We start from the raw sequence: 144,179 nt of genomic DNA, 5'->3' as shown, positions 1-144,179 counted from the left end.
CAGCAAAGCACAGTTGCTGTGTTATAGTGAAAAAAAAGTTTCAGTCATTTTATTTACCAGTAAATTCTTATTATAGTGTCTGTTACCATGGCATAAGGTTTATGAGAAAGGTTTTATGACGAAGAGACACAAAGGGGTACATTTATTGAGGGGTACAGTCTGCTCCTGATAAAATCTGCTCTGTGCATTCTATAAGATAATGTAATTGGTATCTATATTTAAAGTGGAAAAGTCAAAGCTCCAACAAAAATTCCTCTACAACCAAAAATGTGCTGCTCTTTGTTGGATAGTTCAGAGAATTAGTTGCAAATTGTCTTTTCACTTTATATATTTATTACTATATATAAAGTAATAGCAGGGAATGTGGCACTCACAGGATTTGTGCATCAAAAAAATAGGTTTATTCAATTCTCAACGTTTCGGTCCCTTACCGGGACCTTTGTCAGGAATGTACAAAACAAACAAACAGACCTACTTCAATGCCGCCAGTGAAATAACCTCGGACCTAAAATGGCGCCAAGTAACATTGCTAGGCAACCATCACCGGTAACCTACCCCTAGTGTGAGGTAGCAACCGATCGCACCAAAAGAGACAAGACAGTGTGAGGAAGAAGTCGAGAAAGGAAGCACAACACAAAGATATCACATAGGGAAGAGCATCAAAGGATAGAAGAACGGCTGTCTTCGTGCTAGTTACAAATCCCCCCCGGTTAACTGCTCCGTTATTGTGCCAACCAGTTATTGTAGTTAACCAGTGTACGGCTATGGAACGGAACCATTCTTTAGCCAGTTGTGTGCCTCATTGATCCGTGGTCAGATTGACAGCTCAGCTGTTGACCACGACACATACTTACCTACTTGGACGGTTACTTTGATCCAGACCCATATTTTACTGTTTGTCAGGGGTCCCATCTAGGTGGGAATGGGGCTGGTATAGGGGCATCTAGCATGTACGGTGAGCAGCCGAAAATAAGAAAAAAGGCAAAAAGGCACAGGACCAAATGGGAATTAAAAGAGGAGAGGGGTCAGAAAGGAGAATAATTCTCCTGTCAGAAATGAGGAAAATAACATGAATCTTTTCACATTTCGCAGTAAAGGCAAATATGGTGGTTACATCAAAAGTAAGGCATTCATAGTCCTGGAGCATGGCAAAGTGTCACCTATGCATATCAGACTTTAATAAGTCATATCATATCTCCACAACTGGAGTCCAAATATATAAAGCATCCTAGGGGTTGGGTTTCATTTAGTCCCCGGGGGGCAACTGTGCTTAGGCGATGGATCCATCTGGATTCCCGTCTCAATAGTGCAAGGTCCCTATTACCCCCTCCTTGGAGCTGGGGCTGAAAATCAATCGCCATGCAACGAAAAGTTGGTAGTCCATGGCCCATTTGTAGAAAGTGTCTGGCTACCGGCTGTTTAGAGGTCTTTTCTCTTAGTGCCTTGCTGATAGCCGATCTATGATTCGCTGTCCTTTCACGCAGTGGTGGGTTGGCCTTATCCCACATAATACAACCCATAGGGGCACATCACTATATATCACTATATAAACCACAAAAGAAGAAGTACATGTAAGCTAGTGCCATATCTTGAAATGTCTGCCCGTATGTGGGTGGAGAAAGTCCTTTCCGGTGAGCATAGATTCTACAAGTCGTGCAGTCCGGACACCGATAGCAGCCCTGTTTCTGTTGTCCAGTAAGCTAATTCGAAGTCCCCTTCACCCTGTTTATTAAGTCAGTCTTAACCAAAATAACCCTTAGGCTGCGGTTCCTTCTATGTTCAAAAAAAGGTAGTGGGACATTATGTAAAGATAGTGTCTCATCCATAGCTACGATTGCCCAATTCTTCCGCACACATTTCTTAAGATCATTGGAGATGTGGAAATACGTGGTGGTGGTGAAGATCAATTGAGTATTAGTTTGTTTGTCAGGATGTAATTTCTCCAGTAGATCGGTCTGCGAGTCTGAAAGAGCCTTCTGTAGTTGCTGTTGGAGCAAGTCCGCTTTATACCCTCTCTTCAGGAATCTCTCGAATGTCTCTTGTAGTTGCCTTCGTGAGTTTGCTGGATCACTATTATTTCATATGGTGCATAGGAATTTATGAATAAGGGATAGCTCTGGTGGTGGCAGGTGGGTTTTCACTAGTAGCATGTAAGATCGTGTTACGATCTGTAGGTTTCCTGTACAGACTGGTACCTAGTCCATCTATTGTCTTAAATATCTGCAGGTCAACAAACTCAATGCTTTGACTGTCAAAGTTCGAAGTCAGCCTTACAGGAGAATCAAGTTTGTTAAACATGTCAGAAAAGTCCAATAATGACCTGAGTCCCCTCTCCTTATAAGTAGAAGGTCTTTAGAAGTATCTTCTGTCAGCATGTTTCTAAAGGTACGGACCGAAGTCGGCGTATTTTGAGGGTCAAACTTGCTAATGGGTTTGAACGTCAGGATAGAGGTTCTTGGTGTATGTCTAAAATGCTCCCGAAGTTTCAGTTTGCGCTGGAATCGGTGAATATCGCCCATTAATTCAATTGGTTCTGGGGTCTTACTGGGGATGAAGGAAAGTTAGTCTCCCCTGTGGGGGTTCGCCTGTTGAATTTATGCCTCCCCCTTCTAGTGAAGCCTCTCTTCCTTTCTCTTTGTCTATTCAAGCACGTGTTCTGACTCCTAAAAAAGTGTTTTACGGTTAGCCTGTGTGGGAGGGCAGGAATCAGAGTCAGTGGATTGATCTGAACTGTCTACTGTCTGTAGTGTCCTAGGTTTGTGTTTACGCGTGATGTTATTATACCATTCCGCCTTTATTCCCATTAGCCAGCCGTATACCTGTTTCTGTTTATAGTCATCCGCAAATTTACATACTTTAGCTTGCTTAAAATTAGTGAGGTCTTGTCTGTGTTTCTCAACACTGTCGTTAAATGTCTTAATCCAGTCGCAGGTGTTGTCAGTTTTCAATGTCTTAAGATACCCCGTCTCTACTTTCTCAATGTCACCCCGTACTACTGCCAAGTCCTTCCCAACCTGTTCCATCACCAGTAAAACTAAGTCCAGCGAGCAATGGTTCAAAATGCCACACCACTTACTGCAAAAATCAGGATTTTTTTTTGTTCCAAGGTATAGCCTATACAAGGGCATGCATTTTATATATGGTACATACAGCTGTGAAAAAACATTTGAGTATTCTTTGGTATCATCTGGATTTCTTATGCAGTACTCACAAATGAAACAACTACTATCAAATAAACAAAATTGCTGCACATCAACCTTGGGATGTTCCATAACATTGATCTGATGTCACACGCATGTGCACAATGGCTGAGCTGGAGCACTCCATTTTTTATGTCATAGGTGCCTGTTAATATGTGTTGGAGGATGCAATAAGACAATATCCTGAACCATGGAGTAATAAACTTCAAATAATGTCAAAGTTCAGACCCCCAACTCAAAAAGAATTCTGCATGACCTGTAAGGAATCCCAGAAATATGAATGAATTGAAGTATATTTGTAAGGGGTAATGATCACAAATCCCCCTAACCATAATGCAGTATGTTCAGACTCTACTGAAATAAATACAAAGGTTTTCAGCCTGCACTGGGAATGTGTTTAGTATTGTGTTATTAATATAAGTACATTGTGTTAAATATAATGGTGACTGTTGAAGATCAAGCCAGTAAATGAATGTTGAATTTCAGGTAATGTCAAAGGGTTCCTTATAAAAAAAGTCTCTAGACTATTCTGAAAAGAATCAATTGCTACAAGCCTACAAAAGGAAAAATGCTCTAGAGATAAGTTGCCAAACTAAATGTGAATTTTTAACTTATCCAACTAAATTGAAAATTTTTCTGCCATCTGGAGACAGAATTTTTAGCGACTCCGTGGACGTTGCTCAATTTGTTTCTCAACTGGAAAGGCAATATTCTAAAGTTTCCATATGTAACAATCCTGATCTTCACTCAGAGAAAACTTCACAATATTTCAGGTCTAATCATACTGATTCTTCATCATTCTTCAGCTTCAAGCCTTTCAAATGACTCTTATCAAAGAGATAGATCAAGATGTCCATGTTCTCCGAAAAATAATTCTGCTCATTGTGATGATGACAATATGATAAGTCTATTTATGACTTTTTCCTTTAGGGCTGATTTATGGATGTACTATTCCTCTATTTACTAGGGAGAAAAGAATGTCAAGTGAATTACATTTCTAAAACTAACTTTCTAGCTAGGTTTAGACTTTACTTAGATCTTTTGTTTGTGTTCTTTTCTAAAGTTATAATGTTTTATAGAAATTGGTGATTTATTTGAAAAATTACCTCAAAGCTTCCAATCTACAGCATCATATCTCCCACACATCATTAGGTACCAATGTAAAACAACCTAAATATGAATGTCAGTAGGCCACTGAACAGTTTGATGCCCAATATGTATTGGTTTACTTAAGTATGTGGCATATAGGGGCTTCAAATGTAGACACTCCATTCGAGCTATCAGTTCTGTTATTCCAGATACTTCCAGATATCAACATATTTACATTAATTTTGCGGGGGCAAAGGTAGAAAAAAGTATGTTCACCCCAGAAAACCATATATTTTCGGAAAGTACACATTCCCCCAAATCCAAATTGGGTATACATGTCTTTCTATTCCAAATCACTTAGTGGCAAAACTTTCCTAAATCTGGTTATTTTGTTGACATTTCCAAAAATCACCTCAAAACTTCCATCCTGCAGCATCTTATGTCCCACATACTATTAGGTATCAAAGATAGTTCACCACAAATATGAAAGCCTCTACACAGTTGTTACAGGGAAACAAACAAAGCTGCTCGAGTTCGTTTGAAAGTATGATCGTTTCCCTGCACAGCACTTAGGGACCGTCTGAAGTTTCCTAACTGCCACTGTCAGAGGAAGTAAAACGAAGGGTGAATTTCACTGCATACAGTCAGGTTTCTTATAAAAACAGTACACATTTTTTAATTAAAGTATATTGGAGATTTAATTTTTCATTAAAGAAAGTAAAAGTGGGATTTTATTTTTTTGCCTTTACATCCCCTTTAATGGAGTACCACATGGCTCTGTACTTGGTCCCTTGCTTTTCAACTTGTTTAATAACCTGGAGGTGGGCATTGAAAGTACTGTTTCTATTTTTGCTGATGATCCTAAATTGTGCAGAACTATAGATTCCATGCAGGATGCTGCCAATATGCAGGATGATTTGATTAAATTGGAACACTGGGCAACAAACTGAAAAATGAGGTTCAATGTTGATAAATGCAAGGTTATGCACTTTGGCAAAAATAATATAAATGCAAGTTGCACTAAATGGCAGTGTGTTGGGAACAAATTCTGGTCAGTGTCATTCTGTGGCATAAACTCAAGGGATGAAAACATAATTTTGCCCCGTTATAGGTCCCTGGTAAGGCCTCATCTGGAGTATGCAGTGCAGTTTTGGACTCCAGTCCTTAAGAGGGATATCAATGAGCTGTCGAGATTTCAGAGACGTGCAACTAAACTGCTTAGGGGGATGGAAGACTTAAATTATGAGGGTAGACTGTCAAGGTTGGGGTTGTTTTCTCTGGAAAAAAGACACTTGCAAGGGGTTGTGATTACACTTTACAAGTACATTAGAGGACATTAGAGACAAATAGCAGGGGACCTTTTTACCCATTAAGAGGATCACTGTACCAGAGGACACCCCTTCAGACTAGAAGAAAAGAACTTTAATTTGAAGCAGTGTAGGTGGTTCTTCATAGTGAGGACAGTGAGGTTATGGAATGCACTGCCAGATGATGCAGTGATGGCTGATTCTGTTAATGCTTTTAAGAGGGGCTTGGATGATTTCTTGGACAAGCATAATATCCAAGGCTATTGTGATACTAAAATATATAGTTAAAGCTCTGCGTATCTTGACAGCGCTATATAAATAAATGATGATGATGATGATATAGTTAGTGTATGAGTATATATAGTTCATGTGAGTGTATAGAGGGGTCAGTGTGTGAATGTATGGAAGCTGGGTTTCATTTGAAGGGGTTGAACTTGATGGACTTTTTTCAACCCAATCTAACTATGTAACTATGATAAAAAGGAAATCTTTGTTTCTGGTTCCGTTTCTAATTCATTAATGAAGAAATTTTATCTGAAGGAGCCCAAGGATTTTTTAATATATATAAGTCTAAAGATTCCAGTAGAATTGACTAGATTATATCAATTACATTTTTCTCCTGTCATTGAATATGTCATTTCTCAATTTAAAAGTTGGATAAACCTTCAAATTTTAAAAGGGAAGATTATCTTTTTTAAAATGCTATCTTCCCCAAATTTATGTATCCATTAATCAATTTACCTTTGTTGATTCAACAACCGAATTCATCTCTATTATCTTTTATTTGGAGTTCTAAGAAGCCAAAGATTGCTTTATCCAAGCTACAATTTCCTTCATCAAACGGTGGTCTTAACATTCAGGACTTTAGAAAATTCAATATTTCTTCTATATTACATTATTTAATTGAATGGATCTAAGGTGTCATTAGATATATCTATACTGTATATTCTGACATCTGTCATTCGGTCATATATTGTCAATTCTTCATAAAAATTGGAGTGCTATTCTTAGTTATTTTAAAGATAATCCTCTTTATAGGGATTCTGTTTATGTTTGGAAATTTATTTTCAAAAGCCATGTGTTTGACCACTATCTAACCCCTTGTAGCCCAGTTCTAAATTTGAGAGATTTATCCATATCCATCTTCTTTGTTAAAACATAAGAAGAATTCTGTACTTTGTTCCCGGATATTCTAGACCAGGGAGAAGGGAAACGTTTATCTTGGGAAGAGCTTCAGAATACATTTAACCTTGTCAAGGGTGAAAGAGTCTTATAATTCCAATTTAGAGAATGTTTGAGACTACATTATAATACTAGCTCTTTAGCATGGCTTCTTTAGCATGGCTTAGCTCAGTTAATTCAGTTAATTTAACTTCCTTTTTGTAACAAATTATTTCAAATAACCTTTTGGACATGTTAAAAGGCAATGATCCTTTTCAACTTTCTGTTGAAAAATGGTCTAAGTTTTTGAAATGTCATATCACCTCTTTTGAGCTAACTTTAAAAAGGGTTGGAGCTACAAAAAACAGGGACTACAACATTTTAAGTTGATTCATTTGGGTTAATCTATAAAAAAAATTGGTGATTTCAAATCCAGTTCTTTTTGTCCAAAAAGAAAATGATGAGATTGTGGCTCCTTTAAATAATGGTACCACCACGGTTGTAACAGATACTGAAAAGGCACATGTGCTAAATCGGTTCTTTTCTTCATTGTATACAATACAGGAGTCAGAGTTCCAAGACACACTGTAATGTATGGTATCCCGAAACCCAGAACTAACACCAAGGTCCCCTGTCTTGGCTCATGCTTCTGCCAGTAACTGCCACCTTTTGCTTCGGGAGGAGCCCTCCGCCACTCGGATGCTGCCAGGTCTTAATGAGAGAAGTCCATTGGGATAGTTCTGGGCAGGCAATAGAACCGTAAAGTGTACAGAAAGGATGGGAAATAGGGAACGTAGTCAAGGGTCAGGCAGTGGTCAAAGACAGGCAGCACAGCACAGAGTCAGGAATCAGAGATGTAGTCGAGGTCACAGGGTCAACAAATCAGAAATAAGGTACAAAGACAGGATCCGGCAGTAGTCAGGGAAAGACAAGGGTCAAAGAACTGATATCAAACTTGAAACCACACCCAGGAACTATAAGGAAATAGACCTACTTTAGGCAGTATGAATTGGGACGTGGTGTTAAAATTTTGAGGCAAGCACAATGATGTCAGACATGGCAGGTGCCTCAAAACTAGGAGGCACGTCACTTAGGAACAGTGCACAACAGAATTTGAGGCAGTGGGCGTCCCCGCAACGAGTGCGGTGTGCATCCCCACCTCCCCACTAGATCACCAGGTATTCTTACTCCCACTTCATAGCTGCACTATTGGCTCACCTCAAACTAGTCAGTGTTTGACTCAGGATATGGTTCATAAAGCTATTAATGTGAACAAGGCACCAGGGCCAGATGGAATACACCCTCAGGTACTAAGAGAGCATAGTTCAGGTTTAGACTGGCTTTTATTTTTTTCTATTTCTGATTTTCTCAGACTCTATATAATCTGGTATGGTACCAATGGAGGAAGGAGGAACACTGATGTCATTCCAATATTTAAAAAGGGATTACAGTCTCAGCCTGTCAATTATAGGTAAATTTGACATCAGTAAATTTGACATCCATGGTGGGCAATTTATTTGAAGGTTTTTTAAAGGATCACATTCAAAACTTTATCCTGGTCGATGGCATTATGAGCAGTAGTCAGCACAGCTTTATGAAGTATAGGTCATGTCAGACAAATTTGGTAATGGGTCGACTTAGGGGAGGGTGTAATGTGTCAGTGTTTGCAGATGACACAAAACTATGCAGCCCAATTAATTCCATCAAGGAAGCGGCATCAGCAGGATCTTGACAAACTGGCAATCTGTGTGGCTAAGTGGCAGATGAGATTCAATGTTAATAAATGTAAACTTAAGGCCCCATCTAGACTACGCCATACAATTTTGGTCTCCAGTGGTCTCACGAACAGGGTCCAGAGAAGGGCAACTAAGCTGGTAAAAGGTCTGGCCAAATTGGGGATGTTCACACTGGAGAAGAGGTGCTCACTGGGTGATATAACTATGTATTAATATATAATATTATATATATATATATATATATATATATATATATATATATATATATATTAATATATAATATATATATATATATAATATAATAATCTCTCTAATGCTTTATTTACCAGTAGGTCTTTCCAGCTGACACAAGGTCAGAAGAAAGGAGGTTCCTCCTAAGTATTCAGAAGGGGTTATTTACAGTGAGAGCTGTGAAGATGTGGAATTCTCTCCCTGAATCAGTGGTACAGGCTGATACATTAGATAGCATTAAGAAGGGGTTGGATGGCTTTTTAGCAAGTGAGGCAATACAGGGTTATGGAAGATAGCTCATAGTACAAGTTGATCCAGACAGGAAGGATTTTTCCCCCCTCTGAGGCAAATTGGAGAGGCTTCAAATGGGGTTTTTTGCCTTCTTCTGGATCAGCCAGAAGTTCAGTAGGTTATTTATAGACTTAAAAGCTTGAACTTGATGGACATGTCTTTTTTTCAACCTAACCTGGGATTGACGAAGGAGGTTTTTTATATAGTATTTTAATACTAATTAGTTTCAGGAAATTAACTTTGCCTTTGTCCTAGCAATTCTAAGAGCCTATAAATTTTTATACACATCTTTTTTCAATTTTATCTGGGTCAGTTGGATTGTTTTCCATTGAACTTCTATGTAATTGGCTTGTTTATAAAAATTAACAAACATGCTTTAAAATGATAATGTGACCGTAACAGTGGAACTATTCTAGCAGTGAGCCTCCAAACTAGTTATTGGAATAAGTTATATTCACCTTGATTTAGTCCACAGATTTTGGCAACTTATTCTTCACGTTGATACAAACCTTTAGGTTTCCCTCTGTGATCTGTCTCTCGAGTCCTGACATTTCAGAGTAACAATGAAATATGGATTGTTAAAAGTGTGCTGGACGGTCATTTTAGCTCCTTAACAGTTCTTCAAACATTTATGCATTGCTCCTTTCGATCAGCATAAAGGTTATAGCAAAACTTCCACAGACTTCTGCTATCTTTTTCAATAGTAATCAATTACTCAGCATATTCTGGCAAACTGCTGCCTGTATGTTTTGGTCAGTTCTTAGAGACCTTTGTCAACATAATGTAAATAATATATTTTGACCTTTGTCAATATTATTTCAGCAATTGAGTCCATTTCCCTCTCGAGCCCAGGGAACATCATGACTTCTTGATTAAAATATGTTCTGCACAGATAAGAATTTGTAATCTGCCGAATCTGTTCAGAAACAGTGTATTGCTCTTTATAAATGAAATCCCATATGATCTCTTTACCTCTTGTATCGGCTATTTTTTTTGTATGTAACCTCTCTTTTAGGTTTATACAAACAGTTATTGTACAGCGCACTTTAGAAATACATATTTATGATAATAATAATCAGTTAATCGATGGGCGTATCACAGATGGGGTATTTAAATTTAAATATGTCAGGAAAGTAAACATCAAAAAATTTGCATTCAACATGATTACATAAATAGGTAAATATAAATGGCTGTCTATGGCTTCCTATCTGATCAGAGGGCCCAAAAAATGTTGTTGTACAGGGCCCTGTGATTTCTGAAGGCAGCTCTGGGAGGCTGTACTCTATTTTGGAGGCACAGCATGGGTACTGCTAGCAGGAAAAAACCTTGCTCGTTTATTGTGGATGCAACATTTCGGGGCGTAACCCCTTTCTCAAGGGGGTTACGTTCCGAAACGTTGCATACGCAATAAACGATGCAAGGTTTTTTCCTGCTAGCAGTACCCATGCTGGGCCGGTTTGTTCTGCTTCTACGTTGCATTTGAGGCTGCCAATTCCTCTATCGCTGAGCACCTGGGATTCACGTTTGTCTGGACGGCTAGGGTGTGCGAGAGTAATTCTTTCCTTCTCCACTTTATTTTGGAGGGACAGGGAAATAGAAAATGAAGAGGTGTATGTGTGTTTGTTAAGCAGGATTTAAAAGGAAGACGTGATGATGGAAAACGAGGACGCTGAAACCTTATGCATGGAGCTTTTTAAAGATTCTCCAGCAAATTAATTGTAGGGGTATGCTATTGACTCCCTCAATTTGGTATAGAGGAAGAGGCTAAGCTCCTGTTACAAATATAAATGGCCGCTAATTTGGAGCCATTTTTAGTGTTCGTTATATGCATTTGTGTGATGTCACAAGCATGCACATAACAGGTGAAAGGAGGGGCACTATTCTCAGTGCCCTAAGTGGGTTGCCCGCACCAGGTGCTCCCTCTCAGTGTGTTTGCCTTAGTGCTTATTGGGGGAGGATCTCTCCAAATTACTGAGAGATCCCTTATCCGGAAAACCCTAGGCCCCAATCATTATGTATAACAGGTCCCATACCTGTATTGATTAATAACAGATGTGTCATGCAGACCCCATTGTCATCAATGCAATTCACTCTACAATAGTGCGGTTTTGAGGTGCTTTTTCTGTATTATACCTGTTCTAACAAGTAAAATGATCCAACTCATAGAATGTCAGTTTTTAGACGTTATTTCTTTATTTCAAACATAACTGAACAAATAATTCCAACTGATGGTTTTTTACTAGAAGCTAGTGCATTTCTTCACCGTTTTTATTTTGTGGACAGATTGTTCTTTCGGTGGGACAGGGAACTCCAACCTCAGGGTACAGGGCAACTTCCAATGCTTTTTTATTTTAACCATAAGAGCTCTCTCTCTGTGTGTTTGCTGTACTGTTGTAATGGATTCTAACTCACCTTCCAAAGATGGCGTCCAAGATGGCGACCCCCTGCCTCACCGCATGGTTCCTGATGGGCGCAGCTCCATGGTGTCATCGTCTTCCTGCTCCCGGATTGGCCGCCGGCGACGGAATGGACGCCGGCGTCAGAATGGGCGCCGGCGTCAGGACGTCAGCGTGGGGACGCTGGCGTCTGCGTCTGACGCAAGCGCGTCAGCGTCTGACGCCAGTGCGTCAACTTTGGCGCCAAACTCAGAGACTACTTAAACCTCTCTCCCCTTCCAGTCCTTGCCCAACTATAGGTTCCTGTTCGTCTGTTCCTGGGTGTGATATACTGCTTTTGATTCTTGTGTACCGACTCTTGCCTGTTATTACGATTCCTGTTGTCTGCTGCCTGGTCTGATCTATTTGCCTGTACCTTGACGATTCTTTTTGATAAACCCTCTTGTACCTCGAACTTGGTTTGGTCTCCTCTTTGGTCTACACTATTACTGCGCCTTCGGGCCCGTTACAGTATAGTTGGGCCATGGACCCTTTGGAGGAGACTCATGCTTCGCCTGATGTTGGTGAAACCATTCGAGCTTTGGCCTCCCGAATTGACTCTTATGAAGTACTCCAGTCTCACTTTGGTCAGGCCATTGGCGCAGTCCTGGAGAAAGTGTCTACCTTGACTCCCGTGGCACCAGTCGCTGTACCTGCAACCCCGCTCCAAGTCTCCGAGCCTCGCATCCCCGCACCTCCTCTCTACAGTGGTGATCCTGACGCTTGCAGAGGGTTCATTATCCAATGTGAGATCCAGTTTGCCCTGCTGCCAGGTCAGTTTGTCTCGGAGCGAGCCAAAGTGGGTTATGTTATCTCTCGTCTGCAGGGAAAGGCCCTAGAATGGGCATCACCCTTTTGGGAAAAGAAGGATCCTCTGATCGATAATGCCTGTACCTTTCTCCATGAGTTCCGGACAGTGTTTTGATGCTCCTGGACGAGCCATAGCTTCTTCGGCTCGGTTGTTCCAGCTCCAGCAAGGCTCCCGCTCGGTTCCGGAGTATGCCATTGAGTTTCGCACCCTGGTAGCGGAGACGTCGTGGAACAATGATGGTTATCATGCTGCCTTCTACAACGGCCTGGCTATAAGAATAAAGAACGACCTCGTATCCCGGGAAATTCCTCCCCGTTGGGAAGAGTTGGTCGCCTTGGCCGTGAAGGTCGATACTCGCCAGAGGGAGTTCCAGGTCGAGCTAGACCGTGAGCATTCCTAAGAGGAACCCTCGTTTCCAGCCTATCCTGGCCCCCGCTTCCAGAGACCCCTGCTCAACAATCCTGCTTACTTCTCGCCCTCTCCACCTCCTGCGGCTTCTGCTTCTTCCTCTCCTACATCTGCTGAGGAATCGATGCAGATTGGACGGGCCCGTCTTTCCGAACAGGAGAAGTACCGGAGAAAGGCGGCGGGATTATGTCTCTACTGCGGGGGCAAAGCTCACTCCATCCTCGAGTGTCCTGTAAAGCCTGGAAAACGCCAATACCTCGGTAAGTTTGGGGAGACTTACCTGGGTGGAGTTTGTCCTTCTCCCCGACCGTCTGGTCATCGTTTCCTACTTCCGGCACAGATCCAGTTTGGCTCCCGGAGGATCCCGGTTCAAGCCTTCGTAGATTCTGGTGCTGCCGGGAATTTCATGGACAAGACTTTTGCCAGCCGACATGCTGTTCCTCTTCTTCCTCTGGCTATTCCTCTGCGAGCTCTGGCAATTGATGATCGTCCTCTGTCTTCTGCCATCATTTCACAGACCACCTCGGAACTTTCACTCAAAGTGGGCACCCTACATTTGGAGAGACTGTCCTTTCTTCTTATTGATTGCCCTTCTACTCCTATTGTTCTGGGTCTTCCATGGTTATGCACCCATAACCCAGTCATTGATTGGTCTTCTTCACAAGTTGCCCGTTGGAGTCCACATTGCCAACAGAACTGTTTACCTGCTGTGCCCATTGTCAAAGTTTCCTCTGTGTCTTCTATGCCCTCTCTTCCAGTTGTATATCAATCCTTTTCGGATGTCTTCAATAAGGGCTCCGCTGAGACTCTTCCTCCCCATCGACCCTACGACTGCCCAGTTGAACTCCTGCCTGGATCCATGCCTCCTCGTGGCCGCACCTATCCTCTGTCTCCTTCTGAAACAGCAGCCATGAAAACCTACATTCAGGAGAATCTTCAGAGAGGGTTCATTCGTCCCTCTTCGTCTCCTGCTGGAGCAGGTTTTTTCTTTGTCGAAAAAAAGGATGGCAGTCTGCGGCCCTGCATCGACTATAGAGGGCTGAATAAAATCACTATCAAAAACCGTTACCCTCTCCCTTAATCTCTGAACTTTTCGATCAGTTGAGAGGCGCTAATCTCTTCACCAAACTTGATCTTCGGGGCGCCTACAACCTCATTCGGATCCGAGAGGGCGATGAATGGAAGACCGCTTTCAATACTCGTGACGGGCATTATGAGTACCTTGTAATGCCATTTGGTCTATGTAATGCCCCTGCGGTCTTCCAGGAGTTTGTAAATGACGTTTTCAGAGATTTGTTGGGGCAATGTGTAGTCGTTTACCTGGATGATATCCTCATTTTCTCCAAAGATCTTCAGGAACACCGTTGTCAGGTGAAGGAAGTTCTTCTTCGTCTTAGAAAGAATAATCTCTTCGCCAAATTGGAGAAGTGTTCTTTCGAGGTGCCTTCCATCCCTTTCCTTGGGTATATAATCTCACAACAGGGGTTCAAGATGGATCCAGCCAAGGTTACTGCAATTCTTGATTGGCCTCTACCCACCAGCGTCAAGGCTATTCAAAGGTTTATTGGCTTTGCCAATTATTATAGGCAGTTCATTAAAGGCTTTTCCTCCAAGATTTCTCCTATTCTTGCTCTTATCCGCAAAGGGGGCAAACCTCAGCATTGGCCCCCTCTAGCCGTGGAAGCCTTTGAAACATTGAAAGAGGCCTTTTCTTCTGCACCAATTCTGAGACACCCCGAACCTCTTCTGCCCTTTTTCCTTGAAGTGGACGCCTCTGATGTGGGAGCTGGAGCCGTTTTATCTCAAAGGTCTTCTTCGGATGGGAAGTTACATCCGTGTGCATTCTTCTCCAAAAAATTCTCTTCTCCCGAGCAGAATTATGACGTTGGGAATCGTGAACTGCTCGCGGTCAAATTGGCCCTGGAGGAGTGGAGGCATCTACTTGAGGGATCTTCTATTCCTGTGACCATCTTTACAGACCACAAGAACCTTGAATTTATCCAGTCCCTGAAACGTTTAAATCCTCGTCAAGCCAGATGGTCTTTATTTTTCTCCCGTTTTAATTTTATCATCACCTTTCGTCCTGGCTCAAGAAATAGAAAGGCTGATGCGCTGTCCAGGAGTTTTGTTCCCGAGATTTCTTATTCTGAAGATCCCGAACCTATAGTGCCTCCTTCCAAGATTGTTGCTGCCTTGTTTCCCTCCTTGGCTTCTGAACTTCTTTCTGCCCAGGCCTCTGCTCCTGATAACATTCCCTTGGGGGTTGCTTTTGTTCCATCTGAGTGTCGCCAGGCCATCCTATCTCAAACTCACAATTCCAAACAAGCTGGTCACCCGGGGATTGAGAAGACCACTGAACTCCTGTCACGCTTGGTGTGGTGGCCATCGATGAGAAAGGACGTGAAAGATTTTATTTCTTCCTGTGCTACCTGTGCTGTCTCTAAAGCTAGTCATTCTTCTCCCAAGGGTCTTCTCCTGCCGTTGCCCATCCCTTCTCGCCCTTGGACTCATGTGGCAATGGATTTCATTGTCGATCTGCCCTTATCCTCCGGCCACACTGTGATCTGGGTGGTGATCGACAGATTTAGTAAGATGGCCCATTTTACTCCACTTCGGAAATTGCCTTCTGCCTCTGAACTTTCTGAACTTTTTATTAAACATATTTTTCGCCTCCATGGTTTTCCTGCTGAGATTGTTTCTGATCGGGGTTCTCAATTTATATCCAAGTTCTGGAGGTCGCTATGCAAGGCCCTTAATATTTCTCTCCAATTTTCCTCTGCTTACCACCCACAATCCAATGGTGCTGCTGAACGGGTCAATCAGGCTTTGGAGCAGTTTCTGCGCTGTCATGTGTCTCTGTGCCAGGACGATTGGTCGGATCTTCTTCCTTGGGCTGAGTTCGCTCACAATAATGCGCTGCATTCCTCTTCCCTAAAGTCTCCCTTCTTCTGTGTTTATGGTCGGAATCCGTTGGCCTTTCCTCAAGATCTTCTTCTTACCAACGTTCCTGCGGCCAACGACCAAGCTGCTCACATGTTGGCTATCTGGGAGGCCACTGCCACTAACTTGGAGAAGAGTTCCCTGGCTCAGAAGAGGTTTGCCGATAAGAGAAGAGTTCCTGCCCCTCCATATTCTCCTGGTGACAAAGTTTTTCTTTCTACTCGTAATATTCGTCTGAAAATTCCCACTCCCAAACTTGGTCCTAAGTTCATCGGCCCTTATCCTGTCGTCGAAGTCATCAACCCTGTGGCGGTCCGCCTTCAACTTCCTCCGGAGATGCGGATTCCAAATGTCTTTCATGTCTCGTTACTTAAGCCTGCTGTGTCTTGTCCTTCTTCTTCTTCCCCAGCTCCTGTCCTGGTTGATGGTCACCAGGAATTCGAAGTCAAGAGGATTTTGGACTCCCGTTTTTCCAGGGGTACTCTTCAGTATCTCATTGAGTGGAAAGGGTTCGGTCCGGAGGAGTGCTCCTGGGTGAGGAACTCGGACGTCCATGCGCCTGCCTTGGTCCGTAAGTTCCATAGACTTTTCCCTTCTTCTCCTAGTCTCGGTGGTCCTGAGGCCCCCCCTAAGGAGGGGGGTACTGTAATGGATTCTAACTCACCTTCCAAAGATGGCGTCCAAGATGGCGACCCCCTGCCTCACCGCATGGTTCCTGATGGGCGCAGCTCCATGGTGTCATCGTCTTCCTGCTCCCGGATTGGCCGCCGGCGACGGAATGGACGCCGGCGTCAGAATGGGCGCCGGCGTCAGGACGTCAGCGTGGGGACGCTGGCGTCTGCGTCTGACGCAAGCGCGTCAGCGTCTGACGCCAGTGCGTCAACTTTGGCGCCAAACTCAGAGACTACTTAAACCTCTCTCCCCTTCCAGTCCTTGCCCAACTATAGGTTCCTGTTCGTCTGTTCCTGGGTGTGATATACTGCTTTTGATTCTTGTGTACCGACTCTTGCCTGTTATTACGATTCCTGTTGTCTGCTGCCTGGTCTGATCTATTTGCCTGTACCTTGACGATTCTTTTTGATAAACCCTCTTGTACCTCGAACTTGGTTTGGTCTCCTCTTTGGTCTACACTATTACTGCGCCTTCGGGCCCGTTACAACTGTGTACTGGTGCTAAATACTTTACTTTAAAACTGTATATCCTCTAGGATGCCCTTTGCCTTATATCAGAAGATAACCATATATGTCCAAGTCTGTGTTCATTATTAACATACATGCATAGTAATTTATGTTGAAAATAGACACACAACTGCTATCTGATTCAGAGCAAGAGGACCCCCCCGCCCAAATGAAGGCTTTTTAATTTGCCTCTCTTCAAGCACCCAAGGTCCTTTACGTAATTCTCTAATATGTAGCACAGTCCCATTAAGGGTATAAGTGGCTTGGATATTTTCACATCCCAGATTGCCAGTTTGTCAAGATCCTGTTGCAAGGATGCCACATCCTGGATGGAATTAATTGGGCTGGATAGTTTTGTTTCATCTGCAAACACTGATACATTACTTACAATACCCTCCCCATAGTCATTAATAGACAAGTTAAATAAAAGTGGACCCAATACCGAGCCCTGAGGGACCCCACTAAGAACCTTAACCTTGTACCATTAACAATCACCTCTGTACCTAATCCTGTAGCCAGTTTCCTATCCATGTGCAAATGACTTCATTAAGCCCAACAGATCTTTTGTGGGGCACAGTATCAAACGCTTTGGCAAAATACAAATGGATCACATCTACCCCTCCCCCACTGTCCAGCTTCTTACTAACCTTATAAAAAGTAATCAGATATTTCTGACATGACCTATCCTTCATAAACCAACAAGGGAAAGTTGTGCTCACCACTAATTTTTAAAACCATTAGGCGGGGGTGCACCACAAAATACATATAGACAAATATATGGACAAACAATCCCTGTTTTGTTTAAAGGGTAAGGCATTTTTCAGTAGCAGTATGCACAAAATGTCTCTGTCTTAAATTTATTGATAATGGGTTGAGTGCAGAGGACTCTTGTATTTGTCTATCCTTCATAAAGCCATGCTGATTACTGTGCATATTACTGTTGAACTTGATGGACTTTGTCTTTTTTCAACCCGATTTAACTATGTAACTATAATGCCAATATTCACAACATTACCTTGAATGTGACCAAAACCGTAAACAAGCCTTCAAATAACTCGCCCACCACAAACATCAATTTATGGGCCTATAATTGCATTATAAATGTGGCCTTGTTACATTTGATATTTTCTGTGTGATTTTCTCAAGGTGATTTCCAAGCATTTAATTGCAGGTGTGGCCCACGTATCAGTCTACCTGAAGCATTACACTATTTATGATAAAAATGATTTGGAATGCCCCTGACACTATGCTTATTTATTCATCATTGTGCTCAGAGAAAACGTGTTTGTAATAGAAGTTTTATAATCATTTAATATATTAAATACAACACAAATTCAAAAATTTATGACGGGAGCTGGGAGTTGTGAATGGGGTGTTAGAAAGAGGGTAGATCAGTGCAAATTCCCAGGCAGACATGTCAACCCAGTTTTATTAAAAAACTGAATCTTTATTAGCTACACCATTTTCCAGCCAAATTATGCCTGTTCCATCCACAGATACACTCCTACTGCACCCAGAGGCTAACTGTGTGAGATGGGTACAATTCAGAATGACTTCCTAAAAATTTGAGTGAGTCAACATGTTTACATTGGAAACATGTCTTCCTCAAGCCTTATTCTTCAGAGACAAAGCCAAACAAGAGTTGTACATACTTAATATTGTGATAGATACGAGTAATTTATTAACTCCTAGGCAGTCTGCAAAGTCCACAAAAAAAGGTGCAATGCATCCCTTTTTTTGCACTCTGCATACTACTTTGCTGTCTTGTAGAATTCTCAAAGGTCTCTGCACTCCATTTAAGAGCAAAGAGACCTGCAGCTGCCCCAAAGAATATAGTGCTCATCAGCCTTATTTTCAAAATGGGTGGGGTGGGGGTCAGTATGTAGGTGCCCCCCTTGTTCCCCCTTCTCTTAGTTTGCACATAATTTAGACATGGAAATTAAGGAGAGGCAGAAGACCCAATGCACAATGTGACCTTGTACTTACCACCTGCCTTATTTGCCCATGATCTGCCCTTTGACACTGAGCTGTGCATTTTGTGCCCCTTAGTGCTCTTGCAATTCTACCCTATATTTTAAAATGTAATAAATGACTCAGGGTCATAACTTTTAACTTTTTTTCACTAAAGGGGTGTTAATCTAAAGTGATAGTTACATTGTTGGGTTGAAAAAAAGACCAAGGTCAAGTTAAGGGGCCATCCCGAGGGCCCCAATGACACCCCCTCTCCTGCTCCACGCTTAAAACTTTAGCATCAGAGCAGGTTAAAGGGTGGCCACATCGCTAGTACAATGAGTGTTATAGTACTTTCTGCACTAGTGGAGCCTAATTTCCGAATTAAAAAAAATTAATTTGGCTCTTATAAGCAAAACGAAAGTTTAAATTAAGTAGGCTATAAACTATGTACATTATGTTTTAGGCTTTTTTTACCAGCCCAACTCAACCACAGCTCTTTAGCAGTAAAGATCGGTGCCTCCAAAGATGCCCCTGTAGCTCCCCATCTTCTTTTCTGCTGATTCACTGCACATGCTCTGTGCTGCTGTCACTTACTGAGCTTAGGGACCCACTCACAATATACTGTACATATAGAATATAAATGTCACAATATAAGGCTGATTAGTAATACATACAGATAATTACTACATGGCAGCACAGAAACCAGTGCAATTAACATCAACATTTGATTAATCAGCCCTGTAACATCATCTTATATTACAGATAAATCTTATTTTCTACGTTGATAATTTGCTACAACCCCTAAGCTTAGTTTCTCAACAGCTGCTCAGAGCCCACTGAGCATGTGAGTGTCGCAGACACTTTCCAAGATGGTGACCCCCTGTGACAAGTTTGAAGTCCTGGATCATTGCTGCTATTGACAAGCTGAAACTTTAAAAAGTTCAACAAGTTCAGTATATAAAATACAGCATTTTAGCCATATTAATTTTTAGGGGTGGTTTAAAGTTACAGAAGGTGGCTTTTTGCTGCCCCTGGTAGCCAGCCACTTATGCCACCTGAGGCAGGGTTCTCACCTTGTCTCAAGGCAGTAGCAGCCCTGATCAATTTCAACCCTTACAGATGAAACCCAGAGTACATCCATATGTACACTGCTTTAAATGAAAATTTGGTTGTTCAAGTCTAAAGGGATGACCTATTGTGATTAGATCCTCTGTATTGGAAAAACACAATCCTATCATGTCTCTGCACTCCCTCCAGCTGATTAATATCCATTCTTCATCCCTTGAGTCATTTTTTATGCAACACAGTACTTTATTTGCTTTCGTAGCCACAGAATGACACTGTCTGGAATTAAACCACTTTCTATCTACAAAAATCCCTAGGGGCAGCCTGACGTCATTTTGCCACTTCGCCGATTTATTAACGGGTGCTGGCGTAAATTTGTAGGGAAGTGGACCTACTCTAGCGCTACTTCACACCCTTACGCCAGGCGAAGTCACGATATGGCGAAAGGATGTAACTACGCTGATTCACTAACTTGCGGATTTTTGTGAACGTTAACTTTTGCACAAAACTTTACTTCGCCACCTTAGACCAGGCGAAGTGCAATAGAGGTTATAGGGATGGTCCAAAAAAAATGCTGGCGTCTTTTACTTTTTATAGGGTGATAGACTGAAAAAGATCAAGTTTTTTTAGGGTACCCTCCTTCCCCCCTACATTTGATAACATATGGCACCTAAACTATACTGTGGGCACATGTGTAGGGCATTAGAAAACGTTTATTAAGGTTCCCTGGCCTTGTGTAGTGTAATGTGTTTGCTGTTGCATATACGGCCATTGTACTTTAACTGCACGCCGTATGCAAATTTGCCTTCGCTAGCGTAACTTCGCTGATCGTGACATCCCTAGCGGATCGCAAACAGTCGGTAACTTGTGCGCAACTTCGGATCTTCGTGAATTTGCGCAGCCCTGGCAAAGTGCGGCAAAGTCAATGCTGGTGCAACTTCGAAGGTAAGTAAATTTGCCCCCCAGATCCTTAACAATTAAGGAAACCCCAACACTCTACTTCTTAGTGCATAGCTCATTTATATTATTTATACCAAAAGTGTAACTTTGCACTTTTTTTTTTTGCACTCAACATTGAACCTCATTTGCCAGTTTTCTGGATAGTTTTCCAATCAATACAAAGTGACAACATCAGGCATCGAACTTATAGTTCTGCTCAATTTTGAATCATTAGCAGAACTATAAACAGTACTTTCAATGCCCACCTCCAGGTCATTAATAAGCAAGTTAAAAAGCAAGGGACCTAGTACAGAGCCCTGAGGTACTCCACTAACAACACTGGTCCAATTAGAAAATGTTCCATTTACCAACACTTTTTGTAGTCTATCCTTCAACCAGTTCTCTATCCAAGTAAAAATACTATAGGGTATATTTATCAAAGAGGGAAGTAAGAGATGGCTGCAGTCCACTAGCGTGAAATTCCGCCACTCTCCATTCATGTCTATGGGATTTTTAAAAGAGTATTTATCAATGGGTGAAAGTGAAAATTCATCCTAGAGGACTGTGGCGATCTCTCACTTCACTCTTTGATAAATATACCCCTATGTTCTATCTAGACCAATATTCCTTGATTTAACTAATAACCTTTTGTGTGCCACTGTATCAGAAGCTTTAGCAAAGTTCAAGTAGATTATATCCACTGCCATCCAGAGTTGAGGTTTCTGCTCACCTCCTTATAAAAGGCAATTTAATTAGTTTGGCAATATCTGTTATTCATAAAACCATACTCCTTTTCCTCATTGCTGCAATACCCTTTTCAATCTCAATTTTAGCTTTTTTTTTTGGCCTCCTTATACCTGATAACCTGATAAACATTTCAGCTGTCTCAGCTAACTTGAAAGCCTTAAAAGCATGTTTTTTCTTACCAGCCTCAACACAAAAATTATACTAAATCATAAAGAGTTTGCTTTTCAGATGCTCCTTCCTTGCTCACAAGGGAAATATAATGATATATATTTATTAAGCAACATTTTTAAGACATTATATTTTCCTTCTCTGTTTAACCCTGTAAACAGCCTTTCTCGGTTAATATATTGCAGATGTGCCCATTTAACTGAAATTAAAAATATCAAATTAATAAATTGACATATTAAATAGATTATTTAATTTAGCTGGAAACTTGATTAAATAGAAACCTAGACTCTGGGACGGCAGAGGATGTGATTTACTTGCTGAAGCATTTGATACAGTGCCACACAGAAGGCTACTAAATAAATGAAGGATTATAAAACTGGAAAAAGGAACCAGAGGACGCCTCTTTAGACTTGAGGAACGGAAATTTCATGCAAAGCAGCGTAACTAGTGAGAGCAAAGAGGACTTGTCCTGCAAAAACCCTCCTTTTTTTGTTTTGTTCCAGAATATGACCCCTAGACTGCTGACATTCACTCTACCCTGAAAAAAATTCTAATTTCTATTCCAATTTAATTTTTTAAGCCAAACACCATAAACATTTAAAGCCATAATATTTATAGGAGTAAAGCTGCTCACTGTAAAGCAGGTTAAGCTGTTTTTAGTTTTCTAGGGATGTCTAGGGTGTTTCTATCACCTACAGCTGGGGCTATAGTCTGGCCGTAATACATCAATTGATAAACTGAATTGAAAGGGAAACATGTTGAAACTCCACACAGCAAGCAGCATCACTATTATTAATATTACAACAGAATATGTCTCTAAGAAAATTAATGGCTTTTGATATCTAGTCAATATTGTATTCCTATATGGATTCCAGTGTATCCTGTGGCATTTTGCACAGCCATACAGAGGATCGCTGCTAAACAATTATATGTTGTGAAGCAGAAACAACTGTTAATATTCCTTTTATGAACATTTATGGCCCATGCAACAAGATATTATGGTTGTATTAATTATGGTAAGTATCCAACAGAGATTGCAGCAAAGGCTATCAATCTTTTCCAATAGCTTAAATAAACAACTCACAGAATTAGAATCAGCGGAAATAGGCTCTAGACATCCCAGCCAGGCACTCATTTATTAATTCAGAGAATAAAACTTAGCACTGCATTAAATGGAATTCTCAAAGCCAATAATTCAGATTTTATACCCCTTTTCCAGACTTTGCCTTGTGCATCCTCCATAGAAAATAAAATGGACTACATTCGACTCCAGCAAACTACCCAGCGTGAATTCAGAGACTGCTGCATGTTCGTATTCACGGAGACGTGGCTCAGTGAAAGAGTCCCGGATGCCGCCATTCAGCTGGATGGGCTAGTCGCGGTCCCAGCTGACAGAGTCGCTGCTCTGAGCAGTAAGAATCGCGGTGGTGATCTGTGTGTTTACATCAACACAAAATGGTGCAGGAACTCTGTGCTTGTGTCCAGCCACTGCTCACCGCTGGTGGAGTTTGTTGTTGGGAAGTGCAGACCCTTTTATTTACACCGTGAGATTGCCTCCATTCATATTATTGGAGTTTACATTCCTTCCAGCGCGAACACCAAAGATGCACTATGGGAGCCGTACAGCGTTATCACGGACATACAAAACACTCACCAGATGGACTGATTATCATCGCTGGAGATTTCAACCATGTGAATCTCAGGTCATTGCTCGAGAGGGCCAAACGTGCTGGATCAGGTTTACACAAACATTTCCAGTGCATACCAAGCAGAGCCCCGCCCACACTTCGGATACTCAGACCACATCTCTGTTATGCTAATTCCAGCATACAGACCACTCGTCAGTCACTCTAAACCGGTTCTGAAGCAGGTGAAAACATGGCCAGCAGGAGCCATGACTGCTCTTCAGGACTGGTTTGAATGCACTGACTGGAACATGTTTAGGGAGGCTGCAACCTACAGCGACTACATAAACTTGGATGAATATATGTCATCTGTAATCAGCTACATAACAAAGTGCATTTATGATGTCATTGTCTCTAAGTGCATCACTACACGCCTCAACCAGAAGCTGTGGTTCACTGAAGAGGTACGTGAGTTACTGAGGGCCCAAAACTCTGCTTTCAGGGAAGGTGACAAAGTTGCCCTGAGAACAGCGATAGCCAAACTTTCACGTGCCATCAGAGTAGCTAAGCGCACATATACACAGAATACACAGCTTCTTCCAGGAGAATGGCGACACACGGCGCATGTGGCAGGGCATCCAGGCTATTACAAACTACAGGTCAACACCATCTGCCTGTGACAGTGATGCCTCTGTTGCAGATGCGCTGAACAACTTCTATGCACGGTTTGAAGCACAGAAGAATGCAGGAATGAGGAAGACCATACAGTCAAAATCGCTCAACAGATGATGCAATAGCCACCACCCTCCATCTGGCCCTCTCTCATCTGGACAAAAAAGACACCTACGTTCGAATGCTGTTCATAGACTTCAGTTCAGCATTCAACACTATCATTCCTCAGCATCTGATATAAAAGCTGAGCCTGCTTGGACTGAACACCTCCCTCTGCAGTTGGGTTCTGGACTTCCTGACCGACAGACCTCAGTCAGTCAGGATTGGAAACATCATCTCCAGAACCACCACACTGAGCACTGGAGCCCCTCAAGGCTGTGTGCTTAGTCCTCTACTGTTCACTCTGCTGACGCATGACTGTGCAGCCACACACCACACAGACCACATTATAAAGTTCGCTGATAACACGACCGTGGTGGGTCTCATCAGCAATAATGACGAGTCACCATACAGAGAGGAGGTGCAGCGGTTAACAGAGCCAACAACCTGTCTCTCAATGTAGACCAAACAAAGGAGATGGTTGTTGACTTTAGGAAGACTAGGAGTGACCACCTGCCACTGTACATCGACGGCTCTAATGGGAGAGAACCTCACCTGGTCCCACAACACCAGCTACTTAGCCAAAAAAGCCCAACAGTGCCTCTACTTCCTGCACAAGCTGATGAAATCCCATCTCCCACCATCCATACTCAAAACCTTCTACAGAGGGACTATCGAGAGCATCCTGAGCAGATGTATCACTGTCTGGGCTGGGAACTGCACTGTCATGGAGCGCAAGACCCTACAGAGGACAGTGAAGACAGCAGAGAAGATCATAAGTGTCTCTCTTCCTTCGATCACGGACATTTTCACCACTTGCTGCATCCATAAAGCCACCAGCATTGTGGCTGATCCAACACACCCATCACACTCACTGTTCACACTCCTGCCATCTGGAAAAAGGTACCGAAGCATAAGGGCCCTCACTACCAGACTGTGTAACAGTTTCTTCCCCCAAGCCATAGGCCGGACAGATCTCTCTCACACACACACTCCATCTGACCTTACTATATACCACAACGTTACACAGCCACTGTACGCCATTGTATAAATAAATAGCCATTGGATACAATTGTTCTCTATGAGCAGATCTGCACTTTATCATGTTCTTTATCATGTTCTTACTACTATCATATCACAATGGTACACCCATCATGTCTGACGTTTAGCATTATTTACTTAACATATTACATCTGCTGAGTGTGCACTGTCTTGTCCTGTCCCTGCAATATGCTGTCCTGTCTTGCAGGAGTTGCATATTTTTGCACTTACAATTTTTGTCTGTTGTCCGGTACATCTATGTTGTGTGTACTCTAGCACCTGATGAAGGATATGTTTGTCCGAAACATGTTGTGATTGAATAAATACACAGAATCTGAGTTCATTTTTTATTTTGATCTTGGATATACTGTGGCTTGGATGGTGCCATTTACCTCAATACGTTTGGAGTGAGGGACCACCCAACAATCCATATAATTACCTATGTTGTGTGTAGCACCATGGTCCTAGAGGAACGATGTTTCGTTTCACTTTGTACTGTACAAACGTATATGGATGAAATTACAAAAAACTCACTCTTGACTTGATGATAATTACACATTTTGTGAACATGTTGTAATAGTTTATAGTCCTTTCCATTTTTGCTCAGAGTCTTGGCATCTTCTCTATAATCAAGGTTGTTCAACCTTGCCATACCGTTAAGTGTCTCTCAGTATATTTACATTTAAATAACTCTGGTGACAAGTAATGATATATAAAATGCTGAAAGCCAAAAGAAGGACTGAATTTATCACTTCTGATGCTTAAGAGTGCTGCTGGTAAAAATAAAGATACATAAAACTTAAGGGGGGGGTTAGAATGAATGGTTTCATGTCTCAAAGTTCTGTCATGTACCGCCATTATTGTATAATAAGTGTAACACTATTTTACAGATAGTGTACTCTCTGGTAAGATCTTCCAAGTTCCTACCCAACTTGGGACATGAACCCCGTATTGAAGCTATCTAAAATATCAGGGAGAGAATTCCACTCTCCCATCTCACTATAAAAAAAACTAAAACTTGTGCCTTTGTGTCAGCTGGAAGGATCTAATTGTAAATAAAGCAATTATTACAGTATATGATCCCATTATATATTTATACATAGTTATAATTTCTCCCCTTAAGTGCCTTTTCTCCAGCATGAACATCTCCAACTTGGCCAGTCTTTCCTCATAGCTGAGATATTTCATACCTTTTACCAGCTTAGCTGCCAAAACTGTACAGCATATTCTAGATGGGGCCTTACCAGTATCTTTAAAATGGAAGAATAACCCTCTCCTCCTGTGAATCTATGCCCTTAAATACAACTCAAAACATTGCTTGCTACAGGCAACTGTACTATCTGCAAGGACTCCAAGGTCGTTCTCCATTATGGATTTGCTTAGCACAGTCCCATTAACAGTATAATTTGCTTACATATTTTTTTGCATGACCTTAAATTTATCAACATTGAATCTCATCTGCCATTAAACTGCCCAGATTACCAGTTTGTCAAGATCATTTTGAAAGGATGCCACATCCTGGATGGAGTTAATTGGGCTGCATAGTTTTGTGTCATCTGCAAACACTGATACATTACTTACAATACACTCCCCTAAATCAGGTATGTCCAAAGTCAGACCCGCAGGCCAATAGCGGCCCGTTTTCAAATTTACACAGGCCCTCAGCCTCCATCATGAAATTAATAATAATGTGGCCCAGCAGCACAGTGCATTCAGGAATCGGGTAGCCGTAGTGGTAATATTTGGGCACATTAGGGAAAAAATGATCTGCCACTTGGTCTATACTGCTGCCTGTGTGCTGAAGGTGTTAGCAATAGACACGTACTGGCACGTAGTGACGCGCCGCTCTCACATACTTCTTTAGCGCTGAAGGTGCAATAGAAGTAGTGACGTGCCAGTACAGTGAAGTAAAGAATTATGCGAGAGAGGCGCGTCACTACCTGCCGTTACGTCTTTATTGCTAACACCTTCAGCACACAGGCAGCAATATAGACCAAGTGCCCAAATATTACGGCTACGCAATTTCTTTTTTAAATGAATTGCGGAGAATAAGTCCATACAGACTCCACTTCCTAAATGCCGTCCATCTCCAGGAATGAATGATCCTGATCAGAAGCTAGCTACGTCGGAATGGATGTCGGAATGGTCGGCCCTCACACATTTTCACTTCACTGAAAATGGCCCTCGGTGCAAAAAGTTTGGACACCCCTGCCCTAAGTCATTAATGAAAAATTTAAATAAAACTGGACCAAGGGAAACCCCATTCTAAGCTACTGAAGTCTACAAAAATGCTTACCTTAATGGAAACCACCTCCTCCCACCCATAGTATTGCAGGAGGTGGTTTCCTTGTCACCTACCATGTCACTTACCATGCCTCCTAGCTAGGGCTTCTCTCCAAAGAAAATGAACAACATTAACTCACCCTTACATATGTAGCCTTGCTTTCATGAAGCCTCACAAAACTGCTTCTGCTCTCCTCATTGCACCAGCTGCTCAGTGAGAACTAGCATGGGTGCTGGGTGTTTATTCTTAGAATTTATTTATCTCATTTTTTTTTTTTAAATAACTTTCTGCAAATGTCTTTAAAACCATTAATAAAAACAAGATGCTTAAAATATTTATTTTGACAACATCATAGCTAGTTTATAATGTGTCAGTTGGGAAATGTCCTCTGTTACAGGGGTTTTGACATGTTATTGAGTGATTTAACCTGGTAAGAAAGAAGTTTCTAAATCTTAGTCATCCACTATGAACACAAAGGCCAGCAAGTGAATGTGAAATATATTAAACATAATGAAGTGTTCTGGCTGAGTTATCTGGATTTGTGAGGAAGGTCATTGTGAGTCAAGAAATATACACTGGATACCCAATTATGCTGATTCATAGTAAACCACCGAAGGATGGTGGTGGAAACTACAAATAATATAAGCGAGTGGCTCAGAGAAAAGAGGATTATGATGTGTGGGCATAGTGCAAGCCCAGGGGTAAGTAGTTATCCAGTCTAAACATAAACATTTATTTATGTGGATGAATCATTAGCCGGGCATGGCAGCAGGTTATTGAAAGTTCCAAACCACATTTTTCACATTTGTTGAGGAAAACTCAAGTGTGGTTTAATATCTTTCTGTGGTAGTTGTGATTTTTATCCCAGCTGTTGTAGTTTCCAGACAGAGCATCCGGCTTTCCATGAGGTGAGACTAGTACTAGAAGATATCCAAATCACTTCTTCCTTTAATGTCCTCACAAACCCCTTTTGACTATTGACTATAGGACTTCCTGCATCTGTCTTTTAGGAAACCCTTGAATGTCAGTGCTTGTCAGATGCTGGTTTAGGTATAGGCCAGATTGGAATCTGAATTGTTCTTTGACTACTGTTTGGCTCAAGGAAGAATTGTGGCTTTGGTTTTATGTTATTGTGGTAATACCATCAAGATAAGAGTGAGAATTGCTAAAGGAGCCAAAGGAAACCCTACTTTATGCAATTATTACAATAATAAGCCTTCTGAAAATGGAAAGTATTCACTTGCCTTATTCTTTGCATATACTGTAGTATTAAAACCGAAAATAAGAAGCCCTAACCCTCAGTTAAGAAATGATGGGAGAAGACCTGTAAATGACTCCTTTGTATCCATGTGGCCCAATATGCACCCAGAACCTCTGTTTACAGCACACATTAGAAAATTACATTTATGACTCTGAATGATTAGGCTGTATTGGTGCAGTTCTGGATGCATAGTTGGTTGCAGGAATATACAGGAGTAATTTGCATGTATCCACCCATAATTCCTGTTAGTTAGACTCGCCCAGCGACAAATCTCCTCTTCTTCGGCCAACTAATCTCCCCGAAATGCCTTTGTGCAAGCAAGAATGTGAATTGCTGGTGGGATGGTACTCGGATTGTTTCGTTTTTCAAAGTAGCCTCGGAAAACCGTATCGTAACGAGTGCCATTCCGCCGGTGATTCGCATTCTTGCTGGCAGGAAGGCATTTCACACAGTCCCACTGTGGGGCAAATTCACTAAAGGACGAAGCGCCTAACGCTAGTGTTAATTCGCTAACGTTGGGCATTTTCGTTAATTCGCTGATTCACTAACGGACACTGGCGTAAATTCGCTAGTGTTACTTCGCACCCTTACGCCTGGCGAATTTGCGCAACGGACGTAACTACGCAAATTCACTGACGCGCGCATTTTTCTGAACGCTACCTTTTACGCCAGACTTCCTTCGCCACCTCAGACCAGGCGAAGTGCAATAGAGTAGATAGGGATTGCTTCAAAAAAAGTTACAAATTTTTCTAAGTACCAAACAACGCTGGCGTTTTTTCTTTTTTTATGGGTGATAGGCTGAAAAAGATCAAAGAATTTTTTGGGGCTACCCTCCTTCCCCCCTACATTTCCTAACTCATGGCACTTTAACTATACAGTGGGCACATGTGTAGGGCAAAATAAAAATGTTATTTGCTGTTTTGAAGGTTTCCCAGGCTTGTGTAGTGCTGCTACATATTCCTCCATTGTAACTTCAATTTGGCGCCGTATGCAAATTAAGCATCGCTAGCGTAACTTCGCTTTGCTTGGCGAATTAACACTAGTGCAACTTCGCAACCTTACGCTTCCCCTGAGCGCAACTTCGGATTTTAGTGAATTTGCATAGCGCTGGCGAAAATACGCCTGGTGAAGTGCTGTGAAGCGGACGCTGGCGCAACAACGAATCTTAGTGAATTTAACCCTTTGTTCCTGAAGCAAAAACACTAGTTTTATCAGTGCAGGGCAACAGTAAATTATTTTGTCATTCCTTGAAAACTAATTTTTTGGTGTTACTGTTTCTTTATCTTAAAGGTAAACCACCTCTTTCAGCGTTTCTGTTGCCCTGAGTGATATGCGTTTTTCCCATCCTTTGACAAACAGCCCTGCTCCTCTTCCCTTTCACTTCTCATCATTTATTATTTTTCCCTAAAAAAATAAAAAAAACATAAAGCAAAACCCACTCATAAAACAAAAGAAAGGCATATGAACTAAAATGCAAATAAACACAGTACATGTAGTAGTCTTTGTGCTTCTCCAGGCCCCACCCTGTCACTATACAGACAAATCCATAAAGTACAGGCAGCCTGTGCCACTTACACAAAGTCATTTCTTATTCTCAGCGCACAGACGCCCAGGGGGCTACAAACAATTATATTTGTTATTTTCAGGATGTGGGAAACTGGTACATCTGTAGAACATGGCATCTGTTATTCTGTGTGTTTGGGCAGTGTACAACAGCAGATTAGTAGTCAGCACAACTTCAACTCCCTTCTTTGGCTGGGTGCACGTCCTCCAATGGCAACTTCCCACTGGCAATACTGGCAAAAGAATTAGTCCAGCACCCACTGTTTAAGATAAAACGGCCTTTATTGGACCAAGGGCATTACAGCAACGTTTCAGACTTTTATCAAGCTAACCAACATGTGATTCAATAGTGCTACTTATACTCTCACACACCATCTAGTGGTCATTTGTGCAAACTAATGCAAATAACATGGACCAATCATTAAATAATATTTTTCCATGTGACAACATATAGCTAGAACAATACACAACACCAGTGCACAATATCAATTTGAAGCCGACCAAATGTCTAATGTGAAATTATCTGTAAGACATAAAAAGATAATAGAATACATAAAATCAGTATAAAAACAAATCAGGGCAATATTAAAATCATCGGAAAATGGGACTCAAATCATATTCTTTATCCAGGGTTTCAAGTTTTCTAATCCAATATGCCTCCTTATATAATAGCTCCTTTAGCCTGTCCCCTCCCCGACGCTTAGGCTCAATGGTCTATATAATCTGAAATTTTAACTGATTGACTCTATGAGCATGCTCAATAAAGTGCCCGGCCACTGCTTGATCTATTTTTCCTGTCTTAATCGCAGATTTATGCTCACGTATCAGTTCACGGACCGTTCTCTTGGTTTGCCCCACGTATGCTAGTCCACATGGACATTTGATGACGTACACTGCATACGTGGAACCACAAGAATAACGGCCTCTTATTTTTATGGGGTTACCCTTTCTGGGGTGAAAAATTTTTCCCATACTTGTACATTAGAGCAACAATTGCAATTAAGACAAGGATAGGATCCTACTTTCCCCCTAATTTCCATATTCTTTTGTTTACTATTTCTTCCAATATCTGAATGCACTAGCATTGACCCAAGTGACCTCCCTTTCTTATAGGCTATAACTGGGGGTCTGTCAAATGCCATTACTTGGGGTTAGTTATCCTTAACTAGTGGCCAGTGTCGTCGTAAAATGTTAGCAACCTGTTTACTCAGGTGTTATATTGTGTTACAAATGTGACATGGTTTTCCCTATTCTTTTCTTTCCCTTTTAGCAGTGTACAACGTCAACTCCAGATCATTGATGCGCTGAGTGCCAGGGGTTTTGTAGAAGCTGCTGCTGTTTTGTGTTACAAGAACTATACCTTCTAATCAATGCCATTTGTCAAAATAGCCCATCAGTTATATTGAAACACATAATTAGGCAGCTAGGTGCTATCACATTTTAAAGTTAGGGGACTATATGGAAAATGACTATTATAAACAACAGCATATACATACAATACATACAGTACCACCAGTGTTCATGGTGCAAATAAGCAAATATGTTAAAGCAGACATGCTGTGCTAACAAAGGCGAGGAACCCTAATGTTTCGGAAAAACTCCTATAGATATATTACTGTTTACACGTTTAAACAAATTAAAGCATTTTTTTTTGGTTTTGCATATAACATGGAGTGCTAAATTTACTAAGATGTGCATTGACCTATTCTAGTGGATGCAACTAATGAGCCTGATTGGCAGGAAGCTGTCGCAAGCCTTTGCCTCATTTTGGCCTGAACAGTGAATGCAGCCATTGCCCTCAATATTTGACTGCTGCAGATGAGCATAGTCTTCTTGTTTGGTACATAGTTACACTGGCAGTAGGGCATCTTGGTGGCACAGTTATTTGAATTGCTGCCTTGTATAGCTGGGCTGAGCAGTCTGTCAGGGACTGATGTGAGCACACAAATAAATGCACTTTCTCTTTAAAGCTTGGTGTATTATGTACAGCACTACATTTTAATAAAGTCTAACAATAACAAACAAGCTCAGTGGAAAGTGTTCTTGACTCCTTCCAGTCTAGGCATGTTGCAAGATCCATCAAGTGGGCACCAGTAATTTATGTCTAAATGTGCTGCTCTGAACTCCACTGCACTAAACCCTGAATTGAAATAATTGTTAATAATCTGTCCCCGAGTAACCTGAAGCCTCATTTATGAACTCAAGCTCAAGTGCAAGGAGCTCGCTGGGATGCAACATGAGCACACACACTAATGCTCTTACAAGGTGGGCTGATACTCCTGTCTAGGGTTGCCGGATTTCCTAAAATGTTTTAATGACCTGCTGGGGGGGGGTGTCAGAGATTAAAGAGATGGACCATGATGTAAAAGGGACAGATTGCATAAAAGAGGGGCGTGGTCATTACATAAAGGGGAGGAACGATGACAAAAGTGGGCGGAGTAATTATGCAACAAAGCATCAAGGGTGGTCTTCAGGAAACAGAAAGGGTTTAATTGGCCAGATTAGGAGTTTGTGTGGGTAAACCAGGTCTCAGCAACCATACTAATGTCCTGCCTGCTCTAATAAACATCACACATGAACACTGGGGAATCCTGAAAATACAGCCATCCTGAAACTGTCAGTAAATCTAGCTGTGCATCAATCACTGCAACTGACTAGCACCAAGTGACACTAATGCAATTCTTAACGCTGGATGACAGAAGTGACACAATTCCAGCACAAATGCAGGAGAAATGGCACAATTTGCCAGAACGGCTGCTACTTTATGTCTATATTAGTGCACCACACACGAGTCCCTGTGGATCACAACTAGGTGAGCACCAGCTGAAATCTTGGGCAAAAACTTTACATTGTAGGTGAAAAAAAAATACTGATTTGGTTCTGAGAAATTTGCACTTTTCATAATCGGAAATGAGGCTTCATTCATAATCTTGGTAATACCATTGCTTGCACATTGCAACTCGGCCAGGTATGAATATGAATCTAACTTCTGCCATAAACTTACAGGTATGATGGCGAGACTTGTGTTTGTGAGTTTGCATGTCTCAGATATTGTGCAAAGTGTATATAAATATATATATTAAAAGATCTTACTGAAAAAACTATTTTTGCACCAAAAATCTGCCCAAAAAGTAGACCATACCCTATACAATTGTGAAATGGGAATTTTTGTTTCTCCATAAAACTTTTGGGTCAAGCATTACTTAGATTCTTAGAATAAGGTTTTATAGCTTAATCTCTCCTCCCGGTTAAACTGCAGCAGCACGTGACAGTGTGGGAAACTGGAAAAACCTTACACTACCAAATTTGCAAAATCCCCAGTAATCCTCTAGCAGCTGATAACGTGTTGCTGTGAGTAGTTGTAGTGGTCGCTTATCCCTGCCCCAATTTGTGGAGGTGGTCGCCCTAAAGCAATAGCCATGGCTATATAAAGTTGACACTATGCAATGCACCAATGACAAACAGCAATGTTGACTTGCTTGCAGTAGAATAAAAAAAAATCTAAAGTATCTAAAAATTACAGTATAAGAAGCAGTAGTAAAGGCTATTTGTGAAAAAAATTACAATTCACTGCAGTCGGGTGGATTTGTTTTATAATGAGGACATTTCTTTTTTTTTACAATTACATTCACACTGTTATCAAAATGTCAGCCTAAAGGGGCAAACTAAATTCCACCAAAACCCCTGCCCAAACTCTATATTTTTTTCCTCCAAACCCTTTACTTTCCCCATTACCCACTCTTTTTTAATGGGCTCTAACAGATGTCCAAGACTCTTATTCAGGATTTCCTTGTCCTTTTACTTCTTAAAAACTGCTCATGTTGCCCCAGTGTTAGTAAATACTTGTACACGTGGGAAAGTTTGACAATAGCAATCATTTTTTAAATGATTATTTACCGAATTTGATCAGTTTAACTAAAATTGCAAGATGACTATACTGTCCCTCTAAGAGAAAATATATCCATGGTGGCAGCCATATTTACTGATAGAAGCTGGAACAATTTTTAAAACAGATTAACCTGCTCACATTTATTAACGTAAAGGTTTCATTAGTTTGCATGGAATGCAGTATGTGCATGTAACCATTTATTTATAAATATATCTATCTATATATTCACACACACATATATATATATATATATATATATATATATATATATATATATATATATATATATATATATATATATATAAACATCCAAAAGAGAAGGACGGCACTCCGGTGCATGGAATATACTTTTATTCGGGAATCACTCCCTTAATCATAGGCATCATCATGCCTATGATTAAGGGAGTGATTCCCGAAACGCGTAGGGCGTTGGATCCTTGTTTGAATCTGGAATAAAAGTATATTCCATGCACCGGAGTGCCGTCCTTCTCTTTTGGATGTTTATGTGAGTTTCAGCAGCGGGGACGCTGCGGACTGAACACCCGATTGGAGCAGCTAACAGGGTGTGTAAACTTGGAGCGGTCCCCTTTTGGTAAAGTCAAGTATATATATATATATACACACACACATATGTACCTCTTTGAGAAAGGCTAGCCGAAACGTTAGTCTCCCGGTAATAAATTTAAATATTTATTTTTTGCTCTTTAAGACCAGTGTGTGCGGACTTCATTTCGATTCACATATATACCTGTGTATAACATACAGCCTGTTGAAAAAATAAAAAAAGCACAAAAACATTCAGTTTAAATGATTATTTTATTTTATCAACTTTAATGACAACCAACACGGAAACTGTTGACTATTCTGCTTGATCAACCGAGAAAATACACAAACCACAAACATGTTGTAGTGTTCCTGCACCTAAATCCTGTAGGTTACGCCATCCACGAATCTCAGTTTAACTTCCTACAGTAAAATGTGTTAGTAGCCATGGATTTTAATTTAAAAATACAAATTACGCATTCCGTATTAATCTAGGATTTAATCTTAACTACTATAACATATTACTTTTAGAATGGAGATGCTTTTCCTACCCAACAAAAAGTTTGTAAAAATATGTAGAAATAATAAAAAAAAGACACATTAGATCATTGGAATGTACAGGTGATTAATTATTATACAGTTAAAAACAGTGCAATTCAGAGCTTTATGGTGCATCTGTAATTTCCAGTGCACTTGAAAATGTTGGTCGCCGAAAAAGACCCCTCTCAGGGACGTCTCTGGCTCCCAGTTGGTTAATACTACAGCTATTTTTTCTCATTAAATGAGTAACTTGCGTATCTATAGTTAGTTGACCCTTATATATGTGTGTAAGGCACTAGTGCTACAAGTTTCTACTTGAGTTACTAGAATCACTTGCTGTTTAGCGCCAAATAATCAGTGTTGAAAGAAAACAGCAACAGTTCTCAACTGAGTTGCGGCAGGTGTCCAACCTGAGATCTGCAGTTAGTTCTTCATGTGTTGAGTACCCTTAGCACCTATTTATATATCAGGTTCCTCACCTCCTCAAATACCCAATCTCTCTCACTTTTTCTCTTCCCCCATAGTTTGGTTAGGACAGAGCCATCCATCTGGTTTGCTGCGTGTAACAGCCTTGTACTAAAATGATATTTACCTTGCGCCCATTTTCACGTGCCTAAAAGTCTCCCTATGTCAGTAGGCTTCTCCTACAGCTGTCGCTAACTAAAATGAAAGAAAAACATGCGAGTGAGAGAGAGTGGATGTTATGAAAATACAAAGTTTTTTTTTTTTTAAAAAAGCGCAATATATAAACCAAAAGTGTCAAGGAACAAGATCTTGCAGCATTGCAGATAAAAGCTGAGTTCCTGGGGTCTAGATGGCGCTACACCTACTGAGCAATGCATTGCAAGTCCTTGTCATGCTAATCTACTACAGTTTAGGAGGGTAGGTCATTTTCATGTCATTGATACTGATTAATACAATTAATAGAGACAGCAGGTTCCACCTCCATCTATTTCTCTTTGCCTTTTGTCAACCTTTAATTTGGTACCGCCAACACAATTTTGGTATAAGCTAACTGCATGCACAACTCACAGACATTAAGTAAAAGATTGTGTATATGTATATATATCTCCTTTCATTATATTATAAAGTAGTAGTTTTATTTGTAATGGCACTTCAGGTTATCAAGCAGAGAACATCACATGGTGAGGCATCTTGGGCAACTCAACGCCTGGCCATAGGAGAAGAAGATCGGCTGCGCTGTCCTCCCTGCAAAGAAAGAGCAAATGACATCAGGAAATAAGACAATGCTCTACATGGGACCTGTTATCCAGAATGATTGGGACCTGAGGTTTTTCTGCAATTTGAATCTCCATATAGAAAGTCTTTTAAAAAATAATTGAAACATTAAACACAACCGATTTGTTTTGCCACCACTAAGGAGTAATTATATCATAGTCTGGATCCCGTACAAGATACTATCTTCTTATTAATATTTTTTTAAAAGTATTAATTATTGGATTAAAATAGAGTCTATGGGAGATGGTCTTTCCATAATTTGGAGCTTTCTGGATAATGTGTTTCCATTTAACAGATCACATACCTGTACGTCCTAGTAATAAAGCAATGTAATAACCAGAATCTTAAAGTATTATTCCTCAGGGATGGGCGAATTTGACCCGTTTTGCTTCGCCAAAAATTTGCCCATTAAAGTCTATGGGCGTCAAAAAAAATTTGTCGCGCGGCAAAATTATTTTCACGCGCGTCTTTTTTTTTTTGACGCCCACCGCCATACAAGTCTATGGGCGTCATTTTTTCGGCGAATCAAGGCGAAAAAATTCGCCGATCCCTATTATTCCTGCCTAGGTGGTACAGCTGCCCAACAGTTTCAGCAAAAACAAGTCACTGGGACACCAGTGTTTTTAGAGAGAGATCTAAAGAGATCGTGGAAGGAAAAATCTGTTAGGAAAAGATGTTTTAGATATTGGAAGGGCAGGAAAAAATCCACCTAAATGCTTCGTATTATACAAGAAGAATAGGAAAAAAGTTCATTGCCCATAAATACAGAAATGGAAAATTTGAATTAGGGTACATTGGCCAATATCCAGAAGTACAACTCCAGTAAAAGCTGTAACACTGTGATGTAACGTTTATAAAATTGTTAAATGGTTTAAAAAAAAAAAATAATAATAATTTTGTACTTGGCACAGTACTCTGCAGCACAAATTCTACTGGCAAGCTAAGGCAGCAACAAATTCAAAGAACTTAAGGGAAATAAAAGAGGAAATAAATATATATCTGATTCATAATATTTTTGCTTGGAAAATCTACATACATTTTTTGTAGTGGCTCTTTAAGTAAAAAAAGATTGTAGCTTTCATGGCGCCTCTGCTTTTGCAGGGTTTAAGGTGTGAGCCTTCCACAGCAACTGCGCTAATCTTCCCCTTAAATCGTCCTGGGAATCTCTGAGTAGCAGTAAATGTTAATAGAAGGGGAAAATTCAAGCATTAAAGCACAAGTGATGGCACTTGAAGACATTGGTTTAAGGGTGAGTTAAGGATGATTTATTAGTTAGAAAAAGACAGTAGGCAGGTGATTAAAAGCAAATCATGTAGAACTACTTCTGTGTCTCAGTGACTACTTTGCACTAATCCTCTGATCTGTATTCAGCCAGAGCTGCTTCTTAATGAAGGTTCCCTCCAGTGCGGCTTCAGGTGTTAGGGGTGAACAAAGTGAGAATTAACTTCTATTCTTTATCTGGCACACACCCATGCTGGAAGGGAAAGTAATTACATTCTATAAATACAAGCACTACACTTCCCAAACTGAGCTGCTAGAAATTTGGATCTGAACACATTTTATGATAAGGTCTATCTAGGGGTTTCATCAATCTCTGACATGTTTCCCAATGATTAGAAGAATAAATTGTCATTTTGTTCTTCTTTTATAATGTAATTTGCAACCCTTGCCAACAAACAGAAAGAAAGTGGGGGTAAAGAGAGTTTGAGATACCAAAAGTATCATTCCCTGCATTAAAGGAAGACATACAGTATGAGAAAGAGAGAGGCGCAAAGACCCATCAGTAACTTAATATTGGCCAAGAAAATACCTTGAAATAGAATTACTGAAGCAGTGGGAAATTGGCTGTTGGATAGCCACAAGGACTTAAAGACAGAAAGAATAAAAAAACGGTGCTCACTGATACTCATGGCTACTTCATGAAAAAATGATCAGATTATTGCAGCTGGGGGCCACAGTCTCTGGCTCCTCTACTTCCTTACCCTTGCTGTTTGGCAGCCACGAGATTGCACTGTTCAAGGCAGGAGCAGATCTTGGTCAGACACCACCACCAGGGAGCTAAAGAGATGAAGTCAAGGGGCCAGAGAAGGCTACTCTGCTTTTACTGTGAAGTGCTGGGGAGTAGAGAATCTTCTCATTTAAGTTAGTAATGGTAAGATGCTGCACTACAGGGTTTTATGTCTTTTAGTATATTTTATTGTTCCTTCTACATCACAGCTTACTGGCACTGCTTGCAGATTGCTCAGTAGAACTAATATTCATTTTTCATACATGTATCATTTTGATTATAGAAAGTTATTATTATTATTATAAGATTTGCTCATGAAATATGATGCCATTGCACTGGGTTTGATCACGGAAAATGATTGATGAGTGCTCACACGCAGACTGCTGTCATCGTATTCAGTTGGAACTGATCAAATTGCCTGCTCCAGCCTGTAACCTTACAACAAGCCGAAGAGCTGAACAAGAGGAACAAGAGAAATAGAAATGATTACACTGATGAACAAGAAGCAAAATGATAAGAGCTGTTGAGTAAAAAAAAAAGCTTTAGCAAGATAAAGGCTCCTCTCTGGCAAAGACATCATATTACTTATGCAAGAGGAGATTGCCAACCATTACAGCTGCTGAATGATAAAGGAAAAGCTAAAGTAAATACATTTCATATTGATTTTGTACACTTTAGCCACTGTCCCTTCCTTTTCAACAGCTTCTTGTCCCTACCTGTAATGATTTAAACTCTGTCTCTCTCTATTCTAATCACTTGGCTCTAAACCATGAAGATATTTTCACCACTTATTTATTGTCAGTAATCTTAGGATCATTTCTGTGCTCTGTCTGCCGAGTAGATTCTAAGTTTATATATAAACACAAACCAGGTTCATCAGTCCTGTAAGGCTGTACAGCAGCAAACAAGAAAGCATAACATAATAATAATAATCATAATAATAAAATGAGGATTTGGTTGATTTCCTCGTTAAGACTAATTGTACTGCATATTTATTACAGATGTTGGTTGAGAGTGTGGCTCCATGAAAAATGGAAATATTTTGGTTGCAAGAGACTTTGGAAAAACAAATATGCTTAAAGGGATTCTGTCATGATTTTTTATGGTAGTTTTTATTTCTAAATTATATTGACTCTACAATATAAATTTTAATTCCTGAACCAGCAAGTGTATTTTTTTTAGTTGTAAAATTGGTGTGTAGGCAGCCATCTCAGGTCATTTTGCCAGGTCATGTGCTTTCAGAAAGAGCCAACACTTAAGAATGGAACTGCTTTCTGGGAGGCTGTTGTTTCTGCTACTCAATGTAACTGAATGTGTTGCAGTGGGACCTGGATTTTACTATTGAGTGCTGTTCTTTGATCTACCAGGGAGCTGTTATCTGGTTACCTTCCCATTGTTCTGTTGTTAGGCTGAAAGGGGGGGGGGTGATATCACTCCAACTTGCAGTACAGCAGTAAAGACTAACTGAAGTTTATCAGATCACAAGTCACATGACTGGGGCAGCTGGGAAACTGGCAATATGTCTAGCCCCATGTCAAATTTCAAAATTAAATATGAAAAAAAATCTGTTTGCTCTTTTGAGAAACGGATTTCAGTGCAGAAGTCTGCTGGAGCAGCAATATTAACTGATGCATTTTGAAAAAAAACATTTTTTACCAACCCATGACAGTATCCCTTTAATTAATAATTTTCCTCAGTATTTGCAATAAAAGAGCAAGAGTTACAGGACCCACTTTATAGTACCTGTAATACAGATGGCTTGGCTTGAAAAAAAAGGAAGGTGCTGAAACATGGATATGGAACTTAAATGTTAAAGCAAATGAGAACAAGGACATTGCCCCTGATGACATACACATACAGAGCTTAGTTCAGTTTTAACCAGGCTGCTAATTCTGATTGTTTAAATTCCCTTTCATATGGTTTGGTACAAATGGATTGGAAGAAATCATATCATTCCAAAATTTAAAAAGAGTTTTATCACATCCTGGCAGATATAGGCCTGTAAGTCTGACATCTGCAGTGGAAAAGTTATCTGAAGGGTTAATAATCACATTCCAATATGGAGATTGGAATTAATACTAATACTCATTTTTGAGGGACAGATGATGCTACTTACTGTACCTGCATTTTTATGATGCAATAAGTAGGAAGGTAGGCTTGCAGTAGATGTATTATAGTGTTGTAGTATTTCATAAACATTTTCTTTCTAAACTGAGGTCTACTGATCTTTGTAATACAGTTTATACATGGAGAAAAATCTAACTAAAACTAGAGTACATGACAATGGCACAGTTAGTAACTATGAGGAGGGCATTAAAAGCAATTTATCTGTGTTTTTCAAGACACAAAATTATTCATAATAACTGAATCCATAGATGTGTAATCCACGCAGAAGGATCTCAGGGCAGCTAAGTGGCAGATTAAATTGAATGATGATAAATTGTAAGAGTATCGATTTGAGAGTTTATCTGTAGTTTCCTATGTACAAAAAGTTGTTTTTTTTTTTTATAGTTGGAGCTCTAAAGTACTTTCTTAGTGAGAAAGGCATTTGTACCCAGTGCTATATATAGGTCTGATGCAACCCTAGGCACCCCTCCCCCCAGCTAGCAAATGGATCATGCGTATGATGTCACTTCCAGTTGTGCATGACTTCACTTCCACCCACGGCACAATATGATGGGCCAGGAACCCCTCATCTACCAACTCTGTTATTAGGAGCAGCTGTGGAAAATGTTTTTTTATCTTAAAATTTTTTAATTCATCAAATAGGCACCTGAAGGCCAATCTCAATACAGCTGCTGCCCCAGACACAGGCCCTCAGGTGCCTATATGTAAATACAGCCCTGTTTGGACCCCTCTGAAGCAAACGGGAGACAGTCTACTTAGACATTAGGCATATTAGGAAAATCATGGATGTGATGAATGTTGTCTTAACCTGTATCTATTATACAGATGCACAACTACTTAGTAATAGGTTTTATTGACCTGTTTGAGGTCGATTAATGAAAACAAATTTATCTGCCGACATTCCCTACATACGATACATATTTTATTCCATGGGGCAAATAGAATTTAAACAAACTGCCAAACATAGATTTTGGCAAATCAAACAAAACACCATCTGTACAGGCCCCCCCGCAAGCACAGTTAAAGGATAAAAAAAATCCTGGACAATTATGTTTACAAGCAATTAGCTGTGATAATATTCCCCTCCTGGACTTAATATCTACATTTACTGATGTTCAAAGAGAAAGTACCTCTGTGAATTAAGCACCTGTTAAAATTACAGCTGTACTCGATCCATTGGGGCAGATAACCAACATAAACCAATAATTGATAGTAGATTGTGTGAATTTAAATTGGCTTTGATTCGCAATTAAAAAAGTAAACTTTGTGCAATGAGCAGAGGGTTAGTCAGAGCGAGTAAGGTTTGCAGTGCAATCTGCTTATACTGATGTTATAAGCAAGTGCAGAGCTTGAAGGGAACCTTGCACAGTTACAATGAGGGTGCTGACAACCCCTTACTCAATAACGATCATAAAATAGAGGGACCTTGAACCAAAGGAGGGTTCCAAACTTGTTGGAGGCTTGCTGCATGCGGGATAAGACATTAGGGCTCATCAACTATTCCCCAAATGCAAGTGCAGAGATACTAAGTGGCACAAAAGCTGCCCTTTGTAACCATGGACAAAACATTTGATCCAGGTGGTAAGTACAGGGTCCTCCTGTGCTTTTTGGTCCCTTGGTGATTCCTAGTCTGTAATTCTGAATGATACGCAAGTTAGGCTATATTCCACCAAATCAGTGAAAGCAATGCTGTCATGTTGTCATGTCAACACGTGTCATATGAGGGAGCATTTTCTTAGCTATGCAATGACCAAAAGTGGCCTAGCTGATTTTTAGAACTGAGAAGGGAATCTGATTGGATGTTATTCACCCATGCTAATGGTGAATTCTCCTCCCCACTGACCTACAGAAATGTACAATCTGGTATTGTATTAAATCCATTAAGGGGTTACACCAGTCAGTGTAATCTTTTAATGCAACCTTGGAATAAATGAATGTGTGACACTACTATAACTAAGTATGATTAGAAAGATCAAGGGATCACGTATTATTACAAGGAAGCTAGTGAAATCACTGCAACACACTGATGCCATATAGGCTGAGTAAATAAGCAGTTTGTCGTTCTTGTACTTTTTAGTCCATAAACTGCAGTGACGTGATTTTTTTTCAGCAGGAAACTTTTGGAAGTATAAAATAACATACAATTTTACAGCAGGAATAAATACTTACCTGCGCCACTACAGAATAAGGATATTAAGAGAATAAAATCCATTATCATCCTTCCATGTAGCCAGTAACAGCAAGGGGGCATTAAAAGTGGGAAAAAATCGCTACAAGGCAAATAACATGCAGCAATTTATTTAGATTGATATTCTGACCTGGACCTGTTATTTAGAAATAGAGTGAAATAAGCCAAACTTTGGACCCCAGTCATAAAGGCCTGCAAGATATCTAGCTGTGCCGCTGAATTATTCACAAAGTCTTGTTTTAGTGAGACTCCCTGCCCTGCTGCTTTCTTTCTATTCCTTAATGAATCAAGTCAAGACATATATTTGTTTTTGCTAAAACCCTTGAGAAAAGAAAACAAAATTGCCGAGGGGACATTGAATAGAGGATTTTAGTTCCAAAGTGCACTTGATTTTTGTGAAACTGAGGAAAATCTATTATTTGCTGCTAAGCATTATGACAATGGCTTACAGGAGATTTAAGCAATAGCACTGGAAAAAACAAGCTGCTATTCAGGAAACATAACTTTTATAATTCCAAATATGTAGGGCATGTATGGCAAACCTACAGTATATATTGAACAAAGTACCCCTATTGTAAAATATAAGGAAGGATATATGGAAGTCACCGAGGAGTTCCATATAAAGGCATATATATTATATTTATTATATTTTATATATATATATATATATATATATATATATATATATATACAGTAAATATATATATATTTATATATATATATAAATAGAGAGGGAGAGCGAGAGAGGGAAAGCGAGAGAGAGAATGGCAGATAGAGAAAGATAAAGGTATATGATTAAGTATGTAGAAAACCATTATCCAGAAAGCTCCAAAATAATGCAAAAATGGAAGGCTATCTCCTATAGAGTTTAATTCAAGCAAACCATTCGGATTCTTATTTCCTTTTCTCTGTGATAATAAAACAGTACATTGTACTTGCTGGTAACTAGGGTGCATAGATCCATTTTGGTGGCAAAACAATCCTAATGGGTTTATTTAATATTTTTTTCTTACCCAGAATACCTGTAGTTCGAAGCATTTCAGAAAAAAGACCTCCAAAGAGCTAATGTAAAAAGTACTTTTGTCCAGGTCTGCACTCTGTACCTGATTGTCTGACATGTAAGTTAATGGGCAGGATGGGGGGGAACCTGCTTCCTACTGCCACCCCTTATGACACCTACCTGCTTCCCCCTCCCACCCATAATTAATACAGAACATTCTCCTCGTGACTTGTTTGTGAGTTGATTGCTCAGAATGGAAACTTCAGCCAAGGCAGGAAGCGGTTTGGCCTAGCAAAACTATACTACTATCTGTGGGATCCCTTTTAAAAGGGCATCTACTCATGAATCAATAAATCAGCAATATTTACCTAAAATAATTGCTTATTAGAACTGTTCTATGCATTCCATTTCCATTTCAAAATGTGAGTTAACAATTCAGAATCCAGTGGTTTATCATTACATACCAAAATGCTGGATTACCCTGTGGGTTGCCTGGTTGTGGAACTACAGTGCCTGATCCTTCCAGTTGAAGGTGAGCAAGTGGAGCTCTAGGAGTTGCAATAGAAATGTGAGGCTTGATACAGGGTGGTGGATGGGCTGCTATATAATGCTAGTATAACCACAGTTCTCATATCCATATTAGTCTTACCATAAACCAAATCAATAACAATAAACAATTCTATGCTTTCTTGGAGTTTGGAGCAAAAACATTAATCCAATGTATCTTGTTATTTGTTCATATAACACTAAAAGCAGGAGAACATTACCAGTTTGAAGATCCTCGACAGAGATCCATGGCCTTCTCTGTGTGGATCCTTATATCCCTTGTAGGATGATTTGTGGTGCTCCAAGGACCGGGAACCATATCCTCCATAGTATGGCTTGTGGTTCTCGGCTCCCTACATGGAGTTAAACAGCTGTTTTAGCATTATGATCACATCTATAGACAAAGGTTGTATCATGCATGTTTCCTAAAGGGAGGTGGAAATTGGTCAGTCTAGTTACCAGTGAAAATTGCAGAAACCACAGAGTTTGCTAAAATAATGGTGAGAAATAATAATTTGTCATGGTCCTGTAAACACTAAGATTCATAGATTAGATGTCATGGTCTTAACAAAAAAAGAAAATGATGCTGATTTGTTAATAAAATAGGATAACTGGAGGGATCTAAAATATAAATAGAGGTTCTTTTATCATTTGCCAAGTTTGACTTGGCTGCAGTTAAAGAGTAGCAAGGTGGCACCATCCATTGTATTCAATTCAATTTGTGCAATTAGTTGCTATTAGCAATGGCACGTTAGCCTCCCATATACTCTTGAAGGAAAATATTTAGGTGGGGAAGATTCAGGTAAGACAATGTAGATGTACCAGTCAACAGATGTCCCTCTGTCACATCTGATTGCGTGTGCAGTGCAGACTTTTATTGGTTTTGATGGAACTCCATTGCATCAAGCTGTGGGACTATGATTCCATCTTACCACAGACTAGGGCAGGCAATCATAGTATGAAACCATTGCCTGAATGTGTATCAAAGCTCAAGTTCTATGTGGCTCTCTGCCCTAATTTACACTATAGACTGCCCATCATCAAAATAATGTTAGAGTGAGACCAGAAAACACCTGAAACTATTTATTTGCTGTGTGTGTAATCTGAAGAGTAGTAGAATAGTAATACAATATAAATTTGCTTCTGTGTTAAAGGTTGAAAATTGCAGGATATTTTTATCAGCTTGATCTTTATTAGGCTGAAAGTTGTAGGGACACATTTTCTTGTTAACTTTAAGTTAAATGCCATGGAGAAGACAGATGAATTTGGGAAACATGAATATTTAGCATTCCCTTGGCACAAACATAATGAATATTGGAAGCTGCCAATGCTTTTATAATTCAGTATCTTGGATTGGATTTACCAGAGAAAATAACTTTGGCAGGAAATTAAAATAATCCTGCGAGTCACTCTGATAGATGGTATTTTACCCTAATCGTCTTTAGTTTTAGCAGATGTTTGCTTGTTTTTATGCTTTAACTTAAATGGATTTCTACTTTATTTATTTTGTTCAAATTTAAATCTGTATCTCTATGAAATATTAGGCAAGAAAAAAAGGTATTGATGACCAAACAAGATGTGTATGGGCCCAAATAATCTTCCCTTAACCGCACACAAAGGACAAAACATACACTTTAATAATAGGAATGTTCTGTGAGATGCCAATTTGCCAGTTAACAGAAACCAGGGAAAAGAAAAAGATGAGGAGAGAAGCTGAGTCTTCTAGAAACGAAATAGAGGAAACAAAAGAAGCTTTAGACATGCACATGCTACCATTGATCCACTTTGGATAAAGCAGAGCAGTTTTAATGGCAGGGAGTCTGAAAGGCAAATGAACCTAAAGCAAATAATATGGCAGAAAAATTACTGTATGGAAGGAAAAAAGGTCAGGAAAAACAGCGAAGAAGAAGAAGGGGAATAAAAAATGCAATGTTAATGATTTAAATAATATAAAAATATATTTATGAAGCAAAAACAGCTCACTAGGATTGGACAAGAGGCTGTGAATGAAAATACATTCATCACCTACCCAGCTAAATCTGGAGAATCCTCTCTGCACATGAAAAAGACAAAAATGACAAAATGATCACCATACGCATTTACTGCTAGTCTAATACAGAGTTAGCTGCTCTCTGAGCAAAGTACACTCTTCTATTTAAAGGGATGCTGTCAAGGGAATACATTTTTTTCCAAAATGCATCAGTTAATAGTGCTGCTCCAGCAGACTTCTGCACTGAAATCCATTTTTCAAAAGAACAGAAAGAAACAGATTTTTTTTATATTTAATTTTGAAATCTGACATGGGGCTAGATATATTGACAGTTTCCCAGGTGCCCCCAGTCATGTGACTTTTGCTCTTACATTGAGTTAGAGAAACAATAGCCTATCAGAAAGCAGTTCCATAGTGTAGCACTGGCTCTTTCTGAAAGTAAAAGACCAGGCAAAATGACCTGAGATAGCTACCTACACACCAATATTACAACTAAAAAAATATATACTTGCTGGTTCAGGATACAAATTTTACATGGTAGAGTGAATTATTTGCAGTGTAATTTAGATATAAAATCAAAACCATAAAAATCATGACATAATCCCTTCAACCGGACAGCAACCTGTTATTATGGTCGATTTGATAGACCGTTTAGAATTCAATTAAAGTGTATTTGCTTGGTTTTGCTTTATTAGCTGGTTCCATAAGGGTATTTTCCATAGACTTCAGTAGAACAAGAGGAGGAGGGTACCCCGAGGATCAAGCCTCGTCATGGCAAACACTTTTTGTCAGGGACAACTTTTTGTCCCTGATACTTATAGCCTATCTGTAAAGCTGTGTTCCTGTTGCTGCTCTGCCACATTCAATCTGGTTAGGCTCACCAGGCCATTCTTGCACACCAAATTTTGCTAACTTATATCAGGTGAGATAAAAGCAGGTACTGTACAACCAAATTGCCTTTCATTGGTAACATTTTTGTGTCTCTTTAAAGGGATACTGTCATCGGAAAACATGTTTTTTTCAAAACGCATCCGTTAATAGTGAAACTCCAGCAGAATTCTGCACTGAAATCCATTTCTCAAAAGAGCAAACAGATTTTTTTTATATTCAGTTTTGAAATCTGACATGGGGCTAGACATTTTGTCAGTTTCCCAGCTGCCCCAGTCATGTGACTTGTGCCTGCACTTTAGGATGGAACTACATTCTGGCAGGCTGTTATTTCTCCTACTTAATGTAACTAAATCAGTCTCAGTGGGGCTTGCCTATTACTATTAAGTGTTGTTCTTAGATCTACCAGGTAGCTCTTATCTTGTGTTAGGGAGCTGTTATCTGGTGATATCACTCCAACTTGCAGTACAGCAGTAAAAAGTGACTGAAGTTTATCAGAGCACAAGTGGCATGACTGTGGAAGCTGGGAAACTGACAATATGTCTAGCCCCATTTCAGATTTCAAAATTGAATATAACAAAATCTGTTTGCTCTTTTGAGAAATGGATTTCAGTGCAGAATTCTGCTGGAGCAGCACTATTAACTGATTCATTTTGAAAAAAGATTTTTCCCATGACAGTATCCCTTTAAGGCAGTGGTCGCCAACCAGTAGCTCGTGAGCAACATGTTGCTCTCCGACCCCTTGGATGTTGCTCCCCACAGCCTCAAAGCAGGGGCTTATTTTTAAATTTCAGGCAAGTTTTGAATGTATAAAAAACAGTTTTACTGCCACACAGAGGCCCCTGTAGACTGCCAGTCTTCATGGAGGCTAAATGGTCAATCACATCACTTATTTGGAACCCCCAGGAACATTTTTCAAGCTTGTGTTGCTCCCCAACTCCTTTTCCATCTGAATGTTGCTCACAGGTAGAAAAGGTTGGGCATCCCTGCTTTAAGACAATGGTGTTACCCCCTAGAGGCTTGGAGCATTTGCATTGAGGGCTCAGAATAAATGTTTGGTTGGAGAGAATTATTTGCTGTCTAAGAAACACCTAAAAGTCCATGTTGAAGGTTAGATGGGGTGGGATTCGTGCCCAGCCATTCATTTTATAAAATATGCTCTATTATTGCATTAGGCAAAAGGATGAAAACCCCATATGACTGTGGGTATATTGTATTGTTGAGACAGGGTACAGAGCTTTAACTATTTTGCTACATTCTAACTGCAAAGCAGAGGTAAGTATCATCTACATACATGTATTTGAAATATAAGTAGCCATTGTATAATATTGTTTACCTTTGGTTGAGATGGAGGTGGTGTCCTGGGTGACACCTAAAAAGAAGATATTGTATACTATCAGAACCTACTACAGTTAATTGGTACCAAAACATGCACAGGCATCATACTACAAGATCTGTTCTTATTAATGATTTTTAGTGTCGGGCAGGTGTCAGTGGGCCCTCTTGCTTCTAACCATTTAGTCTATTTCATGATCATTCCCTATTTTTTTATGGGAAAAAAGCACAATAATGGAGGAATATAGTAAGTACTGTAGTTATACAAGACTAGGAGAATAAAGAGGTTGAGTGAGGAGGAATAATAGTTTGGAAAGTGGGCCCAAAGTCTAGTGGGCCCCTGGTGCTGGATACTCTTAGTAGTTCAGAAAAGTATAGCATTATTCTGTATATAGTACCAATATGAACTACATCAGACTAAGGAACAATCTACAAAAACCTCAAATCTCATTTATCAAAGGGTGACAAGAAATCTTGTAACTTCCTCCTCATAAGTCTCTTAATGGACTGGGGCACTTACTATGTTCCTGAAGAAGTGAACAACAGGGTTGTCATCAACGTGCCTCCCATGAGCATGGTAAGGAGACCTCTGGGGAGAAGAACTTAGGTAGCCTGATCTTGACATATGTACCTCCTAAAGAAAAAAATATATATAATAAATTATATATATATATATATCTATATATAATAAAAATATATAATTACCTTTTGCTTAACTGCGCTCCATAATAGTGAATCAGACAAAGCATGCATAAACATGAGCAGACATGATTGCTAGGTGCAAGAGATATGGTGGTAATGTCATAACAGCCTCAAAGTTTACCCCATGCCTACTAACCCATAGAAACCAATCAGATATTTCTACTGGTTATTATAGATAACCTGACCTGAAGCAAATCTTTCATGACATTTCCCCATACATGCATGTAGATTGAGTTGAGGGAGAGTATGCCCATTACTAAATTATATCTTCTTTAGATGATAGAAAACATTTTCTGTAGGAGCCAGCAATCAGTATAAGTATAGACCCATCTCTAACAATGACAGATACAGTTTGTATGGCTAAGCGTTCCTTTACATACACAATGCACCATAGCAATAATAGATAATTATGTATGTATTTTACGTCTATAAAGAGTTGGTTCATCTTTGCATAATGTCCCTTGTTTTTCAGGAAAGCTCATCACGTGGGATGACTTATGAAACTATTGTCTCCCACAGATCATGCAGGAACCTAGCACAAGCAATCCCACAGAAGAACATAATAAAATCAGAGGCATTGTATTTCCTTAATACAGCACTTTAGGTTCAGTGTTCGCTCAATATAGCTGTCAAAGGAGGCATTATCATCCTGGTGAGCTGCCGAACAAAAGCTTCTCTTTCTGCAATCAGGGCTTCTTTACTGAATGTGGAGCTATAAAGCAGGCAAGAGTGGTACATTCATAGTTTTTCTGTACCAATGGAAATTGATGAAACTGTTCTGCCTTGATCTGTGGAAGAGATGGGATTTAAATATCTGCAACCACAGAAATATATCTGGATATATAAACATGGATATAACATTCCATGCAGGCAGATCTCATTTACACAAAGGGGACCATTATTTTTTTATAAAGTACAAGGCCTCTGATACAGTACAGAAACACATTAGCATTAGGCAAAGTGGCCCCCATGGGGTGCTTAGAAGAATTTTGAAGAAATTTGAATGCTTAGAAGAATTCAAAGGGCATATTATGCTTTATATATTGTCAATCCATACATCATGAATGTTTAAACTTACGCAATCCAAAAAATCCAATCAAAATGACCCTCAGACCCCCCGGTCTGAGGTATGGTTATATTATCTCATAAATGGCTATGGGCAATGTAACATTGTTAATGTTCTTTTGCAGTGCCTGGAAGATACATTTCTAATTGTTAAAAGCCCATAAGGAATTATTATGATTTGGAATGAACCAGACAATTCTGTCACAAATACTGTTGATTGTTATTGATCAATTGCAACTGATGTCCAATGATGAACAGTGGTCAATCTACACCATATTCTTTATCAGTTTCATAAATATTGCTACGGTCTTATGGGGAGAAGATGGGACTGGTGGCAGATTTGAGCCCATCTAATATCCATAAAGTTATTATAGAGCCTGGACCCTATAATAACATTATTATATTTTGCTGCAGCCTCTAACTGGTATGTGTGTAACTATAGAATGTCAACAGAGCTTATACAGGTTTATTTTAGTATTGGAAACAACCCAATAACACTCCCAAATATATATATTTTTTAAATCTTCAGTACAGTAAAGTTGTGATTTCTAGTTTTAATCAACAGATGTATTTGATATACTGTAAGATTACTTTAATTAAGCTGCAGACTACAACTTTTAAGCAAGAGCAACAGTTTTTCTAGACCTGTTAATAAATGCTATTTGAGGGTTACAGTGTTAGAAGAGCCTTTCCATTGACTGCCACGCAGCTGCAGTACATCAACAAAAACAGAGGATGAATTTCGATCAGGTTACAGAGTTGTCCTTTGAACATTGTTGCAGTGTCAGCTTTCATAATTTAGATGTGAGCGGCAGAGATAAAGAGCATGAACCTTCTCAAAGAGAACAGGAGCAGATGTTAATAAGCATTATTATGTAGTTAGAAGGTTGCCCAGAAGGTGAATGTCCTTAGGAGATATATCTGCAGTGAAGAAGATTAGTCATCCTAGTTTTTTTTGTTTGTTAAAGGGCAACTGGACTTTTTTTGTGTTTTCCTATTTCTACTATGAATTCGTTTAATTAAAGTGGATAATGTATAAATATTCTTACCCGCTATGTTCTTACTAGCTTCAGACATGTGTAAAATTTCATTGTTTGCCAGCTGTCTGGCAACCACCTAAGGATCTTAACAACAAAGGATCTCAATGTAAAAAGTTAGTGCTGAAATCATGCCAGAGGGCTAGTTTTTCTTGGTAGAAAAAAAGTCATTTGAGAATTTACAGTAGTCTACAGATGGGAAATCCGCATGAACTAAAATGCAGTGAACCCTACATTTTGGGATGATTCTTTTTAAGTTTACCCACTGTCATATGGCATGTGTCCTTGGAACTCGCTTCCATTTCTGCTGTTATGTCTCTGCAACTGTTAGAAGGGTAATATGCTGAGGCAACCATATACTCACAATTTCTGATATTTTACTCCACAATAGTCTTTGTATCTTATTAGTTTCATCCCTGGGAAAACTCACCAACACCAGAAGGCCAGATAATACCCAGTGACCGACACTGTATAACCTACTCATACTCCTTTCTTTTCGATTACCTACTTAAGCAGTAAATGGTGATTTCTTCTCTGCCCTCACTTTTATATTTTATACCTTTCTGTTCGTGCTTTTAACTTTAGTACACAGAAATTACCCGGGAATCCGAAATCTCAATGCCATTCTTCCAGGAAAGCGACTTTACAGAGATAAGTATCAAAAATAGTGTGTGCGAATATTTACAGGACACAAAGCTAGAAATTCAAATGCAATTCACTTTGGTAAAAGCTGTGTGTGCTCTAATTAAGGGAGAGGATACCTCACTTAGAGATAAGAGCTATTTAAAGAGAGGTTGTTTTGTTTTTTTCGTGCTTAACATGGGGAGTGTTTGACCTTTCCTTAAGATAATAATACCTTGTAATTTGCATCTATAATCCAAGCATTTGTGTTCCTGCACAAATAAAAGGGACACTTGGGGAGACTACTACTATTAAATCTTGATTACCATGACTCAGAGCCAGAGGTAGGGAATAAGAGAAAGCACTACATGCCACTTACAACATGTTTTGAAAGAGATCTTGGAATAAATGACCCCAGTGATGTCAAATCTACAATACATAATCTTGCCATTTTCAGAGTGGCATAGGATTAAAGATGACATAAATAATATAATCTTTTCAATGTCCTGATACATGCACAAGCCTTACCTCGAATAAAATCTTAAACTCAGCAGGGGTCATTTACTAACATAGGTGTTACATTGCATTACTGCAGGAACCCAGAGAAACAAACAATATTTGGGTTGGGTTGGTTGCTATGGTGTAGAATATACATTATGTTAAAGGAAAATGAAACCCTTATAACCAGTGAAGGCCAAATTACCATTTCATGATAACTGATGGTCTCCAGTCCCTAGATCACTAGTTTCCCACTCTCTTTTCTATGGATCAGTTATATGTACATTTATATAAATTCGAAAATATAATTACACCCATACATATACCCTGCTGGGCAGTACAGACATATTTTACATACCTGAATGTTTTATCCACTGAATTTTTACAGCACTGTGTTAGTTGGATGATCTCCAGTCGGGTCCTCAGTGACTTAACTGTTTGATCATGTGTCTCCATTTTGCCGAGCAATAAGCTTTGTTAACTGGCGGTGGTAAGACATTATATCTTGCGCAATTGTTAACAGAATCAGAGAAAGCTCAGTGTGCAAAGTACTGAAATGAACATGGCAATTCCCTTGAAAATGTTTGCTGGCTTTAATTCTCTGCACTGGTTTGTATTAGATCATTAATAACACTATATACTGGATATTCTAAGCAACTTCTCAATATAAATTACTTAAGTGGTTTAAAACCTCTTTGTAAATGTAGTTAAAATTGAAAGTTGTTGGCCAACTGTTAATTTATGTAAAATAGCAAGTCGCTTAGAAAGATATTGTCTTGCTTTATACAAAAGGCAGTTTTTTTGGTGGTGTTACCCTTTAATATGTTTGCATTTATCTTTATTATTCTCTGTTTTTTTAAAGATGTGTGTTGTCTTCTGATACAAAGCCTGCATGGTCTAAGATGGTAAAGGTAGGCTGCAAGAGAGCTACTCTTTTATATCCTTTATTTTATTCTATAAGCTGTCAGAGGATAGGCAGAAATGACTTCTCCCAGGCTAACACACTCTAATATGTCACCATTAAACATTTGATTGCCCTTCCCATGTTATTCATTATAAGCTGCTAGATGCACTATTGTATACATAATTCTCCCAGCATTTCTGCATTACTCAGCTGCTTAGTTACTGGGAGATGTATTTCTATTAAAGCTGGAGTATTATTTATTATTAAAGTGTATTTTTAGAGCGAGGTATTGCTTGTAGCTCAACTAGAGCATCTACAGTCAGGACTGTCAATTACCCATAAGGGGATGAGGATTTTTTTTTTATTCATTATTAAGCTTGCTATACTTGGCTAGATACAAAATGGGTGGTAGTTTTTATCTCTTTTCCAAGTCAGAAGGAGCAGGGTGCATTGAAATTGTGTTCCAGTTTGTTTAGCTTGCACGCCTATCAATAGGCTGCCCCATGTAAGGTCCCTTTGCTGGTAATTTGCACCTTTAACAGGTCAAATCTGCAGCAACCCATAACTGCAGCCCTCTGACAATTTGCAACTGCCATGCACGGCATTTTATAGAAAGACAATTATGATCTGCTCTTATTGGGACTGTCCTGAGCCCCGCACAGCAGCAGAGCTTGTAGGTAGAAAGAAGATGAGATAACAAGCAGGGCTATATGTTAACTGTTTATTTCACATCAGCAAAGTTGTAGCTCTTCAGGTAGTGCTGAAATGGAACATCTGACACTCGCCAAAAGCTCTCGGGTGTGTGGGAAATTGTTCATAAACAGCAGCTGAAGGGCCATAGTTAGGGTGGTCTTACTCAGGGGCCTGTGTCCACCAACATTAGAAACAACCCTGAGACCTGTAGGGACACTAACGCCATGGGTCGCCAACTTGTCACCCTAACAGCTGTAGTTGAATTACAACTCCTAGAAAACTGCTGTAACATCTGTTAAAAAGTAATTACTTTATTAGCAGCCTCCGTTTTCCTTTTCCTGGCAAGAGGCAGGCTGGCACCTTATGAATAGCTTGTCTAAGAAATGACAGTATTACAATAGGGCAGATTTATCAAAGGTCAAATGTAATAGGTTTTTTTTAAATTCGAATGACCTTGCAATTTGAATAGTACCTCATTTAAGAAAAAAAAAAAACAGGATTCAGGTATGATAAATCACAATTTGAATTTGAGTTTGGATTATTCTCGACTCGAATTTGTGAGTTTTGACCATAAATATTCGAATTTCCAATTCCAAACCTTTATAAACCTGCCCTTAGGGTTGCATCAAGCTGGTATTTGCTCAGGGCTGCCATCAGGGGGGTCATGGGTGTATTGCTGTCAGGGCCCAATAGCAATGGAGCCTCGAGAGACATAAAATGCAATTTGTTGGCCAATTTTTGGCATGATGGGGACTGATAGGATTGGCAGAACCTTTTACATGTCAATAATTGGGGTTAGTCCTGCTAACTTAGTACTATGGGGCCCCATGATTCCTGACGGTGGCTCTGATTTTACTGACTCACCTGGATGTAATGTTATTAATATCAACTGCATAAATAGAAATATCAATTATATAATACACAAAAGCCATGAATATCTTGTAAATTATATCCTTATAAACGGTGAGTAGTGATGTCATCAGTTATAAACGGTGAGTAGTGATGTAATTTCTGTCACATGACTCACTAAAATTTGTGTATTATAATAAATAAAGTACCCCCAGTTGTAAAATATGAGGATATTATAAGTTACTCCTCGGTAACTTATAATATCCTTATATTTTACAAGAGGGGGTACTTTATTCACTATATCATATCATGGAACATAACAGAAACAATAAGGTTGGGGTTTGTAAGTAGAAGTAGCAACTCTAATTCCATCATCACTTTCATTATGTTATAGCAGCTTACTTTGTGGCAGCAAAGATTTAAAATGATACTGTCTGGGCACATAAACACTAGGGATGCACGGAATCCACTACTTTGGATTTGGCTGAACCCCCGAATCCTTTGTGAAAGACCGGACTGAATTTGCATATGCAAATTAGAGGTGGGAAGGGGAAAACATTTTTTACTTCCTTGTTTTGTGACAAAAAGGCCCACCTCGCCCTTAATTTGCTTATGTAAATTAGGATTCGGTTAGGCGGGGAAGAAGGATTCGAATCATGCTGAAAAGGCCGAATCCCGAACCAAATCCTGGATTTGGTGCATCCCTAATAAAGAAATACTGGCTCATTTGTGGATACAAGATCCTCTCCTTAAACGCTATGACTAAAGTACTTGTGCCTGAACATCCGCCTTGCAACTTGAGCCAATCTGCTAGCCCAGCCTGCTTTAATGAATTGCCCACAATGTGCTAAATACAGGGAACCCAAGCCATAGAATTTAACACTTGAATTGCACCTAATAAATCGCAGTCTAGCGCTGAATCTGTTGAATGAGAACATCAATGTCAATGCTGCATTGTGGGTAAAAAATAAATGGAGCTTTGCATCAGACTATTCCACTTTACGCAAGGCAACTGGTGCCCAGTATAAAAGGACAGTTTTCTGGCTGTGGTCAACATTTACAGAGCGGGCACAGCGGTACTACAGATATGGGATGACTGTGACGTAGTTGGCCAGCTTAAATATATTGCAATATATGGACAAACAATCCCTGTTTTGTTTAAAGGGTAAGGCATTTTTCAGTAGCAGTATGCACAAAATGTCGCTGTCTTAAATATATTGATAATGGGTTGAGTGCAGAGGACTCTTGTATTTGACTATGGGTACTAATAATGTAGCTGCTTCTCAGCAGGCTTTGCACTATTATAATGCTCATTTAAAACAAAGAAAGTACAGGCCAGACAAAATTAGATTCACCTATCTACAAAGGCAATTATAACGGAATGAAAGGACTAATACACTGTATATCTACAAATTCCAATGCTTTCTAAAGGGCTACTTGCCTTTACTGAAACAATTTATGTTTTAATACCTACAGAGATCCAATTTGTATCCATTTCTCCACGGCGCTGTGAAGCTTTATCGGGGTTAGCAGAAAGTTATCCAGACGCATTCATCAAATGAGTAAATTCTCCAGTGTGCTTGAAACAATTAGGATTTATTAGAACAAAGCATACAAAGTAAGGATTAGACCAATCATGTTAACAAATCATACAACAAAACAGATCTTGTGTACATTCCTTTTGTATCTAGCAAAGTTACAGAAGTAGCAGTTAAAATAACTGAATTACTTATGTTGTTAATAGCAGACCATTCAACACAAGCTTGTTTAATGTAATGGTAGGTTAAGAAGTACATGGATTACAAAATAAAATCTTAATTACATAAAAGCTTCCTTGTACATATTATAAAATACTTATAAAATGGTTTCAGTTCATAGGATATGAAATACTAATGTCACACATGGAGGTTTCTTTGCTGGAGCAAATTTTGGCATCTACATTTCTGAGTGTATATGAATTGATGGCAATGGTGTCTGCCTGTCACTGAGCACAATTTGCGGAGCAGTAGGGGGGCTGAATTGCCATTTTCTGCTCTGGAGAAGAAAACAGTAGCCTAGAGATGAAAAGAACTTGAGTGAATGTACTGATCAAAGGAATCACAGCAGTTTGTCAAAGGTCAGAAAGGATGGAACTGCTTTCTGGCAGGCTGTTGTTTCTCCTTCTCAATGTAACTGAATGTGTCACAGTGGGACCTGGATTTTACTATTGAGTGCTGTTCTTAGATCTACCAGGCAGCTGTTATCTTGTGTTAGGGAGCTGTTATCTCGTTACCATCCCATTGTTCTGTTGTTAGGCTGCTGGGGAAAAAAGGAGGGACTGATATCACTCCAACTTGCAGTACAGCAGTAAAGAGTGACTGAAGTTTATCAGAGCAAAGTCACATGACTGGGGGCAGCTGGGAAACTGACAATTTGTCTAGCCCCATGTCAGATTTCAAAATTAAATATAATAAAGTCTGTGGATTTTCAGTGCATAATTCTGTTAATTCACTATTAACTGATGCGCTTTGAGAAAAAAAAAAAAAAGGCTAGCGGCTGGACACTGGAAGTTGTAGGCTGTTGGGTTTCCATACTGGAAGTAGAATTATGATACAGGTAGTAGGAGAGCACATGCTCTCAATATGCAAGGCCTTGCTCAGCCAGTAGAAGCGTGTAGGTGTCAGTAGCAGTTTGTAAGTGCAACCCTTCATGTTTCCACAGTCTGCCCCAAAACACTTATAATACAACTTTGGCTCTCCAGTTAAGGCAAAGGAAAAACTTTAGTTTACTTTTCCAGTTTCTGTAGTGCCAGTAGCATGACTACCGATCAGCAGACCCTGCAACCGCTGGGGGACCAAGACAGCACCCACATATTCCCAGGCTTGCTTGTGGGCACAGGAGGGAGGGGGTTACATGGTAACACGATATGAAGATGAGGCCTTAAATATTTTTTTGAGGAAGGTGATATTATGCTACTGTGTAAATTCAATATATGTTGGCTATCCCAGGATTATAAGAAATGAATGCAGCACATTTATGTACCTACACAATCATCCAAAGCAACCATACAATTAAACTGACAGCAATTGTTTGATTGGATGCTATGGGTTAATGGGAAGTGTTCATAAACCGTGTAACTCATATACTTGTCACCGCTTCTACATGCAAAACCAATACAGCACTGCCAGCCCAGGCCTAGTAGGAATTAGAAAATGTATAAGAATAATGCATCTGGGATGGCATTCTAGCTGGGCAGTGGTAAAAATTATATTTTTATATTATATATATGTTCGATAGAGAAAAAAAAGAAAAAAGGACCGCAAACAACTCGCCGCTCTCCCCTCAAAACAGGTGCTCTGTCAGACAGTGTCCCCACTGTATATACATCAAAAATCCAAAAAGCAGACGGCACTTCTAAAAGGTGGGTTTTATTGGAGATCCTGCTGGAAATACCTTACGCGTTTCGGGAGTTATCCCTTAGTCATAGCACCTATGACTAAGGGATAACTCCCGAAACGCGTAAGGTATTTCCAGCAGGATCTCCAATAAAACCCACCTTTCAGAAGTGCCGTCTGCTTTTTGGATTTTTGATATATTATATATATATATATACTGTATATATATATATATGCTAAGTATAAAATATTTTAGCAGTCCAATCAGACCCCCAGATGTGCTAAGAACTAAGCTTGGCAGAAGCTTAAATATGCTTAATATTCCAGTATGCCCCGAGATCATTTTAAGGAAAAACACTGAGATTTCCTGAGTGAGCATCATTCCAGTTAATATATTATAGATGCCACAAAAAGCAGAGTTAGAGTAGAAAAATAAAGTTGCCAGTCATCCTGTGTCTTGTCTCCTGCTAACAAGAATCAAATAATAGCTAGATGTAGCCTTCAACATAATTATTTCCAACAGGAGTCTTAAAATATTGAATATAATTGCTTGTTACTATGCCGCGCTGCTTTTGGCAAAAATCTGTACTGTAAAGTATTGTTTTTCTAATGTATTTATCAATATTCTATTGAAACCCAACAATAGAATGAGTTGTATGCTGAAGAGCGACAGGCAATTCATTTCCCAGCCTAATGATAGCTTCAGATGGAAATTTGGCATGTTTGTGCCACTTGCCAGCTATTAAACAGTGAGACAGAGAGACGTCTCGTTCTGAACAGGCCTGAGATGAATGGGTCGCCATAATAACACTAACAATGTGATGCCCTTCATTGCACAAGGGACAAGTTCTAATTACATTGGCTAAGTCACTGCTAAAGGGGAGTCTGATTGCAGAATTTTTATGACCCGCTCTCTTGAGGAGTCCTTGTTAGTAGCAAGAAAGGGTAAAGGCAGCAAGGAAAGCAATAAATACAAAGAGAAAGTCCAGTTATCAATGGATTTTGTCTGTATAGTATTTATAACAACTCTCCATCTAATGCTTTTCAGAATTCATATGAACAAAGCAGAGCATGTGAAATCTCTAGAGTCCCCAGAAGTAAAATCAGACACACGGGGACCATAAAGTCAGTTACAAAATTCCTACTTGGAAATCCCTGGCTAATGCCAGTCTTGGGTATAAGAGGGTTAACTGGGAGTGAATTGCACAGGAACAGGTAAACTAGGAGTCTCCAGTCTATATCTTGTTAAAGGAGAATTCAAACCATAACATAAAAAACCCCTACCCTACATAGACCCCCCTCTCCCCCCCCAGCCTACCTGGTACCCGGGACAAATGCCCCTAACTTTTTACTTACCCCTCGGTGCAGATTCTGTCCTCGGGAATTCACGGCAGCCATCTTCTATTCTTCATTAAACTTCAGAAGCAGACCGTAGTTTTCGTCACATGTGCAGTTGGAGTAATATTCCGGTCCAAACAACTGCGCAGAAAGTCACTAAAATTTCCAAAAAAATTTTGGACTTTCTGAAATTTCCGTGACTTTCGGTGCATGCGCAGTTGTTCGGGGCTGGAACATTACTCCAACTGCACATGTGGCGAAAACGATGGCCTGCTTCCAAAGTTTAACGAAGAAAAGAAGATGGCTGCCGTGAACTCCCGAGGACAGAATCTGCACAGAGGGGTAAGTATAAGTTAGGGACATTTGCCCCGTGTACCATGTAGGCTGGGGGGGGGGTCTACGAAGGTAGGGAGGTAGGGGTTTTTTATGTTATGGGTTGAATTCTCCTTTAAGGATTATGGTGTTTAAGGTTCCATAAGATGGGAAACCAGAGGCTGCCTATGCCCTGACATATTATGTACAGGTACCCCGGTTCTTTGTTTTTAGCAGCTGCATCTATAAAATGCAGAGAAAATAATTTGGCTGTACCACATGTACACACTAAGGGGCAGATTTATTATTGGTCGAATTGAAATTTTGAATTTGAATTTTTTTCATGGTCAAAACTCTCAAATTTGAATTGTGAACAATCCAATTCAAATTTTAATTTCAAGATTTAGCAAGCCTTGTCCCTTTAAAAATTTGACTATTCTCCACCTAAAACCTACTGAGTTCATGTATAAGTCAATGGGAGATGTCCAGTGACCAATTTGAAGATGTTACTAGCCTTCCTGACATTTGAGGGTTTTTTCAGAGAAAAAACTCGATTCGAGTTTAGTCGAATTCGATTAGAGTTATGGAGTCGGTAATATTCCTTTGAGTTTTAGATATTTAAGGTTTTCATTAAATAGCCCCCAATCGAATTTAATAGAGTTAAAAAAAATTCACATGAATTTGAAATTCGGCCTTTGATAAATGTGCCCCTAAGAGTGAAGAAGGAAGAATCTCCTGGCCTAGTATGGTATTAAATGAAATGGTATTAAAATGGTATTAATAATGGTATTAAAATGAAATGGTGGCACGCCTAGTTATGGGAGTACATTGTGTGAGCCACCTTTATGGACACAGTCATCTACATGTATCACACCCTATTTAATAATGCATCACATAGCCCTGAGAGGAACAACAGCGCTTAGTCTACATAAATGAACCAAGGATATATGACACTTATCAACTCACCTAGATGAGAGCTAAGTCCCAATGGAGAGATAGCCCGAAGAGTTCTACATATTTGTTTACTTAGACGTCATAGGATTATACATACATTTTTTAGCTATAGCTATAGTAAAACATTACATATTGGCAGCTATTTATAGAGATGTAATATAGATTACAATCATCGCCCCCCCCCCCCCAACTTGCTTTGTTCAGTTACTTTCGGGGCTTCAGTAATTCTTTGTCAGTCTATCCAAATTATTGAATGATGTCCATAATTATGTAGATTATACCAGGCGATATGCCATAAACAGTATTTACAGTTTGCTCTCCTGTTCCTGGTTTTGCATTGTTCCTTTTGTGCAACTGGCTCGCTGGTTAAAATCATGGGTTCATTTCATGCATTAATGTAAATGCTCGTCAGAATGTATTCGAATGCAGCAAGAAAAAAGTATTTTCCCACTAGTTAACGGCCATGAACAGCATTACCTAGGAACAATAGAGGGTGTACATTTTGGAAATAAAAAGAGAACATTTTGGACCACGCCCATTTTTATGGTCACACCCCCAATCACCATGTTAATTGGACCATGCCCATTTTTGTGGCCACACCCCTAATTACCATGTTCATTTTACAAAATTTGGCAGGTTATAAAAGTTTGAACATATTTCTGTGTTACTACAGTTTTGATAATGAAGGTCAATTGCCCTTTAAGCTGTGAGTCTTACTTCTCCCAAGGTATTTGTTATCTTATATTGTTACAATTACTTATTTGCTTCTCTTGAAATTGTTAAGTATCTTATCTGAAGCTGTGGCTGTTCTGGGCTCTTAAGCCAATTAAGTTAGAAACATTTTGTTCAGTGCAGTACAAACAAGGGACTGCCAGTTGAGCTGTCAAAAGAGGGACTGTCCCTCTGAAAACGGGACAGATGGGAGGTATGCACTTGCAGTCCAAACTTGTAAATGCCTTCCATGGGTTTAAGTACCCAGGATGCAGGCTAAACACCCATTATTACACATTAAAGAATGCAATTTACTGACCACCAGTTTAGTGAATTTGAAGCAAGAACAAAAGAAATGTTCTATTCGTTGACATATTATTATGGCATTCATTTTCTGGTCCATTAATAACATGCCGTGGTTGCATTCTTTTTGGGTGCCTAGATTTAGCAGGCACATTATTTTTACTGATGAATTCAAATATGATGAAGAAACCTGCAGCTAACAACTCCTCTTGTGATGCTGGCTCATGAAAAGGAATTAGACCTTCAATAACCCCCTGGATGGATCCTGAGATAACAAAGTTCTAGCAGCACTGACAGTAAGGCTTATGTCACACACCAAAATTCTCACCAAAACACATGTAACAGAGACCGCAATCATAGGCATTGTGGAGAGAAGAATTAAAGTCATGGTTCCAGAGGTTTCACTTAGGACTACTACTACTCCTTACTGTGCCTAACAGAACACAATGGAATATAAAAAAAGCACAATGCCGTAAATCAGTTACTTTAATGGAAAAGCCCATACTACCCAATAAAACTGTTTCAGTGGGGCTGAGAAGGCTAGCAAGAATCAGAAATGTATGTATATGCAGTTATATATATATATATAATTCAATATATCCCAGCAAGTCTACACTAAGCATACATGGTTTGAAATGTTCTAGAATGCCCAAAGCAGATTTCAACAGCACGAGCATATACTTGTTCCAAAATCAAACAAAGCTATTCAATAGAAATAATTGCATACATATGGGCAATTTACATTTTGTAGGCATATATATTTATAATTGTTTTTTCTGTAAAACACAGAATAATCAAACACAACTCTGAAGATTACATACAATCATGTCTGACATAGAAAAATAAAGATAATATGCTTTAGCTTGATCATATACATAACAATAAGAAGCTAAAAAGGCAAATGCAAATCTGTGCATACTGGTTGCCAAGTAAGAAAATCTTCATTAAATCCAAATTTGATGCTTGGCACATAAACTCTGTGAAAGAGCAACGTGCAAAACACAAGATTTTCACCGATTTGTAGAACTAAAAACGTGCAGGGACATTGTTTCTGCGCTTTCATTTATTACTTGTATACATCTCAGAAAAAAGAAAACATTTTGTTGTCAGTTATTAGTTTTATGACTTTTTTTGCGGTAATAATTTAAACACGGAAAAAAATCATTGAAGCTTTGAAGCGTGTGTTGCAGGGTATAAGGCACTGCACAGCTCTGGACAGAAAAGTTCAAAACAGCATATAAAATCTATAATACAGGAATGCAAGAAGCCAATTGTCAGAGAAATCACATGAGGTTTAAAGTTGTCGCAGCTGGACAAGATTGTTGCTAAAGCCACATTGGTAACCAAGCTAAACTTTACCGATATTTAGTTAATAATCTGTACCTGAAACAAAAATCTGGGCCTCAGAAGCTAAATTGCATCAACTAACAATAACCCACTTACATGAACAGTATTTATGCGCAAATTAGTTACTGACAATTGCGGCTCGGACAGTTTCTTAGACAAACCTAATACATTATTTTCCTCTTGAATCCCATGTTAGTTTCCTTTCTATTCCTCAGAGCTCACCTTTCCTGATCCCTTCCTAGGAACAGATCTCTCCCCTCCAAAGAACCTGCCCAGTGAGTCAAGAAGACCCGAGTCCCTGTGCCTTCCATGGGCTCCATACCCATGCCTAGAGTGATCGTAGGTGCTTGCTGTTGCCATTTGCTTTGATCCGTGCCCACGAGAATGTTTCTGTGATGCCATCAAATCAGAGTCTTCTGAAGTTGTTGCACTTTCCTCTGGGATGGTTTGAAGCTCATCTGACTCAGAAGGCCGATCTTTGAAGGTGTTGTCCTCTCTTCCTGGTGCATCTCGGGAAAAGAGGCGGACCAGATGTGGGCGAGAGGCAGAGTCAGATGGGTTGGCATCCTTCCCGTCATTATTGGGGTCTTCAGTGCTTGTGGAGTCAGTCACCGCCGTGCCCTTAGAGGAGGTTCCATTGTTCTGGTTCACATCTGCTGCAAATAATAAGTGTGAGATGTGAATGCAAGGCTGTAAAATGCAAACAATGCTGCCTTCATTCTCTCTGCTCTGAGTTTAGACAATTTATGTAGATCAGACAGAACTTGCTCAATGTGTTTGAAAGATAAAATAATATTAAGCACAGATCTTTGGGGTGTATTTTGCAGTTTTATAGAATATAGTTGCTTTACATGGTCACCAATAAGTTACTTATGTTAGTTCATACGTAGATCTTGGATTAATAGCCCTGTTTAAATTTTACCTGATAATGTAAACTACAGTCCCTATGTATTAAGAGGAAATGTATTCTCCTATGACAAACTATAATTTGAAGGGGAAGTGGGTTGATGTGACATCAAAATTTGAAACATAATCCGATGAAGGACAAACGAGTGGAAGCACGGGGGTACTGAAGCAGAGGATTGCCATTCATAGCTTCCTTTTCTTTGAAATTGCTGGCAGAGGCTAATTGTGCTCAGCCAACTCACTGAATTATCCATGTCTCTAAGAAAATAGTGACAGGCAATAAAAGCTGAAATAATACAGAAAAAAAGTCATGAGATTGTAGCTGGCCTCAAAAGAAGAAACCAAAGAAAAATATTAATTAGAAAACATGGATTTTGGTTCAAAGGGTAGTCTCTGCCCTGAAAGCTAAACTTAGGATGCATATATAGAGACTGAGGGGGTTTCAATGTTCATACAGACATCACCACGACCTTCCATCCCAGTGGTAACTAAAGTTTATATGATCATTTAAGACCATTGAGTGTGTTTTGACTGTGCACTTGAAACCATTGGGACGATTGGCTATAGAGCAAACCCGCCTGTCTATAGACTTGTTTAATCTCTGACTTACTTCAGACCATTCCTAGGTAGTGGTAAACCATCCAGGGTACAGATCCATTTTACAGCAGTATGAACAGTGGAAAATAGTCTTAACCGGGGAGTCACCAGCAACTACATTAATACACAGTTCACAAGGATCTTTAGCCTGACTGATGTAAAGAAGATTGCTAGGTATTACACTAAAAAAGTGGTGTAATATAAAATTTGTATTTATAAAACATTATTCTTCTTACTCTCAGCAAACAGAATTTTAAAGGTGCGTATTTTGATTTTCTCCACATTTTGACACCATTACTTTACACCAACTCTAATCTAAATTCAACCGATTAAAGTCAATGTTGCTTTGATTTTAGCTGCTTTGGGTTATTAGACATGAGCAAATACAAAATAAAGCAAAATGGAGAATGTTGTGCTCTATCGTCTATCGATATGATTCTCCACTAGGGATATATGATTCTCACCCACAATGAGTAAGTCTCTCTTATCTAAAATCCTGATATCTACACCTGTGCCTGAACTTTTTGCTACACTTTTTCGAGTGTAGCGCCTTTAATAATATATATCTATGTAACTGGGTTTGTATGTATGTACATACATAGTGAATTCAAACCAAAGAAACAAAGCAAGTATTGTAGTTTACATTCAGCAAAACACTAGAGCACCCAGCATACTAATAATTGTACACAGTCTTCCCTTTGTTTGATAAAAATAGATGCATGAGTTAAGACAAAGGATATTAAAGGCACAAGAGCAGATCTTTTCCGTCCACAAACAATATAAATAAATGTGCATCACTCGGTTATGTGGTTGATGTGGTCTCTTACCAATAACCGCATAATATTTATAATTCCAGACTAGTAAATGGCAAAATAGGAGGCAAATTATTATAACCAAAAGAGAACTTTAGGGCCATCTTGCATATAAGTTGAACCTTTTATGGGTGCATACCCATGCTAGTATTTTCTTATTTTTTCTGTAAAGTTATGGGGAAATTCTAAGAATTTGGTCCTGATTCGGCTTTGCTTTATATTTGCCACGACCTTCTGCTTCTGGCTGGATGAACTCCCCGTCATTTTTAAGACCACATCCACTTGACTGCATGACTTAGACCACTGCGGGTTTCTTGTATCCGGCTTACTCAACAGAGGGGATGTGTTTAGGAGGGGATAAGGAGGATTGTATGAAAAGATTCTAGACAATGGTCGAGACAAAATGAAGCTGAATCAAGTCGGTAAGATTTTTATAGAAGTTAGATATGTACAAGTGCTAGTGGACGGGGCACCATTTATGACATATCTAATGAGAGATATTAAGAGACAATAAAATAATCAAGGAAAACCTCTGTGCACTATAATTTGTTGTAAAGATCTGATCAGCCCTATATATTTAGGGCGTCTAGTAAGAACAAGGAAAGGTGACAAAAGCATACAAAACAGAATTAATGCAAGATAGGCAATGATAGATTATGTGTATTTACCTAAACAGCTGAATCAGAAACTTTTCATTTTAAAATGACCTCAAGAGCCAGTTTTTTTCTGCCGTCCAACAATGAACAGAAAGATGGTTTAAATGTCAATGTGGTTGCTATAATTTATAGTTTGCTCTTTTGGAAATATAACAAATAGAAGTAAAAATGAGTTTTTGGCACTTCTCGTATCACAGCACTAGCTGTTTTTCACAAAAAGTCCCTGCAATCCCTTCAGGGCTGAATTAATGCATTATCCAGCTTTTCAATGCGTGACCCACACAGAGATCTCCTGGGATCCTGATATTTATGGCACAAATGAGGTTCTCGGCTATAGAAGTGCTTCCTTCTTTTACAGTGCAAGATTTTCTGTAAGTATAGGGCAGCTAACAAACACATTACCATAAAAACAGAAATTTCTATATAAAATGCCAAGGTATAACTAGGAAAATAAAGTTGGTGCAAATTAAATACTTTCCAAACTTTTAGGTCTGTGACATTATCACACCAATATGTGAAGAGAAACAAAAAAGCAAAAACAAAAAAATAGGTTTGTACACTTGCAAAAACGAAACATACCCAGTTATACATGTCTTAAGCACATTCAGTAATGAAGATGGTGGTTTAAGTAAATTCAGCTGTTTGAATGAATGAGGTGGTTGGAACCAATTTTCTAATGGGCAACTGCCCACATTGTCACCATGAAACACTGTGGGTCTAAAATTTGTCACAGCCCCCTTTCTATTGTTAGAAGACTCCTAGATAGGCTCTAAAGTTCATTTAAGCCACAGAGAATCAAGCAAAAAACAAAAAGCTCTATAATGTACAACTGGTGGGATCCGCTATGGCAGAAATTCTAAAGTTATGAAAGGAATGTGGCAATTATCCAAACAACCCGCAGATTTTCTTTTCCCTATTGTTCAGTAGATGGATTCTATCGTCCTACAAACATGAAGTCAAAATGTCCCTTTGTGCTTTCTAAACATACATTTCTGTCCTAGGCACAAGAATACACATACACAGCCCATACATAGAAATTGCTTCAGTCAGCTCAAAACTAATATTACTATTATTTTATAAAGATGCTTGATAAACTGTGCTGTTGTGCAAAATCGTATCAACTTTTTTTACTTGTTATAATGAAAAGCGTGTGCACAGGAATGTACTCTCTATACACTGCACCCATGGCACAAAAGGGAATAGCAAGGCCCAGAACAGGGTTCAGAGCCGGGACAGGCGCCCTAGGCAACCAGGTCGGTTGAGCGTGCATGCGCGAAATGGAGCATGCTTGTGCGCACATACACAAAAATGGAGCATGCGCAGGAGCGCTATAGAAGAAGAGAAAGCAGTGGCAGTTGGGGAGAGAGGGGACTGGACATGGGGTAGGTGACAGAGAAGGTACATGCCTGCCCCCCCAGTTTTGCGCCCTAGGCACGTGCCTACTCTGCCTACCCCTAGTTCCGGCACTGATAGGGTTTAACTTTATATTTAATTTTAAAATTAAATATAAAAACATGTTTGCTCTTTCGAATAATGGATTTCAGTACAGAATTAGTCTGTAACAACACTATTAAATGATTTTTTTTAAAAAAAAAACATGTTTGTAATGAAATCAGCTTACACTCATCTTCTTGCGCCATGGTGGTTGCTTAGGGCACACGCGCCCGCGTCTCGTTCCCTTTATGGACGCAGACATGCTGGTGTGATGACGACAGTGCGCAAAGGCGCGAAATTCAAAGGGTATTTAAAGGGACTTCATTCATTAATGCATTGCCCGTTATAGGAGTTTTTTCCTGGTGCTATTTGAGCTTTGTGCTATCCTGTTTTGAACCCGTTTGATTCCTGTTGTGACCCCTGCCTGGCTTTTGACTATTCTGACCTCTGGATCCTGACCCTTGCCTGTTTATCGACTACCTCTTCTGCTAAATCCTTCCTGATTGATCTCCCGGTTTGACCCTTGCCTGCCTGACTACGCTTATTCTCTGCCTGCCTTGACCCAGCCTGATTTGACTACGATTTTGCCTTACGCTTTGTACCACGACCTTCTGCCAAAAAAACTGCTTACAGTTGTGCCCCTTCGCTTGTTTAGAACCTTTCGCCTTGCACCTCTCGTTTTAAGACCTGGCGGCATCTGAGTAGCTGAGGGCTCCTCCCGAGCCAAAGGCAGCTGCTACAGGCAGAAGCATGAGCCCAAACCAGGGTGCTTGGCATTGGTTCTAGATTCAGGGTGCCAACCGTTACAATGTTTTTCAGAGACAGAATCACTTTAAAATCATGAGACTTTTCATTACACTACAAGGAAATTGATTTATTTTCATTTTATCCCTTCCTTTCCCTAATTTGCATATGCAAATATAGGGTTTGGATTCAGTTTTGGATCGGATCTGTGAACCAATTTTTCAGTTTTGGATCAGATCTGTGAACCGATTTTTCAGATTTTCTGCTCTGTCCCCTGGTCTCCCTGCTGCATTCCCCCAATTACTAATTATTTGCAGACAAAAATCCAGTGTGTAAATTTCAGTGACATCAGCTGCGGTGTGAAGTGCACATGCGCAGTGTGATTTTGTTGGCTTTGGGACAGGCTCTGAACATGCACATGACGTAACTTCCATTGACGCAGAGACTTTTCTGGTCCCTGGCACGACACTTTAAAAAGTTGACAGCTCTGTGCATCCCTAATAACAACCCCCTTATATAGCCTTACAGCAAAGTTTAAAGACAGATAGAGGGGATATATCCAAGATCTAAGCTCAGTTTTAGAGACTGCATTAATCCCTACCATAAGAATTGGCCAAAACAGTAAAAAAAAAAAAAACTATACAACAGGAGCTACAAACGCCTCAAGATCATCCAATATGGAGGCTAAACTAAACTGTAATTTTAGATCTGAGCTCTAATTTAAACTATTGCTGCAAAATTATATTACCTGTCCATAACCCAGGGGTGTCCAACAACAATTTATAGACTTAACTCAAAAAAAATTTAGTGTAGTGAAAATATACTACAAAACAACTTCTCCTACAAGCCTTTCGTCTGGGCAAAAATATCCCAGAGCAGCATTCAATAATGCCAACCAAATTCTCAAACACCACTGTATGGGGCACGGTGATCACAATTACTGGTGTAATGGTGCAAAAGTTGCCATACCATATGCACAGGGGGTTTATTTATCATGCTGTGTAAAAAGTAGAATAAAATATTACCGGTGATGCTGCTCATAGCAACCAATCAGATCTTGGCTTTTGTGTTCGAACAGTTGAAATTGAATTGTTGATTGGCTGCTATGGGCAACATCACCAGTAATGTTTTACTCCACTTTTTACACAACATGATAAACAGACCCCACAGTGTACAGAGATATATATATATATATATATATATATATATATATATATATATATATATATATATATGTTTCTTATTGTACAGGTATAGGATCCGTTATCCAGACACCTGTTATCCAGAAAGCTCCAAATCACGGAAAGGCCATCTCCCAAAGACACAGTTTCAGATAAGGACAGGACAGATAAGATGAACAAATTTCTTCAATTACTTTTATCAGATAATCTAACATTACCCATAATTCCAAGGAAATTAGATAATTTGAAAATGAACAAAAAAGTGTCTCTTCTTTAGTTGTTTTAAACAGTTCAGTGTACAAATAAAAACTGGGTGAACAGATTGTATGTGCAACATAAAAATTGTTTCTGATACAGTTAATTAACCAAAAATGTAATGTATAAAGGCTGGAGTGACTGGATGTCTAACATAATATCAGGAGAGCTCTGCAGCGCTCCCGCTCCTGTCCGCAGAAAATCCAAGATGGTGGCGCCCATGGTCGCCACGTGGGTCCGGGTGATGGCGCGTGACAACATGACGCCTAGTTTTGGTGCCACGATTGAATATAGAACCGTTATGCCCCTGACACATAACAGAACAATACTGCTTTTCAGCTTTCTAACTCTGAGTTAGCCGGTGACTTGAAGGGGGCCACATGGGACATAACTGTTCAGTTAGTTTGCAGTTGATCCTCAGCATTCAGCTCAGATTCAAAAGCTATGAAGTTATGACCCATGTGGCCCCCTTCAAGTCAGAATTGGGGGGGGGCAGTGCAGACAGGGCCCAGGAGTTAAGAAAGTGTCGCACGGGACATGAACTTACCAAAGTGATAAAATAATAAATGATAACTATGTGTATAAATGTATTGTTCTATTACTATAGTGCTTCTTATGCTCAAAGCACTGTACTGTACATCAGAAAAAGTAGTACATTAATAGAGCAAAGAGGTCATTACAATAAGTCAATAGAAAGTACAGTTACATTAAAGATTAAGGGGGTTATTTATGAAAAACTGATTTTTTCGGATCTGACTTTTTTCTTAAACAATTTCTTTGTGATTTATTAAGCCCCTATGGTGTTAAAGGTCTGAATAAAAAAGTACTCCATATGAGACCAGCCGAGTTCATGTAGAAGTCAATGGCAGATGTCCAGATTATATCCTGATTTATATACAGTATATATTTTTTCCCCAGTAAATATCACATTCTTTCATTCATTTTAACAAATGTAATATAAATGTAATGGCTTGAATACTGAAAAATCACTTCCCATTGGCTTATAAAGAAACTTGGGTATCAGCTGGCAAATTGTTATTGCATTTTTTTGCTTATACATTTTTTCAAAAAGTGGCAGTCAGTATCACTTTAAGATGGCATGGCCTTATAGTGGAAACAAAACTCCAAGTTTTTAATGAAGCTGAAAACAGTATATATACATGCACCATCATTTAAATTAATGTATTTTACTTTTTACTCAGACTAGTATACATTCAACAGTATTGAATTAGTTTTGGTTCCACTTTTCCAAAACTAGTTGCCACAGGCAACTATTCAGTAAAGGAACACAATAAATATTAGATTATGGTCTATTGAAAAAAACAAACATTCCATCAGACAAACATTGAATATGGATTCCTTATAAAATTGTATTTTTATACAGAAGGGTGGATATTTTGGCAGTGCGGTTGGCAAATCAGATCATTTCTACAGCACAGCTAGTACACACTGCTGAATGAAGAATTCTTTGCATTCCATAGAACCTAGGAAATACTTTGCATATCTGCTTAGGAATGTCATCTGCATTTAGAGGCAGAACATTCTTGCAACCTAAATGCTTATGGACAAAACTGTATATATAGGCAAGTGAACACTGAGCATTTTATGCACATCTTCCATCAGGCAGAAAACAGCAGCAGTCAAAACATTAGGGTTCAAGGCCATCAACATGATGTGAAGTGAATAGGGAACAGTGCAGTACATTTGGTGCAGTGGGAATGATGCATTTGGAGAAGTGATGGTAAGACTGTGCAATGCGGCTAACAGTTAAAAATCCCCGGGAAGCATTCACATTATGCATTTAACAACTGCATTAAAACACATTTGGGTCTTTTTGCCACTAAAAGTCAAAAAAAGAGGAACAAGAGCACCACTTGAAAAACACTATTGCTTAATGAAAGTCCTGCACTGCCAGTTATTTGTGATTTTTAAAAGATCAGATCCTGATCGTGAGACCACGATCTTCTCAGAACGATCGTACAAATTTACCATCAACTAAAAAGACCAATTTGCCAGGAAAACAAAGGGGAGCTGCCTGCTTGGCCCTGCAAACATAGATAGATTGCACTGGGACCGACAAAGATTTTTTGACCTGGCCAATCAATTTCCTGACAGAAGGTCGGCCAAAAAATCGTAAGATGTACGATCGTTAGAATCCCACTAACCACACGATAATTTCGAAGGATTGGTCGGGCTTCCCTAAAATCGGTCGTTCGGCAAGAAGAATCGTCGCGTCTATGGGGAGCTTTACCCCTAAGCTGAAAGAAAAAGTGTACAAATCTAAAACTTGCTCCCAGATGCACTGTGCCGGCCTGGGTGCAGATGCATGGAAAGGAATACTGTGTGAAAATGCATACTCATGCGTTTGGCACTTAAATCTGCTCCGTCCTTGTGTCTGCACCCAGACCAGCACTGTGCCTGTGTGTGCAGACAAAGGAGATAGCCAACAGATTGGCAGATTCTCAGCCTGTGTATAAACGCAACCCTGTGTGGCATTAGCCTAAAGGTACTTGTGCCTAAACATGCTCCCCACACTTTACCGCATTTCAACAAAATATTGGTCCTGTCCAGTCTGATCTGATGAACTGCACACAAGAATGACTACTGACGCAGGGGAACCCAGGGTTTCTCATGTACCATGAGTCAATAGGAGCAGCAGAACTGTTCCTAAAAAATTTAAGTTTTGAGCAGAATTTTGTCTAATTAACCAAACATGCAAGCACAATTGTGTGTAGTTTAATGCGCTGGATGTTGTACAGGTATGGGATCTGTTATCCATTTCCCATAGACTCCATCTCTGTATTAATAAAACAGAACCTTGGGCATGAACCAAACTAAGATAAAAGTATGTGACTGGGCAGCAAATCCGGCCCTGATTGGTGTTTTTTACATTTTGAGTTCATTCGAAGTAGTATAAAAACTGTAAAAGTCCACATTTTGATAAACAATGTCCTAAGACACACAAGTTAGCCTAGTCCACAGTAAAAGCCCTAAAGACTTCCTGAAATATTTAATCCCACAATGCACTTTGGGTGAGGCAAAATATACATGGATCTGCTATCTGGTAACCAATTATCCAGAATGCTCCAAATTAAGGAAAGGCCACCGCCCATAGACTCCATTTTAATCGGTTAATCCAAATTTTTCAAAAAATGTCCTTTTTGTCTGTAATAATAAAACAGTTCACTGTACTTGATCCAAACTAAGATATAATGAGCCCTTATTGGAGGCAAAACCAGCCTATTGGGGTTGTTTAATGTTTACATGATTTTTTAGTAGACTTAAGGTATAAAGATCCAAATTATGAAAAGATCCATTATCAGGAAATCCCCAGGTCTCAAGCATTCTGGATAACAGGTTCCATACCTGTATCGTTATAGCTGGAAAATTATTAAAACAAAATGCAATTTGTATTATCTGTTAGACAATTTTTGGCTCGAAAGGACTGTACAGAGTTCCAAATGCAGCATTATTTTGCAGTAACACAAATTGAATACGGTTGGCCAACATACCTTTCTTTGCAAAAGCCTTTAGAATCTTGGTAAATCCAAGAAGCCAATGAACACTTTCAAGGAGAATATATGATATAGTGAATAGATTAATGGGTTGCTTACCCGACCCAGTTATTTGACTGCTGAAGTATAAGATGTAGGAATCACAATAAACTGTGAACAATTTTTGACTAAGTCATGTAAAGCATTTGTGACAAAAATAATGTACTTCAGACAGAAATCAGTCTACACCAAGTTCACTTGCCTATGATCAGACAACTCAGCATATTTATATGGACATGCTCTCGCTATAGGCTGGACATGAACTTAAATACACTGGCAGAGCTAACTGCCTCCTCTTATTCTACACAAGTACATGTATTTTAATAAGTTTTAATTGTCTTTATGGCTAAGAAAATAGATCTGAATCAAAGTAGAAAACCATTACAGGTACTAATAAAAAAAAAAACCATCAGAGTTTTACATTGCACTTGGACTGCTAACTATGGAGGAGTGCTGTTCTTAGCCCTTTATGAACCGAGAATGTTCTAAAGATCTTATTCTGTAGTGTTTTGTTTTATTATGCACAAAACAACTGCAGGGGCTCACACTCTAGTGCTAAATACTTACCCTTAAATAAACTTTAAGTATGTATAGTTGGATCTACAGTATTCTAAGGAGCCATTTTTATAGTTTCCCTATTAGCCCTCATATTCTGCTTCTTTTTGTCCTGCAACTGAAAATGGTGGTAGCTATTTTTCATTGCTTATATTTGTATTCAGGTCCTCTGATATTTGTCCTGCATTTTGACTTTTGAACTGCTGCCTGTAAGCCCTAACAACCAGATAGCTATTACATTCAAAGCCAGTTGCACAACAAGACTGTCTTCTAGTTGAAGCCAGGAAAACTGTGGGTAGCTGCATGCTTGGCCCTGCAAACAATTGGACAATGGATACAATTTCACAGTGAACAATGAAAATTTTCTAACCTGACAGATCAATTTTCTGACCGAGGTTGGACAAAAATTCACTAGATGCACGATCGTTTGGTGGGCACTACTAACCTCATGATAATTTGACGAATTTCACTGAAATCGGTCATTAGGGAGAGAAAAATCTATGGCCACCTTAAGACTTTTCATTCATGTTGCTCTCTCACATTTGGAAAGCCATCCCTAAAATCTTCCAAGAATCTTCTCTCAGTCTCTTCAAAAATAGACACTATAGTTGGCATAACTGGAAATTTCCTGTGTGCACTAAACAGCATATATACACCTCTATGGCCATATAACACATTTTCACAACTTTTCAAAAAAATCTGCCAATAGATTTCATCTGAGTAGAATGATCACTCTGGCTTTGCATACAAAACAGAGGAAGCAGCTGGCACAAAAAGGACAACAGAGAAAAAGATGTGCGGGTTGCTTGCAAGTGCATGGCTACCTGCTGGACCAAGAATATGTACCGTATAAAGATACTGACAACAGGGTACTGACTGAACAAAACTGTATGAATATGAAGTGTAGAAACAGACATTATGAAGGAATTCAAAATTTATTTAAGTTGGAGACATGTACAGGCACAACAGCAAATCCCATAACCAAAGAGAATGACAAAAATGCACAAAGTGCAACTGAAAAGAGGATGGACATGTGTGTGCTAGGAATGCAGTTCTATTAGATATAAAAGTCAACAGGCTTCGGTACAGGTATGGGACCTGTTATCCAGAATGCTTGTGACCTTGGGTTATATAAAATGACTTGTGTATAAAGGAAGAACAGAGTCAAATCAAAATTTGATACTTGATTTCAGATATTCAGTACAGAGAAGAAATAGCTATGGTTCATCCTATTATTTGCTCTGTTCCTATGTGGGTGTATTGCTACAATTATTTTATAAGCCACGCTATGCTGTACTGTAAATTATTATACATAGCATCTAGAAATTATCATTTAGTTGACAAGAGTACAAATGGAAACAAATTATCATAATCCAGTATTAATTACAAAAGTTGATGCAGTTTAAATCTAAACAAAAAGCATAATGATAGAAAAAAAAAAAACACCTTTGGCTTAGTACATATAGTATGCAACTGCTAAAGCTAAAGTGCACAATTCCCTGGTATACTCTATGGTCAGTGATGTGGAGGGGCCACATAGGAAGCCCATTCAACACCAATTGCCTCACTGCCGCACAGGATTTATTTGGTCTCCAGCAGTAGAACATAGGGATGAACAACTTTACTGTGATACATTGTCTTACTGTTCTACAATTAACGGGTGGTGAAACTTTTTAAGGTTGCTCAGCAATTACAATTTCTTTAGACTTATCACTACTTGATACTGATATGTAATACCCTGGCATCATGTGTCCTTAGATCTATGCCCTGTGCAGTAAAATGCCTTTACTGCATTTACTGTAAGTGTGAAATAAAATACAGTGCGTTTTTGTAGTTGCGGCTCTAACTGATTAGAGCACATCTGAGTAAAACATGTTGAGGTAAAATCAGCAGTACCATTTCATAAATGTTCTAGGTAGATGTAAAGAAATTTCCGAGGTCTGTGGTTTGTTATATTGAACAAACTCACATTTTATTTCTCTAGACATTTACCACCCATGTTCCTCCAGACCTTTGGAGAAAATACTCCTAAATACTCTATTAAATGGCAAGTAAAAGGTAGAAGTAAAGGCCTACCTAAGAATCACCCTATACGGCTTTATATAGAAGTAAAGAATTTAATAGGAAAGAAGAGAAAGGCATTTAAAAACTACAAGTCTGTTGGGACAGAAGCTGCATTTAATCAATATAGACACTATAATAAATGTTGTAAAACAGCAACCCGGAAGGCAAAGAAAGGAAATGAAGAGTGCATTGCAGCTGAGGCTAAGACTAACCCCAAAAAGTTCTTAAGGTATATTAATAGTAAAAAGATGCGGGTTGAGAGTGTTGCTCCCTTAAATAATGGTACCAGTATGGTTGTAAGAGATACAGAAAAGGCAAATGTGCTAAATCAGTTCTTTTCTTCAGTGTATACAATAGAGGAGTCTGAGTTCCCAGGCTCACTTCATAGGTGCACTGATGGCTCAGCTCAATCTAGTCTGTGGCTGACTCAGGATATGATTCTTAAAGCCTTAATAAAAATTTATGTAAACAAGGCTCCAGGGCCTGATGGCATACACCCCCGGGTTCTAAGAGAGCTTAGTTCAGTTTTAGACCAGCCCCTATTTCTGATTTTCTCAGATTCGCTTTCATCTGGTATGGTACCTTTGGAATGGAGAAAAGCTGATGTCATTCCAATATTTAAAAAGGGATTACGATCTCAGCCTGGCAATTATAGGCCAGTAAATTTGACATCTGTGGTGGGCAAATTATTTGAAGGCTTGCTAAGGGATCACATTCAAAATTTTGTCCTAGTGAATGGCAATATGAGCAGCAATCAGCATAGCTTTATGAAGGATAGGTCATGTCAGACAAATGTGATTGCTTTTTATGATAAGGTAAGTAAGATGCTGGACGGTGTGTGTGTGTGGGGGGGGGGTCAGTAGATGTGATCTATTTGGATTTTGCCAAATGTAAAGTCATGCACCTGGGATGTAAAACTAACCAAGCCACTTATACCCTTGGGACTGCACTAGGCAAATCCATTATGGAAAAGGACATTGGAGTCCTTGTAGATAATAAACTTGGCTGTAGCAAGCAATGCCAGTCAGCAGCATCAAGGGCAAATAATGTCTTGAGCTGTATTAAAAGGGGCATAGATTCAAAAGAGGAGGGGGGGGGGTCATTCTTCCACTTTATAGAGCACTGGTAAGGCCCCATCTAGAATATGCAGTACAGTTTTGGTCTCCAGTGCTCAAACAGGACATTACTGAATTAAAGAGGGTACAGAGAAGGGCAACTAAGCTGGTAAAAGGTATGGAAAATCTTAGCTATGAGGAAAGACTGGCCAAATTGGGGATGTTCACACTGGAGAAGGTGCTTAAGGGGTGATATGATAACTATGTATAAATATATATGGGGATCATATAATAATCTCTCTAATGCTTTATTTACCCGTAGGTCTTTCCAGCTGACATGAGGTCACCCATTCTGATTAGAAGAAAAGAGGTTCTGCCTAAATATTCAGAAGGGGTTTTTTACAGTGAGAGCTGTGAAGATGTGGGATTCTCTCCCTGAATCAGTTGTATAGGCTGATACATTAGCTTTAAAAAGGGGTTGCATGGCTTTTTAGCAAATGAGGGAATACAGGGTTATGGAAGATAGCTCATAGTACAAGTTGATGCTGGGACTAGTCCTTGCCTTCCTCTGGCTCAACTAGCAGTTAAAGGGTTGAACTTGATGGACGTGTGTCTTTTTTCAACCTAACTTACTATGTTACCTATGGTGATGCAATCTGTCCTTGCCATTCCCTTTTGTTATAAGCTCTTTGTCAGTTCAATCCCTGCAGTGTATGCAAAACCACTATTACAAGTCCCATGATGCATCACGATTTCAGCAAGACCAAGACTCTTGGTCATGCGCAGATCGGCAAAGTAATAGGTGGCACACACGCATTTCAAATCTATGGAATCACGCCTTCTAGTTATAGAGAACAAGTCTTCATTCAGAACAGCTTACTGCAGTACCATGGTGGCATAGACAGCTAAAGAACAAAAACAAACACAACAGTTCTGCCAGAACACGGTGTGTATTTTACTGCAGCTCTGGTCTCCTCCTGCGATCTTGCAGAGACAGAAGCATTTAAAAAAAAAAATTATTTCAGCAATCAGGTACACGCAGGGGCATTAAAAGTATTTCCTTGTCCTTTAAGGCAGCCAAATTCTGCCAATCAAGTTCACTTAATAGCTGATAGGATGTAGAGCATATGAAGGACCAATGACAGAGTGGGCTCTATTATATTGTTCCTATCACTCATCCGAAGAGCCCAAATAATCGGATAGCATGAAGCAAAGAAGAACTGTGTCTCCTCTTCAATTCTTTCTGGCTGATGAACCATACTCTGGCCAATATGGTGCATATCAGCACCTTCCCAATATCCAAGTTCATGCATATGGCACAATACATTTTTTTAAGTGTGTGTGTGTGTGTGTGTGTCCACTTTAATACTGTAGAGGCCTAGATAGTCTATTTAATTTCCAGAAGAATGTTGCAAACTACAATACATAAAACAAAGTGACAAGAACATGTGCATTATCTTATTCACAAACGCAAAAACTTTACACTAGTAGTCTGTAAAAAAAAAAATTACAATAAATCTCTGCTTATTCAAAGTATTTTCTCTTACAACACTGCAGAATTGACAGTATCTTTGAATGTAAATGCTAAATGGACTATAATGAGCAGTTAGAAATCTAAGCCTCAGGGTATTGGGTAGCACAGAAAACAATGGCTTAGTATTTATCAAGTGAAAATAACTAATATTTAGCATCTTGAAAATGTTTCACAAGAACATTCAGAGCTACTGTGTGCTTCAAAAAGACAATGACTCCAGATAATGTCAGGAATAAGGTCACAACATGTGTGATTAAAGAAGAGAAAAAGAGAATGCTTAAATAATAATGTTCATTATGCAAAAGATTTGTGGCCAGATTTGTTTAATTTTGACCCACAGTCTGAGAAATGTAAAACTAGAAAAGCAAGAGAACAGTATCAATCAGTAACGGGTGCAGGGATTAAGTTCAATAACTGCTCCTGCAACATCATGATTAATAACTGAAAGTGCCATATATAAAAAAAAATCTTTATTTTTTTTTATATGAAATTGTCCTGTCATTTGGGCTATATTTGCTCTGATATTACAAGACAGGAGAAACCTCCAGTAATAGTTTTGACCATTAGAACAGTATTAGAGGGTAGTTAAATGCAGCTGGTAAGATTGTGTTAGTGGAGAGAAGAAGGGTCATTTTACATCCACAAGTGCCATGTTTTCGCCACAATGCAGAGGTTTTGCCCAGAATTCTGCTGTCGCTGCAGGGAACAAAGGGGTGTCAAATCTTATGCAATCAATCTATGCCTGTGGCAGTTCCACATAGTTTGCTAAAATTAATGCAATTGCACAAGTGCTTCCTCACAAATCGAGTGCAGTTGTGGCAAATATATCCGGTGTTTAGTCAAATGATGTCCGTGCCTTATCCTTTTGGTGCAACTGCTCAGTAGTGATTGACACAGAGCGGTGTAACAACACTGGAGCTATCGCCTGGCCAGAACTGGTGGTAGCTCCAGCGTACCCCTTTGATTTGGAACAGAAGGCAGGAAGGACTAAGCAGCACCAAGTGCAACAATACTGGAGTGCGACAATCACATTTTGACCTTTAACCCTTTGCCTGCCAAGCATGTACGTTGTATGTGCTGCAACACAATCAGGGAGGGGCCGACCTCCAAGCAGCAACATTCTAGCATATTTTGAAAGCTTAGGTTGTCCTGAGTGAAAGAGCGCAAAATGTAAAAAACATTGCCCATTGCACTTGTGGACGTAAATAAAGTGTGTTGGAGCACACAGCCATTTCAATTAGAAAAACAATCATTACATCTCTAATTTAAGGCTGGAGAAGAAATACTCGTTTAATTCTAGCTGTAAAACTGGTCCATACACGTGTACTGTTGAAATAAACTGCTATGCTGGGGGGAAAGCAAAATGATATCATCAGAGTACACAAGTACATTTCAGCCAAACAATGGTTTATTTAAGGCACTTTTTATGAATACTCGCAATGTTTCAATCCTACACTCAGAACAATTGTGACAAACTGTATATAAAAGCAGCAGTGATAGCTAGCTTGCACACAATATCTGCTTTTCAGAGAGTCTTCTGGGCAGCAGTGGTTTTACTGCCAGTCACTCTCTGCTTCCACTAATATAAAAAAATAGATAAAATATATTTTAAAATTAGTATTTATTATTGCAAAAACATGTAACTGCCTCCACTCAACAATCCAATAAATGAATAAAATAAGATCTTAACAAAATGTTACAAATTATTATTTCAGAAAGCACTACTGTGCAAAGCAAAATCTATGGCAACCTCTGTAATGGTAAAGATCGTTGCCTCCAAGCTAGCCCCCAGGGCTGTATGACATATTTGTAAGCCAAATCTTTCTTGTGCCGGTGCCTCAGTACATATTTGGCAAATCCTTGGACATTTCAAGAATGGGGACAGATAAAAATACACTGGAGATTTGCTGGACAAGTTTTGAAACATTCATATAAATAACACAAAACTATTTACAAGTACACTAGAATGTTGCTTAGAATTATATGATCTATCTCTATGCCAAAAAATGCAGCCGAAAACTTTTAACCCTTTTCTCCTGTGCACCTCTGGTTCTGATTCTTGAAATAATGGAGCAGAAGCCAGCTTATTAATGGGATTGTTCACCTTCAAACACTTTTTTTCATTTCAGTTGGTTTCAGATTGTTCACCAGAAATAAAGACTTTTTCCACCTTTTAAAGCAGCTCTGGGAGGGGGGAGGTCACCGACTCTTTAACTGCTCTAAATTGATACATTTAGTTGATACATTTGTTATCTTTGACTCTGCTCAGCAGAATCCCAGAGTTTCATTAAAGGCAACTGTTAGAATTGATACAATAGTTGATAATATTCCACATTTGCTGCTGAAAAAAGTATCAACTAAATGTAGCAAATTGTAACACTTATGAATGCTTCTGGATCACTGAGCTGCCAGACAAACAATAGAGACAGGAACATTAAACTTTAAAATTACATTTTGGGAACACAGTAAAAAATAAAAAATGGAAAGTATTTGAAAAAAGTCTGTTTGTGGTGAACAATCTGAAAACAACTGAACTGTATTCACCTTTGGAAGGTGAATACCCCCTTTAACATACCTGTAAGACAACAAACATCTGCCCATTTACTTAGTTTGAGTGAAGGAATAGAGGAAAAAAAGTTTGAATGGTCGAATATGGCTACTTCTACCATCGAATGGGCTACTTCGACCTTTGACTACGACCTTCGAATCGAACTAAAAATCATTAGACTATTCGACCATTCGATAGTCGAAGTACTGTCTCTTTAAAAAAAAAAAAAACTTCGACCCCCTAGTTTGCCACCTAAGACCTACCAAGGCCAATGTTAGCCTATGGGGAAGGTCCCCATAGGCTTCCTAACAATTTCCTGATCGAAGGTATATCCTTAGATCGATGGATTAAAATCCTTCAATAGTTCGATCGTAGGAATACCGGTAAATCCTTTGACTTCGATATTCGAAGTCGAAGGATTTTACTTCCACGGTCAAATATCGAGGTTTAATTAACCCTCGATATTCAACCCTAGGTAAATGTGCCCCTTAAAATGTCTAGAATTATCTTTTAACAACTATGCAAACCTTTTTTATGATACAAATACGTATGTTAAGATGATTATACTGCAATATGAAAGGGCTGTCTATTTTGGGTTCTGGGGGCTTAAATGCACCTCTGCTAGGCACCATGTCTTGGCACTTTAAAGACCTTGGCTTTTAGCATTATTTTAACAGGATCAACCCTCTCCGTAGAGGAAGCTGCATGGCATAGGTCTGTGTAAGGAATTATGCAGTTCTGTTAATGCCAAGAATGGTATGGTATAAGTCTTAAGGCCCCCATAGACGCAAAGATTTTTCTTTGATGAATGACCGATTTCAGTGCAATCCAACCAATCCGTCAAATTATTATGGGAATCGAACGATCGTGCATCTATCGATTTTTCGTCTGACATTGGTCAGAAAATTGATCGGCCAGGTTACAAAATTTTCATCGGTCACAGTGAAATCTATCTATTGTCCAATTGTTTGCTGGGCCAAGCAGGCAGCTACCCTCAGTTTTTCTAGCTTCAACTAGACAACATTGCTTGAAATGGTCTTTTTAGTTGATGGACAAGTTGTACATTTAAACGATCGTTTCAAGATAAGCTTGGTCTTACTATAACAAAAATATCTTTTAAAAATCCTACCATCTATGGCCAGTTTTATGCCTTTATTGAACATAAAGTTTCTACATGCACTTTCAGTGAGCACTAGCATTGGGCTAAAGCACAACGAGATGTAGGTGGGCAGGCAACCAAGAGAAAGCACTGGCCGGGTCCTGTTCCATGGAATAATGGACTGCATTGTTATGGCCCTGCTCATAGGATTGCAAGACTAGCAGTCTTGTCGCTACCAGGATGCTTCTGAACAAGAACTAGTGTAATGCAGAAAATACTAGTCCCTTTCACTTTCTGGATCTGATAAAACAAGCATGCATTTAATGTAAAAGAACATTAGCATTTTTACTTGTGTACCCAATGTACCTCTGAATGCTTAATTCTCTCTGTACGCCTGAACAGATAAGATGAGAAAACCAGTAGAGCTGAAGGCATATTTGTGCACTGCTGATTAACTCCTTAATTGAAAATATTTGTAGGTCATGCACAGATCTGCAACAGCATGAATGCCCAAACACGAGAGCAATATATGATAAATAAATTGATATTAAATAATGCTATTCTTAGTTATGAAATAATTTCTAGCTCAGTTAGCCAATAAAGGTATCAACTTTATAACACGTTTTGTTATTTTTTTGCCCTGTAACATTTTGGCTAACACGGAACAACAACTTTACCTCCACCAATGCCACTTTTAGAACAAAACTGCCAGCTTTAAACTGGAAGCTCTGCCCATACAACTATACTGTATTATGCACTCTCTAACATTTTGAAAATGCCTGCTTTTTGTTTTGCTCCTTGACCTATTGTAGAGGAAAGGGGGAAAAGGAAAGTAGTATAAGAGCAGAAAGAGGCAAATAGAAGCAGATCAGGATCACTTTTGCGTGGCTCCAGAACCAGCCTTCTTTTTCTTCTCATTATTGTCCTCTACCATTTATAATCACTATCCAGTCTGTGTTTGTTCTTAAGATTACATTTTTCTGGGAACATAATGCATGTAAAGGTATGGTAAGTGTTATCTAGAATACTTGGGACCTGGAGTTTTCCAGATAACAGATCTTTAATTGGACCTTAAGGTTTTAGTACAGGAAATAATTTTTAAAAATTTTGATTATTTGGATAAAATAGGAGTCTATGGGAGGCCTTTCCATAATTCTGAACTTTCTGATTAACAGGGTTCCGGATAACAGATACCATAACTGTTTGGAGATTATAATTATTATTTATATAGTGGCACGTAGCATTTTAAAAAGTAAAGGGATGCAAATATATATATATATATATATATATATATATATATATATATATATATATATATATATATATATATATATATATATACACACATATACACACACACACACACATACTGTACATACAAAGGATTTTACCAAAATTGATTCACAATTACAATTGTATATTTTAGGACACAATAGGGGGAGCTTATTTATGTGTAACATGTTTAAAGAGGAAACATATATATATATATATATATATATATATATATATATATATATATATATATATATATATATATATATATACACACACATCTATAGATAGATAGATAGATAGATAGATAGATAGATAGATAGATAGATAGATAGATAGATAGCCTTCACTTAGCAATCCAAACATTCATGCTGGGGTAACTAAAGAAATATACTCTGTGCAGCGTTTTACTTTGGGTACAAAGAATATACTTATTATACCTATTTGCTAAGGGAGAAACCAAAGTTTGTGACTTTAGGTTATCGGATTATTTTTAAAGCCTTGATATTCAGCACATAAAGGGGCATATACAGTTAGGTCCATAAATATTTGGACAGACAACTTTTTTTCAAATTTTGGTTCTATACATTACCTCAATGAATTTTAAATAAAACAACTCAGATGCAGTCTAAATGCAGACTTTCAGCTTAAATTCAGTGGGTTGAGCAAAAAAATTGCATAAAAATGTGAGGAACTAAAGCCTTTTTTTAACACAATCACTTCATTTCAGGGGCTCAAAAGTAATTGGACAAATTACAATGTTAATTTCTAATAATTGGTTGAAAACCCTTTGCTGGCAATGACAGCCTGAAGTCCTGAACTCATGGACATCACCAGATTCTGGGTTTCCTCCTTTGTAATGCTCTTCCAGGCCATTACTGCAGCAGCTTTTAGTTGCTGTTGGTTTGTGGGCCTTTCTGTCTGAAGTTTAGTCTTGAACAAGTGAAATGCATGCTCAATTGGGTTCAGATCAGGTAAATGACTTGACCATTCAAGAATATTCCACTTCTCTGCTTTAAAAAACTCCTGGGTTGCTTTGGCTGTATGTTTTGGGTCATTATGAAACATCTCCCAATCAATTTGACTGCATTTAACTGGATTTGAGCAGACAGTATTTCTCTGAACACCTCAGAATTCATTTGGCTGCTTCTGTCCTGTGTCACATCATGGATAAACACTAGTGTCCCAGTGCCACTGGCAGCCATGCACGCCCAAGCCATCACACTGCCTCCGCTGTTTTACAGATGATGTGGTATGCTTTGGATCATGAGCTGTTCCACGCCTTCTCCATACTTTTTTATTTCCATCATTCTGGTAGAGGTTGATCTTTATTTCATCTGTCCAAAGAATGTTTTTCCAGAACTGTGCTGGCTTTTTTTAGATGTTTTTTTTTTTTTTAGCAAAGTCCAATCTAGCCTTTATATTCTTGATGCAGTGCACCCTCTTTACTTTCATGCAGTCTTCTCTTTATGGTAGACTTGGATATTGATACACTTACCTCCTGGAGAGTGTTGTTCACTTGTTTGGCTGTTGTGAAGGGGTTTCTCTTCACCATGGAAATGATTCTGCGATCATCCACCACTGTTGTTTTCTGTGGACAGCCGAGTTCACCAGTGCTTTCTTTCTCTGTATGTACCAAACTGTAGAGTTTGCCACTGCTAATATTGTAGCAATTTGCAGCTTAAAGGGATACTGTCATGGGAAAAAAAATTTTTTTCAAAATGCATCAGTTAATAGTGCATCAGCAGAATTCTGCACTGAACCCCATTTCTCAAAAGAGCAAACATATTTTTTTATATTCAATTTTGAAATCTGACATGGGGCTAGACATAGTGTCAATTTCCTAACTGCCCCAAGTCATGTGACTTGTCCTCTGATAAACTTCAATCACTCTTTACTGCTGTACTGCAAGTTGGAGTGATATCACCCCCTCCCTTTCCCCCCCCCCCAGCAGCCAAACAAAAGAACAATGGGAAGGTAACCAGATAGCAGCTCCCTAACACAAGATAACAGCTGCCTGGTAGATCTAAGAACAGCACTCAATAGTAAAAACCCATGTCTCACTGAGACACATTCAGTTACATTGAGAAGGTAAAACAGCAGCCTGCCAGAAAACATTTCTCTCCTAAAGTGCAGGCACAAGTCACATGACCAGGGGCAGCTGGGAAATTGACAAAATGTCTAGCCCCATATCAGATTTCAAAATTGAATATAAAAAAATCTGTTTGCTCTTTTGAGAAATGGATTTCAGTGCAGAATTCTGCTGGAGCAGCACTATTAACTGATTCATTTTGAAAATGTTTTTTCCCATGACAGTATCCCTTTAAGGATGGCTTGTTTCACCTGCATGTTGAGCTCCTTTGACCGCATGTTGTCTGTTCACAGCAAAATCTTCCACATACAAGCAACCCCCTCAAATCAACTTAAGGGCTTTTATCTGCTTCATTGATAGACTTAAAGCAGGGATCCCCAACCTTTTGAACCTGTGAGCAACATTCAGAAGTAAAAGGAGTTGGAGAGCAACACTAGCATGAAAAATGTTCTTGGGGTGCCAAATAAAGGCGGTGATTGGCCATTTAGTAGCCCCTATGTGGATTGTCAACCTACATTGAGGCTCTGTTTGGCAGTGCACTTGGTTTTTATACCAACAAAACTTGCCTCCAAGCCTGGAATTCAAAAATAAGCTCCTGCTTTGAGGCCACTGGGAGCAACATCCAAGGGGTTGGAGAGCAACATGTTGCTCACGAGCTACTGGTTGGGGATCACTGACTTAAAGGAATCAACTACACCTGCCCATAAAATAGCCTATGAATCAATTGTCCAATTACTTTTGAGACCCTGGTCCAATTACTTTTGAGACCCTGAAATGAAGTGATTGTTTTAAAAAAGACTTTAATTCCTCACATTTTATGCAATATTTTTGTTCAACCCACTGAATTAAAGCTGGAAGTTTGCAGTTCAACAGCATATCTGTTGTTTCATTTAAAATTAATTGTGGTAATGTACAGAACCAAAATTAGAAAAAACATTCTGTCTAAATATTTATGGACCTTACTGTATACACCACACATCACCCGTTGCCATATGTATAGTTGACTTGTTCAGTGCTATCACTTTTTATATCAGAAATCCTCACCATTGACTTCAATGTTGTTTAAAATAGTGGAATAATTTTTCAGTGTTATTCAAGTGCTGACAAAAACACAATGAGATTAGTTCTTTGTAATGAGAAAGGCAGTACATGACATTAAAAGACATGTAAACCCCTTTACAAAAAAAATGTAATCAGTGTCCAGCCTCTTTGAAATGTATACATACCTGCCACTGTGGTTGTTAAAAGTAAGCTGATAAGGAGAATGTAGGGTTTACATGTCCCTTAATTCCCACATAAGGTGGGATATAATCAATTAGCTATATGTTTAGGTGCGTTCAAACCTGCGCTTGAGATGACAAACGCCAAAATAACGCTTATGTGCAAGAGTCCTAACAAAAGTTAAAAATGCTCATCTTATGTTGTGCCACTTTTTACACCATTTTAGCAGCAAAATATTTTCTTGTAAGTAGGAGACTGACATATTAGTAGACAGAAACATATATATATGTATAGCCTTTAAAAGCACTCAATGCTTGAATGGATGAAAGAAGTAAAAAGCTAGAGCCTATATTGCCAATTAAGTCAGCATCAGGGTAGCACAGCAGTTGTAACAAAGGGATAAAATATGTTTGAAGTAGAGCAAGATTACGCAGATTTCTGCCCAGAGGCTTACCATTTTAACAGGCAGCTGCAGAAATAGCAGTGTGGAGAGCTATTTTATGTCTGTTTACTACTGCAAGAGCAAGCCAACAATACAAACTTGTTATTCAATGTTAACAGAATAAGCAAATAAAGTGAAGATGGTTTCAAAGCATTGCTGTGCAAAGGGCCCCATATGACCCTGGACAGAATTCAAGTTATTACCCATAAACTAGTTGCATTTTTTTGATAGCTTAAAATATATTCCTAGCCAGTGTAGAGCACACAACAATGTTCTTTAGATGGGCAAGATAGTCCAGTTTTGAATGCATAGATGGCACGGATGTAGTTTTAAAATTACTACTAATTTAAAGAGATCATTTCATGTTTACATAATTGAACAGACACCTAAAACCACAACATTTCATAATCCTGAGGAGAATAACTATTGTTTATATTATACTTTGCAGACAGTATTAATTATAAATAATTGTTTGGGAATTCTACAAACATTCAGATATAATTAATGTGGAATATGAAAAACAAAACAAAAAAAATACAGACTATCATTTATATTTCACATTATTCAAGAGTCCAGAAGATAAAGATCATCCAATTAGTATCAGACTATTTGCCCAAAGGTAATTGGACACCAGTCTGACCAACATCTCATTTCAATATAGCCACAAGTCCTTCAATTTCCATCTCAGCAAACCAATCCTGTATGGGCATCACTATGTGCATGGGGCACTGTTGTGTATAAACAAGTCAGGGGCATCACCAAATTGTTACCACAAATTCAAAAGCATGGAACTGCTATCACTGGAATAAGGGTCCTAGCCCAAACCATGGAAAACAGCAGCTAACTAATATTCCTCAAATTCAATATTACGTGAGCATTAGTCTAGATAGTGTAGTATTGATATGAATAACATCCGCAAGGTTGTAAATGCATACATATATAAACCAAGTAATTATGGAATGAAGGAATAGCACTACTCAGCTCAGTGCCTCTCCCTCAATTCCTAGCAACCCAGTTCAGATGATTTCATAAATCTAAATGAAAGCAAAGCTATGTTAAAATTAACTTTTATTAGTAATTACAACTAAAATGGTGGACACCCTGAGCTGAGTACTGCTATTCCTTCATTCCATAATTACTTGGTTTATATAACTAATATTCCTCCTCTACCTGATTTTCATCCCCTTTAAGCAAATCAACTTTTTAAATATATTAAAGGAATACTGTCATGGGAAAACACTTTTAAAAAAACAAAAATGCATCAGTTAATCGTGCTTCTCCAGCAGACTTCTGCACTGAAATCCAGATTTTTTAATATTTAATTTTGAAATATGACATGGGGCTAGATATATTGCCCCCAGTCATGTGACTTGTGCTCTGATAAACTTCAGTCACTCTTCACTGCTGCACTGCAAGAAGTTGGAGTGATATTCCCCCCCCCCCTTCCTTTTCCCCCCAGCAGCTCATCAGCAGAACAATGGGAAGGTCACCAGATAACAGTTCCCTGGTAGATATAAGAACAGCACTCAATAATAAAAAAGTCCCAATGCAACACGTTCCATTCCATTGAGTGGGAGCAACAATAGATTACCTAAAAGCAGTTCCATCCTAAAGTGCTGGCTCTTTTTGAAAGCACATGACCAGGCAAAATGACCTGAGATGGCTGCCTACACACCAATATTACATCAACAAAAAATACACTTGTTGTGTTAGGAATTAATTTCTACATGGTAGAGTGAATTATTTGCAGTGTAAATAGTGTAATTTAGAAATAAAAACTACACCATAAAAATCATGACAGAATCCCTCTCATTTGGATTATTATGTGAATGAAATAAAATCATGTAGACATTAAATAGGCTGATTTTCCAATTAGGATTAACTATATATTAGTTTGGATCAAGTACAAGGCACTAATTATTACAAAGAAGAAGGAAATAGTTTTAAAAAATTTGGATATTTTGGAGACTTTCTACAATTTGGATCTTTCTGAATAAAGCATTTCCGGATAATGGATCCCATACCTGTAATATTAGTGGAGAAGCATTCACAGCTATTACTTACTTATGTAGATTTTATACCATTCATAATAGTGGCAAGAGAAAATAGAGCATAAACCAGTGCCCCAGTAGCCTATATTTATACCTTTTAGTTCTTTCTTTTACCTCTTGCATATAGTCAACTTACAGTATGTAACTGACACAATTACTTCTATGAAAATCTGCCATAACCAATTTGAATTCAATGTGGTAATGATTTGGGTTCAAATATTAGAATTATAATCTACTGGGTGTTAGGAATTACTTTGCCAGAAGAATTATATGCACACTAATGTGTACAAAATATATTACAATAGCACAGAAATTATGCAAATATATTTTATAATGATGCAAACGGATGGATGAAAACAATATCAACATGCCATCTGGTCTGAATACAAGATTTATAAAATATATACACAAAAAAAAGCATTTATAAAATGTTGAAACATTTTACATTAAATGCAGGCTCAAGATTTCCATTTTGGAGACTGTCCTTCACAGGCGTTGGTCTGCTAGGAACAAAGTCTTGTGTTCCCCCTGGTGGCCATTGTAAAAACTCTTTAGGGCTAAGGAAACAATTACCAAAGAAAGTAGACATGGGGGCAGATTTATCAAAGTGTGAATTTAGTACTCACCACAGAAAAACTCACTTTTCATTCATTCTATTCATTCCTATGGGATTTTTAGAATTTTATCAATGGAGTTCACCAATTAATAAATATGCTTTTAAAATCCCATAGGAAAAATAGAAAGTGAGTGAGCTTTTCTGTGGTGAGTGCTAAATTAACACTTTGATAAATCTGCCCCATAATGTTGGTATTTAATGAAACCTAGTGAATGGCACATCATAAAAATAAATAACACAAATAATTTCTTGTCTGCAAAAAGAGAAAGAAACAGCAGAAACTGTGATGGAGTTAAATGTTGTGACATTTTCAGACATGTAAAAACGCTATGGCATTCTGTGGCATTTTGTGAAAAAAAGGGGGGGTGCAATTAAGTGCATCCCTGATAATAATATTTTATGTTTTTTATTATGAATTACAATTAAGATCAGAAGTATAACAAGTATGTAAGATGTGCTCTTTTGCCCTGACATTACAGTAAATAATTTTTTCTCCCTAACACACTTATGAAGAAAAAAAATAGAAAGGATGGAAATTTCATAATCGTCACCAAAGCTGCTGTATCTGAGTAAAAAATATGCAAGCACTTGCAAAATCTCTCATTTTGTGATCATCTATGACCATTCAGGATATAAACAGTTTGCTGTTCTAATTAAAGCCTTACTAATGAATTCAGACTAATTCCATGCTACCAAACACATGATTGTAGAGCATAGAAAAGACTTGACTGCAGCAGGACATAAAATGCCAGTTAGGCCTCTGAAGCTTCTAAGAAATATCAATCTGCAATTAACAGCACATTCTTATATAACCAGGTTTCAATGATATACATATGAAGAGAGAATATTGTCTGTTGATATCAGCACAGGGCAGGCCTGGACTAGCAATCTGTGAGTTCTGGCAAATGCCAGAGGGGCTGCTATAAGGTGCCATAGAAAGTCAGTATTTAGTAGGCTGGTAGGGACTGTTTGGGCCTCTGTGTGGGCTGATTGGGCCTCTGTGTACCTGAAATGCTAGGGCCTATTTTAATTCTCAGTCCGGACCTGGCACAGGGGGTATGGCAAACAGCCATAACTGTATACATAATACTGTGGCTAGCACTTGAAATACATCAGTGATAATAATCATGTAAGAAAAAGAAATAGAAGAAAAGAGTAATGAAAAATTATAAAGTGGGTTGTAGAAAAAAAACAAGAAAAAAGGCAAAATCCAGTAACAATGAAGCACCAAATAATAATAATACTAGGAATAAAGGGAAAGCAATTTGATGCTACTATGTATATATCTGACAAACACTGAAGAGGAAGCTGAGAATTCTTTGCATTGTGTGACCACAGCCTATAAGATTATAATGGAAGAGCTGTATTAAGGAATAAAACATGAGGGCTGTTCAGTTTTATAATAAAGCAATACAGCAAAATATGAATTGTTTTATAATGTATTCCCTAGACAGTACAGAAAATACATTTTGTTCTGTTCATCAGTGAGACATGAAAGAATGCTTCTGGGCAGCAGAAATCACACAGGATTCCATCCCATCAAAATCCAAAAGGCCAAAAATGGGTACAGGAGCCACATCAGGAGACTGTTATTATAACGTATTTATAACGAACCAGTGTATTCAGAAGAGCTGGGTAGCAAGAGGTAAAGAGCTTACAGTCTACGAGATATCCAAGGAATGTACCAGTAGGGGTTTATCAATTTACTGGGATTGCCATGTCACAGAGTTGGAATTATAAGATGTAAATTAAGCAACTTAATTGGTTACATTACAAGGTTTGCTGTTTAGTTTCAGGGCAAATCGAGAGTTCTGCCACTTGCAAATTATAGCAGCACCTGATATATTGCTTAAAGGTTACAGCGCTACCTCAGCTCAAGTATATTTAGGATTGGTATATGATTTGGGGGGTGCAATTTTTACTTTTTACTCATTTTTAACAGTAATTCATAAAGTTGCTAGTTTTTATTATTTAGGTTACGTAATGGTCAATAGTTATTTTATAGTAGTTAGAAAAGGGTGGAGACAGCTATCAGAGGTAACAAATTAAAGTTAAAGGCAGATATGACATGCAAGATGTAGGCATACCACACTTATCTCAAGGACAGTAAATTGAGCAGAGGTTGTTTAGAGAGCTGCGACAAACATTTATCTCAAATACTTTGATAACTTATCCATTTAGGGTGGTGTAACAGGGAGTTTAGTCACCCAGCGACAAATCTTTTCTACTGCGGGCGACTAATCTCTCCAAAATGCTTTCCCACCGGCAAGAATATGAATCGCCGGCGGGATAGCATACAAATCATTTTGGATTTCTGAAGTCGCTAAAAGTTTCCTCGTGGGAAGGCATTTCAGGGAGATTATTCAACCGCAGTAGAGGAGATTTGTCACTGGACGACTCCCCGTCTGCTCAAAATCCTGCAATAACATCACCAATATATTTCATTTATGATCCGGGACTGCCTTTGATGAATGTAAGAACGCATTAGTCTACATCTGGCCATGCATGTGAAAGGTCTGCCCATTTGGAAATACAGATCAATGGAGGGTACTCTATTTATATTCCATATAAGTAAAATTAAGGTGCAATAGATCCAAAAGTGCCCCATACCAGGCAGCTAAACATACATAATCTTCCATATAATGGGCTTGCACACAAAAGTCAAAAATGGTGGTATTGCAAAAGAATTTGTATTTTCAAAAAGATTAACAATCAAAGAGCATTTTCTTAGGGTGGGGACACATGGGAAGTTAAGAGATAAATCTACTGTGAATCACCGGTGGGATGGCATGCGCGTTGCTTTGTTATCCGAAATCGCCCGAAGTTGCCTCACAACTTTGCAGTAGCAAAGATTTATAGATTGGCGACTAATATCCCCATGTGTCACCACCCTTAGTGAACACAGCACTTGGCAATTCAATCAGCAATCTAATTAGATACCACCCCAGTATGATCAAAGTAAATATGCAAAAAGGAAGCAGATACACTGGTCACAGGAAGAGAATCACCCAGACGGTTCGGCAATCAGCCTTTTTTCAGGGGGAATTCCCATTTGAGAATAGAAACAAACAAGCAGATCTTGGTGGTCACTCTTGGTAGGCAGATTTGGAGGCCACTGGTTTAGAGATTAGAGCAACAGTGACCTTAATTGGAAACAGTACCTGCTACGTATGGCATCTATATGTTGTTGGAGAACAGCACAAATTTTCTAGCTATGATATATTAAAAAACAACCTTAAGAAAACTAAGTAAATAATACAGTTTTTTGTTTTGTACAAATGAACCCTGAATAAAGGTGCTAAATTCTGAACCCTGCTAGGAATATTTATGGGAAAATCTTACAAAACCTGCAATGTTAACTGTGTATAAACCCCAAAATAAAAAAACAAAGGAACAAATATGCATTTTTTTATTCTAGATAAACTAGTTTGGTGAAAATTAGGACACACCTTAAATGTTACAATTGCAAATACAGTGATGGCATTGTTTCACCAAGATGCTTCACATTCACAACAATAATTACGATTTATCACTCGCAGAAATCATTGTAATTTCTTGATATAAAATGTATCTCAGCAGGAGTGTGACCTCGCAAAATCACTGACTTGCATTAATGCTAGATCCTTTTACCACTTTCCTTTCCTAGGGGAAAAGTGTGTTTCCCAAAACAGCCATGACCTCAAAGATGCCCTCACACCCCTGTACAGTAATTCAGAGGAAGGAGGCTCCCAAAAGTGGACAGGAAATCCATAGTGACAGTATACTTTAGCTGAGTCCTTAAGAGTCATACAAAGTTCTAGATACAAAACTTACTTACTAAAATGTAAAATATATAACTATATAAAAATAAAATATATAACTATAGGCTATTCTGAAAAATATTATGGAGCAGATTTGTCAAGGGTCAGTTCAAATTAGATTTTTCGAGTTTAAAAATTCACACATTCAAATTTTAATCCCCCTATTTGAATGCAAATTCGAATTTGAGATTAATCACACCTCAACTATGGAGAAAGTCCTAATTAGAATATTCGCCACCTAAAACCTGCCGAGTTCATGTACAAGTCAATGGCAGAGGCCTGCTGAGCCATTTGGAGAGGTTAACAGCCTTCTTGTCTTTAAGTTTTTTTCTGGGGAGAAAAATTTGATTAGTACAAATCGTATATGATTCGAATTATCGGGTCAGAACCATTCGATTGAATATTAGCCATTCAAATTTTTTCTTAATTAACCTCCCAGTCAAATTGTGATTATTTTCGAATTAAAAAAAATTCACATGAATTTGAAATTCAACCACTGATAAATGGGCCTCCCGGTGTGCATTAAATGTATTTACACGTATAATGTTACCAGGTTTTATCGGCTGACTATGCCGAAATGGAATATCAATAAAACAGACAGTACTGCGAAAATCCTTATGTACTGTAACATCTATTGAAATGCAACCAGCATTGCTTCTCTTGTATACAAGCGCATGATCGTCCATTGACTTAACAATGCTTAGTAGATGGCTGAACAAAAACAAATGATCCAGTTCTATTGTTGGAAAACCTTAAAGTGTTCCTAAATCCTAACTGTCCTAGATCCTAAACCTGACTGTCCCTTCCTAACCTGTCAGTTGGAATTTCTAGAACTAATGGGATATTTCTGCACAAATCTGGCAGCCCCCTTACAGAAGAACTTGGGGGATTTGATAGGTAATGTAAAAGCACCAGGATGTATTTTTATGGCAAAATTATACAGCACATGCAAATACAATATAACAATATATTTTTTAAAAAGTTTAACTTCAGGTAAATCAATATGGTAGCACAAGCAATAGAAAGACGGTAAAACAACTATTATTAGTGTTACTAATAATAATATACATTTATCAAGTGCTAACATTTTCTGCAGTGCTTTACAGTAAGCGGGTGTATAAACTGAACATACAGATAACATACAAAAAAAATAAAATAATGAGTCTGCATGGCAACACAAAATAAATTGGAAACGTGTAAATTATATTGTATGCAGTAAAGGTACATCATTTCGAATAAATATGACAGCACAGACTCCTGTCTACAAATCCAAAAAACAATTAAAAAATTTAATTAAATTATTTTCAATCAGTATTTGAAAATCTGCTTAAAAGAGAATGAAAGCTTAACTAAAGTAGGCTAGAAATGTTGTACTGTACATTATGTTTTATGGTTCTGTAAAAGCCCAAGACAATCACAGCCCTTTAGAAGTGAAGATCTGTGCCTCCAAAGATGTCCCAGTAGCTCCCCATTAGTGATGTGCGGGTTGGGCCGACCTCGCACTTTTCTTCGCGGGTGTCAGGTGGGTGCGGGTTGAGCTTTTTCTCCTGCTCTCCCCTCACCATCAAATGCCGGCTCCCGGGTTCTTCTTTTATAGACGCTGCGCCTGCTTGCCCCGCCCCTTTTGTGACATAATTGGCAGGGCGATGCAGGTCTATAAAAGGAACTGGAAGTCGGGCTCGGACGGGAGTGGGTGGTGAGCGGGTCGGGAAATCCCAACCCGCACATCACTACTCCCCATCTTCTTTTCTGCTGATTCACTGCACATGCTCTGTGCTGCTGTCAGTTACTGAGCTTAGGGACCAACTCACAATATACAGTACACATGGATGCAATCAAGGGTCAAATTTCAAACTCATGTAATTTTTTTTTTAACTCCCTTAAATTCAACTGAATACAAAATTCAATCGGGTAAAATTTATTAATAAACTAGAATTGTTAAAACTCCTGACCTGAAAACTCAGATCGAATTCGATTCAATTAAAAAAAAAAAAAAAAAAAATTGATCCCTGGACCGCTCCCATTGACTTATACAAACTTGAATCGAGTTTGGGTAATTCCCTAGTTGAAATTGACAGTTGACATAAAAAAAAATAGAATTTTCAATTCAAGCCTTAATAAATCTGCCCCATAGAATTTAAATGTCACAATATAAGGCCGATTAGTAATTAATACAGATAATTTTATAAGGCAGCACAGAAAACAGTGCCACTAGCATATCAATTATATAATCAGCCTTGTAACATAAGCTTATATTACAGGCCAACCTCATTTTCTGCTTGATAATTTGCGACATGGTGACCCATATGAAGTCCTGGATCATTGCTGTTATTGAGAAGCTGAAAAGTTAGGCCGGTGCAGTATGTTCATTATATAAAATATGCAGGCCCGGACTGACAATCTGTGTGTTCGGGCATTCTCCCGACGGGCCGCTCTACATTTTATTTAAGTGGGCCGCTCCTCACCTTCAACACAGCACTGATTGCCTCAGGAGCACTTTGAATGCATCCGATAGGCTCTAGGACCGCTCCTCCGTCCTATCTCCCACGTGGCTCTGCCCCTCCCACTCCTCTCACGCTGCTGCTGCTGCTGCTGCCGTGCTGTGTGAGTGTCCCTGCAGCCCATCTATGGAGTACTCTGTGCTGTAAGTAAGGCCCCGCAATGGGGAGGGGGGTACTGAGGGCTGTCCACCTTTCATTCTCATTATATTTAGGATTGTTTAGTCTTCTTGGGCTGGTCTTATCCTACCCCATAATAAAATGATTTATGCTGTCTTAATTAACATCTATTTCTGTCTTTTTATTACAGAATAAATGAGGTATTTTTTGTTTAAATAGGATGCTGTGAAATATCAGGAAAGGTTTATGCAAAAAACGAAGGAAGGACAGATCTTTAGGAATGGCAGCTATTATTGTTTGTGCCCTGGTGAACATTGCTTGCTTATATGTGATTCAGTGTGCTGCTCATTAATATAAAGAAAATAACACCCTAATCCTTACTAATTCCTTTCTATACATCTTCAACTGTGATGCTTGGGGTGGGGACTGAATGGATGAACCTGAGGGACAGGTGTATTTCTCCTCCAAATGTTATATGAAGGGAGTGTGACTGTGGGATAACAGGTATAGTAGGGAGAGATGGTGCCTAAAGTAACAGTGGGATAATAGTCTCTGGGAAGGGAGTGTGACTGTGGGATAGCAGGTATAGTAGGGAGAGATGGTGCCTATAGTAACCCTATACCCTACTGTAAATGATAAGGATATTAAAAGTCACTGAGGGGTTGTTCTGTGACCATATAAAGGCACAAGGCTGCAGGCTGAGTTATACAGGGAACTCTGAGTATCACTCATGTATTATAAGGAATAATGTACCCCCTACTGTAAATGATAAGGATATTAGAAATCACTGAGGAGTTGTTCTGTGACCATATAAAGGCACAAGGCTGCAGGCTGAGTTATACAGGGAACTCTGAGTATCACTCATGTATTATAAGGAATAATGTACCCCCTACTGTAAATGATAAGGATATTAGAAATCACTGAGGAGTTGTTCTGTGACCATATAAAGGCACAAGGCTGCAGGCTGAGTTATACAGGGAACTCTGAGTATCACTCATGTATTATAAGGAATAATGTACCCCCTACTGTAAATGATAAGGATATTAGAAATCACTGAGGGGTTGTTCTGTGACCATATAAAGGCACAATGCTGCAGGCTGAGTTATACAGGGAACTCTGAGTATCACTCATGTATTATAAGGGATAATGTACCCCCTACTGTAAATGATAAGGATATTAGAAGTCGCTGAGGGGTTCTGTGACCATATAAAGGCACAAGGCTGCAGAATCTTTAACATATTTTTACATGAATTACACTTAAGAAAGAAAGGCAGCTCATTTTGCACATAATTTTTTGAGTGGATGTGTACAAGATCATCACGTTTACATGTGGGCTGCTTTGATTTTTTTTTTGCCCGGGCTGCTTTTTACCCCCAGTCCGGCCCTGAAAATATGCCATTTTTAGCCATATTAATTTTTAGGGTTTAGGTCTCCTTTACATAAACAAAAATGAAGTATACAGAACTTGCCAATTTAACACTCAGGGGCACATTTACTAAGGGTCGAATATCGAGGGTTAATTAACCCTCGATATTCAACCATCAGAATACTTTGATCGAACAAAAAATTGTTCGATCAAACAATTAAATCCTTCGAAACGAACGATTCGAAGGATTTTAATACATCAATCGAACGATTTTCCTTCGATCAAAAAAAGCTTAAGCTTAGAAAGCTAACATTGTAGCTCGGTAGGTTTAAAGTGCCGAAGTAGGTAGTCGAAGTTTTTTTTAAAGAGACAGTACTTCGACTATCTAATGGTCAAACGATTTTTAGTTCGAATTGTTCGATTCAAAGTGTTAGTCAAAGTAGCCTATTCGATGGTCGAAGTACCCAAAAAAAAACCTTACTTCGAATCCTTCACTCGAGCTTAGTAAATGTGCCCCTCAATATTTCTTATTTTATACTTTATTCTACGTGCCATGATTTAAATATTACTAGAAGAAATCCAGTGAACTACAGAACTGAGGTCTACTGTTTTGACATTCCTACCCATGCATTCCTTCCATAAATTAGGCCTCAGAAGCTCTCTAAACTCAGGAATGCTATTTATCAAAAATACAGATTTAGAGCATGGAAAACTGATTATATGATTTCTAAAACCATTGTGCTCGCCATTTCAGAACATTGCTAAAAAGAAAATGTCATAGGTTAAAAAAAATATTCACCCAAGAGAAAATTCATCTCTTTAAATTCTGCAAGTTTATTCTTGTTTACTTGTGATACATACCAAAGACGTCATTATCGTCAGGCTCCTGGACTGCTTCCCCTGACTGAATCACAGTGTTCTCTTCTTCCACATTATCTCTGGCATTCTATAACGAAAACAGGGATATTGTTATATTAGCATTCATGCCAGCCCAATGTTTTTTGCAGCTAAAGCCAGGGCATGTTGAAAAATAAATAGAAAAGAACAACATTAAGACTGCCTTTCTATAAGCAAAATAAATGTCATCATAGATGAGTTGTGAAATAACTATACTGATTTTGTGCAAACGCAATGTATACTGTATATATTTGTTTCTCTGGCAGCAGTTGTTATTGTGCATAAAGTGTCAGGCACTATTCTACAGAGCTGTATCATTTTTGTTCCATCAGACTTGCTTCTTATAAGATACAAAAACAAAAGTTATCAAACCCAAGGACACAGTAGCCATCACAAAGAGACATTTTGTAAGTATAGGATATCCATGAGCGAGCAAGCTGCTAAGGCAGCAATGTTATCCCTTGGGTAAGCCTCCTTCCTCCTTATGCTTTAAAAACATCAATTTATTCACCTGTTATGGATGTACCCCCCTGAACGCCTAATCGTTTTACTAGGCATTTTAAGCTCATTTATGTTGCTATCTGATACCATTAGCTAAGACACAAGCTCTAGTGTTCTGGATCATACCCTCTACATATAGTAAGAGAGTAGCATATCATCTTGGATTAGAAGGCTAAAAAAGTGTTAAATCATACAAGCTTCATCAATTCATAATTTTGAGGGTTCAAGGAGGCTTAGATTGAACACAAAAAATTAGATCTTAGAGTCAGAAGTAAGGTTCATATCAAAAATGTCTGTTTATTACAAGCTAATTGTATATGCTGAATATAATTTGTCTATAGCTTAATATAAGAAATATGTTATGATTCTTGCTATCTCTTGCACTAAATAGGACAAATTTAATGTTGCAACTTCTTGGTTCTTTATGGAAGTTGTGGGAGAAGAAGAGATGTAATCAAATATCTTTCCCAATAAAACCCCCTGCTGCCTGGCTGAAATCTTGTGTGAGCAGCGATAGAGGGATCCCATTCACGCCTGTTAAATCCTGCAGCTAAAGTAATTTCAATTGAACACAATACAATAGCCCCTGTCTTTTCTAAGTGAGATATTTGCGGATGTACATCCACGCACACAGTATTAAATAGTGGGCCTGTATCCTTAGGAAAATGCCAGTTTTCTGGACTAACAGCTGAGGAAAAGTAGGTGCAACTGTGTTTCAAGTAGCTAGAAACACAGCAGTCATTTTTAAATTATTAGTAAAAAAATAAATTACTAATAAAATTGGGAAAATATGACATTATCCCTTTTATTTGCTCGTGGTCTGAACCCGGCATGCCAAGGGATGAATTAAAGAGGGCTCAAAGAGTTGTGCCATGCAGCTGCACTGTAAACTGTGGGCAAAGCAGTTATAAGGTTTCACAGCCCTAACATCCATGCCTGCATTTGAACATACCTACCATTGACTTTTTCATATTAGAGATTATTCCATTTGACACAAAACTAGCACTTAGTTTGCCCAGGAGCAGGAAGCCATGGAAACTAATAAGATGCTTGCATTTAATCAGGTGACTAGTAAATTCTACCTGCTGATGGGTTACTTCACCGGCAAATTTTGTGAATATTATTACATAACCCCAGGTCTGTTCTGAGATTTCACCCAAACTACCTTGCCTTGTAGTACAATATTAAGCTACAGTGAGATGCCAGACAAATTTAGCTTGACTTTATTCTAAGGCTCCCCTACAAAAAAAAGTGGGCCTATGGATGTAATGTTCTGTTCAAGAGTATGTTCTACAGTCCTTATTATGCTAATGTACCCCTTTTTAGAGCCAAGGATATTCTCTTAAAGGGGTTGTTCGACTTCAAACACTTTTTGCGGTTCAGTTGGTTTCAGATTGTTCATCAGAAATAAAGACTTTTCCAAATTACTTTCTATTTTTGACCATTTTTCCAATATTGAAGTGTAATATTTAAAGGTGAACTCTGGCATCCAGACCAAAATTTGATAAAGATGTCCACATAACACAGAAACCCCTAATATGCCCATCACAGTTACCGGTTTCAAAAAGTATGAATAAATGCCATTTTCTATACTGGAACCCAGCTGGTTAACAGTTCTTCTCTTTCTGCATCATTTGAAATCCTGGCAGGGAAGGAGGGACTAAACACTGATGTTACAAATTGTAACAACTTCTCCAAAGTTTACAAACAGCATGCAGGAACTACATAACCCACAAAGCATTGCACTATGGTGTGCCATTCCTTATTGAAATCACATGTGCACGGAATTGTGGGGTTTGGAGGATGCAGGCTGAGGAAAGATGGCTGTTGATTCAAAGTAACAGTAGTCAGCCTGCTCAGCAAAGTAGTCAGAAAGATTAGCAGAAGAGCAGGGGGCTAGGCTTAGGGAGCTTTAAAAGTCCTAAATTGATACATATAGTTGATACATTTGTTATCTTTGTCTTTGTCAGTGCTGAGCAGAATCCCTGCGTTTCAAAAAAGGCAGCTGTTAGAATTGATAGTTGGCAATATTCCAAAGATACTGCAAATATATCAACTAAAGGAAGCAATTAAATGTAGCAAATTGTAATCTGCTCCTGGATCACTGAGCTGCCAGACTTAGACCCCAGAGACATGAATATTAAACTTTATCAGTTTTGGGAAAACAAAAAATAAAAGATGGAAAGCAATTGAAAAAAATGTCTGTTTCTGGTGAACTATTTGAAAACAATGCAACTGAAAAAAAGTGTTTGGAAGGTGAACAAACCCCTTAAGTTGATCGTAACGGCAGATGATGCAGTTGTTATATTTTCCCACCAGAAGGGAGCTGATAGTTTAATATAACCAATGCACTGTTGGATCACAATGAAGGATTAGTGAAAATCTCTAATCTCTGGACCCAAGGGCTTGCATAGGCACTCACAAACTGGATCCTGTAGGCTCTAGTTATGAAAAATGTCTGTGAAAAAAAACTTACAGACATGCAGGGAGCGTTTTGTGTGACACACTGGTGCAAGGTTACAGAGTCCCTGGCAAGTATCTTGAAAAACTTTCAGCTATGCTTTCTGAAGATAAGCAGCATGATGGAAAAATCACAAGCAAGCAAAGGCTTGCTGAATAATCAGAGCAATGTTTGCCAAACCATGACTGAACGTTATGGTAGGAAAGTGGCTTAAAACATAACCCTTCCTTTCCATGCCTTTAATGCTTTGCATCTCTTACTTCTGACACTGCACATAAAGTAAATGATAAAATAAAGGTAAGGTTTTGCAATGTTGTTGAAAAAATTTTCTCGGTCATGATTTTAAATCCCTCACCATAAATTGGAGATTTTTTACTGTATTAATTCTAATGCATGTACAATTCGAACTAATGCATGTACAATTCGAATTAAAATGTATTTAGAAAACAAATCACACATGCAATTTTTGCACCAGTAAAATTGGTGAATCCAATCACCACAAGGAGGAGCTGCTCTCCCTCGTCTATTGCTGGTAATTATCCCAGTTATACACTAGCTGTCCCAGAGCACGTGTAACTTATACTGTATATACACAAGGGGGGCTGTAGGTTTCCTGCAAAGAATGCAAGTAACACGTATTTACCAGACCATTACCTCTAGCTGCTTTATATACACGACTAGTTCATACCATATGCAATTGCCAAACAAAAATGTAAATACAAAAAAAAAAATGTTTTGGTCTCATAAAGTGACCTTCATTTGAAGCAAAAACAAAAGATCAAAATATTTAGACAATCCTGGGGATTCCTTGGGGAAAACACACATATCGCACATTGGTTAGAATGACTAACAACCATCAGTTTCGGTGGTCATGCTGGTTTCCTGGCTTTGATCATGACCAGCACACTATCTGCCAGTGCTAAGAATTGTTGCAGTTGGTTTCTAATTATAATCAATCAAAATGTTCAGTTGTGATTAAGCCTCAAAAGTGTTACTTTCAGGATATAATATTGCTAGGGTGACAGGCTTCTAGTCATCTCACTGATTAGAATGGAACGTGAGTTAACCATTCGCTAATATTTTGGCATTAAAGGAACAGTAACATCAAAAAATAAAAAAGTTATAAGGCTACAGAAGCAGTACTATTGTTTATAAAAAAATAAGCTGCTCTGTAGCCATGGGGGCAAACCATTCAAAGGAGACAAGGCTCAGGTTACACAGCAGATAAGCTCTGTAGAACATCATGGTGTTATCTGTTATCCACTATTTTACCCGTGCCATATAGCCTTTTTTCAATTTCCGTCATTGCTACACAGCAGCTTGTTTATATGAACTATAGTAGTGTTTCTGAAGCAAACAGGTCAGTTTTACCAGTGCTGGGCAACAGAAAATGATATTTTCATTACTTTAAAACGCTTTCATTTTATGGTAACTGTTCCTTTAAGGAGTTTAACGCAAAGCAGATTTGTCAAAGCTCAAATTTATTTTAATTTTTTCAGCAGAAATTGGTGCAGTGGGGAGTGTTCTGACAAAATATCATCTAATGTATTGTGAATTGTGGTGTACAAGCTCGTACTGATTTACAGCGTGTGACAAGGGTGGCAGAACGTTGCACTAGATTCACTTCTCACCATCTCTACAAGATATTTATGTAAGGAGATGTAGAGTTAGGGCACTCAGAATTATTAAAGATAGAACTCATCCTTGTAATGATCAGTTTTACTTTTTAAAAATCAGGAAAACATAGGAGTCTTAGGGGCAGATTTACTGTATCAATGGTCGAGGTGATCTTTCGAATGCAAAAATTTCAAATTTTTGTGATATTTTTTGTATACTTTGACTAGGGAATAGTCCAAATTCGAAAAAAAATCGAAAATTCGAATATCGAAATGTAGCATGTACTGTCTCTTTAACAATTCGACTTAGACCGATCGCCATCTAAAACCTGCCGAATTGCTGTATTAGCCTATGGGGGACCTCCTTAAACCTATTAGGAGTCAATTGGTGGACTTTTTGGGGGGGAAAAACTTTGAATCGAATTTGATTGAATGTGCTATTCCTTCAATTAGAATTCCGCTGAATACGGACCTATTCGACCCAAAAAAACTTTTGACTTAATTTCGGTTGGTCTTTTTGAATTTAAATTTCCAAGTTTTTTTAATTCGAAATTCGACCCTTGATAAATATGCCCCTTAAAGTCAGAACCGAGAAGTTTAGGAAATGTTTTTGTCTTAATCGTGATACGCCACCACAGCTTTTTTAGATTTTTTTAATTATTTTGATAATGGTGAGCCCATGAACAAAAAAAAAAGATGTGTATATATACACATACATATATATATGGTTGCTGTGTTTTGTTAACAATATAGCACTTAGCAATTTAGTTCTTATTGTTTACAATATATGCACAATGCACTCAAATTTAAGAATTTAGAGATGTTTGTGACTCCTAAGTGTCTTCTAACATTTCTTGAATTTATTACAGTACAAGATAGCACAGAATCTAGGGATGGTGTTCTTTAAAACAGTCACTGGCTTGCTAATTGTATCTCACTGTGCTCTTACTTACAGCTGTTGCTGAGCTACAATTCCAGTCTTCTAAGGCAGCAAGAGGAGATAGCATCATATACTAATATCAGTGCGGGTTTTTAATGTTCTCCCTCTGTCTTGTTTATGATACATTTAAAATATGGGCAGATCTGATATACAGTTAGAGGCAGAATGTAATTTTTGGAATTGAAAAAACAGCTGCAGTTAATTGCTGTTTGTAAATAAAAGTCCCACTATTTAAAACAAATCGTGTGCTTACATATACACATCCCACTTTATTTTCAATTTAAGAGAATTTTAAAACATTCCAACTTTTTTGACTGATGCCACTAAAAAGATTGAATTTCACAAAGAAAATGTTGCAGTCTAGCATAAAAATGTTGTACACCATCAGCTGGTTATACTGTCCATATTATAACTGCTTCCAACAAAGGACTGCATTAACAGGACTTTTTAGGAAATTAACAAAAAAATTAAAAAGTTTCGCTCCACATTGGAGCCATCTTCAGGAATGAAATAACCCCCACAATGGAAAAATGCCTATAGTACTATAATATATATATATATATATATATATATATATATATATATATATATATATATATATATATATATATATATATATATATAATACACAAAAGCCATGAAAATCCTGTAAAGTTCCATGATGTGTATAAACGCGCTCAGCGTTCGGCCTCGTGCTTTTATATGGTCATGAAACTCCTCTGTGATTTAGAATATCAATATGCAAGCAAGTTAAAATATAACTATTATATAACTTGTGGATTTTGTATAGCACAATGATTACACTTGGATGCTCACCAAAAGCTAAGTAAACTACAACTGTAGCAGATCAGTGCCTTGACACCTTAAACCTTAAAAAATGTAGTCTAGTTAGAGGTTAGAGACATTATCTTAGTACTTTTCCTAACAACTGCAATCTAATTTTTTAAACTAATACATTTTTGCATTCAGAGGGTGGTTGTTAATGGGACATTCTCTACTTGGAGTAGGGCTCTTAGTGGGGCCCCTCAGGGCTCGGTATTGGGTCCACTTTAACTTGTTTATTAATGACTTAAGGGAGGGCATTGTAAGTAATGTATCAGTGTTTGCAGATGACACAAAACTATGAAGTCCATTTAATTCCATCCAGAATGCGGCATCCTTGCAACAGGATCTTGACAAACTGGCAATTTGGGCAGCTAAGTGGCAAATGACATTCACTGTTGATAAATGTAAAGTCATGCACATGGGATGTAAAAATATCCAAGCCACTTATACCCTTAATGGGACTGCGCTAGGCAAATGCATTATGGAAAAGGACCTTGGACTCCTCGTAGATAATAACCTTGGCTGTAGCAAGCAATGCCAGTCAGCAGCAACAAGGGCAAATAAGGCCTTGAGCTGTAGCATTGATTCTAAACCAGGACAAAAACCTAGAACACATCCTGTCTAAGCAAGATAGTCAAATAGCCTCATCTTCTACCATGTTTTAGTTTTGGACTTTTAGACACTAGACACTTTCAAGCATATTTGTAGGCCAAAAATGCAGACTTGAGCTGGTCATAGACTCAAAGATCCGGTCGTTTGGTGACATCCCCAAACGAGTGGATCTTTCTGCATGGCTACATTGGGGGTAATTCGAACGTTCGGCCGTATGGTCGAATGATCGAATTACGATACACCAAGGGGTATGAATCAAACCTTCCCAATCTATATCGTGGCCAGATATAGATCGGGAAGACCCGTTGGAAGCCTCGATACACGGGCAGATAAGCTGTCAAATTGGTCTAAATGACCGATATCTGCAGCTTTATCTGCCCGTGTATGGCCACCTTAAGAATACCATAATAAACCTTCCATGTGCCTTCTGTATGAATTATCTAAGGCATTTGACTTTCAATGGACTACTGCATTATCAGGCAACAATAAGGAAGAAAGGGAACGTGACATACTGGCATCAATATAGCACTTTGTTTCTGCAGTGTAACAATAACGTTTAACAGATTTTGCCCTACTTCATAAGAAACAAACATGAGGAACAATACGTATATATCAATACAATATCTAGTGCCATAGACCATAGAAACAGGTACCCAAGAAACAAGTACAGGCATGGGACCTGTTATCCAGAATACTCAGGACCTGGGCTTTTCTACATTAGAGATCTAGAGTAATTTGGATCTTCACACCTTAAAGGGGAAGGAAACCTAGTTGGCGCAAAAACCCTCCCCCCCCCCCGTGTGTTGCCCACCCTCCCTCCTCCCCCCCTGGCCTACCCGGGCAAATGCCTCTAACTTGTTACTTACCCTTCTGCGAAGGTCCAGTCCAGGGAGTTCAAAGACAACATCTTCTTCCACGCGATCTTCTTCCTGCTTTGACCGGCACATGCGCAGTAGGAGCATTTAGCCGGTACGATCTACTGCGCATGCGCCAAAAGTACATTGTGACTTTTGGCGCATGCACAGTAGATCCGTACCGGCAAAATGCTCCTACTGCGCATGCGCCAAAACGCCGTTCAAAGCAGGGAGAAGATCACGTGGAAGAAGATGTCGTCTGTGAACTCCCTGGACTGGACCTGCGCAGAAGGGTAAGTAAGTTAGGGGCATTTGCCCAGCGGGACGGGTAGGCCAGGGGGGATGAGGGAGGGTGGGCAACACACGGAAGGGGGGGAGGGTTTTTGCGCCAACTAGGTTTCCTTCCCCTTTAAGTTTACTAGAAAATAATGTAAACATTACATAAAACCAATAGGCCGGTTCTGCTTCCATTAATTAAATCTTTGTTTGGATCAAGTACAAGGTACCGTTACACAGAGAAAAAGGAAATCATGTTTAAAAATTTGGTTTATTTGGATAAAATGGCATCTATGGGAGACGGCCTTTCCGTAATTTGGAGCTTTCTGGATAACGGGTTTCCTGATAATGGATCCCATAACTGTACCTTAATTTGGTTAGCACTATGGGGTTATTGTATGGCATACTGTTTAATTCATATGGAATGAATTTACAAAGTAGGTGTGGGACATAGTTGCCATAGTACTCAATACTATACTTGATCAAAAGTACATAAGCAAGCACTGTAGTCATGTATAAAACTGTATTAATTAAAAGGAAGAGCTAAGTTGAATGTTACCAATATATACATCTAGTAAATCTAAAGTAAAGTACAATACATCATCCAGGCAGACTGGGTCACTCGTTCAAATATTTGTACACCTCAAAGTAGAGCCTTCAAAAAATATACATGTGACAATGACACATAAAAAAGCAGTATATATTACTTAAGTTTACTTACACCAATAACAGCTTTTCAGAGAACTTAAAATTTAGCGAAACGTGGATCTTTCTACTTATGCAGACACCAGACCAACATCACCCATCACCCTCACAAAGGAACACCCAAAGAACTACCAAGGAATATCTGCTGGCAGTAGCAAACTTTTAGTGTATTCCTATCTCTACTGGTTTTCCTTACAATTCATTTATTTTTCATTTTACTATAGGCTTTTCCAGATCTCCTCTCTAGCACAACACAAATAATATAACTGACTCACCCATGTTTACTGGGAAGCAACGAACAACCACCAGTTTCTCTGAGACTCCTAACCCCAGAATCAGCACAATACATGTCAGATCATGTATAGAATCTGGAGCTGCATTTAACCATCTGCTTCCAAGTAGATCCTAACCTGCAATTTCCCACATGGTCTGTTATCAAGTACTACAGAACGATACAATTACATTCTGAAAATTTGAAGCAGTCATTTCTGTTCGACTTATTTCAGTGACAGATCAAATAATTTTTTGTGTATGCCCCTGAACAAACTTGTGGAGGCTTATTAATTAAAGGTAGGATTTTTGTGGTTTTACAGGTGTTTGAAACCACGACGAAACTCACAAATTCTAAAAAAAAAAAAAAAAACGATTGTCAATGAGTTAATTAAAAGTTCTGAATAAAAAATGTACAAAAATTCGGACAATTCGGACCGAAAAAGATCCAAAAACCTATAACATTCTGATTTGGTTTAAAAATGGTCTAATAGGATCAACGGCTCTCCCACTGATTTCTATAGCACCTCAAAAACTTTTACTTAGCAAAGTTTGGCATGATAGGCTTTCGTGGTTTATTTACTTAATAGAAAATATAATAAAAAAAAGCTTCCTTTAACTGGAGTGTGGGCTCTATTAGTCCATGCTTTTGGTTGGGGATAATATTTTCAGCCAACAGGTTTCCTTTAATAGCCCAATAAAGGCTATTAAATCAGTTTGAGAAACTTGTTCTTACACATTTAATCCTGCACCCACCCCATCTTAGTGTAAAGACAGCTTCCAATACAGAAAAGGTTGGCATTCAGATATAAAATTACATATTTTTGATTTTGATGAGCCAATACAGAGAACATATACAGCTGGGACCCATCTGCCTGCAGTCTGCTGTTCTTGCTATGGATGTAATATAACATAACATGATGCCTGCATTTTTTATTGGATAAAAACATCAGTAAACAGCCTTTCCTGCAGCTAAAAATAACAAGGCAGATTGAATTGCATATGAAAAGAATTTGTAAGAATGATGTAGTAAATATCATCAGTCAGTATATGCACTTAACAAGCTCTACACCACATTTCCTATATCAGGAATATTTCCAAGTGCATTACTGCCAGATTATTAGCCCTTAAGAGGGCAAGATTCAATTGCATACAAAGAAAGAACTGAAGTGCCTTTTATAGGAAGTATTTCTCTGCATAAGCAGTTCTCTACATTCTGCTTCACTTGTAAAAGTTTGCATCAAGACATTGATGAGGGAAGTACAAAGATAAACTCGATTACCCCATCACCCTGCATATTATTGGCTCCTGGTGAAACTGACCCAGTGTATTGTGTAACTGTGATAGGAATCTTAGAGTGTAAGCTCCATGGGGACAGGGAGTGATAAATGAATGGTGAACAATTTTTGTAAAGTTATGCAAAAATGTGCCAATGCTATATAAATATAAGATAACTAAATGTATGTAAAACAGGGGGGCAATAATAAATATATATATAAATATAAACAATAGAAAGATAAATACTAAGTACAGTAACAATAAGAGCTTAGTGTTAAAGGAGAAGGAAAGGTTAAAACTAAGTAAGCCTTAACAGAAAGGTCTATATAAATACACCAGTAAACCCCCAAAGTAATGTTGCTCTGAGTCCCCTGTCAAAAGAAACACTGCATTTCTTACCTTCTATTGTGTACACATGAGCTTCTGTATCAGACTTCCTGCCTTCAGTTTAAACCTCATTGCCCTGGGCAAGAGCATGCTCAGTTTGCTCCTCTTCCCCCGCCCCCTCCCTTCTCTACTGTAATCTGAGCCCAGAGCAGGGAGAGACTCAGGCAGGAAGTGATGTCACACCATGTTAATACTGCAGCTTCTATCCTAAACAAACAGAGAGTTTCTAGAGCTTTTTACTCAGGTATGGTAAAGAATTCTACAGAATAAATATAGCATTCTAGCTTGCACTATTATAATCTATTGGCAATAAAATGCCTCCGTAGCTTTCCTTCTCCTTTAAGGAGACTAGAGGATGGAGGTCTCTTTTCTGTAGATCGTATAACCTAAATTACAACTAAATGATAATTTATCTGTTTATATTCACGCAACAGATATAACAAAAATAATCTTACTCAAATTTTTGTTGCAAAAAAACAGATGTAATGCCAAACAGAGCCTCCTGTAGCCTGACAGTCCACATAGGGGCTACTACAGTTGCAGTGGAGTAAAATCGGAGAGAACCTCCTTTCTCCCTCTTCTAAATTTACCTGTGTAGTAAGTACTTTGGCAAGGTCCTACACCTGCTGTGACAAATAAAACTTGAAATACATCATCATATATCCACTGCTTTGGCAAAAAGGAAGGCAAAAAACCCAACCTGAAACCACTGCCAATTATGCCCGAAGTGGGACAAAATTCCTTCCTGACCCCTATGGAGATCAGAAATATTCCCTGGATGAAACATTTGACATTTATTTAACATAAATACAATCCTCACTCTCAAATTTATATTTGTATAAAGGTACCACAGTACATAAACCACAGTACATTCAGGAAAACATCCACATTCAGTTATTAATTGATAATTAATACAGAATAGGAGACATTTACGAAAAAATATGCAAAAACCGGGGGAGGGATGTTTCTATCTGCTCAGAAGATAAGGAAGTGAACTGCTTATTCCCTTGAAATCACATCCTTCTTTACCCACAGCTTAGCTTTCCCCTGCCTTAAAGGAACAGAAACACCAAAAATTGAATGTGTTTTAAAGTAATGACAATACAATGTACTGTTGCCCTGCACTGGTAAAACTGGTGTATTTGCTTTAGCATACAACTGTAGTTTGTATATAAAAAAAAAAAAAGCTTTAGCCATGGAGGCAGCCATTCATGCACAGGATACCCAATTGATAACAGATATGTTCTGAAGAATACCACTGTATACTACAGAGCCTTTCTGTTATCTGCGGTGTATCCTGTGCCTTTTCTCCTTTTTCAGCTTTAAATGGTGGCCCCATGACTACACAGCAGCTTGCTTACATAAACTATTACAGAGTTTGCAAAGCAAGCACGTCAGTTGTCACGGTGCAGCACAAAAGTACATTGCATTTTCATTAATTTAAAAGACTTTAATTTTTTGGTGTTACTGTTCCTTTAACGTATTCCTTCTCACCTAATCACAGCTACAACTGATTTTGCCAATCTCTAAACATAAGTCAGTGAAATCTGGCTGATAGTAATTCGGATCCCTTGTCATGCTGCCCCTGAACTTATAGCGCCATGACTTTCCTGGATCAGCCCATCTGCACATGCACAGAGAGATTTCAGCAAGGAAGCAACAAAGTATGACTTTTTGTGCCAAAAATCCACTGCGTGTGGATAGGGTTGCCACCCAGACTTAAGAAAAAGCCCTTGGCTCGCCCCCAATTCAATTCGCTCAGTACTTAACTCAGTACTTTTTTTTTCAGGTTTCTGTCCATCGCTAGTGTACCCTTTGACATCAGTGTGTGTGACTCCACCCCCTTTCATGTCATGGCCTGCCTCTTTTTGTTCCCCCCCACCACCACCACCGGCAGAATTTTTTTTTAGAAAAGTTGGCAGCCATATGTGTGAATAAGCTGATCATGTGCCTGTCAGTGCAAACACATGCTGTTAGTGAAAGGCAGTGGGTCTGCTATTTTCCATGGGTATATATAAGCCAGCAGAGAGACTGACACAACATTAGTCTAAGTATCGGGCCTCTCTCAACAGTTCATTATATTGCAAACCTTTATTATTTACCAAATCATGGAAGTAGCAACATTGTATTTTGCACAAATAAAAGAAATAATTTGCAGGAGGAGCACAATGATGTTTCCCTGCAAATATTCTAAATAATCTTGTTTTCCATTTTCCTATATAAAAAAATCTTTCTCTAACAGTCATTTATGCAGTGATGACATTATCATATAAAGGAGGATCTTTGTTAAAATACATAATTATGTAAAAGCTGTCAATTGTGTTGCTAGTTGAAATCGTGACTCTTCACATATAAAACCTATAAAGGTCTCTGGTTATCTCAATTAGAGCTGACTGTATGACAACACAAAGACCTGTTATATTCTTGCTCGAGGTCTAATAAGCTCTTCTAGTATGTTTTAGCCTCTCTGTGCTCAAATTTTTCAGTATCTCTGAGCCCTATAACATTAAAGTAACAAGCAAATAATCTAATGGTCAGACTTTTGTTAGGACAATATTCCAGAATGTTTTAAGGGGAACTATAAGCTTTTTTAAAGTTATATCTAATAGTTTCTTAAGAATATTGATGTAATTATGTTCAACAGGGATTAGACTAAAACAATGATACTGCCCCCCCCCCTTTGGGGTATTAGGGGGGACATTAACCCTGCATGAAGTTACATATTTAGGGAGCATGCACATTTCTGTCCTAGATATCACTGTAGATCCTATTTGTGTAACATAAGAGGGTGTACGTTAACTTTTTTAGATATTCTTGGAATAAGACTAGTATCATTGGGTGTTCGTGTGCGTGTAAAAAAATGCCATACTCCTTTGTTTTCTGTGCAACAACACAATCTAGTGGACAGTGTGTATTTCAATTTACAACCGAGGTATGGGATCTATTATCCAAAAAGGTAATATAAATCCATATTTATGGCAAACACAATCCTGTTTTTTTCTATTTTAGTAGTATGGTGTTAAAAATAACAGAAAACCATATCTAACCTAAAGTCTTAAGCATTCAATACTTCTACTACAGGTATGGAATCCGTTATCCAGAAAGATCTGAATAACAGGCCATTTCATCCACATAATCTAAATATTTAAAAAACGATTTCCTTTTTCTCTGTAATAATAGAATGGTGCCTTGTACATGATACAAACCAAGATATACCTGTAGTTAATCCTTATTATGGAAGCAGAACCAACCTATTGGGTTAATTTAATGTTTACATGATTTTCTAGTAGACTTAAAGGAGAAGCAAACCCAAAAGTTTAAAAATCCCTACCACCCTACCCTATATAAACTCCCCTCCCTCCAGCCTGTGTTACCCCGGGCAGTCTTTACTTACCCCTCCATGCAGATTCTGTCCAGCGAAGTTCACGAGTGCCGTCTTCTTCTCTCCGGTAATCTTTGGAATGAGACCGGCAGAGCTTCACCGAAGATTACCAAAGCGGCTGAAGATGGCGCCCATGAACTCTGATGCCTAAATCTGCACTGAGGGGTAAGTAAAAAGTTAGGGGCATTTGCCCGGGGTAACACTTAGGCTGAAGGGAGGAGGGAGGGGGTCTTTGTAGGGTATGGGGTAGGGTTTTAGTTAACTTTTGGTTTTGCTTCTAATTTAAGGCATGAAGATCCCCATTATGGAAAGATCCATTACCAGGAAAGCCCCAGGTCCTGAGCATTTTAGATAACAGGTCCCAAACCTGTACTATATTAATTTAAAAGTTGGATAATTTTTGTCCATGCCCCTCTCCTATCTAGGTCTTGACTTATCCACTAGTGATGTGCAGGCCAGCCCGAAAAGAGTGGGCCATGTGAGAGTTCATGGTGAACTTCACCATGTGCCATCGCTTTTATAGACTTGCCAATGTGTGTGTCCTATCCCCTTCTGTGATGTCAGGGGGAGACAGGCGCTGGTTTATAAAAATATCGTGCTGGTTAGGGTTGGATGCGGGTAGTGAACGGGCAGTTTAGGGTTATGTAAATGTCAACTTTTTGTTGACCTGTACATCATTCCTACCAGCTATGGCATATGTGTACAGTGCTACGCAATATGTTGGCGCTATATAAATACATGTTAATAATAATGTGTGAACCCACAGGCCAACTGTCAGTGCACTTGGAAGAAAGAGCGGATGTAAAAATGCTAGTCCCTGACTTGAGGGAACCATTGCTTTTCATAGAGGATGGTGCACAGGTTCTCTGGTAAGCAGAGGGACTTGAAGACCCAGAATCCATCACTACTCAAGGGGAAAAGGTGAGGAGGGGTTGCAAGATTCTGTGAGCCTAAGGTGGGTTGGGAAATGGTTCTTAAAAAATAAGAGACATTTTAGCCGGCGGGAAGGCAGGGGAACCACTGCGGGGAGATTAGTTCCCCCGAAGAAGAGGAAATTAATCTCCTCAAATCTGCCTGTGTGCCCTGACCATGAGGGGGTCCTTTAGTACACAGGTCAGATTCAAAAGCAAACTAACTGATCAGTTACCGTATATACTCGCGTATAAGCCGAGTTTTTCAGCACCCAAAATGTGCTGAAAAACTCGACCTCGGCTTATACGCGGGTCATACGCACATACTGTAGCCAATCCCTCACCGGATACTGTAGCCAATCCCTCACCGGATACGAGGCTCCTTCTGCGGCCCCAACACACCTCCCTCTCCCATAGCGCATCAGGACTCTGTGACTGACTGTCACGATCGCCGCCCGGAGCAGGTCCAGGAGCTCCGGGCGGCGTGTCCTTCCCTGCCGGCGTCCTTCCAAAATGGCGGCGCCCATGGCCGCCACGTGGGTAGAGGCGCCGGCGCCGCTACCCACGTGGCGGACATGGGCGCCGCCATTTTGGGAGCGACGCCGGCAGGGAAGGACGCGCCGCCCGGAGCAGGTCCAGGAGCTCCGGGCGGCGCGTCCTTCCCTGCCGGCGTCCTTCCAAAATGGCGGCGCCCATGGCCGCCACGTGGGTAGAGGCGCCGGCGCCGCTACCCACGTGGCGGCCATGGGCGCCGCCATTTTGGGAGCGACGCCGGCAGGGAAGGACGCGCCGCCCGGAGCTCCTGGACCTGCTCCGGGCGGCGATCGTGACAGTCAGTCACAGAGTCCTGACCATATTCAGGCATGGAGGTAGCAGGACCAGGGCCCTTTTGTATAAAGTGTTGTGTTATTTCCCAGCACCCACTGCTAGCCCTGTATTCTATATGGATTATCTTCTCCCTACAGGAACCAGCATGGCAGCACCAACTGCTAAACAGGGGCTTATTTATAATAATGGGATTATTGGACCCCCTTCCCCCATCCAGGCCATATTCTCCTAGAAGAGTTTGTGACCAAAATAAGCAGAGGAATTTCAAAGCTCTTGCTGCGGACTGTAAACATTTACATGTGTCCTGCACACTGTTGGGGCCGCAGAAGGAGCCTCGTATGTAGTTGCTGCATCTCTCCATCTCTCTGCCCCTGGTTGAGTTAGAAGTTATTTTACTGTGACTGGTGTGCTTACAATTTTTTTTTTTTAAACTGTGGGCAGGCCTACCTTTCATTGTTATTCAGTGGGTGCAGGTACAGATTGATTTTCAATCAGCCCCTAGGCTTATACACGAGTCAATAAATTTTTCCAGTTTTCTTAGGTAAATTAGGTACCTCGGCTTATACACGGGTCGGCTTATACACGAGTATATACGGTATGTTCCACATACCCCCCCGCCCCCCACATTACCAATTGATTACTGACTGGTAACAGGTTAGAGATGCAAAGGAGGAACTTGTATTCTGGTTATTTCATTAAACATCTTTTCACTCCAGTCCTATTCCATGAGAACAGTTTTATTAAGAAGAAAAACCTGTTGCAGAATGCATTTCAAATAGTTTCAAATAGCATTTGTGTAAAGATTTCTTTCTTGCAGATAGAAAGAGAAAACTAACATTATTATCAGATCTTGAACACATTTCAGCAACAGAGCAAACAGGAGAAAACTTTAGTGGATAAGATGATGCAGAGACAAAGTATATGCTGCAGGCTAAATTCTGCTGGGACCAAGATGAGCTTGAGAAGATCAAAAGCCCTGTTGCAGAGCAAGTGTGAGGATGTTTTGTAGCTGGGAAACATTTCACTTTGCTACCACAAAAATTTCCTGAAGATGAATTATATAACACAAGCAAGTACTAGAGTAAGATAGCAGAGGGGGATTTATTCAGAATGCTAAGTAAGAAGAATTGTGCTAATACTTCTCCTTTTTATACATATCCTGTTAGAAATGTATTGTTTTATTCAAACATGTAATCTGACTTAGATATTTACTGAATAATTATTTATGTGAACATTTTATTATAAATAGAATAGCACTATTTGCATGAATTTAAAATCCAGGCTCATATAGAAATACATCTAGGTTTTCTATTTACTTCAAAGCATTTTGTTCTTTTAACTAAATGTAAACATGAAATTTTCCAACTTTCTAAATTCTGCACCACTGTTAAATGTGGTGATGAATAATAGAATAATTATCCAAAGCTATGCATCAATTTAGCATTTGATTCAGCCATTTAGGTTCTGCGTGAATGTTCTATGCAGTTACCCCCTTGTAAAAAATGCAATTACTTCTAGCTAGAAGCAATGAAACATCATTCATTTAAGTGGCTTATTAAAAAACTGCAGAGCAATAGAAACCCCAGTGAGGATAAGCAGTATTTCAGAGAAAAGTAAGTACACTAAAATGTTATTTTTAGATGTAGTCCCAGGAATCAATGCAGCTGTCCCTGCTAATACATTATGTAAAATCCTTTACTAAACGATGCCAAAAAGAAGGCCCTTTAACTGTTGCACAAGTACTTTAGGTATAACTTCCATTACCTTCAGACATGCAGCATAAATGAAGATAACTATATTGAGAGGTTATGTAGTTACTATTGTACATCTCTATGGAATATTCAACTCCATCAAAAAAATATTTACCAAAAATATATGTCCAAAAATCGAAGGGAATCTTTATAAAAATTTAGAACTGAATACAAATACATACTTTTTGCACTTTGATAAAGGCTAGTGGATTAATCAAAATGTTAGTCTCCACCCAATGAACTACCTATTGTTTCACCTGAGAGTGTGGATTCCTTCTCTAATGTGGATCTATTGATTTATACTGGACTGTACTCATGCATCAAATACTGATACCAATACTTTTATTTAGTTTTTGATATTCTGTAATAATATCCTACTTTTGTTTAGCATGCATTATTGTAAATGAGCTGGCAAAATATTTCAAAGTGGTGACAAAAAGTAAGGCAATTATTTCAGCATGTCTCTGGAGTAGGAACTTTCCCTACGTATGTCAGGCAGCCAGGAAGAAAACAGAAATATCCCTTTAATTTTTCACCCCAGTGAGCTTGGGCAATAAAATGCTGAAACCTCCCCTCCCTTTAGAAGCTGTGTAGACACATAAGCAATTTGCTTTTTACATAGAAAATTAATTAGAAATGCCCTTTCGGCTTTCAGGCAGCCAGGAAGAAAACAGAAATATCCCTTTAATTTTTCAGCAAAATGAGCTTGGGCAATAAAATGCTGAAACCTTCCCTCCCTTTAGAAGCTGTGTAGACACATAATCCATTTGCTTTTTACATAGAAATATAATTAGAAATGCCCTTTTGGCTTTCGCACACACATGCCTGTTAAGACCAGACAAAATAAGTTCTCGATTGTTCTATACTGGCATGCAGCTGAGATTTTATATATTTTATTTGCCATACTGTCACATTATATAAAATATGTATTTAATATATATCTAATAAGATGAGTTGTTAAGTCCCAAGCATAAAATAGTTCTCTTCCTAGTATTTTATACAGCAAAATAAGATTTATTTTCAGTAAAATAGTGTGGTTGTTGCACGGAACATTTCTAGATGTGAAGAAACTTGCACCCTCTGGAAACTGAAATAAAAGCAAGCTAAAAATAGTTCAACACTATTAAAGTGTGCGAAAACAGACATGGAACACATTTTTTATAAACGGACTGAGCCAACACTGAGCAAATATTCAAGAATTAGATATGCTTCTGGGCAGTTTCTTACCTCTGTGGGGTTGTCATTGCTGTGCTCCTTTTTCCCAACAGTGTTTCCCATGGTGCTTGAACCAGTATTTCAAAATCTAAGCAGAAAGTATAAACAGATAGCTCATTAATAAGTACTTCCTAAAATAAAATCTAATCACTTAGGGCTTTCTATCCCTTTAAATATGAAGTTTATATCAGTGACAAGTAACACTACATTATGTTTGCTTTAGAGCCTGGACACTTTACATAAACAGGCTGCTGAAACAGATCAATCGGTTACATGTTTCTACAGCAAAAAAAAAAAGCTAAACCTGGCAATACATGCCCAGATTTGGTCAGGTAGTTGACATATTTCAGCCATACTGCCCAACCATTTGGACATTTATGGCCAGTCATGATAATGTTTAACCTGTTAATCCTGCAATTCTTATGGATCAAATATTATTAGCAATGAGAGCTTGCACCTCTGCATCTCTTCACTTCCTGCAATACCAGCACACGCATTCAGTGTATACCTAGAATTCTAGAAGTGGTAATTCACCTTAGTATGATTTAGTGATATTCTAAGACAATTCGCACCTGGCCTTCGTTTTTTTATTTTTTATGGTTCTTCAGTTATTTTGCTGCACTCCAGCTTTGTATATCAGCAGCTATTTGGTTGCTAGGGTCTTATTTAACCTAGCAGGCAGTGGTTTGAATTAGAAACTGGAAATCGGAGCATCACAGAACAATAGTGTTTTTGGCTGCTGGGGTCAGGTCATTTGAAAACTGGAAAGAAGAAGAAGAGCAAGACAAATAACTCAAAAACTATAAAAAAAAAATTATGAAGACCAAAAGCAAATTTGCCAGGAATTGGACATGTTATAACATATGAAAAGTTACTTCAGATGTGAACCATTCCATGAAAGGGGTGCAAGTGTGTACACAGCACAAACCTTAAATATCTAAATTAAAATGATGAAACACTCTCTTGGTGAACCATAAAATGACTTATTTGTAGTACAAGGTATGGGACCCATTATCCAGAATGCTCGGTACCTTGGGTTTTCCAGATAACAGATCTTTCTGTAATTTGGATCTTCATACCTTAAGTCTACTAGAAAACCATTTAAACATTAAATAAACTCAATATGCTGGTACTGCTTTCAATAAGGATTAATTATATCTTTATTTGGATCAAGTACAAGGTACTTTTTTATTATTAAATTTTTTAACATTTGGATTATTCGATTATAATGTAGCCTATGGTAGTCTGTAATTCAGAGCTTTCTGGATAAAGGGTTTCCGGATAAAGGGTCCCATACCTTTACCTATATGGTATAACTCCAGCAGTGTTTCAAATTATATTATTTGCCAGCCTAAAAAAGGATTTATAGTTTGAAACGCAGTGTCCATTTGGCCCAGAGTCAATCAATGGGATACCATTAAGGTCAGTCCTTGTATGGCTACCTTAAATCAGGGATGCCAGATCATTATTTTTTGCCAGATAATATTTAGACAGCTGTAAAAGCTGACCAGATCTGCCAATAAACAAGGAACACATGCACAAAGGATGCTGCATGGTTCTATTCACTTTATTAACGCACTATATCAAGGCTCTCCATCCGTGTACCAGATGTGACCCTCCATATGGGTTTTTATGGCCCCCAGTCTGTGCAAGGGCTCAGAAGACGCTTTTGTATGACATAATCGTAATATAATCCAGTCCTCGGACATGACAAATAATCAGCCTATCAGCCTGTAAAAGTTGCACAGGACTGCCCTGGATGATGCATTTTATGTGCCTCCAGTTAAATGCTTGTTCAGCCTACTATACTAATCAGTCATTCAGTGTGAACAATTTAATTAGAAGCATTGCATATTGCCTTGTCCTCATCACAATTACGTACATTGCAGTATAACTAATTACTCCATGCAGAATGTGTTTGTAACAAATGTCCTTTAAAACCAAATAGCTATCAAGTCCCCATGCATTGGGGGCTAGGTAGTAATTAAGACGTGCAATGCACAGCATGACAACTGGAGTATACATTATGTCACATGGCCAATTAATAACCAGCCCTGCAGCAAGAGGTAGTTCACCTTCAAAATATTTTTTTCATTTGAATGGGTTTTTTTCAATTGTACAACAAAAAATAGTGACTTTTTAAAATTGCTTTTTGTTTTTGACAATTTTTCTAAGTTTACCGTTTGATTTTTCACTCTCTCATCTTTCCTATTAAGTACTTAAGAAGGGTAGTCTCAGGCACTATTCAATTCTAATACATTAGTATCAACAGCCTTTCAGGCATACCCCACCATGCTTGGAGGAGTGCACCTGCTGTACAGAACATTTCCAGAGATTCCTTAAATGTGCATGCGCCCTCCTAAAACTCATGCAGGGTGCACCTTGGAGAATGACAGATGTAGTGATGCTCAAACAACATTTTGCTGGGCTAGTGCAGTTTATGAAGAAGAGGAGTACAGGTATGGGATCCGTTATTTGGAAACCCGTTTTCCAGAAAGCTCTGAATTAAAGAAAGGCCATCTCCCATAGACTCCATTTTATCCAAATAACCCATTTTTTTTCCAGAAACAGCCAGTACTGCACTATGGAACTGCTTTCAGACAGAATATTGTGTCTCTTACTCAATGTAACTGAAGGAGTCACAGTAGGACATGGATTTTTACTATTGAGCGTTTTTACGTTGCGTTTTTAAAAACATACAGCCGAGCGTAAATACGCACAAAATGAAGCCCTATTGAAAATGATGGAATACGCACTATAGCCCACGGGGCACTTGCGAGCCAACATTCGCCACAAGATGCCAGTATTTGCGTTTTTTAGCAGAAACGTCAATATGCCAAGGAAACACCATATCATTTAATTTTATGAGATCCACAGGTATGGAGATACACTTTACTGAAATACGCTGCGTATTTTCAACATTGCGGCTAGACTCTCACGAGATGGATTTCGCATATACGTATTTACGACGTTGTATGCTGATGATGTAATTACGTTGCATATTGACAAACAGCACAACTACATTCTGCATATAATTTTTTTCCACTTGGCTTTTTTTCGCAAAACTTTACTAAAATTTGTCTGAGTGGAATTGTGGGGAATGAGAAAAAACAGAAATGCATGTTGGGAAAAGAAAACTACAGGCTGAAAAACGCATATTAGCAACATAAAAACTCCACGTGTGTCCTTGACCTTAATACCCTACCAAAACAGAGATTGTTTCAATGGCAGCTTTAACTGATCAATGCATCAATACTGTTACTATGGACACCACTTTAATGAATCTTGCCTAGTGGGTGCATATATGGAGGCACTGTGGAATGTTGAAAAAAAAAATATTGCGCTTTAACAAACAGTAGGTCTGTCAGAAGCTCAGAAATGCGTGGCTAGTTTTATGTGTAAATACCAATAGCTTAAACTGAAAAAGCTGAAGATCTTATTTGCAATTGTACAAAGGTATAAGAGAATAAAAGGTTTTACTATTACCTTAATAGACAATATAAGCAACACACAGATCTTAACACACATTAAAGAAAGCACACTTTCACATATCAAACCTCAAACAAGGGATTTAAGAGAGGGACATAATTCTACCTGTATTTAAATAATGGACTATCTTGGGTGCTGTATTAGTCAGCAATCTGCAATAAGACATGTGTCCAAAGTGAAAAATGTTCAGTTAACAACCAAGTTTAGAATGGAGTTATTCTCTTTAGAAAAGCAGCAGTTTAGGGGAATACGATCACTGTATAAACATGTACAAGATGTTATTTTATTAATATTAAATCATTTATCCAGGGGGTAATCCATACCTCCCAACATTTTGGAAATAAAAAAAGGGACAAAAAAATTGGCGCGCACAGCTTGGCGAAATTTTTTGACCACACCCATTTTTGTGGCCACACTCCATAATTGCCATGTTCATTTGACAAAATTTGGCAGGTTATTTAAGTTTGAACATATTTCTGTGGTTTTTTTTTTCCGGTTATTACAGTTTTACTAATGAAGGTGAATAACTTTTCCCAAGGGATTTGTTATCTTATATTGTTACAATTACTTATTTGCTTATCTCATAAGTTACATAAATTACATAAGTATCTTATCTTCTGCTGTGGCTGTTCTGGGCTCCCTGCCAAAAGCCAATTAAGTTAGAAACTTTGTTTCTTTTTCTGGCTGTTCAGTGCAGAGAAAAACAGGACTTTCCAGTACAAATGAGGGACTGCTGGTTGAGCTGGTAAAAGAGACGGACTGTCCCTCTAAAAACGGGACAGTTGAGAGGTATGGGTAATCTATGGCTGAATCAAGCCACTGGTTGCTGGGGTCTTTGCTGGCCATTCTGTTTTATGATGTATCATGTAAAAAAATGTTTTAAATTTTACTCTTGTAAAAGTATTAATATTGTTTTGCTGCCATTTATCTCTAAATGTTAGTAAACAAATGGGCACGCTTTCAAAAATAAAAAAGATGACAAATACAAACCACCTTCTGCTTTTTTATATAATACTGTTGTAGAGTACTCTGACTCTGCGTCTGACTTTACCCCTTTTCCAGTAGGCAATTCAATAATTGCAGAATCCTTCCTTTAGCTGCCATACTTCATTATATTACTGTTATCCATCCACTCTCTGGTTTCCAATCAGGAAATTGATCACATTCAACATGACAGGGTGTTAAAGCAGAGCATATTAATGAAGAGGTCATTAGAAATAAAAGGAACCAATGTGACATCCAAAATAAGCACATCACTAATAATAAGTATCCGTCAAGGCTTGCACCAAAGGTCAGACATTTCATTTCAAACATCAAAAAGTGTGGAATTTGTCTATATTCCATATAGATAACCAATGAACAGGACTAAGATTAGCAGATTATAGAATGTACCTGCCAATAGAAACACAACAAAACTGTCCATTCCTTTAGCTCCAATGGCATTTTATATTTTTTTCGCTCCCTAATCTTATCCCTGATAAGAAAACGTTTTTTCTCAGTGTGAATCACAGTATGTTTATCTTTACCTCCCTCACACAAAGATTTTTATCCACCACCACTTTCATCCCCCCAACAAAAAAATACCCCAGTTAAATAAGATCCCATTAGTGAACTATTGCAGACATTAAAATTTAATATGAGCTTTGTCACATGAAGATAAGGAACCTTCTTAATATAATTAAATATTCTGTACCAGTTCTAAAATAATCAAGACATTCTTTTAATTACACAAACAAACACGTAGCTCTACTACATTGTTTAGGCAAAGGGCACACAATGTAGTATGACCTACACTGTATCACATGTAGCTGGTTTGGTATGCCAAGCATACATTTAGAGCTGAAATTTGACTTATTAATTATGAATGAGCACTTGCAGTATGTGTGCTTTAGAACCATATATCATCCACTTTAACAGGCAACATCCTATGACTGTTTAGTCTTCATATCCTCAGTCTTTTTTATGTCACACTCTTTTAAAAATGACAACGTAAAAAAAAGTTGACATGCAATCCCTGTATTATTAATATCAACAAAACTTTTACCTATTTAGAAAGTTTAGAATTTGATTTTACTAACAGATTCAATTCTCTATCACAAAAGTCACCAGGACTCTATATAATAGAACATTATTATCAAAATAACAAACTATAATTTCTGTCATCATACATTTTGACTAGCAATCCACAGTGAGCTTCAGGATTCTGTAAAAAGGAAACACACCATAATGCCATTAAATATGCAATATTTGTCTCAGTAAATCAAGCAGCATGCCTTTCTGCTTACATTGCTTGAAAACTACTGAGAATTGCTTCCCTTACAAGCCCAAGGCAAGCTGGGACATAAAGTCAGACAGAAGATTTTGAATATTTAGTTATTTTTCTTTAAACCTAGATCAGAGATAACTGTGATATTTATTTATATATAAAATTACACACACACACACACACCTTTTTTACATTATCTGAACGTAACGACAAAAGTAGCTTTCTTGTGCAAAACCACAGACAACTAATTTTCGGCCATCACAAAAAAACAAAAGGGCCTGTGATGTCCAAGACATGTTGTGGCGTGAATTGCAATAAACTTGCACATTAGCAGTAATCCTGCATTCTGTCCTTTTGTCCACACATTGATGTTACTTATTATGTTATACATCACTCCAGCCTTTATACATTTCATTTTTGCCTAACTATATTAGAATTGTTTTTATTTTGCACAGCCTATTTACCCAATTTTTATTTTTATACTAAATAATTCCTTTAAGGTAAGCAAGGTTCTTCCACAGTATAATGGCACTTGTAGGCTTTCTGCATGTTATTGCTGAAACCACAGTATTTTGAGGAGCAGGCATTAATGATATTTCTAAAATAAGTGTAGACCACTTTGTAACAATACATAGGTCTACTGTTTGCTGTGCAGTATATTATCTAAGATCTGTGCAGTGTGTTCCAAAGAGGGCAGGGGAATAATACGGTAATTGGGGAGACATGCTAAAAATGGAATTTAGGCTAAAGGTGGCCATAGATGTTCACGTTTATCTTGAAACAATTGTTTAAATGTACGATTTTTCCATCAACTAAAAAGACCATTTCAATCGATATTGTCTAGTTGAAGCCATGAAAACTGTGGGTAGCTGCTGGCTTTGCTCTGCAAACAATTGGACAATGGATACATTTCACAGTGAACTATGAAAATTTTCTAACCTGCCCGATCAATTTTCTGACCAATGTCTGATGAAAAATCACTAGATGCATGATCATTCCGTGCCCACTAACCTCACGATAATTTGATGGATTTATCAGATTATTAAGGAAAGAAAAATCTATGCTTGGTGATCTTAAGACAACACTTTTTGAGGCCTTAAATTCATGTTGTTGATGTCATCAAGAAGAGAAACACATTCTAAGAAATACTGTAATGCTCACTTAATTGTTTAATCTAGAAGTCATCTTGGAGTTCTGTGGTTTTCAGCCTTAGGCTTTTATATGCCTCAGTAACTTGGAAAATTCTGTTCGATTGGAGCGTTGCTGTAAATCTTGAGTAATTCACCTTATTAAACTCACACCAGAAACATAAGTGAGATAATATCTAAATGCTTTAAATTAAGAGCTAGATAGAAATTTAAAAATAACTCCTAATCATCCTAAATTAAAGCAACTTTGTAATGAAAAACCTACCTACAAACGATGAACCTAATGGACTTTGCTTTCTTTCCAAGTGTGCCATCATGTGTGGAAAATTACATTTGCGTTTGTGTATTTAACGCCTACTTCCGGTTTCAGTAAAAAGTCAATATTTAGTCTTTACCATATTTCTAAAGCTAGATATATTAAGTGACATATTGCACTGTTGGCCAGTTGCAGCCCATCTGCTTATAATTTACAGATTATAAAAAGAGAGCGGACCTCGGTTTTGTCACAGAACAACTTGTGTGAGACTGCCACTTACCCTTGCAGACTGCACTGCTTAGTCACAGGGTATAAGAGAGCTGGGGATGGACAGTAAGTGCTCAGGAGAGAGAGGGGTGGCATGTAGGGTCATGTTTACTTTAACTAAATAAAGTAGTAGCAGTGCACTCATATAGAAAAAAAAAACAGTACTTTATTAGAATTACGAGTAATTCTAATAAAATACTGTTTTTTTTCTACTTGAGTGCTCTCCTACTACTTTATTTCAGCTGATGAGAAAATAAAGAAGATCCACTGCCAGGTCGAACTAACAGAACAGAAAAAAAAGCAGCCATAATGTGTAGGAGCCCTCATACAATCTTCATCCATATGGCCAGTGCGCTGATCGGATGAAGAGCACATCCAATCAGCTCATGTTTAGCTGCCTTCAGTTATCAAGAATAAACAGACATCTATTGCAATAAATAGCATCAAATCACCAAGTCAGCGGCTTTTATTGCCCCTAGTGTTGTCAGCTTAAAGGTGGCCAGACATAGGCCAATCCTGTGTAGTTTTTCACCAATCGGAAACTGGGCCATACATGGTAGAGTCCTGCAGTGGCTCAGGTACCCGCGGGTTACCCGCACAAACCTGCAGTACCTTGTGGGTTGAGGAGAGAAGTTCTGGGTGCGGGTAAAGACGCGGGTCGGCGGTTCTGCGGGTTTGCGGGTCGTGGGTCGGGCCTTCTCAATAGCGATAATTACTCCTTTTTTCTGGTCACGGTTACTTCCGATGACGTCACTTCCGGTTTACAATGACAGCACTTCCTGATTCTTGATGGTCGGCGGGTCCGGGCTGCTGATAAGGTTCCTGCGGGTAGGGTCGGGTAGCGGTTCCAAGCAGGTAAGAATGCGGGTTGCAGGTTGCGGGTATGGGTCCCAAAAAATGGACCTGCGCAGGACTCTAATACATGGTATGGTCACCTTTCCATTGTCACATTCATTTTAACAACAGTATGATCACTAAGAAAACTGGAAGTGAAAAAGAGCTGCAGCCTCCTCATCTCCTGATTCACTTACTTACATGGTGCATTGGCAGATGACATTTTCAAACTTGCCAGATACCTACCAACCAGTATCCAAAGTACATAGATATCTCAGGATCATTCAGCCAACACATACTAAAAATTGTACCAAAGTTTATGTGATTTTATTGGTATGTGCATTGACAGCTTAAGAGCAATGGCACATAGGGAGATTTGCTACTGCGGGCAACAAGTCTCCCGAAAATGATTTTGCACCAGCAATAATGTAAATTGCCATTGGGAAAACATACAAGTCACTTTGGCTTTCTGAAGTCACCTGAAGTTGCCTCGCGAGGAAACCTCAGACGACTTCAGAAAAAGAAGAGCTGTCTATGTTTTCCCACCATCGATTTACATTATTGCCAGTGGGAAAACATTTTTGGATCTCTTGTCACATGTAGTTGGCAACAAATCAGTGTAGCATTGCCCTTAAGGTGCCCAAACAGACACTGACCCTGTCTAAATTATGTGAGTCTAACAGCAAAAAAACAGGATCACAGAATGGCCTGTCCCTATAAGTGCAAAGGTGATGAGGCAGTGTGACGGACACTGGTCTACTTGCCCCGCTGAATATGTTTCCATCCTACCTGTATATGTTAATAATGTGTTAGAAATGTATAGACTACGAGATAAGGAGGCTGCTGCATGTGTTGCTGTTCTTGCCTAACAAAAGAGTGCATCCCATTTTTCTCTATAGAGTTTCACAGAAAATGGTGTGATTTCCGTGAAACTAGCAGAAACGTATTTCAGTTCCAAATGACAAGCTACAATTTCCCCTCTGAAAAACAGAATCCAGTCTTGAGTTGGCGTGGAAATCCATGTTATGGCATGATATGATTATGGAGCTCTGCAGTGTGGTTGAGGCCTCTGTGTAATAAGTACAGCGCTGGGGTAAATTGTACATTTGTACATGATAATACAAATAATAATACAAATGATGGAGGCGGAGAGGATTAGGCAATGATGTAAATGTGTGCATTGCATGACATGCTGGCAGCCACAGGTGTTCAGAGCAGAAAAAGGAAATGACAAGTACACCACATTATTTTGCTGTCTTCTTCCCTCATTTTACTACAGCTCAGCTTCCTGGGCGGGGGCGGGGAAATACTGAAGTTATGAGGTTTTTTTTTTTTTCTCCTTTGCCTTCTTGAAAAATAGCCACAACCAGAAACCGGAAGCGACCTGAGCAAAACAGCAGCAGATGTGCAAGGGCTTCTGTTAATCAATGCGCCAACTATAAAGGCGCTACACCCATTCCACCCCACCCCGTTCCCTCACATATAGTCTTTTCCCCTGTTCTGTGGCCCAATACTTGGATATAATTTAGCCTGCGGGCTCCCGCCTGCTCAACTACAACTTCCAACCATTCCTGCTGGAGGTAATAGTTGAACAGCAGCTGGGAGGCCGCACGTTGGAGGAGACCTGGCAGGGATTGTCGGTATGAGCAATATATTTGTATACACAGAGATTTCCTGTCAGTCTGGACTCTGGAGCCTCTGCGCAATGCGCAGCTCAAGGCACGATGTCTGGCGGCAGGACACAGCACGCACATTATAAATATATAGTCCGCTCTATGGAATTTGCTCCACGCTCTGTTTATGGCATGGGAGCATTGAGATAATGACAGGCAATGGTACACATCATAAATACAACCGAGACATGGGAAGGGGGAGGGACACCCGCAATTGCACCCACCGTTAACACATACAGGCGCCTCCCGTGGGTCCGAGGACTGCAGAGCGAAGAACAGCAATGGAGAGGTGGGAGAGGCGTCAGCTGATGTCGGAGGTGAGGGGGCTGCAGGTGACACCAGGCTGTGCGCTCTTCCTCGCAGCGGAGCTAAGCACCATACACCCTCCTCCACCGAGCCAGCCCCCCAGCAGTGTGTGAGTGTGTGCGCAGGTTACAGCAGCACGGGGCCGTGGGAAGCTTCTTCCTGCAGCGCAAAGAGGTGCAGCACCGTGCGTGATTTCTCTCCTTCCGTGTGGTGCTGCTGTTAATGTCAGTGCGGGCTCAGAGGTAATACGCGCCCCCTGCTGGAATCTAATTGCACGCTCTCCCCTAATTGCACGCTCTCCCCGTGCGCTTCAAACCTGGGCGGCTTCGTTCCCTGCTAGCAAGGTGACAGCTGGGTATTGACTCAGTAGGGAGGGACAGTAACGCTAAGGCGGTTATCCATGGGCGGATTTTAATGGAGGCTTGGGGACAGGGCCGCCAATTTTAGGGTTGCCACCTGGCTGGTATTTTACCATACCGGCCTAGCCGGTAAAACACCCGCCAGGGCCAGTATTACAAATTTACCGGCAATGTAGCTGCCATGAAATTGTAATATCCCTAACTAAAGCCCTTGGCCTGTCCCAATCTCCACAAAATCTACCTTTTCTTCAGCGCTTGGCCAATTGCACGCCGCCCCCTTTGACGTCTTGCTCCGCCCCTTTGATGTCACGCCCAATTGCACACTGCGGCTCCGCCCCCTTTGCAGGCACTCCCCGCTCTTTTTACTGCCCCCAGCACCTGCCGGTGCAAATTTTATTGATAGGTGGCAACCCTAGCCGCCATTAGAAATCACAGAGCCCCATACAACAACATTTTCTGGGCCGGCCACCCTAACCCCCCAAGCCCCACCCTAGATCCCTCCTACCCCACACCATAGTTAAAAGACCACACAGACATCATCATTAAAAATTTTAACCCCCCCACACACACACACACACACAAGTTATAAAAAGCCATTAATGGTCAGGGCCCCCTTATAATTTACACGGCGCCATATATATATATATAATATATATGTTATATATATATATATATAATATCAATAAGAAGAACCAGCACTCCAGATTTGTGTTTCAATGTGCTAAGTCTTTATTTTACTTTGTGTTGGATGTAGAAAAACCAGCCTAACAAAAACTAAAACAAATAGTTAAAAGCAAGCATTAACTATAGATATGACAAAAATCATTTGGAAGCGGAAAATCATTTGGAATCCTTCGTGAAAGATTCGGCTGAATACCGAACCGAATCCGAACCATAATTTGCATATGCAAATTAGGGGTGGTAAGGGGAAAACATTTTTTACTTCCTTGTTTTCTGACAAAAAGTCATGCAATTTCCCTCCCGCCCCTAATTTGCATATGCAAATTAGGATTCGGTTCGGCTGGGCAGAAGGATTCGGCCGCATCCAAATCCTGCTGAAAAAGGCCGAATCCCGAACCGAATCCTGGATTCGGTGCATCCCTAATTTATATCAAATGTAGGGACTTGTGGGGTTAATGAGCCCTACACTTACTGATCTCCCTTGTTGCTGGGCAGATGCTCATGTAGCTAGTTGTAATTTACATATCACTGTTATTGGCCAAAAGGTGTTGTGACCACATCCTGCAACACTTTGATATAGTGAGTGTGAAGGGGTGGATCCAGGGCCGATTTAAGGCCTTGGTGGGCCCTGGGCAGAGATTGTTTGGTGGGCCCCCCTCATCCTGAAAAAAATGTCCTCCCACCATTACCATAGGACACACACACACACACACACACACACACACACACTGCCAGTTTGTGTTCTACAAGTCCCCCAATAGTCCTGGGTAGAAGTGCTTAGAAAGTTAGAATAAATATGTGGGTGTGTGAATATGGAGAGAAGCTAGAGATGAATGTAAAAGAATAAATGATGGATGGGGCTGCCACAGAGCAAGAGAAAGCCATCAAAGTTGGTAGGCAGAGTTGTTTTAGTGTGAGTGCAGGGAGACATTCCAGTGAGACAGATAGGGTTACAGCAGACCGGAATGGGTAAGTCGCATTGCTCTGAAATCTCAGCCTATTTGGGATGACGGGAACCAATGAGATGTCACCAGTAGCGCCGCTGCCTGACCACCAAGATTGACGTGGAAGACACGTCAAATTGATCAGAACAAACTGCAGCCAGCCAGATAACTTAGAGCGATTTTGCTCTGATCAGATAAAGATCGCCCTTGCGCTTTTGCGGTGCGACTGGAGTTGTTGTTCAGTCAGAAGGAAGGCGCAGTGCTGGGAGGAAGAGCCTCTTTAGCGCACGACCCCCTCCTCCTGATCTGGATCTCTGCAAAATAACCCCCCCCCCCTCATCCAGTGGCGTAACTAGACCCCTAAGGGCCCTGGTACATAAATTTACAACTGGGCCCCCCTACGCGACACCAACCCCCCTGTGCATTGGATTGGTACACAGTCTCCCATAGACTCCATTATAATCAAATAATTCAACTTTTTAAAAATGGTTTCCTTTTTCTGTGTAATGATAAAACAGTAGCTTGTACTTGATCCCAACTAAGATATAATTAATCCTTATTGGAAGCAAAACCAGCCTATTGGGTTTATTTAATGTTTATATGATTTTCTAGTAGACTTAAGGTATGAAGATCCAAATTACGGAAATCCGTTATCTGGAAACCCCCAGGTCCTGAGCATTCTGGATAGCAGGTCCCATACCTGTACTCAAAGGATATAAGCAAAGGAGTCTGAAATGCATTTTATACTGTGTTAAGGTCAAGGGTTAATCAGTGCAGCATTAAAGGGGTTGTTCACCTTTACATTAACTTTAATATGGTGCACAGAGGGATTTTCTTAGAAACTTTGCAATTGGTTTTTAATGTTTTTTATTTGCGGTTTGCGTCATTTAGCTTTTTATTCAGCAGCTCTCCAGTTTGCAATGTCAGCAGTCTGGTTGCTAGGGACCAAATTACCCTAGCAACTATGAATTGATTTGAATGAAATATTAGAATATGAATTGCAGAGAGCCTGAATCAAAAAAACAAAAAAACAAGTACCAATAAAAATAAATGTATAGCCTTACAAGTCATTGTTGTTTAGATGGGGTCAGTGACCCCCATTTGAAAGCTGGAAAGACTCAGAAGGAGAGAACTAAAATATTAAAAGAAAAAAATGAAGACCAATTGAAAAGTTGATTAGAATTTATTTCTATAACATACTAAAAGTTAACCTGAAGGTGAACCATCCCTTTTATGTTACACTATGGGGGGCATGTGCAAGGCCTCTCTGCCAGTTACATTACATGCACAACCTAGAGCAATAGGTGAATTGGTGCATGACTTTAAGAACAGACTAATTGGAATGAAATGTTTACAGACAGAACCATGGCAAATATCTTAGACCTTTAAAGTTCACTAACAACATTAACAGAGAACTGGAGAACACCATAAAAATAATAATAAACAAATGTTGGTGTAAAATTAGGGAAAACAGGATATAAATCAAGGAAAAGCAATGCATTTTTCCTGCTGAATTGTGCTTAGTACAGGGAATACCTATGCTGCCATAGTTTTATGGGATCTCTCTGTACAGACTATGAGCAAACTTAGGGGACTGTTCCTGCTGAATTGTGCTTAGTACAGGGAATACCTATGCTGCCATAGTTTTATGGGATCTCTCTGTACAGACTATGAGCAAACTTAGGGGACTGTTCCTGCTGAATTGTGCTTAGTACAGGGGAATACCTATGGAGTTTCATGGGATCTCTCTGTACAGACTATGAGCAAACTTAGGGGCTGTTCCTGCTGAACTGTGCTTAATACAAGGAATACCTATGCTGCCATAGTTTTATGGGATCTCTCTGTACAGACTATGAGCAAACTTAGGGGGCGGTCCCTGCTGAATTGTGCTTAGTACAGGGAATACCTATACTGCCATAGTTTTATGGGATCTCTCTGTACAGACTATGAGCATAGTTTTATGGTTATGCCAAATCTTGATATAAGTTCTGGGGTATTTATACATGTCATATCAAGATGGCAATTTCATGTATAAATACCCCAGAACTTATATCAAGATGGCACATGGCATCTTATTTTGACACTTCCCCAGTATATGTGTGAGTCTGAGTGATGGGGCACTGTATAGGAGAGACAAGAGAAGAGAGGAAAGAGAGAGTGAGTGTGTGATGAGGCACTGTATAGGAAATAGAAGAGAGAGTAGATAGAGAAGAGCGAGTACAAGAGAGCTAAAGAGAGAGAAAGTATGTGCGACTGGACACTATAGGAGTGTGTGACAGTGAACGAGTGCTGGAGCAGTGTGCAAAAGTGTGTGGTGCTGGTGGATAATAAACTACAGTTGTTGCTCAGAACTATTTGGTCGGAAGGAAAGTGGAAGCATTTGCCTCATTATGAGAATTATGAGAATCTGTTTGAATACAGCAGCAGCATGGGCGGAGGGTAAATTTTAGTTTGGGCAGGCTACAGGTGACCACACATGGCCTGACTTATATGGGACCTAAATCCCCCCCCCAAAAGGCAGACTTTAATTTTATTATTATTTTTGCTTCTATCTTTCTTTTTAAGTCTGACTTATACACCTTCCATTCCGGCAATTTTTGTTAGAATGCTACCTTCTTGTACCTGGCCCAGCAGACCATGCAACATAAAATGTAAGACTTGCAAATAGTGAGACATACCAGGTAATGACCGCTGATTTTGCCGCATAGACAAGATGGATCAGCCCAGCAGCTGTTAGGATGACAGAAAGCTGCCTAGTTTCTTAGCCACTCTGTCATTCAAATATCAGGGGCTTCTGTTCGCTGCATCTTCCTTCACACAAGAGCAGATATCTGTGACTTTTCACTGGCTCCTGACCCTTACGGACCTTCTGGCTGCCTCTCTCCCACAGTCTGCCCTTAGTTGAAGAAAACTGTTATTTATGAGGGAGGGTTGGAGGCAGACAGGCAATGAACCAAACACCTTAATAAAAGCTAACAACCTCCCCCACCATCTCCAAGATAAAGGCACATCGGCAGTCAGTCGCACCGTTTACTAACGCATCATTAAAAAAAAACAACTTTGATTTGTGTTTATTTTTTTAAGTAACAGTGAGGTTTGGGGAGGCGTAGCAGCTTCGCCGTGTCTCTATCTGTACTAGGACCCCGCAGCTACCTGCACTCCCCAACTTCCCCTGCCCCGCATAGCTCTCTCTCACTCACTCACCTGGGGCAGATGCAGGCCCCTTTCTGCCTGTGACTCACGTGCATGGGAAGTTCTGCTTCTGCCGCTCTGTTCCTATGCCCCCCCCCCTTCCTCTCCCCGATACAGTTCAAAAGCTCTGCGATCAGAGCCAGGTCAGAGCTGCCGGAGAGCTGAGGGGGTAGGGCAGGGGCTGGCAAAACCAAGCTCAATATTGGTGCCGCAACCCTGCGCCGCTGGTGACGTCACACAAAGTGCGCAGCTGGAGGAGGGTGCCGTTTAAAATCAGAAAAAAACTTTATCCCTCCATTGGGTTGCGGACCCCATCGGGGGTGCAGGGGCACGGGCCATGGTACCGCCGCACCCCTGGGCCCTGCACCCCCGGTAGTTCCGCCACTGCCCTCATCCCATGTCTATCTGAGTCGCTACATTTCTGCAGAGCAGCCTCGCGATTCCCTAGTGCAGAGCGGAATGGGTAAGAAGTGTTTTTGTTTTTCTAATACTGGGAGAGACAGAGAGTGGATCGGGGACAGTTGGAAACGCTTTCGTTTTGCGCGCACAGAGCTGAGCAATTGCATAAAAATATATGGTAGCGAATCCATAAGGATCGGTGTAGCTCAGAACAATAATCTATGGTTCCTATTACATTACACTGCATGTTTGCGCGTAGCAGAACGTAGTGAATTGCGCTGCACATGAATGAGGCACCATGACAAGAGCGGCCCGGGCCCGGGGTAAAGACAGAGGCTGACCCTACCACCGGTCCTCACCTCAGAGTCCAGCAGTGACTGTGTGAGTCTGTGACGCACCAACGTCCAACGCGACAGGCATCTGCACCCTGCACAACTCCTCCTCCTCCTCCTCCTCCCGGACGTATTTATAGTTTCAGGTGGTTTCCCGCACTAATTGGCCTCTTCCATTCCAGCAGTACTAGGGGGGGTGGTTGTCCCAAATTTAATTCCTTTGATCTGTTAGGAAGGGAGGCAGCCCAGATCAGCAGCAGAGAAAAAAAAAAAAAAGCCCAAAAAAATTGTAAAAAATAAAAATAAAAAAAAATATTTCAATTTTTTTTTTTTTTTTAACAGGTCAACAGTGGGCCCCCCTTATAAGTGGGCCCTGGGCAGCTGCCCACTTTGCCCATTTGTTAAAGCGGCCCTGGGTGGATCTTCCTCTTTGGCTTCTGGATGCTGTTCCAGCTGGATGTTTACAGGGAGCCTGGGTACAACAAGGCCCAGTAAAGCCATTTTGCCATAGAGGGACCGGGGAACCAGTACCTCTAGAGAGTAAAGTCGGGCAGCAGGGACCCTGTGAAAGAGGCTAGTTAGAGATAGGATACTACATGTAATCTTTGGGAAATTAGATAGGTAGGTTAAATAGCAAGAACAGCTGGGATCCAACTAGGAGGGATAGCAAGGAGGTAGTCCTCCACTCAGGCAAGACTGGCCTGTAGTACAGCAACGCAGCCTAATAGGAAGTTAGGGCTAAGGATCAGAGTGCTTCGATCCTCAGGGTTTATCTATCCAGGTGTTCCGCTATCACCTTGGGGAGTTCCACTGTGCTGTGTCTGAGGGACATGTTGTAGCCATGTCATGTCTGCTGGAGCCTCTGTGTATTGTAAGTAATAAACATGTGGATCATTTGTCTTGGACAAATAAACTGTACTAACCTGGTGCCCTTGTATTTTGTTTTTCATGCACAGTAGAATATGGGAGTTGAAGCCTTCACTACTTCCACATAGCAAAGGCCCATCCTGATGTAACACATGCTCTATGCCTATAGCTGGACATTAACTCATTTGGTCGTAAATAGCCCAAAAACCCATTACACAAAATAAACTGGAACAAAGTATCTAGTCCAGTCCATTTGGGGATAATCAACGAAAAAAGTGAGCCATATAAAGTTATCTAGAAACAGAATAGCAGGTTGAGGATTGTTGTCCAGGGACTGTGTCAGCCACCAGAGGTCAGGCTTCTTGAGCACAACAAAGGGAAAAGGGGTGGTAGAACTATACCTCTCTACACAATTAGTATATCAATATTGCAAAAATGGATGCAGTGTATATATGGGGGGAGCATAATCCCAAAAGTGCAGCATGTGCTGCATGATGATTTTATGCTTCACATCATGTTTGAGGTTGGAGATGCTGCACTCTTGGGATTATGAGAGGGGCTAAAGGAGGCACACTCTTGATTTATGGTTCTTGACTCTTGGGTTTACATTTTGTCTTTTCTTGTTTCTTTTCCAAGCATCTTTGTCCCTATGCTTTGACAAGCAAATGATACCGATTGGCTACAATCTAAAATGTTAAAATTCAATTCTTTAGGTTGGATGCCCAAGAGAAAAGGGAACCTGTCTTACATTCAATTTCAAATTCCCTCCTTCCTCCTTAAATAATGAGATATAGGCCAAGGACATTGTTAGCAACCATTTGTTTATTTGATAAACAAACTCAAAATATCCCGTCTCTGCTTTCACTGACAAAGATGCTCCAGTCTTCCTAGATGTTCTGTTATCTGTCTGGTTGCCTGGTGTCCCAGCTCTTGTTCTATATCTAAATGTCTATAAACAGATCAACTGCACTGCACCATTAAAGAGTCTCCGGGTGGGACCAAAATCTATTAAGGAATAAAAAGAAATAATCAGCACTAGATATGTATTTAGGGAGAACCCACAAAACAATATTACTGTGCATCTGATATGATAAGGGAACATCTTTTACTTACCCACAACTCAAATCTTATCCAAATAGTGCCCTGTGGGAAAGGTGCTTCCAACTGATGCCAGCCTTCAATAGTTAGATTTTCGGCCAATAGGAGGTCAGAGATGTGAAGAGTGAAAGATCCCAGGATGCCATGGCCCTTTCCTTTCACCTGTAAAAACACTGGGTAAGAAAGGCAAACTCCACACAGGGCAGCGAGCCCCTAACTAATCTACAGATACAGATGGGACTGGCCTGTTATACTCACCTTTATCTTCACATTCTCTGTATGGGGCTTCTCCAATAGGAAGGACGACTTTGCCCTCCATTGTTGTGATGCAGTATTTGAGCATTCCTGGGAATTGGAAAGAAAACAGGAATAAATATATATATTAGGGATGCAACGAAAGCACTATTTTGGATTCGGCCGAACCCCCGAATCCTTTGTGAAAGATTCGGCCGAATACCGAACCGAATCCTAATTTGCATATGCAAATTAGTGTTGGGAAGGGGAAATCATTTTTTACTTCCTTGTTTTGTGACAAAAAGTCACGCAATTTCCCTCCCTGGCCCTAATTTGCATATGCAAATTAGGATTTGGTTCAGCCAGGCAGAAGGATTCGGCCGAATCCTGCTGAAAAAGGCTGAATCCTGGATTCGGTGCATCCCTAATGGAAGGGAAAATCATTTTTTACTTCCTTGTTTTGTGACAAAAAGTCACACAATTTCCCTCCCTGGTCCTTATTTGCATATGCAAATTAGTATTCGGTTTAGCCAGGCAGAAGGATTTGACCGAATCCTGCTGAAAAAGGCCGAATCCCGAACCGAATCCTGGATTTGGTGCATCCCTAATATATATATACATACACTGAATTAACTGAATTGGCCGAGATATCCGGTTGGTAACCATCACCTGAAAAAAAACCAAACAAGTCAGACGCAGATAAGCCCAGAATGCAGAATTCCCAAAAAGTAATCAGAACAGATGAGGGTTTATACCTTTTGTAGTTCTGTAGCATCTCGGCCGAGTTCAAGACATTTAAGATTAATGTGGAGTCTCCCGGATCCAGTGTACTGAAACAATAGCCACTGTAGGGGGAAGAGAAAGTGTAACAAGTTACTGTCTGTGCCATTATCCAGGGGTGTTGCTGCCATGAGGCAAGTTGAAAAACTTGCCTCAAGCAACAGCAGTGGTTCAGTAACCAGGGGCAGCAAAAAAAATTTGTTTGGTGCTAGGTGTGTCTATCAGTCCCATTTATTAACTTATCTATTAGTTATAGAACGGCTGATTCCAAGCAACATTTCAATTGGCCTACATTATTTACTATTTTAAAGTTTTTGAATTATATGCCTCCTTCTACTGCTTCTTTTCGGCTTTCAAAAGGGGTTACTGACCCCATCTAAAAAACAAAGGCTCTGTAAAGATACAAATGTGTAGTTATTTATTCTTTGTAATACTCCTCTTTCTATTCAGGCCTCTCCTATTCATATTCCACTCTCTTATTCAAATCAGTGCATGGTTGCTAGGGTAATTAGGACCCTAGCAACCATACAGCTGTAATTGCAAATTGGAGAGCTACCTAATAAAACACCAAATAACTCAATAAGACAAATAATAATAAATGAAAACCAATGGCAAATTGTCTCAGAACATCACTCTCTACATCACAATAACAGTTAACTCAAAGGTGAACAATCCCTTCAAAGTTAATGGTTATGGCTATTTGTCTTGAAATAACAGAAACCTATAAGAATCATCAAACATGTTTTATGCAAAATATTTTGCTCTTCTTCTAATTATGGCTACTAGTTTACATTGAAATAGTTTTTCCAGGGGTGGTGTACTTGCATTAAGCTTAACATTTGTTCCTAGAGTATAGCATATGAAATTTTAACTGAATGTAACTTGTCATATATATCCCTTTGTATAATTGATTACATTTGCACATACATTCATTTAACATGTAGTGTGTTTTAGGGTTATAATATAGGACTAATAATATTGGTACTAAACTTTCTTATTTTTCATACATTGTGGTATGTTAATTTATAATATATAACACTAGCTCTGTATTTACCCTGTCATGGATGTTGGTATTTTTTTTAATACAGTTGGCTCTTCATTTTGTTTAATTAATTCTGGATTATTTTACATGAAACAGTGTATATATCCTGCTTTGTGTTCTGAGGGCATTTATAAATTAAGTTTGCACTGTATTTTTCCTGTTATTTGGTGGGGGTCAATATATATATATAATGCTGGAAATTCGTTTATTCATACGTAAAGAATATTCTAACTAGCATCCCCAATCATAAAAATCACCCTATGCGGTTATCCAAGTGTCGTTTGTAGCGCCAATCAGGGCCGCCATTAGAAATCACGGGGTCCCATAGCCCCATATCATAGTAAAAAGACCACAAAGACATCAGCGCCTAAAAAGTAACCCCCCACACACAAGTTATAAAAAGCTATTGATGGTCAGGGCCACCTTATAAGTTAAAAAAAAAAAACATTGGTGCCAGGGCTCCCCATAAAAGTTTTTTAAAAAATCATTGTTGCTAGGGCCCCCCTTACAAGTTAAAAAAAATTGGGCCACAAAGAATATTAAAAAACATAGGTAGCAGGGGCCTATAGAATATTAAAATAATACATTGGTGGCCAGGGGCTTAAAAAAAAAAACACAAACTGGTGTTCAGTAGAATTGGACTCACAGCTTGAGGACTTCAACTTCACCTCCTTTCGTGACTTCGGCTGTTTTCATGGCTTCAGGTCCTTTCGCTGTTCGGCTTTTTAGCTCTTCCGCATTCAGGACTTGGCCACAATGGCCACACTGCTCGAGCGATCGTAAGGGGGGGCCCGGCTCTTTCAAAAGTGCAGCATTGCCTGGCCCCCCTTCATGCCCGGGCCCAGGACACTAGTACCCCCTGTCCCCCCCTGATGGCGGCCCTGGTGCTAATGGCCCACCGACAGGTATGGACTGAAAATCAAAATAGGCCCTGGCATTTCAGGTATCCAGAGGCCCCAACAGGCCACACAGAGGCCCAAACAACCCCCCACCAGCCCACTAAATACTGAGTGTCTATGGCATCTTATAGCAGCCCCTCTGGCATTTGCCAGAATCCACAGTCTGGACCTGCCCTCCGACCGTACCTTTTTATAAAATCATATATAAAAGAAAAGGTTTTAAACCCAAAAAGGGGGTGGTTCACTTTAAAGTTAACTTTTGTTGTATTATAGAATTAATAATTATGTAGGGACCCATGGGTTATGTCCCAATGGATTTAAAGGGGAACTAAACTAAAGGTGTGGGCTAGAAATGTTGTACATTATGTTTTGGGCTTCTGTACCAAACCAAGGCAATTACCACCCTGTAGCAGGGAAGATCTGTGTCTCTGAAGATGCCACAGTAGCTCCCCATCTTCTGTTCTGCTTATTCACTGCACAAGCTCTGTGCTGCTGTCATTTACTGAGCTTAGGGACATCATAATTTAATAATCAGCCTTGTAGCATCAGCTTATATTATACACAACCTAATTTTCTGATTGATAATTTGCGAGGACCCCTAAGCTTAGCTTCTCAAGTGTTTACCATGTTTTACGATTATTAACTGAGCTGTAGCCAAATGTTATAACGCCATAGCCCTGCTCTACATGCTATCTATAATACCATAGTCCTGCTTTACATACATTATGTGCTGTAATTGCTTAGTTCCTTTGGTAAATATTTTACTATCTATTCTATATGATTTTTTCGGTATTCGGCAATCCAAAAATTCAGGATTCGGTGCATCCCTACTGCCAACAATACACACTGAAAAAGAAGGGAGGGGGTCACTAGCATCCTGGAGTTACAGGGAGAAAAAAAGGATAAATATACAGACTTTAATAAGACTCCATTCTTTCCTGGCATGCATGTTATCTATAAGTAAACAAAAGAATCAGCTATTACAATTTAAAATGGCTTTACTGCCATTCCCTGATCTGTTTTTAGTTATTTTCTGATTGAGCCATGTGAAGGTTGTATATAGAATTCTTAAATTTCTCTATGCAACATGTGTTATTATGTGAACAAATTAAAGTTATAAGTTATATTTGTCTTTTTTAAACTTTTGTATATTAAAATTGCTTGCCTGTGCTCTTGAACCTACCAGTTCTTAGTCATCTTACATTCCTGCTGTCAGGCTAAACAGTTGCCTATTATTCCTCTTGTCTGCTGCTTGCCTAACATTTAGCTTGCCTCTAACTGTGTTTGCTTACCTATAGTACTGACCTTTTAGCCTGAACCTGGACCTTACTCTCTATCATTACTTGGGGCATGTATTCAGGTTGTTACTACCAATACGTTTTACATACATATACAGTAAAGTTTAAATGTCAGAGAAAAGAAGCCTATGCACTGAGAAATCTGGCAAGGAAAGAAAGTTCTCTTCAATAAGAATTAGTAATCTGTGAATGCTGTAGGGCAAGTTTTTAAAATTGAAAAAAAGATCTGGAAAGATCTGGAATTAGAGAAAACAGAAAGTCTAAAGAAAAACATATTACTCTCATACTTGTTTCATTTAATTTCTCTTATGTAGCAAAGAAGGTAACAAATAATGCACACAGTACATTCATTTTCTGCATATCTACATATCTAGATGTTTGACCTTGACTAAAGCCTTCTGCCTTTCCTTAAAGGGGACCCGTCACCCAAAAAAATTATTAAAAATCCTATTTTATCACATTAGTCAAGCAAAATGAACTTAAATTACACTATACAAATTATTTGAATCTTGTTTCCTTCAGTCTGGGAATTCATAATTATAACAAGCAGGCAGCAGCCATTTTGTGGACACTGTTAATAAGGCAAGCCTTGCATCATCTCAGAATCTTGTTTGTGCACCAGAATGGGGGACCTGATGTCCATTCCCATGCACTGGCTACACAATTAAATGGTAAAGAGAACGGGGGAATGTGGGGAGAGCAGTGACATCTAGGAAGTGCTGAATGGAAAGTGAATGTAATTGTCTGCCCCGCCTCTATGCCCATAGCATAGAGGAGGGGCAGACAATATTTGATTGACAGCTGAGATTTTTGCATGAGTTTACAACAGCTATGAATGCTTTAATAACAAATAGAAATTGGATTTCATGTTTAATTTGAAAAGGACTTTTATTATACAGATTTTTGTGTCTGGGTGACAGGTCAACTTTAACTAGATAGACACTGTGGCTTCTGGAAATGTTTTGTTTGTGCCTGTTCAAAAAGGCTTGAAATAGAAATTTGTACCTATATGGTTTTGTGTAATATTGTATCAAATGAATGGTTGCATTATAAGGGGAGTCCAAATAATTGTTTTTTATTCAGATATAGGGGTGCATGTAATGGAGTTAGACAAAGACCCAAACTGCAAAGTCTGTATCTACCTGTATTGATGTTATAAAATAGACAAATCAGATACTACTTGAAAAGTGAATTTACAGTAGGGAGCAGATTTATTATGTTGTGTAAAAAACAGCCGAATACTTCGCTATACATCGCCAGGCATTGCCATGTAAAACATGGCTTCATTTTTTAACGTGCTTTTTCTTTGAGTAACTTCCACTGGAAATTTCTTACAAAGGTCTGAAGCTGTGTAAATTAACAACGGAAAATCTGGCGTTAGGCGTCAAATAAAACACACCTTAATAATTTTGCCATTTATTTTACACAGCTTTTTACACCATTTTGTTTTACACAGCATCATAAATAGGCCCCTTATGTGCATAGATGTATTCAAATATCAGCAAAAACACCAGAAGCAGTGAAGCCACAACTTTCAGCCACAAGGAATCAAAAAGAGCATTCAGTATTAGTGAATTATGTTGTATGTCTGTGTGAGGAAACCAACAATATAAGCATTGCAAAGTGAAACCACTTACAATTGTATTTCTTTCTGACACTTAATTTAAAATGTGGGTCAAAGTTGTGATTGTTGAATGCTTGCTGCTTGGCGGTTATATTACACAAAGGGTGAGATTGGAGATATTGTTCAGTATGTTGCATTTTGCATTTGGTACTTTCACAGGATTCAGAGTGCTGCAGCGTGAGTTTCTTGGAGTCATACGTGGTTCCCTGGCAGGGGGATCAGCAGCTTGCACCCGACACTACAACAAGTGATGAGTTATAGTTGAGCATCGCCTGATTGCATTTTGCAGTTCGTAGCCAATAAAAAAGTGTGCTTCCTTGTGTGTAAGGTGAGATGGGTATTCTGTGGGAGTGAGAAAGTGAGTAAAGGACACAGGACAGGAAGGCTATCTGTATGTAAAAGTATACATAACCGATCTTCCATGTGAGGTATAACCTCCAGTACAGCACACGATACAGAGACTTGCAGTTCCAACACATTCTCTTTATTGTCACAGCCTTCCGCAGAACAGCAGCACTTTCACAGGGCTCAATCTCCCAGCTTTCTATATAACACTTCCCATAACAGCACACTGCCAGGGGGGGGACACGTTCACAGGCACCCCTCATGGGTCCTGGCCGGCTCATTATCCAGATCTAGCCCTTCCTCTTCCAGGGGATATATTTATCTAAGAGTAAAGTCAAAGATCGCCTCAGTCTGCTTAAGTGAAATTCCGCCACTCTCCATTCATTTCTATGGGATTTTGAAAGGCTTATTTATCAAAGGATGAACTTTCATTTTATTTTGATAAATACTCTTCAACAATATACAAGCCTTATTTGCACACAAAAAAGAACAAAAAATTACCAGTGCTTGAAATGCAAACTATAGGAATTCATTTAAATACATTTTACAAAGATTGAGGTAGATAGATAGATAGATAGATAGATAGATAGATAGATAGATAGATAGATAGATAGATAGATAGATACTGTAGATAGATAGATAGTTTCCATTATTTGTCACATACACATTTATATAAGAACAACCTGTAGTGAAATGTACCCTTATCATTCCAAAACTGTGTAACAATGTCAATGACAATGTCACAATGAAAAAGTAACTAATTGATGTATATATGCAGTGGTGCTTGAAAGTTTGTGAACCCTTTAATATTCTATATACTTTTATAAGAATGTGACCTAAAACATCATCTGATTTTTAAATAAGTCCTAAAGGTACATAAAGAAAACCTTTTGAAACAAAAATTATTATATTTGGTCATAAATTTATTGAAAAAAATGATCCAATAACATTTCTGTATGTGGTAAAAGTAAGTGAATCGGTTACTTTCGCTCAGTATTTGGTTTGACCCCCTTGTGCAGAAATAACTGCAACTAAATATTGGGTTAACTGCACAGTTTTTTTTCCAGTGTCCCACTGGCCCAGTCCGATATAAGTTGATAAGACCTGCACATAGACTAGAATGGAATTTCAGCCCATTCCTCAGTACAGAACAGCTTTTGGATGTTTGTGGATTTCCTCAAAGGAACCTCTTGCTTTAGGTCTTTCCATAATATTTTAATTGGATAAAGGTCAGGACTTTGACTTGGCCATTCCAGAACATTCAATTTATTCTTCTTCAATCATTCTTTTTGTAGAACGGCTTGTTCTTGTTGACATGTGTTTAGGATCGTTGTCCTGCTGCATGATCAACTGTCTGTTGAGATTCAGTTCACGGAAAGATGTCTTGACAATTCTCTGGTATAGTTCAAAATTCATTGTTCCATCAATGATGGCAAGCCTTCCAGGTCCAGATGCAGCAAAACAGTCCCAAACCAGAACACGTCCACCACCTTGTTTCATAGATGGGATAAGGTTTTTATGCTAGAATGCAGTGTTTTTCTTTCTTCTAATGTTACACTCCTCATTTAAACCAAAAAGTTCTATTTTGGCTTCATCTATCCACGAAAAATTCTTCCAGTATCCTTGTGATTTGTCCACATGATCTTTAACAAACTGTAGATGGTCAGCAATATTTTTGGGGCAGAGCAGTGGCTTTCTCCTTGCTACTCTGCCATACACACCACTGCTGTTTAGTGTTCTCTTGATGGTGGACTCATGAAGATCAACATTCGCCAATGTGAGACAGGCCTTCATGGCGTAGAAGTTACCATGGGTTTCTTTGTACCCTCTTGGACTATTAGGCGCCTTGCAGTTGGCATTATCTTTGATGGTCAACCACTTCTTGGTAGGGTAACAACAGTCTTGAATTTCCTCCTTTTGTACACAATCTGTCTGACTGTTGATTGCTGGAGTCCAAACTCTTTAGATATAGGGGCAGATTTATCAAAATGTGAGATTAGGAACTCACCACAATACAACTCACTCATTTTCTATTCATTCCTATGGTATTGTAAGAATTGTATTTATCAATGGAGTTCACCATTTGATAAATATGCTTTTAAATATCCCATAGTAACGAATAGAAAGTAAGTTGTATTGGGGTGATTTCTAAATTCACACTTTAATAATTCTGCCTCATAGTCTTGTAACCTTTTCCAGTTTTATGGGCATCAACAACTTTTTTGCTGAGGTCCTTAGACACCTCCTTTGTTTGAGCCATGATACACACTCACAAATGTGTTTTGTGTGTGATCAGGCTTTGCTGGATCCCTGTTCTTTAAATAAAACAGGGTTTCTCACTCAAGCCTGATCTTCCCATTGACAGAAAACACCAGCTTCTGATTTCACCTTCAAATTATATGATAATCCTCAGGATTCACTTACTTTTGCCACATGCAGATATGTTATTGGTTCATTTTC

The 144,179-nt window shown here is 39.1% G+C and overlaps 1 protein-coding gene and 1 long non-coding RNA gene across 5 annotated transcripts; one reads left to right on the top strand and one right to left on the bottom strand.

The window, feature by feature from the left end:
• Positions 1-34,890: 34,890 nt before the first annotated feature.
• On the bottom strand, positions 34,891-127,873 carry mbp.S (myelin basic protein S homeolog). Of its 4 annotated transcripts, none has more exons than XM_018268637.2 (9): positions 127,544-127,873; positions 117,399-117,474; positions 98,539-98,623; positions 63,428-63,861; positions 49,018-49,131; positions 48,499-48,534; positions 46,314-46,337; positions 44,506-44,637; positions 34,891-36,385 (listed from the first exon to the last, which is right to left on the bottom strand). In XM_018268637.2, the coding sequence occupies exons 2-9, from the start codon at positions 117,447-117,449 to the stop codon at positions 36,341-36,343; spliced, it is 921 nt and encodes a 306-aa protein (XP_018124126.1). In that variant the 5' UTR covers positions 117,450-117,474; positions 127,544-127,873; the 3' UTR covers positions 34,891-36,340. The 4 variants fall into 4 exon arrangements, with proteins under 4 accessions (XP_018124126.1, XP_018124127.1, XP_018124128.1 ...); XM_018268638.2 differs by having other exon boundaries at positions 127,557-127,839; XM_018268639.2 differs by having other exon boundaries at positions 63,428-63,858; positions 127,544-127,788.
• Positions 127,874-132,059: 4,186 nt separating this feature from the next.
• LOC121395146 lies at positions 132,060-134,459 on the top strand. Its single transcript, XR_005962281.1, has 2 exons — positions 132,060-133,264; positions 133,875-134,459. It is a non-coding gene; the product is annotated as an uncharacterized LOC121395146 (long non-coding RNA).
• The last annotated feature ends 9,720 nt before the right edge of the window (positions 134,460-144,179 follow it).

Source organism: Xenopus laevis, chromosome 6S, assembly GCF_017654675.1.
Source record: "Xenopus laevis strain J_2021 chromosome 6S, Xenopus_laevis_v10.1, whole genome shotgun sequence".
In the NCBI taxonomy this organism is placed as follows: domain Eukaryota; kingdom Metazoa; phylum Chordata; class Amphibia; order Anura; family Pipidae; genus Xenopus; species Xenopus laevis.
This window is presented reverse-complemented; position numbering and strand designations above follow the sequence as displayed.

Excerpts from the sequence above, each read along its gene's own strand:
- mbp.S (XM_018268637.2), bottom strand. The coding sequence starts at position 117,449 with ATGGGAAACACTGTTGGGAAAAAGGAGCACAGCAATGACAACCCCACA. Across the intron at positions 98,624-117,398 it reads GCAATGACAACCCCACAGAG|AATGCCAGAGATAATGTGGA; the intron begins GTAAGAAACTGC and ends TTTTCGTTATAG. Across the intron at positions 63,862-98,538 it reads TGACGATAATGACGTCTTTG|CAGATGTGAACCAGAACAAT; the intron begins GTATGTATCACA and ends TATTATTTGCAG.